Raw genomic sequence first — 107,006 nt, 5'->3', positions numbered from 1 at the left:
CATAAACTACTGCAACAGTTATTTCTGAACCATCATTAAAACAAAATGTACATTAATTCTTAAGTTAACAATTTTGTGCCTGGGGCTGCAGAGCTGCGAGCTGGTTATCTGGACATCAGCTGTGCACCTGAAGTTGGACATTTACACACATGAAACGCCTCCAGAATTTTTTTTTTTTCACAAACACTTCCTAGGTTAGTGGATGATTTTGTTACAAAGAAGGTGAAGCTCTGCCCCAAATGCCTGAATCTTCTGAAAATATATATATATATATATATTGTGACACGTGTCCCGAGCTCTCGTCAGCGTCACCCTGGAAACAAAGCAGGCACACCTACACCTGCTCATCACAGGCTGAATGTCCACACCTGCACCCCATCAAACTCTGGCTTCATAAGCCTCACCGACAAACACAGAGGTGAGAGATATTTCCAAAGAGTCGGCTAACCGGTTTCTGTTATTTCCCCAGACAGCAGTGTGTGACTGCCAGCTAGAGTCCTGCACGGGTTAGGGGTCCATGGGTGACCCGCAAATTTGGCTGAAACGGGTGAAAAATATTCAACCGTGTCGGGTGCGGGTCGGGTCGGACACAGGGGAAACATAGTTCTAAACATGGGTTCAAAACAGTCATGTGTAAACATAAAAATAGGCCTACGTTCAACATTAAAAGATAAAAAAAAATCACAATGACTGCACGAGTCATTAGTTAACAGATCCCGTCCTCGGGCCGGGTCGGGTCAGGCCCTTGATAAAGCATGTCACGTGTCATGCGCAGCGTCTCGTCCACTCGCAGTCTCGCATGCGTGACGCATCACACCTGCTGTGTGTGCTGTAGCCTACTATTCAGTAGATTAAGTGCAACATGGAGCTTGAAGAAGCAAAGAAAAAAAAAACAGGAGAATTAACTTTGAGCAAGTTTGGAGGAAAATCGGAGGTATGGAAACATTTTAAACTAGTTGTGGGGAGTGACAACATATGTGTTGGCTTTGTCTCGTGCATTAAATATATATATATATATATATATATATATATATATATATATATATAGCTCCCCTTAGCACAGAAGCACCTGTGGCGCCGCCCCTGGTTATAACGGCCCATATATTAAAAATAGTCGGGTTTAAATCAGGCTCGGGCTCATAATTACAGTGAACGTGTCGGGCTGGGCCGGGCTCGGACACAACGTGCTCGGGTAGGGTCGGGCTTGATTTGTTGGGCCCGATCTAAGCTCTAATATATATATATATATATATATATAAGCAAGCCTATTTCAAAATTTGTGTAAACAAATTATATCGCGCATACAGCTCAAAACTAACGCGATTGTTATAAAGGTGTTTAAACAACAATTTGACAATTGGAATATCAGATGAATGTGGGCCTAATCTAGGTTGTTTTTCAGTCCACATGCATTTTATATTTAATATGAGGGAAATTTTTTGAAATGTGAAATTAATAATTCACTTGGAATATCTCTAGGAATTACAACTTTTCTTGAGAAAGTGCTTTGAAAGTTTGTGAACGCTGAACTCTGAAAGCCTTCAGATTGTGTCACCCCAAAGTCACATGATCAGTACTGCTTCCCAGCTAGCCGTACCATTCAAAATCATGTGCATTTGGCTTTAGTGGAAGGAAAGTACTCTGGTCTTGAGCAGCTTAATTTGGAAGTTGAAGAAATGGAAAGAAGATGATCCTACTGCATCCTTTTTTTCAGAAAATGCTCTGAGGCCAAAATCATAGACATTAAAAACTCATCCCAAGATGTTGACTGTGTCAGTAGAAGATGAGGAGCCTACCATGCAGAACATATTTTTATTTGTACATCAGTCCCAAGAACAGCAGAAACGATATGGAGACATGGTTCTCCTGGATGCCACATACCTTGCCTTGCCACTTTTTTTGTAGTTGTCAGAACAAACCTGCTGCAGAGTTCATCTGTGAAAATGAGTCCACCATAGCAATCTCTGAGCCTTTGTCCTTGATAAAGAAAAAAAAAATGGAATGATGCCTTGAATCCAAAACATTTCATGACTGATTACTGCCAACAAGAATACCAGGCAATTACCTGAAGATTTCGGGTACTAAAACAGTATCATCTTTAGTTGAAATGATAATTACTGAATTCATACCTGAGCAGCTCCTCTCATACGCTAAACTTAATTACACGTACAGCAGTGAACACAAGGTCTACAGTGCCGAGTTCACTTGGGACCGTCCAAGAAGCTTTGTGCAACACTGCCGGAAAAGCATAGAGTCAGCTGCTTATTATACCACCCAAAATCTTTAATAACAGAGCAAGGGTGTATATGAACAGTCATGTGACTGGTACTATGTATACCTTGGAGACAAAGACCATTTTCCATCATGTGAATGCAGATCTTTTAAATAATCTTTTTTTACCCTGCAAGCATTTGTTTTTGGCACTTTGCTATTTTCAAACACACTGAAAGCTCATGGTACTCCTTGTGCCCAGATTACATCAACAATTTATATGTCACTCTTGACTCAGATGTGGTATCAAGTCAGAAACACATGCAGATAAAAGAAGTGATTGACAAGAGCAAGACTGTGTATCCTCTGGCCAAAGACGGTCTTGACATTCAATGCTTGATCATGGATGTGGAGGCAAATGGAGTTTCCACTGCACAGTGTTCTACAAGAGAAATTAAAAATTCTCCTGTATCTGTTATACCTATGCACTGATCTTGAATTGTTGTGAAATGTGACTGCAGTCACTGATGAACTTGCAGGAAAGATTAACTGCTCTGTTCCAAAGGAAGATGCTCTACCACTTTTAAGCAAGATAGATGATGTGAAGCTGAAACTTTGTGTACTTCCAACTTAGAAAAGAAAACGTTGAGAGCCAAAAGAAGAAAAATTGAGAAAAGAAACTGGTAAGATCCTTGAGGGTAGAATTGTTGTCTGTGTCCAATTTAAAACATGTCATTCATTGCAGCTATTATATGTTGCAGGTGTAACCCCTTTCTCCCAGGTTTACCTGCGCAGCACCTACTTGCTGGCCTCCATTACACTCACACCACTAAACCTCTCTCCCACCCGGGTCATGGCACCAATTTAACCCCTCTCTCCCGGGTCCTCACTGCCCCACCTCGCACTCGCTCTGAGTGGGCCTTGAACCCAGGTCTCCGGCACGGGAGGCGAACACAATAAAAAGGAACCTAAATGACTGCAGCCACTATCCTCTGTCGCTAGTTTGTGTCTTGAGATCGGGGAGTGAGGTTTATCTGTACAGCACCTTGATGGCCGTTACACAGGTGACACTATTGACCAGTCTGGTTCTTTGAAAGAAAACTTGCTGACAGACTATGCTACAATAGTTTTGCAAGGTTAGAAGTAGGTAAAAGTTACAAATTGATTATACTGTAACTATGGGAATGTAACTAATTTAGGTGTTCCTGCATGCGATATTTAAAATGTGGTATTATTTGACAGGCTGAGACACTTCTGGCAGAGCTGAACAAGCATGAGAGTGTTGAGGTGGACCGTGGAGGTAGATTGTTTGAAACATCCTCACTGGTTAAATGATAAGGTAGAATTAGGTGTCATAAGCTTATTAAAATCTTCAAAACTAAGATTCATTTTTTTTTGTCACAGTTGATGAATGCTTATTTGGACACTTTTAAGCTTGAAAACAACACCAAAACCAACGTTGGATACCACTGTTTCAATATTTCTACCTACATGCCTCTACTTTGGGAGTGTGTCAGATTTGACTCTTGGATGTTTGAAAAGGTGATTATGACTAGTGAAAATCTTTATGTTTATGTTTTACACATTAGCACTGGGAGTAGTAACTAGTTTGTAAGCTGAACTTAGAAGCAATATATATTTCTTTTCGTTAGCTTTTGGGAAAAGAAAATTGATTACTCATGTTATTATAAATTATATATTTAGCCACTCCTCTTCGTATCATAGATTTTATGGTGAATAAAACTAAAGTGGCTGTGTTCGTAATGGCACACTAGCTTACTGCTCAGTACACAATTTATGCTGCCTACTATATTTTTAAGAATTATATGTGAAACTGTATACAATAAGCACAAAATGTTTCAGAGTAGTATGCTACAGTGTTGTCACATGACAAATACTGAACCTTAATTCAGCACAGCTGTCGAGATTGTTACCTTACAAATAAATTTTGCTAAGCATTTTTTTTAAACAAAGGATTGCTATATCGCCCAATTGAACTCATTTAATAATTAATTAACTTTACATATTGAACAGCTGAATACATTTTTTTTTTTTTTTTTTGCAGTTACATTAAGTGGAAAATGTAATGTATTCTAGTTACACTAAATGTAAATAATGATAAATTGTGTTTACACTAAAATGGCAGTATTTTCTTTAGCAATAGGCTAAGTGTAAATGGTAGTTAGGTGGCAGATATTTATACTTCAGTACTGTAGTACATTAAAAAACAGTATGCAACAACATTGAGTGTAAATTATCATATTTATTAATATCAATAAATGGATGTTGCCTTATTATGACAATAAAGTCCTAAATACACCTATCACGAACCATAGCCAATATCACTGTATGGAGGGTTTTATTTCTCATTTTCAAATATTTCCTTTGTTTTTATTGAAAATTAATGCATTTCCGATCTGATATGTGGTGGGAAAAGGAGAAGAACGAGTTCAGCAAAAGATGGATTCGAACATGGGTTGATTGCATAAATTACTTCGGGTTTAACTCGATATGCCGCTGATACTACATATTTTCAGGCATCTTTTACAGTGCTGTAAACTCTGCCTACAAATTAGGCTACTTGCACTTAGAGTAAGAATTCTATTGCATAATTGCATTTTGTTATTTAGATGTTATCTTAAACGGATAGTTCACCCAAAAATGAAAATTCATTGATTACTTACCCTCATGTTATTCCAAAGCCGTCAGACCTTCGTTAATCTTCAGAACACAAATTAAGATATTTTTCATGAAATCCGAGAGCTTTCTGACCCTCCATAGACAGCAAGGTCCTACATCCTACCACGGCCAAGGTCCAGAAACGTAATAAGCACATCATTTAAATAGCTTTGACAACAATTTTGTTTGCAAAGACACAAAAAATAATGACTTTTAAACAAAAATAATTCATTCAATTATTAATTATTCAATGATTTCTTCTCTACTGGGAGATTCTGCCATCATTATCGAGAGTAACACAAGGCTTGGTGCGGTACTGCTGACTAGAAAAGCTACCTGAAAAACTATGCTCAAGTGCACCGAGGGCAAAAGCTGCTTTAAACTCAAAGGATGGTCACCAAATGCTGATTTAATTAAGTTAATAGAAGTTAAACTGATAAAGAAAATCTATTTATGACATTATTTTGACAGCATACTCATTTTACAGCATTTTTACCCAAGGGCCAAAAACTTTTCACAGTACTGTAGTTTGTTCTGTTTCTTCATGTCATCCCAGACAGACTGGATGATAGTGAGATCAGATCACTGTGTGGACCACTGGCTTGTTGTAAGCAAAAATCTCACTAGATTATTACAATTAATGGCAAAATGTATGTTTGGAAATGTAAACTGATATTTTCTACTGACACTCTACAGCAAAAGATATCTGATTTAAAACAATTTTTTTAGCTGGTGAAAATGCTAGTGTTCTAATAATTTTGGCCACCACTTTCTCTCTCTCTCTCTCTCTGTGTGTGTGTATCCATTAAGAAGAGGCCATTTCATTCTTACCTTTATATTCCAAGAAAAGTCAATTCATGAAAAACTGGCTAGTAAGGTCTGGAAGGTGTGCATTACAGCAATTATGTAAACAGGTCCTGTGCTGCGTTCATCCAATCATGTGTTTGGCTTGAAGCGACTTAACAAAAACCGGTCAGTTTTTGACATCAAAGTACCATGACAGCTATAGATAGCAGATGGTTCTGTATGCTTTCGAATCACTCTCACTTTACTTTGATGTCACAAACCGATTGAAATGACAGGTAAGGAATACCCAGGATGAATTGTTAACCATAGTTAAAGTATGAGCAGTGTGAAATAAGAAAAAACTGGATTCCCTTTACCCAGGGTTTAGAATGACCCATTTTCACCTTTTCTTTTTACTACATAAATGGACATCTTTTATGTGGCATTAATTATTTTTAATTTATCTGTCCAGAATGCTCTTGCCCTAACCAGAACCATCAATCCCAGACAACTGACACAATGCCAAGAAGTGGCAATGAGGAAGTTTTTGTACAACAAACTGAAGCAACATTCCTCAGTTCCAACTGTAGAGTATTTTTCCAGTGTTTTGGTTAAGACACCAGTGAGTGCATGTTTCACATTTTTGCGAAAGATTAATAAATGGCTCTTTAAGGTAACATACTTGATTTTGAGTGATTTCTATTTTAAACAAAACTGCTTCCTTAAACTTCTCAAAAATATGTTGATAAAAAGCTTAAAAGATTTGTACAGTGGAGAATCCAAATTATAGAAAAACCAACAAATGTCTAAAATTTTAAGGTCACTGCTTAGTCCTATTTGAAGTTATCTTTACAGGATTAGAAGGGCAGTTTTAAGCATATTTCATAAATTAATTGTATTCTGAAGCGAGGTATAAAAAGGTTAAGAGACATTTGAAAAATGACTGATCAGAATTAATCTGGCACTAATTATATGACAAACCCTATTTAACAGGCAGCATTCCTCTAATTTTCACTGAGATTGCAAGACGGCTTTCTCTAAGGTGACTCAAATGCTGCGACAGTAGGTTGTCCAAACGAAGGCCAAAGAAAAATTGGTCATTTAAAATTTGTGATTTCTCAAATATTGTAGGTTCAAGTCCCCAAAAGGCTTGTCATCCACGTAAGTCAAATGCAGGATAATGCGAGACTCTTATTATGCAATTGGTTCCACACTTCAGCTGGAATTGCTCACCAGTCCAGCGCTGAACAGGGTGAGGATCTGTCTCTGCGTACATATAATATGTAGAAAGTTTAAAAAAATAACAATTGAAATTGGTTTCTTTACTGTCACTATTGATCACTTCAATGTATCCTTGCTGAATAAAAGTTAATAAAAATAAAAACTTACTGACCCCATACTTTTGAAATTTAATTTCTATTGTTACAGAAGCTTTCTATTCAAATAAATAATGTTCTTTTAAACTTTTTATACATCTGTGAATCAGAAATGTTTGTTGAGCAGCAAATCAGCACATTAGAATTATTTCTGAAGGATCATGTGACACTGAGTAATGATGCTGAAAATTCAGCTTTGATCACAGGATTACATTTTATGTATACACACACACACATACAGGTGCTGGTCATATAATTAGAATATAATCAAAAAGTTGATTTATTTCACTAATTCCATTCAAAAAGTGAAACTTGTAGCTACATTATAATCATTCATTTCACTGTTATATGATATATTTCAAATGTTTATTTCTTTTAATTTTGATGTTTATAGCTGGCAACTAAGGAAAATCCCAGATTCAATATCTCAGAAAATTTGAATATTGTGAAAAGGTTCAATATTGAAGACACCTGGTGCCACACTGTAATTAGCTAATTAACTCAAAACACCTTTAAGTGGTCTCTCAGTCTAGTTCTGTAGGCTACACAATCATGGGGGAGACTGCTGACTTGACATTTGTCCAAAAGACGACCATTGACCCCTTGCACAAGGAGGGCAAGACACAAAAGGTCAGAGATCAGAGATAATTGATTGCCCAAAACGTCGCTCACAGAACTAAGCAGAATGTTTACTAAAGTTTGACAACTGGGCCACTGTTGTCACTTTACAGTGAGATCTGATTAGTCTCACTGGTCAATGGGAGAAACTGAAAAAGTCTTCAGTGGAGGGAGTACACAGCCATGAGCCATAAATTACTTTAGCAGAAAATCAGACTTATGATGTGAACGCAGCCTTAATTTTACACAGATACGTGTTTTCTGGTGCCATTTTAAATTGCCAAGCCATTGAAAACCCTTTCCACACAAAGAACATGAGTAGCGTCTCACATCTGCTTGATTTTTCAGGTGTATCTTTAAGTGTAATGGCACAATAAATTTTGTAAGACATGGATCACGATTAAATCGCCTTCTTCCAGAGTGACTGAACTGATGGTTTTTAAAGCGTCTCCTTTTTCTAAACATTTTGTCACACTCAGACCTCTGCAACTTCATTCCGGAATGAGTTTGCAAATGACGTTTCAGGTCTCTCTGATACGTGAAACACTTCTTACACTGAAGGCATGTGAAAGGTTTCTCTCCAGTGTAAAGTCTCATATGAATCTTAAGACTTACGTTATGTCTGAAACTCTTTCCACAATGTTGGCACATAAAAGGCTTCTCTCCAGTGTGAATTCTCAAGTGAGTCTTGAGGTTTCCTTTAAGTGTGAAACTCTTTCCACAATGATGGCACATGAAAGGGTTTTCTCCAGTGTGAGTTATTACATGCGTTATTAGGAGTTTGCGGTTTAGGAAACTCCTTCCACACTGTTGACACACAAAACAGTTGGCTTTTGAGTGAATCCTCATGTGGTTTTTAAGGCTTTCTTTACGTGTAAAACATTGTTCACACTGAACACATATGAATGGTTTCTCTCCAGTGTGAACTCTCATGTGAATCTTTAGATTTCCTTTGTGTAAGAAGCTCTTTCCACACAGTTTGCAGGTGAAAAGCTTTTCTCCAGAATGAATTCTCAAGTGCCTCTTCAGACTTCCTTTTTGAGTGAAACTGCTTCCACACTGTTGGCATGTGTAGGGCTTCTCACCAGTGTGAACTCTTACATGCCTTTTAAGGCTTCCACTTTCAGTAAAACTTTTTCCACACTGCTGGCAGGTGAAATAATTTGTAGTTCCTGTCTTTTGAGCTCTTTTTTGTGAAGAAGTCATTTCAGTTTGTGAACACCTAAAATGTTCTCCAGTTGTGAAATCATAATGTTTCTCTTCTTTTGATTCGTTTTCATTTAGTAACTCTTCTTTAAGTGGCATAAGGTCTAAGGCAAAAAGAGACAAATACAAGTTATTTTCAGGTTAATGACCTACAACAACAAGAAGAAAAAGAAAAAAAAAACTTTAAAGCTTAAGAAATGTACACAATGTATGACAGATCCTATACACACTAAGATACTGAAAGAGGTTTTCCCTGTAATCTCAGAAACTCAATATTAACTCTGTTTTTTTCCTTAGGATTTGCCAATAAACATAAAAAAACACACAGCTTGACCCAGGGGAATTGGTCATTTATCGACCTCATTTATAGATCTCAAATCTGCCATTTACGTCTAGAATATTAGAAATACTGCATAGAAAGAGAGAAAAAATACATAAAAAAGAAGGGAAAAAAACATACTTTTGGCATCTCATTCTGTAGAATTATACAGCATTGACCATTATATTTTTGGACCACTTGTGAAATATTTTGGAAGTAATGGACAAGCATTAGCACAGTTGGGTCCTATTTACATGACTTTGTGTAAATTAAGAGATATCTCATCAAACACAAGTATGGAGTGGCACAGGGTTCAGTGTTAGGTCCTCTGCTCGGCCTTGTTTACCTCTCCCAAGAAGCATTATTATTCGATTTCACTGTTATGCTGATGATACCTGTATTTATATTTCCAAATTACATGTTTACATCCTGCAGAATCTGTAGAAAGCTAATAATTTTAAATATAAACATAATTTTGCATAACATATGTTTACAAGTAGTCCAAAAAGCAATGTAATACGTGAATTAATAAAAATAACACCAATCAAAAGATTGCACGTTTTCTTAACCCCCGTACTGTGCTGAAAACACTTTTACCTAATTTGGTGTTGCTGGTCAGAAATGACCAGTATTTTAAAACTTTCTCATTATGCTACGGTCATGGCCAAAAATATCGGCACCCTTGGTAAATATAATCAAAGAAGACTATTAAAATTAATCTGCATTGTTAATTATTTTGATCCTTTATTTTAAAAAATTCACAAAATGTTTAACTTTCAATGGATAATAATAATTTTAAATGGGAAGAAATATCAATATGAAATAAATGTTGTTCTTTAAAACACATTGGCCACAATTAATGGCACCCTTTTATTCAATACCTTTTGAAACCTTCATTTGACTGTTTAACAGCTCTAAATGTTTTCCTATTATGTGTGATGAGGTTAAAGAACACCTGACAAGAGATCAGAGTGTTTAGATTTTTGTACAGTTGGAAGATCTAAACATGGACCATTATAAGATTTCTAACAGAGTCAGTCACATTTCGATTTTTATATCTGTTGGTATTTGATAGAATCAAAGATGCCATGTATCTAAACAAGATGTCCAGAACCTCCAGCAGATATATAGGCCCACGACATTCAGCTGTATATTCCATTGTAGACATGGGGAAATTTTTATCCCTGTGTTTACCAAACCCATCTTGAGTGTTTGCTGCTAAAAAGAATTTTTTTTAGTTTAATCTGACCAAGGAACCGGTATGCACCGAACCGAATCAGAACACAGATTTCGGTGCTTATTAAATGCCTGAGCGATCGATTTAAATATTTGTCCTGGTTCTCCAAAATTTACACAAGAAGCATGGGCATTACTAGGCTTTTTTTTTTTTCGGGTGGCTATAGCATTTAGCTCCATAAACTGTACACAAATTCGTGATCGCCTTAAGACCGGTTAAATTTCATATGAAAACGACGGCAGACTGATGAACAAAGCAAGAACAATCCTTCTACAGCATTTATAAGTCTTAGTTCATGTTAATTTCAACATTTACTAATGCATTATTTAAATCAAAAGTTGTGCTTGTTAACATTAGTTAATGCACTGTGAATTACCATGAACTAACAATGAATAACTGTGTTTTCATTAACTTACGTTAACGAAGATGAACAAATACAGTAATAAATGTATTATTCATTGTTTGTTCATGTTAATTAATACATCAACTAACATTAACTAATGGAACCTTATTCTAAAGTGTTACCAAACATTCATTTCATAGAGAATCAAAAGGATTAACAATTAGCAGATACATTTTCACAGCCTCCTTTGATCATAATTAATAAGGGTGCTGATATTTTTGGCCATCACTGAATATTATCACCAAAACTTGGATGCATTTTTTTTTTTTTTTTTGTCAACTTATTTTCTTTGAAGTAGCACAGGTTTTATATTTCTTTTTTGGAATGGATTGGTTGTAGGCCTCATTAATCTGATAATTTTAGCAATGTTCACTCAAAATAAACATTCGCTCAGATCAGTGAGGTATATAAAAAAAAATAACTTATTGATCGGGGGACTTGGGTGTACGTCACTGCAATATGCAGAATAATTTTGGGATTTAGAGCTGCCTGAAGTGTGCATGAGTAAATTTGTCTCCTTAGTCAAAATTGAGCAGTTAAGGCTCAATCCACATCCAAAAATGGTGACAGGAATTCCCCCAAGGGAAAATGTGTTCAGGGAAGTTCTCAAATGCTTGAAGTGGAGAGGAATGCATCTCGGGATCAGGTTTGGGATGAGATAAATGCAAAGCTGGTTTAGATCAGTGCTTCTCCAATGGACACATGGTCAACATACAAACATCAGACAAGTGTCAATGATGGAACTGAGTAACAGGGGTCCTCACAGGAGGTGAGACCCACAGAAAGGCTATTTGTACAATTCTAATTTTGATAACAACATGCTATTGGTAGGAAAGTCACTCCGCGGGGCGAAGCTAGGGTTGGCCACCCCACTCACAACTGCTGCTTCGGTCTCTTTTTCCTTGACAATAACTGCATTTATTTAGACAGAATGTCTTTATGACCACGTCAAACAGGAAACTTTTCAGACACGCACTCCACTTCACCTCAGTGACAAGCTCTAGTCAAACAAGTGAGGAAATGCTACAAGTGACAAGGAGCTTCATTAGAACAGTGAACTGCGGTCAGTGAACTGCGGTCAGAGGAGATGTTCACTGGCCTTATGTCAGTAAGTTAAAAAAATTTCTTGTCTTGTCAGACGTTATATTGGGCTTTTTAGCGTGTGCTCTTCTATTACATGCACAAATACAGTGGTGCACACTGTGGCCTGTACAATTTCATATTAAAGTGTGAATTAAACTATGAGCATGTGTTTCAGATCCATGTCATGTTCAGCGGAAGCAGCTCTTAAAGTAATAGCAGCCAAATACCCTTATAACCAGGCTGCTGTGATGTCTGTTAACCAAGGAACAAAAAGAAAAAAGGAAACCAGTAACTTTTCTAGCTTTAAGGATTCATCTATATTTAATTTAGAATTTAGTGTTTGATAACTTTATTTAATTTCTGGATATTTCCTAATTGCTGAAGGGCACAGTTAAGTGTGACATTTATTATAACAGGCTTATGTGATGATTGTTTTAAGTTCACTTAAATTAGAAGCTATTTTTTAAAGTCTAATAAAAGTTGAAATTCAAAATGTTGAATGTCTATAGTCAGTGGTTGAATATTAGGCAAAAAATAACCATTTCCTAGAGACATCAGTAAAATTTGTGTCAGTGATATTCTTCCTAATTTCATGTGTGACAATGTAACACGACCGATGCTGATTTAGTATAGTTGAATAACAATCAACAGTTATGAACAACTCAGTTCAGCTAGTATGAGCTTCCCAGGTGCACCTGCGAGCAGCATTAGTATTCGGCAGACCATTCAACATTTTAATGAGGTCAAAATTTAGAGTTCAGTTTTGAGAATGAAAACTAACCTGTTTCCTCATAATCTTCTTGTTTCACTCCGATTGCTTCTTCAATCCTCACATCTTCACTCTCCTCTTTAATATGTGCCATCTTTATATGGCATGAGGATCTCAACTGCTTCACCGGGAGTTTTTCTTTTTTCCCTGTGTTTGGACATCGTCATGTTTAATATGAGAACAATTAACAGAAAGAAAACTAAATCAATTCTAGTGTCTTATTGTATTGACCGGGATGGTAAACCCATTGCTGAGACATGAGAAAACTTCAGGCGAAGGGAATTAAAAATGGAAATGTAATGTTGATTGACATGTATAAATATTTATAAGTCTATATTGTGCTAAGAGTTATTGCTTGTGGCTAGATATTATGTTTTATACTGCTTTATATTAAGATATAGTTTAGGTGCAGGAGTTGAGTTAACTAAGCTATAGCCTATAACAGTTGAGGTTTGACATGACAGTTAAGGACTTTAACGCAAAAAAAACAGACAGTTCTTGTTGAAATTACAGGATTTTTAACGACAGACGGAGCGCGCAGCCTTCAACATACACAACAAGTAAATAGATTTGGGAAGCAATTTGTTTAGTTCACAAGAAAAGGGTCCGTTTCTACAGCGGTATTTGCCAGTCCTCGCATTCATGATATAGGGAGCGAAATAAGACGCACCTTAATTCATCTGTTTCTCATATGGATGCACTTTGCTCATAAAATAATTTTGGTTACTGTTAGATAAAACATAAAAATATTACATTCTACAATAAACAATTCATTTTCAGTTATAGTAAAAAGAAAAACTATAATTTTATCTGAAAAGTGCGCAAATATTTAAACACTTTCAACGCTTAAAAACACAAACCTTACTTCAGTCGAGGAGCGCGGCGCAGCCTTATGACGTCATCTCGCGGGACCAAAATAAAGCACCTTCATTTTTTTCATTTTAAAGAAAACAAATAGCACTTCAATAAACACGGTCAAAGTACATCCAGGACTACAATAATACACAGGAAAACATAAAACACAAACGAAAAATAATATGTAAAAAATACACACGAAAACGTAGAACACAAACGAAAAATAATGTGTAAAAAATACACATACATCCAGGGGTATGGGACACCTTAGGTTTATCCATTAAGTTTGAGATGATTTCCCCCTTATCTAAGGGAATGACTTTAAGGGTGTTACATATAAACACTTCCCTTAGTAAAAAGGGAAAACGTTAGGTATTTCACGAGTGACCCAGGTTTTTGCCATTATGAAATTCTATTGTTTCTATATGCTACAGCATAAATAAACTTAGTTTACGGGAACAGTTGATAAAGAAAAGATCCATTAAGAAATGGATAAAGAAAAAAAAAAGGAAAACAAATTGGACAGAGGAGGAACAATGCATCCTTCTGTGGGAATATGGGAAGAGAAAAGCTATTTAAAAAAGAAAACCGAATCACAATGTAACTGCAGTCAAAAAAAAAAAAAAAAACACACAGTGAAAACACAGAATCTCGGTGTAAAGAGGGCGGTTCATGAAGTAATTAAAAAAATAAGAAAACATTTCTGTGGTGGCAAAAAAGAGATAAGCATCACTAAGAAGGAGTCAAATAAAATGGCTAACTTACTAGGCTCTACACATCTTGTTTTATCTTCACCACACCTTATAGTGTCACCTAGATCTAGCAATCGCAAAAGTGACAAAGAGGTGGAGGACCACCCCCTGCTGAGCTTTCAGTCTGTACAAGGTCTGGCTGGTGTCTCTGGTTGGTTTGGAGAGTGAAGCTGAGCCAGTGGAACAGACAGTGAGACAACATTATAGTGTTATATCAGCACAGCAAAAAATTTAACTTAGTACACCATGAGAGACATAATGTGTAATAACATAATGCTATTCTTGACATTCCTTTCACACATAGACCTTTCAGAGTGTGACCTTAAACAGCAGTGTGAGAATTTATTGCTCTTTGTAAATAATTGTGTTTAAGGCTAAAAACACAATTCTTAGTTTTTTTTTTCAAAATGCTTATAGTTTTTGAAACTATGGCTCCATTTCTCAAAACTATTCACAAAACACACACACAACATAAACATCATGCAAAAACAAACACTTTGAAACTGAACTTTTCTAAAAAATATATATTTTTGCACAGTAACTCTTACACACAAACACACACACTGAATATGCATATAAGTCAAGTCAGAAAGTCTGCTTTATTTATAAAGCACTTTGTACAATATAGATACAATGTAAACAGAAATGCAAGGTGGTAAGATTAATTTATTTCTAAAAAAAAAGACAAGTTTTGATTACTAAGTGAACAAATGATATAATGTATACATTTTTTCACACATGATCACTGTGTGTAGGTCATCAGTAAATGAGTGTGGAATTAGAATGGCAGTGTTTCCCAAATTAAACAAAAGAGCTTTTAATTTCGATTGATTTCACAATATCAAACTGAGTTTAAAGCATATAATGTGCTAATAGTTTTACAGACTTAGGGAAAAAAACTTTAATTAGACCTTCAACAATGTCTATTATCTTTAAAAAAAAATTTATTTCTCTGAAAAACTTGCGTATTCCAGAAAACCTGGAGACCACTAGTGGACACCCAGAGAAACACAGACCAGACACTGTGACATTACCCCCTCATCTAAGGAGCAGCTACCAGATGTTCCATCGAACACAAAAACAAACCAAGGAACACAGAGACCAGGAGGGAGGTGGACTGGTGGAAGATAAAAAAGTTCAGGGGAAAGTTCAGGGTCCCAGGCCCACCAGGATGGCGCATATGAAACTGCAGCCCACCACAACCGAGCAGATGGACCTGAAGCCCACCAGGGCAGTGCAGAGAACCACCACAGCCATGTGGTCTAGACAGAAGCCCACCAGGGCGGCGCAGAAGACCACCACAGTGGGATCGATGGCACAGGAGAGCAAGTCTGGTTAGGTAAGCCCGAAATAGAGAACATGAACAGGTTAAGGGTGGCCTCCGTGGCCCTGAAGAGATGGTAGAGGGCCTCCATGGTCATGACAGGATAGGTTGAGCACTCAGGAAGTTCGGCTGAGACGTGACGTGGCTCTGGAAGTTCCGCAGAGACGTGAAGGGGCTCTGGTAGTATAGCAGAGACTTGAAGAGGCTCTGGTAGTTGAGCAGAAACGTGAAGAGGCTCTGGTAGTTGAGCAGAGACGTGAAGAGGCTCTGGTAGTTCAGCAGAGACTTGAAGAGGCTCTGTTAGTTCAGCAGAGACGTGAAGAGGCTCTGGTAGTTCAGCAGAGACTTGAAGAGGCTCTGGTAGTTGAGCAGAAACGTGAAGAGGCTCTGGTAGTTGAGCAGAGACGTGAAGAGGCTCTGGTAGTTCCAGAGAGACTTGAAGAGGCTCTGTTAGTTCAGCAGAGACTTGAAGAGGCTCTGGTAGTTCAGCAGAGATGTGAAGGGGCTCTGGTAGATCCGTGGTGATTTGACTGGGTTCAGGAAGATCAACGGTGACTTGACTGGGTTCAGGAAGATCAACGGTTACTTTACTTTGCTCATGAAGATCAATGGTGACTTGACTTTGCTCATGAAGATCAAATGTGACTCGCCCTCGCTCATGAAGATTAATGGTGACTTGACTCGACTCTGGAGGGTCAATGGAGACCTGACTCGACTCTGGAGGGTCAACAGAGACCTGACTCGACTCTGGAGGGTCACCTGTGGCAGTCATCTTGTGCAGTGGCTCTGGGCTGGAGACCACCTTGTGCAGTGGCGCTGGGGTGGCGGTCCTCCTGTCTGGAGACACCGGTTTAGAGTCGGCCATCACACCTGGAGAGATAGGTGTGGCTGGGGTATCCCACTGAGACCGATGTTGCAGGTACATTGTGAACCCCCCAAAAATCCAAGATCTCCAGCTCATTTTCCACTGAGGCACAGGGTTGTCCAGGCAGGCGTTAAAAAGATCTTTAAGTGCCTCATCATATTACCCCATGCCTACCACCATGGGCCAGAATAATTGTCCCAAACCACCCACCTCTCTCCCCTTTTGACGGATGGTGGTTAATTTTAGGAATCTCCCCCTCCGCTTCTCCATGCTGGCTGGGGAACGGACACGAAATCCAACACCGCTGGATCTGGGCATGATGGAGTCATTCTGTAACGAAGGCACACCGGAAACGAGAGATCCAAAAGCAGTGTTTTAATAGGGTAATCCAAAAATCATAATCCAAAAACAGGCAAGAGGTCATAACACAAAATCAGTCCAGAAACAAGAAACAAGAAAACAGAAAACACAATGGAACGCGGGAAAACAAGGACTCCATAACACAGATAGAAAACACACCGGTTTATATAAATAGGTGAAGACGATGAAAGTGGAGGCAGCTGAGTGCAATTAACAGGTGTGCAATTAACTGTGATGAAGGGACAAGGCTTTGTGGGAAATGTAGTGCCTGCAGTGGGGTGCCTATGGGGAAGTGAGACCACTAGTGGACACCCAGGGAAACACAGACCAGACACTGTGACAGCACCAAAACATTTGCAGATACAAAGTGAAAATAACAATCACATCAATTGCTGAATAAATATTATATTTTATTACAGTTTTAAAGTGTTGTGTTTGTTATAATAATAATACATATATTAAAATAGTAATAATAACAACTAAATATAATAAATGAATAAAAATGTAATTAACAATAAAGTAATGACACTACTATATATATATATATATATATATATATATATATATATATATATATATGTGTGTGTATTACTTGCATTTCTATAAACGCTAAATAGTCTATTTTATCATTAATATTGCTACAAATAATAATGCATTTTACTACTAATATTACTACTGCCATGACTACTATACAACTAATTATAAAATGCATTTACGGGGGCATCTCTAACAGCATATCCGGCCTGCTGAATGTCATTGTCACGATCATCAGCTGGAGTGCCCATGAACTCCTATAGAGGACACTCCACTCAAAACTTTTTTGTAGTTTCATTTCCAACTCCATTTCCCAGAATCCTTTGCTTAGGACTAATCACAACCAGGTGTTCTGCATTACCACTCCCCTATATAAACTTTGTTTGGACTCTAATTAAGTGCAAAGTCTTGTTTAGTTCTGTCTGGCATTTCCGAGCAGTTTCCCCGTGTTTGTTCCTTCCGTGTTTGACTTTGGATTGTGTATACCGACTTCGATTCTCTGCTGCCTGTCCCGACCTCTGCTTGTTACTGCTGCTGATTCTGGATATCCCTGACATACCTGACTCATTGTACAATCATGTTGCAGAATCGGATGCACTTCTTCATGACCCTCTTCTTCCTCATTCTCGTCTTTGAAAGGTTGAAGAGTACAACACAGGATACAATAATTTTGCAAGCCCTTGGAGGCTCAACACATAGTTTGCTGTGGAGACAGACAGCGAAAACGGTGTTTCAGCTGGCCGATCATCCTCTCAATGATCGCATTGTTGTACCTTTCCTCAACAAGGCTTTAAAGATCATATGATCATATAATGTTGTTAAAAAGAAAATTATTTTGTGTATTCAGTGTAATGAAATGTTTATGTGGTTTAAGTAAAAAAAAAAAAAAACATTATTTTCCACATACTGTACATTATTGTTTCTCCTCTAAGCCCTGCCTTTCTGAAATGCATAGATTTTTACAAAACTTATCGTTCTGAAAAGCAAGGTGTGCTCTGATTGGCCAGCTATCCAGTGCATTGTGATTGGACGAGGTGTGTGACCTCTGACATATATAGCAATTGTAAGTCACTTTGGATAAAAGTGTCAGCTAAGTATTTAAATGTAATTTCAATTTAAAAGTCTCACAAATTGGGAATACAACCTCTTAATCACAAACTTCTCAGTCTTGGTCATTAGTCAGAGGCAATTGACTGATACTTTTAGATGCTGAACCATGCTTGCTTATTTCTAAGTTATTCAGTCCCCATAGATATGTACTACACACTTAATTAAAGTAAGACTATATCTATCCAGAGGTCATGACCATTACCATAGAACCAAGCTGATCAGTTTAACTTCCTCTAATGCAGGGATTCCCAAAGTGGGGTGCGCGAGAGGACAAATGTAATGGCAGTCTGATTTTTTTAATTGGGATTTTTCCTGACAATAAAAAACATGAACCGTAAACATTTCCTTTGTAATCACTTTTATTTTAAATAAAAAACTATAATTTATTAGTTTTCGATGGAAACGTAGAAGCACTGTTCTTCTTTTATGTACTGCAGGTTAATGTGCGTGCCAACTCGTTTCATTCATTCCATAATAAATATTATAAATATGCTTAACTGGCTGAAATCAGAGAAACTGTCAAGTCGGACATCTTATGATAAAGTTGTTAGTCAGGAGGAGAGGGGCCAAGAGAGAGTGAGGATTTGGAGGCAACAGAGACGAGAATAGAGAAAGAAAATGAGCCAAGAAAAAATCTTGAGGAAATCTCTCTCTCGCTGCAGGCTGACTTACTTTTGCGCTGCACTCGAAAAGTTCCAGATCCATCCTCGTTTATTATATTTTATGTTTGAGCCTATGCTCTTTGCAACTTAATTAAGTTGTGGATCGTCTTAAGGCTAATTTTATTGTCGCACTTGAAAAGTTTCAGATTGAACCTCGTTTTTATTTATTTTATCTATTTCGGAGCTTGTCCTCTTTAATGATGTGGATCGTTTGTAACTTCATTGCAATTTAATTCAATTTACTATGGGCCGCACTATGGTCCAAGTCCAAGTTCAAGCGGATTGCACAGGTTCGAGTAGCAATGGGCTTCTTCACACTGCCTGAACATGTGCAATTGTGCTTTTGAAGCCTACTGACCACGCGCACCTGTCCGCGCTAAAAAATGGGAGGTACGCGTTCGACCTCTCAGAGCCTCCGCACACACTCTCCCATGACGATGTTTATGTCACGACTACCTAGCAGTCCATAACGGTCTCCCCACGGACGCGGAAAGTTTAACATACGGCTTAAGATGCAGTCTGTAAGATGCGCACGGGAGAATGATTTGACGCGACATTACAGAAAATGCGTTCACAAATGTAGCCTATGTTGATCCAAATATGGAAAGCACATTTAAATTTAAAGTGGGCGCTTGTATGTGTTCGTTAAATGCGTAATGTTATGTGATCTGCTCATGTCTGAAAATAATATATTAAACACACAATAATTTAACATAAAAAACATTAGGATATAGCTTATATTTCTTAAGTAAATGTTTAAATTAATGTAAAAAATATATATAATAATTGTAAAACGAAAAAAAAAAAATAGTGCTCAGCATGGTGGGAAGCATTTGAATTTGTGACGGACCGTGGGTTGAAATGATGCTGCTGCTAGCTCCATGGTCATTTAACAGGCCTAGCCTATTGCTACAATGTTTCTTTTTAACTGAACAGAGATGACATCACTGAATTCAATGATGAACTGCCTTTAACTATCATTTTGCATTTTCCTAATGAATGTTGTTCAGTTGCTTTGATGCTATGTATTTTGTTTAAAGTGCTATATAAATAAAGGTGACTTGACTTGACCTTTACGCGGCTGAAAATAACCGTGCTTTCTGTTACTGAGCCTGTGTCTGTCACTCATCCTCTTAAAAGTGGAAGCTTGTGCGTAGCTTTGTTACAATATATTGAAACTTTGTTGATGTTTTTATTGTCATGTGTGTTCTGGTTATTTGCGCATCATTAAACATGACTTTATATGGCGATAAAAGACAGCTTTGTTGCGTTTTTTTTAAAGTTGGGATTGGGGGTGCGCCAACCCAGGACATAGAAGGGGGAGTGCAGGAAAAAAAGTTTGGGAACCTCTGCTCTCATGGTAACTTTACATAGTCATGACATGGTTTCCCACGTACACTTAGTTAACTAACAAGATAAGAAACACATGTAAAAATACTTCATCTGGTGTACCAAAGCTCTTGGATTTTACCAAATGTGATTTGGAGACAGAGAATATTGTCTGCATTTATAACATTTATATAAAAAAAAAAAATTGTTTTAGTTGTTGTTGTTTTTTTTACAAAACAAATACCAAATGTGTCCTTTACTGTCAATCTGTCTGATTACAGGACAATACAACATGCAACAAAAATGGGCAGAAGGAAAACTCAACAAACTTTACTTATGAAAGAAATTAAACATACTACAAAAAAAATACTAAAGCAAAAAGCACCAGGTCTATATGTGAAGTATAGTTTTAAGTTGTTTTATTATGATAATAAAATTGTTTTATTATGATAATACAATGATAATACAGTTTCTTTTTTTTTGTTCTTTTTCTTGTTAATTAAATGAATTTTTTAATTGTTTTTTTTTTAAGTTTTTTAATTGAATACTTTTATACCTTTGATACATTGATCAGCAAATATTATATATAATATAAGCAAATATGTGCCGTTTGTAACAGCTACTTTTAATGTATTTGTGCCCATCTATTTGTGTGAAAACGGGACAGGACTTTTATTTTGGTGTGGCGACGTGATGACATTAGACTGCGACGCCCCACTTTAGTTCGTTTGTTGATACGAATGAAGAAAGATTAAAAACAATTTATTCAACAATGATAAGAGCAATATTAGATTATGGTTGTATTGCATACGGAACAGCAGCTAAGTCACAGTTCAAGCAGAATCAAGCAGCTCATTAATCCTTAATAATCCTTAGTGTGTTTTATAGTTTTTATTAGTAGGAATCATATTATTATTATCTTATCAGTATTTTAGTAAGTTTTTTTTTTCTTTTTCTTTTTTTTTATATATATTTTTAAAAAAAACACTGAATGACCAAAAAAGCACCACCACCAGTCCAGTTAAAATTATAATCATTCAAACATGGTTATCAAGTTTAATTCTCATTAATAAAGTTCTATTCTTAAATGATACTTGATTATTATAAAGCTTGACTGACTGGCGAGTAAACTAAAATAATTACTAGCCAATGATGATTCAATTGCCAAGGTGTCCGTAGAAGAGGGTTGAAAGTTAAGTAGAAACAACATTGTATCACTACACATTTTTTACAGCTCTGGTGAGATAAGACGCATGAAATGTTGTATTAAAAACAATGTGCATTCGTTTGTCGATGGTGTAAAAGTTTGCGAGCCGAGATTTATTTCAGTGATACAGTGTTGAACAGGGGACTTTTCCCCACATGTTCCCTCAACCACAAAAAAAAAAAAAAAAAAAAAAAACATACAAATACTGGTGAAACCTTTCCTTTAGAATTAAATACAGCATTATTAATGCGTACGAAAACTGTTTAGAATGTCGTAAAAATGATTCAGTGCAGTGTATCATCCGGTTGGGCTACGGAGTTGAGAGAATGAGCTGCTTCAGCAAGAGTTTCAAAACCTATAAGCTGCCTAGATTTTAAACATCACTGAAAGAGAAAATGTCAGTATTTCATTGAGACTTGAGGTTAAATAAACTGCTTAAGTATTGTAGATCTTGTAGTATTAATTTTCACATGCAGTTACACATTGTCGGTTAAAAACAAGATGTGGCTGGTAAAAACATTGAGTGGCTGGTAGGTTTTGGAATCTACAACAAAAAAGTTAATTTCCATCCCTGATGGGTTACCGTACTTAGCAATGTCACGACTTTCACTTCCACATGTCACACCCTCAGGATTTGAGTGAGCCAATAGCCACGTTTCCACTGTCGGGCTAAAAGCAGGCGTGCGTGCCAGGGCCAGTCGCGTTTCCAATGTCACTTCCGGGGCTTGATCGTGCCTGGTCGGGGCCGACGGCCAGGGTTTTTTGGCCCGACAAAAACTTTGGGCCAAGGCGGGCCAGCTGGGGCTAGAGGAGGGGTTATGAACAAAGGAGTTTTAGCATATGCCACAGCAACTTCTCTGCCATGCAGATCTCTCTGCATCAGCGCAGCTCCTAGTCCCACTTCGCAAGCATCGGCATGAACAAAGAAAGGTAGAGAGAAGTCTGGGAAATTTAGCACAGGTGCTGAGGTAAATTTTTGTTTCAGAAGGTCTATGGTGTCTTTGCATGCACTGTCCCATACAAAAGGAGCATCAGTTTAAGTGAGTGCGAACAGTGGTTCAGCGTGGCGGGTATAGTCCTGTATGAACCGTCTGTGATAGCCTGATAGGCCCAAAAACTGCCTCACTTGCTTCACATTGACACAGGGGTTTTAAAGTCCATAACTGCCTTCACTTTGTTCTGGTCCGGCAGGACGCCACTTGGACAGACACAGTACCCCAAGAAGGTGAGCTCTCCATGACAAAACTGGCATTTGACCAGCTTAATGGTCAAACCGGCAGACATAAGCCGTGAAAGGACTTCCCTGAGGTCATAGAGATGTTGCTTGAAAGTGGGTGAAGCCACCACTATGTCGTCCAAGTAGACTGCACAGCACCTATAAATAAGACCAGCCAAGACACTGTTCATCAGTCTTTGAAAGGTCTCTGGTGCATTGCAAAGATCAAAAGGAAGCACACGGAATTGAAATAGCCCACAATATGACACAAAAGCAATCTTTGATTTTAGAGTCTTCTGCCATGGAGAGCCATGCCCACTGCTGGAGCAGTTCTCGTTCTCGAGATGACAACATCTCCAGGACACTTCGCTCCATGTGACTAGTAAGACAATTCTCAAATAACCATTATGATGAGTTTTGTTCCACCCGCTTAAATGCTAAAAGTACTTGCGCTGTAAAACCTATTAAGACTGTGTCTGTTCCCCGAATAGTGAGGTCAAAATATAAATATAATGTAGGATCTAGAAAAAATCTTATCATAGTTAAACCAGAAAAATGTAAAGTAAATGAACAAAAACTATTTTTAAAGTTTGGGCTCATAAATATTAGATCACTCACACCAAAAGCAGTTATTGTAAATGAAATGATCACAGATAATAGTTTTGATTTACTCTGCTTGACTGAAACCTGGCTAAAACCAAATGATTATTTTGGTCTAAATGAGTCTACTCCACCAAACTACTGTTATAAGCATGAGCCCCGTCAGACTGGTCGTGGCGGGGGTGTTGCAACAATATATAGTGATATTCTCAATGTTACCCAGAAAACAGGATACAGGTTTAACTCTTTTAAAATATTTCTGCTAAATGTTACTCTGTCAGACATGCAAAAGAAATCTAATGTATCTCTTGCTCTGGCTACTGTGTATAGACCACCAGGGCCGTATACAGAATTCCTAAAAGAATATGCAGATTTCCTCTCAGACCTTCTAGTTACAGTTGATAAGGCACTAATCATGGGAGATTTTAATATTCACGTTGATAATGCAAATGATACATTAGGACTTGCGTTTACTGACCTAATAAACTCCTTTGGAGTCAAGCAAAATGTCACCGGGCCCACTCATCGTTTTAATCATACACTAGATTTAATTATATCGCATGGAATCGATCTTACTGCTATAGATATTGTACCTCAAAGTGATGATGTTACAGACCATTTCCTTGTATCGTGCATGCTGCATATAACTGATATTAACTATATGTCGCAGCGATACCGTCTGGGCAGAACTATTGTTCCAGCCACCAAAGAAAGATTCGCAAATAACCTGCCTGATCTATCTCAACTGCTATTTGTACCCCAAAATACACATAAATTAGATGAAATTACTGACAACATGGGCACTATTTTCTCTAATACATTAGAAGCTGTTGCCCTGGTCAAATGGAAAAAAGTTATAGAAAAACGTACTGTACCATGGTATAACAGTAATACTCACTATCTCAAGAAAGTAACTCGTAGTCTTGAACGCAAATGGAGAAAAACTAACTTAGAAGTTTTTAGAATTGCATGGAAAAACAGTATGTCCAGCTATAGACAGGCTCTAAAAACTGCTAGGGCAGAGCATATCCACAAACTCATAGAAAATAACCAAAACAATCCAAGGTTTTTATTTAGCATAGTGGCTAAGTTAACAAATTACCAGACGCCACCTGATTCAAATATTCCACCAACGTTAAATAGTAATGACTTTATGAATTTCTTCACTGATAAAATAGATAACATTAAAAATACAATAGCGAATGTAGATTCTACAATGTCTAACACTTCAGTTTCATCCATCGCACCCAAAGATAAACTGCAGTGCTTTACAACCATAGGACAGGAAGAGCTAAATAAACTTATCACTGTATCTAAACCAACAACATGTTTATTAGATCCTGTACCCACTAAATTACTGAAAGAGCTGTTACCTGTAGCCGAAGAACCGATTCTCAATATCATTAACTCGTCGTTATCTTTAGGTCATGTCCCAAAACCATTCAAGCTGGCGGTTATCAAGTCTCTTATTAAGAAACCAAAACTAGATCCTAGTGTACTGGCAAATTATAGGCCTATTTCAAATCTTCCATTTATGTCTAAAATTTTAGAAAAAGTTGTGTCTGCTCAATTGAGTACCTTCCTGCATAAAGAATTTCAGTCAGGTTTCAGGCCCCACCATAGCACAGAAACTCCACTTGTTAAAATTACAAATGACCTGCTCCTTGCGTCAGACCAAGGTTGCATCTCATTTCTAGTCTTACTTGATCTTAGTGCTGCGTTCGACACCATAGATCATGACATACTCATAGATTGATTACAAAACTGTACAGGTATTCAAGGGCAGGCTCTAAGATGGTTTAGATCCTATCTGTCCGATCGCTACAATTTTGTTTACTTAAATGGGGAGTCATCTCATTCATCATCAGTAAAATATGGAGTGCCACAAGGATCCGTCCTAGGTCCCCTTCTATTTTCAAAATACATGTTGCCCCTTGGTAATATTATTAGAAAATACGGAATTAGCTTCCACTGTTATGCTGATGATACTCAGCTATATATCTCAACGAGACCAGATGAAACTTCCCAATTATCTAAGCTAACAGAGTGTGTTAAAAATGTAAAAGATTGGATGACAAGTAATTTTCTCCAATTAAATTCGGATAAGACAGAGATACTAAAAAACACTACACAGAATCTTGTAGATTACAATCTGCAACTAGACGGATGTACTGTTACTTCCTCTACAGTCAGAAATGTGGGTGTTATATTAGACAGCAACTTGTCTTTTGAAAATCATATTTCCAATATTACAAAAACTGCATTCTTCCATCTTAGAAACATTGCCAAGCTACGAAACATGTTATCTGTTTCTGATGCAGAAAAGCTAGTTCATGCATTCATGACCTCTAGACTGGACTATTGTAATGCACTTCTAGATGGTTGTCCTGCTTCGTCAATAAACAAGCTACAGGTAGTCCAAAATGCAGCAGCTAGAGTCCTTACGAGGTCAAGAAAATATGATCATATTACCCCAATTTTACAGTCTCTGCACTGGCTACCTATTAAGTTCCGTATCAGTTACAAATGATCATTACTTACCTATAAGGCCCTAAATGGTTTAGCTCCTGCATACCTAACTAGCCTTCTACCACGTTACAACCCATCACGCACCCTAAGGTCACAAAACGCTGGACTTTTGGTCGTTCCTAGGATAGCAAAGTCCACTAAAGGAGGTAGAGCTTTCTCACATTTGGCTCCCAAACTCTGGAATAGCCTTCCTGATAATGTTCTGGGTTCAGACACACTCTCTCTGTTTAAATCTAGATTAAAAACGCATCTCTTTCGCCAAGCATTCGAATAATGTATCTTTTTAATTGTGAGTGTAGTTGCATCTGATCAAAGGTGCATTTTTATTCATTAGCTTGGTCTAAACTAATTGTACTTTGTTGGATCAGCAGCTATGCTAATGATGTCTGTATTTTGTTTCTATGTTTCGTGGTAACTAGGATTTACACAAGCTCCAGTCTGGATCCAGAACACCTGAGAAGAGATGATGCTGACCCTCAGAGGACCTCAGATGATGCTAACCCTGAATCAACAAACAGAACTAACAATTATTGCTAAATGTGTGACTGAATCATATAATAACTTAATTAATAATATTGATAGTTCATCGTCTAGCTGACTACGTCTTGTATTATTATTATTATTTTTATTTTTTCTAAAATCCTGTCAAATGTGCACAAACTACTATCTACTACTAAATATTGTAGAAACATAATTTTCTGTAAAGTTGCTTTGTAACGATTTGTTTTGTAAAAGCGCTATACAAATAAACTTGAATTGAATTGAATTGAATTGAAGAACCGGTTGCATCGGTTTTCAGATCACCAGTACACTAAACCTAGAATCGTTTTTGTTGGATGCGTCCGATTTTAGAACCGATGAGCTGATTCTCATTCTTGAGTCAAGAACCAGTTGCTTCGGTTTTCGGATCATCAGTACACTAGACCAAAAACCGTTTCTTTCGGACGCATCTGATTCGAGAACCGAGGAGCTGATGATACTGCGCATGCCTGATTCAGCGTGAAGCCTACTGACTCACAGCATGTCTGAACTGAACTGGTTCTTTTGGTGATTGATTCTGAACCGATTCTGTGCTAATGTTATGAGCGCGGGTAAACCGAGGGCTTGAATTAAGGTCAATCTGGCGAAACGTAAGTTCATTTAATAACAAATACATCGCAATGGATTATGTATAGTAAGTGGATCATGTTTCTGCGCTGATGACACCTAATTCATTTACTTTATATCTTCAAGACTTAAATCCTAGTTTGCACATTATTGCTGTTACTGTATTTGGGTGTGTTGTTGCAAAACTTCATTGTAAACTTTTCATGATTATGAGGTTTTTAACTGACTAAAGTTATGATTACTGACTTTATATATTTGAATGTTTGATAGACGTGACGCCATTACGGTTCGTCATTACATCGAGCGTAAAAGAACCGCTGAACCGGTCTTCTCAACCAGTTTATTGAATCGAACCGTCCGAAAGAACCGGTTTGTGGAAAAGAATCGAACTTCCCATCACTAGTTTGTAATCGATCTATGAGTATGTCACGATCTATGGCAGTGATCCTCAAATCTGGCTCGCGAGATACAGTTTCCTGCAGAGTTTAGCTCCGACTCTAATTAAACACACCTGCCTGTGATTTTCTAATGATCCTGAAGACATTGATTAGCAAACTCATGCGTGTTTGATTAGGGTTAGAGCTAAACTTCACAGGAAAGTGGATCTCGCGAGCCAGATTTGAGGATCACTGATCTATGGTGTCGAATGCAGCACTAAGATCAAGCAAAACTAGCAATAAGATGCAGCCTTGGTCTGACGCAAGAAGCTAGTCTCTTGTAATTTTAACAAGTGCAGTTTGTGTGCTATGGGGGGGTGGGTCTGAAACCTAATTAATATTATGCACAGAGACAGTGCTGTCAGTGCACTCAACAATTAAGCATGACTATAAGCATCACTATGAACTCCTGAACTAGTTTTGTCCTCTTTGTTTCATATAGCTTGTGTATCTGACAACTGAAGCTCCTGAGGGCAATTCATAAGATGTAATCCTAGATGTTGTGCAGATCTTCTTCCTCAAGTTGGCCTACATGCTGCGGCTATCCATTTAGCAGATGCTACCATTAATTTACTGGAGGTTAATGATTCCATTGTTTTCTGCTGGACACTGTTGTTAAGCACAGATATAATAAAATATCTTTATAGATAGATATAATAGATATATTTATATTGCATAGCTGGTAGTTTGCCATGGGTAAACGTCTGTGAGATCTATCCTAGGTGAACTCTTATGTATTTTGTATGAACTCTTGTCCACCTGTGGTAGAAGTTCATCCTAGAAGACTGAATAGATGGAGGCATTGATTGTGAAAAGCCTGAGAATGAGACGGTTTGGCAAATTGAACAAAATAAGTATATAAATGCCAGATGAATGCGACAAATTAATTTAGTTTATTTTTTTCTTCTTTTCCTTTTTTTTTTGGAAGCAGGTCACATCTCCCAGTAGGTCTGATTAGGGCCATTTTGTCAACAGGGTTTAAGATTTTAACTTGTATTGTCTCTCTTCATCCTAGACCTGATGATGCTGAAAGAGAAGAATGAGGTACTGAATGAAATGGAAGACAAAGATCAGTTTAAGAAACAACATGGAGACCTTAAAGTCCATATAAGAATTCTCAGTGGAGAAAGCCCTTACACCTGCCAACATTGTGGAAAAGTTTTCTGTAAAAACACAAACCTTAAATGCCACATGAGAATTCACACTGGAGAGAAGCCATTCAGCTGCCAACAGTGTGGAAGTAGTTTCACTCAAAAAGGAACCCTTAACAGGCACATGAGAATTCACACCGGAGAGAAGCCTTACTCCTGTCAACTGTGTGGAAAAAGCTTTACAGCAGAAGTAAACCTTAAGTATCACATGAACAGTCACACAGGAGTTAAGCCGTTCCGATGTGAACAATGTGGAAAGTTTTTCAAATGTAAGAAATCTCTTACTTCCCACATGAAAATGCACTTAAAAGAGAACTGTTATACATGTCATCAGTGTGGAATGACTTTCCGGGACATCAAACACCTTAACAGACACATTATAATTCACTCTGAGGAAAAGATTTTCAAATGCCAAGAATGCGAAAAGAAATTTCGATTTAAAGTAAGCCTTAAGTGTCACATGAGAATTCACACTGGAGAAAAACCTTACACCTGCCATCACTGTGGAAAGAGTTTCAGACATAGCGTAAGCCTCAAGACTCACATGAGACTTCACACTGGAGAGAAGCCTTTTAAATGCCCTCAGTGTGGAAATAGTTTCAAATATAAAGCAACCTTCAATGCTCATATGAGAGGTCACACTGGAGAGTGCCCTCACAGATGCAAACTGTGCGGGAATAGCTTCTCACAAAAAGGAAATCTTAAGACTCACATGAGAGTTCACACTGGAGAGAAGCCATTCATATGCGCTCAGTGTGGAAAATCTTTCACACGAAAAGAAAGCCTTGATTACCACATGAGAATTCATTCCAGAGAGAATGGTTTTCAATGTCTTGAGTGTGGAAAGTGTTTCCCAGATAAGAAAAACCTCAAGAGGCATGCAATAATTCACACCGGTGAGAAGCCTTACATTTGCCATCACTGTGGAAAGAGTTGTAGATTTAAAGGGAACCTTAAAACTCACATGAAAATTCACACGGGAGAGAAACCTTTCATTTGTTCCCAGTGTGGAAAAGGTTTCACATTTAAAGGAAACCTTGATGTTCACATGAGAGTACACACTAGAGAGAGACCTTTTAAATGTCTTCAATATAAGAGGAGTTACACTTATCAAAAAGACCTGAACCGTCATTTGCAAACTCATTCTGGAAAGACATTGCCTTGTTCTGATTGTGGGAAGCAGTTTAGAAAAGGGAGCAATTTGAAAAATCACCAGTGCATTCACTTTAAAGAAAGGTTTAATTGTAATCATTGTAACAAAATGTTTATTTTGCTTTCACACTTGCAGATTCATCAGAAAATTCATGCTGATGTAAGACGTTATTTGTGTTCTGTGTGTGGGAAGAGATTTAAATGGCTCGGCAGTTTAAAATATCACCAGAAAATGCACGTCTGTGTGAAATCAAGGCTACGTTCACATCGTGAACAAAGATAATTACTTTGGTGAGGCTGTTCACTTAATATTTTAAATGTGGCCCTTATCAGACAATCATCTGAAAATGTTAAGCTTTTTATTTTTATTTTACATGTTCTTATGAATGCCTGTGGCCATGCCCGAGCATTTTTAGTTCAGATTCCATTTAATACCCTGGAATCAAAATATTAGTTACATTGTGGCGTTTCACAAAAAGACAAAATGTATATGAAACATAAATAAAAGGACAGACTCAATGAAACTCACCTTTTACTACATTATTTGATTGTACAAGTAAACATGTTGTCAGTCTGGTCTTCATTACTGTTGGGGGTTATTTGATGAAATATTATTTTTTATTAATTTAGTCTTAGAAATAAAATAGTAATTATACTTTAAATTCAGAAAGGTCATCTATCTATCTATCTATTCATGTTTTGTTATGTTGTATCCTTTTGATACAATTATTTTAACTTTTTGATCTAGTAATCCTTGGCCTGTATGTATACAACTTCACAGAAATGCTCTTAAGAATAGTCTGAAGCTTTGACTTAAGTGTCAAAAAAAGTCCAAGACTGATTCAAAATTTCCAAAATGATGAATAAAGACTGCACTGTTTTTATTGAAACTGGTTTATGAGGTGAAGGTAAACTGAATCATTATATATTATATGGTAATTATATAATAATCTAATATTTTCTGCAACTAGTTTTATTGTACAGTACAAAAAAAAAATATTTCAACAGATTAACTGTAAACACAGACACTGCACATCTATATTCTTTGTCTGCGTTTATTTCATCCGACACATTTTTCTCACTGACATAGCCTCATTTCAGAAACTCGGCTGAAAATACATTTTCGAATTTCCCACTCGTCACACCAACTTTGGTTGCGTTCATGTGTATTCAACATGTAAATACAATCTATCCGACATGACTTGAATGCACCATAAAGACTACAATGTGCTGCCTTTGACACTATTGACCACAACATTCTCTTGATTTTGATATTCTAGGTATTATCAAATTGCCTGAGTTTTGAGAACGTAGCGGACGTAGAGGATTATAATGTAAAAGGAGCTCATTCAAATACTGAGGTGCTAAACCATTCAGGGCTTTATAAGTAATAAGTAATCTTTTAAAATCTATACGATGTTTGATAGGGAGCCAGTGCAGTGTGGACAGGACCGGGCTAATATGGTCATACGTCCTGGTTCTAGTAAGAACTCTTGCTGCTGCATTTTTGACTAACTCAAGTTTGTTTACTAAGCGTGCAGAACAACCTTATCATAGCCCGGCTTGTTACTTTTATCTCTTCTTCTGACATATCTGCCAATATATGGTGGCTGTGGTCTGGAACCTTGCATCTAAATCCCTGACTATGCTGTCCATTGCAACAAAAAAGACATGGTTTCTGAATACAGCTGCAGCATTCTCTTTAGTTTCATCTTCTTGACTCTCATCTGGCATACATTTCCTTTTCCTTTTCCTCTTCTCTTCACCCTGAAATTGAGCAGGAATCTCTATGGCTTGGGCTACTAAGCAGGCCTCGTCAAGGAGGGAGTCCCATTCACAACGAAGATCCTCTTGTAGTGCCTTGATGTTTGCAGCCTCAATGTCCAAAGAAATATCCCCTGCCTGAAGAATCAGATTACGATTTTCCAAGCACTGTAGTACCTTTACCAACACAGTGAGTAGAACAACTGCATCAAATATGTTGAAATATTACAATGCTGAGGCCTCGGGGCATGACTGAGCTGCATGTACACCCACCAAATTGAGGGTATGGGAAGCACAGGGGGAGTACGTAGCAAGTGGGTTTTGTTTTAAAATCTCAGCTTGCACACCTTTCACTTTCCCTGACATGTTGGCTCCATTGTCATAACCCTGTCCCCTACAGTCCTCTAATGGTATGCCCCTGTCCTGCAATACTGCCTGAATCATTTTAGAGATTTCCCTGCCTGTCTTTTTATAAAAGTTTTCAAATAGACAGAATCTCTCGGTTATCTTCCATACATCACTTTCTACATCTTGATGTACATATCTCAACAATAGCACATTCTGTTCAGTGTGAGAGATGTCTGGTGTGGAGTCACATATCACAGAGAAGTAAATTGCAGCTTCTCTTTCTGCCAGGATAGTGTTCAACACTCTTTTGCCACAGAGCTCAATTAATTCATTCTGCATCTCAGAACTTGGATAGTGTGTTAGCCTTGACCCCTCTTTCTTCTTTTCCCTTACTTTTTCAAGGTGCTCATGTATAATGGGATTATAATGTTCCAACAACTCTAAAGTGCAAAGAAAATGCCCATTTTGGACATCATCTAAATTTAAATTTTTGCCTCTGAATGCAAGGTTTCGTGATGCCAAATGTAGGGTCACATACAAAAGCCTCTGTAGAATAAGCCTATACTTTTCTATTTCTGCCAGTAGTTGTCTTTGAAGGTGACCATCAAGTTGCTGCCAGTAATGAGTGCTGAAGGCTTTTCCATTTCACATAGAACTGCTTATGAGGCATGTTCGTCTCATATTCTGGCTATTTGTTGTACATTCTTTGCCATTTAATGATTGCTAATTTAACTCCATCCCTCCTGTTCAGAGCACTTCTTGACGGCTTTGTCAGCTCATGAGAGAACAGAAGGCATGGGATGCAATATAGAGCCTCTGCACTCTCACTATGAATAAGCCAGTCTCTTCTGATTTTTTCACAGCCGTTTGCTGACTTTACAAATTCAAGATAAATGGGAAATGGTTCCCTTTCATATCTTTAGGTGGAATTTTGTTTGTTTTCTTTGTACCTTTACTTGCCAGACTGCGCACTATGGTGTCTCTCTGATCATTCGTTAATTTATCTGGCCATAGTCCTGGATCCTCTGACAAAAATTGGTCTGAATTGCTCTGCCTACTTTCCAGTCCCTCTCCATCTCTCATTTGCACACTGTGCTCAGAGCAACACTCATGCTCTCGCTCTCTTCACTTCCACCATCTTCCTCAATCACATCTTGTCTATCTTTCTCTACATGAAAGATACATTTGATATTAACCTCTTATCCTAATTATTACCTACTATAATAAAACACACTACAATGTTAGTGTCACTTAACACCTTTCTGTCAGAATGGCTAAACATGGTTCGCTTTCATTGTGAACTATATTAGCTCACCTTGTCTCAAATCCAAGGAAGAGGATGAAGGGTCTGTTGCTACTCCACTCCCTGATGTGACAGTTTCTGAAACTGAGGACCATGTGTTTCACAATTTTAAGATCTGCTTCTACTAAATGTGACAAATATAATGTTGCTCATTTGTAAACATCTGTGTTCATAATGTAAAAATTAATTTCAGTAATTGAACTTAAAAGGTGAAACTAATATATTACATAGACTCATTACATGCAAAGTGAGATATTGCAAGCTTTTATTTGTTGTAATTTTGATGATTATGGCTTACAGCTATGAAAACCTTTTCACAATATTCTAATTTTGAATTTGGGTTTTTCATAAGCTGTAAGCCATAGATAATCATCAACATTTAAACAAATAAAGGCTTGAAATATTTCACTTTGCATGTAATGAGTCTATATAATATATTAGTTATACCATTATACCAATATATTAATATGTTAAAGTGTTAGTTCAGCCAGATAACAAAATTATGTAATTAATAACTTACCCTCATGTTGTTTCAAACCCGTAAAACCTCTGTTTATCTTCGGAACACAGTTTAAGATATTTTAGATTTAGTCCGAGAGCTCTCAGTCCCTCCATTGAAGCTGTGTGTACGGTATACTCTCCATGTCCAGAAAGATAAGAAAAACATCATCAAAGTAGTCCATGTGACATCAGAGGGTCAGTTAGAATTTATTGAAGCATCGAAAATACATTTTAGTCATTCTTCAGTTCTCTCTTCACAGCAGTTCAGTCAGTGTACTGTTTGAGTGAATGAATTACTCCGGGATATTGGTTTGTTTGAACTCAGAGGGAGTGTCAGACACATTAAAACGGAACCAGATATCCAGACTGCTTTGATTTGAACTCTCTCTCACAACAGACACGGAAGAGAAGATAATGCTGAATAAAGTCGTAGTATTTTGACCAAAATTTATTTTTGATGCTTCAACAAATTCTAACGGACCCTCTGATGTCACATGGACTACTTTGATGATGTTTTTCTTACCTTTCTGGACATGGACAGTAGACCGTACACACAGCTTCAATTCAATCAATCCAGTTTGTGTTCTACTGAAGAAACAAAGTCATGTACATCTTGGATGCCCTGGGGGTAAACAGATAAACATCAAATTAAAATTTTGGGGTGAAATATCCCCTTAAATTAATTTTATTTGCCATTATTTATTTCGTGTTCTGAGTTAAGTTTTGTCTCCGAGTTCACCTTTAGTGTGTGTCCACCTTAAAACTTCAACCAGCCAACAACTTTGCATCTTCAGCCAACACCCAACCACTGGCTTCCCAAGACATCCCTTCACTGACTACAGAACTTCCATCCAATCAGAAAACCTCAGGAAACCTTCTTTTCCGAATGATGACAACAAAGGGCTTAACTAGTGCATTTAATATACATTTTAACCTCATTGAGGAACTAAATTCAAGGGTTAATTAAATGATTGATGGTTATTCGGGTCTATGCAATTGTACATATTGTTGTAAACTTGGTATTTCACATTTTCATTCTCTTAAACTCATTCTTTCCTTCTTGCAACTTGAGTGAGTGCATGTGTTTATGTGTTAGACTAGATAAAGCCTAATTTATAATGAAAAAAGGAGTATCTTGTGTTTTGTGCTTAAGTTAATGTCTTAAACTGCTGTTCTTGTTACTGTGCTAATTAATAGTTGCTAATTAATAGTTGATGTTATACGGTTTGTTCAATGAATTGCTCAGCCGTAAAACAGTGATTCTGTAAAAATTTCAGAAGCAGAACATGCTCAGCCCCTCATCTCTATCTCTCTCCTCTGTCCATTTACCCTTCCCCTTAACTCTGCCTGACCCCTCTCTCGCCTAGGCGGCTCATAAATATATGGCAATGGCCCATCGTAAGAGTTGACATTAACCCCAACTGCAACCTCTTCACTGTCCGACTCCATTAAGAAGAGATGAGATTTACTGGCCGTTGTGTCACTTCCGATCAGAGCGTTTTTTTTACAGCGGAAGTAATTTTACTCCCAATTTCTTTTAAAAAAACTTTTTAATGCACATTTATGATTAATTTCTAAACGCAAATCGATTTCCTACACTATTTATATACACGTTCATTCACAGGGATCTTCAGCTTGAAAGATGGGCTTTAATGCATCCATAACAGAGCAATCAGCCCTGTACATGGGCTTGACCCAGACGTGTCCAATTTTAAGCTGTCAATGATAATAATCATCAGTGACAGCATTCTCTTTCAATCCGCCTAAAAAAGATCAAACTGCTCATTAGAAGAAGAGTTTTGATCATCTTTATATGTAAACACTCTGGAAGATCAGAAATGCTGTGCGCATTCTCTCAAATCCACTTGTAGCGGATGAGAGAATGGGTGGTGCCATCTTTATTCAAGAAGGTATGCCACCAGCAAAGCAGAGTGAGACATGGACTCTCGTAGTAAGTGCGGTCTGTCTCAGCAGTGCAGCTTTAATGTCAGTTAGTCTTGTCACCTCGTCTTCAAAACCAGAGGAAAAATAACAAAACTACACTGCAACATGTCTATGATTGCCTGGGAGACCAAGCAGTCCTCAAAACAGATAGAGTCAACCTGTCCCGTGGCATTTAGAAAGCAAAACGGTTGAATGCACAAATAAACAACTCTTGACTGCAAGGACTCACAGAGTATGTGGCAAGCTATTCAGACCATCATAGGCCTGTGATTATCACACATCCCTCCCAGATACACTCAGTGAGTTTTATGCATGGTTTGAAATGCAGAATGACAGACCTGCACAAACACTGCCCACTGGACTCTGTCTGTCTCCAGTTGATTTAAGGAAGACTCTTATCTAATGTTAACCCATGCAAGACTTCAGGTCCTGACAACATGCCAGCCCAGGTCCTTAGAGACTGTGCTGAACAGCTTAACAGACATCTTTAACATCTCACTAAGCCAAGCAGTTGTCCCTATATGTCTCAAGTCCACGACCATCATACCAGTACCAAAGAAGTCACCTGTGTCCTGCCTGAATGACTATCGTCTCATAGCACTGACCCCAATCCCAATCATGATGAAGTTCTTTGAGAGGTTAGTCATGCACCATATCAAATCCAATCTCCCCAATACAGTTTGACCCACTTCAGTTTGCCTAACGTCCAAACCGCTCTACAGATGATGCCATTTCCTCCAACCTCCACCTGGCTCTTACCCACTTAGAAAACAAAAACAATGATGTTTATCGACTTCAGCTTAGCATTCAACACAATAAGCCCACAACATCTCATCAACAAACTAAACCTGTCTAAATACTTCACTCTGTAATTGGATCCTGGACTTTCTAACCAGAAAAACCTAAGTCAGTCCATGTCGGCCACAACACCTCCAAGCGCTACCACACTGAGCACAGGTGCCCCACAAGGCTGTGTGCCCACCCCACTGCTCTTCACGCTGTTGACCCACGACTGCACTGCCAAATTCAGCTCCAACCACATCATCAAGTTCGCGAATTACACAACTGTGGTAGGTCTCATCACCAATGATGAAAGACCTCCCAGAAAGGCACAACTGGTTGAGTGGTCTAGTGCAAACAACCCATCCCTCAGTGTCAGTAAGACAAAAGAGGTTGTGATGGACTTCTGGAGTAACTGTGTTGACCACTAAGTTCTTGGGAGTGCACATCACAGAGGATCTCACCTGGGCCACCAACACCATGTCACTCTCAAAGAAGGTTCAGCAGTGGCTCCACTTCCTTCGCCGATTTAAAAGAACATCTCTGCATCTGAAAACTTAGGCAGGTGACTTGCTGCCTCACTGTCTAATCAGGCAATGACTTTGCAGGCAGCGTTTTTGCACGATGCCACCTCATGAAACTGATTTCAGACAGGCTTCTGAGGCCGCGTAATGGTTTAATGAACTAGAGCTTTGGTGATAACTAAGTGGATATTTCATTACTGCAATATTAATTTCTCGCTAGAAATTGCATAAAAAGTGTTTACACACAAACTGACCACCGACCGCAACTTTAATACGCCATCTTTATTTTTTGGCTTAACTCTCACGGAATGGAAAGCACAGGATTGTGGGATATCGAAGGCAGCTAATGATACATTTATGCTGCCTTCAAAAATCGGCCAGATGAAGGCATCTCAGGAGACAGGAAGTGAAGCTAACTTTGAATTCGGACGTGCCTTGATGTCTTCCTACCTTGGGAGTGCATCCTCCGAAGGCAGCATTTTTCAGTATTCGGATGCAGCCCAAGTCTCCCTCCACCCATCTTCACCACATTCTACAGGTGCACCATTGAGAGCGTGCTGACCAGCAGCATCTCTGTCTGGTATAGGAACTGCAGTGCTGCTGACTGCAAGACCCTAAAGCAGACAGTTAAACAGTTGCAAATATCATCAGTGCCCCTCTCCCATCCATTTCAGATGTTTTCCTTGCACAATGCTCCAGTAAAGCTACCAGTATCCTGAAGGACCCCACCCATCCCTCCCACAGTCTCTTCCAGCTCTTGCCATCATGAAGACGGTATCGGAGCACCAAAGCCCTCTCTTCAAAACTGCTCAACAGCCCCCTAGGCTCAAGTGGGCTGGACAAACCACCTATAGAAAAACACACTCTTTTCTCACTATATGCACCAAGAACTTTCTCATAAACACTCCATGTCACAAGGACTTGATAAGATAACACAATTTTTTAATTGTGAATGCACCACAATTCATACTGCACTACTTCCTTCTTAACCTTAAATACCTCTTTTGCACAATTTCATGCACATTTATTATGTAAAGTACTTGTATAGTCTATAGTATAGTAGAGATTATGTGTAGGTATAGTCAATTATTTATAGTATATGTATAGTTAGATTACCGCTTCAGATAGTTAGCTATGTCTGTCTAAACAATTGTTCTTACATCTAGGGTTGTATGTTTATTTATGTAGCACCGTGGTCTTGTTAGATACAACATTTCATTCCCCTTTATGTCCAAAGATGTAGCGCAATGACAATAAAGCTCAACTTGAACTTGCCTTCTCATCTGCTGTGTCTCTTTTTTTTTTAACACCAAATATTATATTTTCTTACACGCATACATCTGCTTTATCTGTTTTGCATTTTAGATAAGGTACAAACTTTCATTGGTAGTTATTTATAACTTGGACAACATTAATCAAAAGGTGGATAATTAAATTCTGAACCATACCTCTGACATGTTTTTTTTTTCTTCTGTATTTCTATGCATTTTTTGAACAATAAACAAATGAAAAGACTGGAAAAAAGAACATCTACAGGAATAAAATTATATAAAATCTGCATGTAAAACGTCACATTAAATAAAATAAATTAAACAATAAACTAGATAAAAAAACTAATAAATATAAAAAAAGAGATAACAGTATAAAACAAACAGAATAAAACGTATGCATCAGTGGTACAAATAAAAACAATAAAATTTCAAGCCAGAAATTTTAATCAACTGATTTGAATAAATGCAACTTAAATCGAGGAATGTGAAAGTTAGGCTGCGAATCGGAGATTTTTTTCTTGTAGTGAACAATGAGAAGTACTTTTAATTTGGTCTGTTTACATGACGTCATAAGTCTGCGCCGCGCTCCTGCGTGTGTGAGGAAAGCGCTTTAGATGTGATTTTGCTGCACACGTTTTTTTTTTTTTTTTAGCATTTAATGCGTTTAAATCATTGTTAACCGCTTGGGGAATTTAGTGTTTAAATGTTTAAAGTAAAAAAAAAAAAAAACTTCGAGATGAATTAATTAATAAACGACTAAATGTTACATTTATTTAACATTAATAAGCATTATTTTGTGGCTACTTCACATCACCCCATGAGTAACAGAAAAGGTGCGTCTCTTTTCTCTCCGTAAATTATTAATCAGTTGATAAAAAAAAAGAATTATGATACAGGTAAGTAGTGATGGGAGAAACGAAGCTTTTCGAAACTCCGAGTCAATTGAATCAATGCTTCCCAAAATGATTCACGCCGTTCAAAATCTGTAACATTTAATTTATTGTGAGGCGTAAATAACTAGTTTTTTTTTTTTTTATCCAAACAGAGTAAGTCATAACTAAAAGGGTAACATTAGATTGTTCTAACTTGAATCTGCAAAGTAAAATTGATTACCGGTTGAGTGACTGTTTATGCAACCGATCCAGTGCAATTTAAGAACACTTTCACTCTCGCCAGTGAACTAAATAATAAACTAGGGAGCTGATTTAGACACACTCAAAGGTTTAGTTTGTATGTGTATATTCAAACACATTTTTTCCCCAAACAGAGAAGTTTCTGGTGAAGCAAGTGAGATCCAGATGAATTTCTAAAGATGGCGTTAGTTAAGGAGGAGAACGAAGACATTACAATTGAAGAGGCATTTAAAGTGAAACAAGAAGAAACGGAGGAACAAACAGGTTGGTTTCCTTTCTCAAAGCTTGAGGCTTCTTATGTGGACAGACATCATATAAGCAGCCAAATACTCATTATTACATGCCATATCAATTAGGAGTCAACTGATGATGGATTTAGAATATATGACTTATATAAACTGATATGATATAAATTGATTAATTTATTAAAATCAATAATTTGAACAAAACTTTAGACCATAATGTAAAATTGTGCTACACTTTATTGGAAAATAAAAAATAATGTATTCACCATGAGTATATTTTATAACTATTACAATAAAATAAAATAAAAGCTTCATCACTACTGATACTTTTATGTCTGCTATCACAGACGAGGTTTAAGCCTAGTCCCAAACTAAAATGCATCTTTGTGCTCTTACCTCAATCCAACTTGCACTGACATATCTTCAAATATGTATCTGTATCAAAATAGACAGCAGTAATGTATTTTAAGGCACATTAAAAAAAAGTAAATAGAATAACATAATGTAATTTAACTAAGATTTTGGCTAATCCGGTCTTAATTTAAGATCCCTCTGTGACACCAGGCCTCAATATGATTTTGTCATTTACAAAAACAAAGTGACTGAGGTTAGATACATATGTAACTCTTAATCCATCTTAAGAGAATTTTGTTGTTTATGTTGTCAAAAGATCTAATAGCATTAGAAGAGAAATGTAGCTTCTATATAGAAATATATAGTTTCATACATTTTGTATTGATATTTATTCAAATATAAATATTTTTGACAACACCATTAGCTGCGAGAGTTTGCCAAAAGCAAGTCGTCTGTATCTTTAATTATCACAGTCTCTGTGCTGTGATGAGGCGTAAATCCTGATTGAAATCGTAAACAAATATAGTTTCTCTGCTAAATGGAACAAAGATGAGATTTCACGTTCACCTTTTATAATATTTTATATTAGGGGTGTAACGGTATGCAAAAAAATCACGGTTCGGTACGTACCTCGGTTTTAAAGTCACGGTTCGGTTCATTTTCAGTACAGTAAGGGAAAGAAATGCAAACATTAAACTGCAGTGTTTATACTTTTTTTTTTTTAAATACTTTTTAATAAAATATACAATAAAAAAAGAATAATAAATAATATACTGCTGCAAAGTTCTCCACTAAATAAAATGCTCTCAAACCAATATCATATAATAAAATATAATGAAAAATATAAATAAATAACTATGATTACAGTGCAGCATTACCAATCCCAGCTTGTAGGCCTGCTCATATTTAAAATACATAAATAACTTTTCCAAAGTGTAAAGTGTAGCATCAACAGTTTCAGTTTTTAGACCTGCTCAGATTTCGTTATAGCGTTGGACCGATCGGAATTAAGAGCAAAGGTCTGTTTAAATGCCGACGTGAGCTGCGTTTGAATTACAATCGTTTTTTTCCTAGTTGTAGTGATGTTCACGCTCGCGTGATGCCTTTTGAAAACCTTAGGCCGGTGACACACGGTCTCCCTCTATGTCACCTATAGCAGCAGCAGCGCACCAGCGCCACGTCGGGCACGATTCTGGTGTGTAAAGACACCGAAAACACGAGGCAGCCGCCAGGCCAGCGACACACTGGATGCGTGGCGCAAGCGTCTCAGCTGCGTGGTTTGTCTGTGTTTTTATTCGGCTCCCATGTTAACAGGTTAGAGCTTGCAGACTGCACGGAAAATGCGTGAATCCTTGAAATAGAAACGACACCTATTTTTCATGCGACGTGCGCTTGTTGGAAGCGTTGCCATGCAAAATATAATAGGAAAATATGTTTATATGTCATTTTGTACACAAACACATTAATTCATGACACTTTGATATTTGAAAGTCTATAGGTTGACATAAAACATTATTGATTTTCAAATATTGCACCTGTCAAACATAGTCTATTTTGCCGTCAATACTGTTGACGGTGTCCTTTATCAGTAGGCGTAGGTGTAAGTGTGTAAAAAAAAGTTGATATTGTTGTCATGAAGACAAGAGCCTGGTCTATCGGCGGCCTTCTACAGCAAGCAGCGCGCCAGCGCCACGTCAGGCATGGTTCTGGTGTGTAAATACACAGAAAACGCGAGGCAGCCGCCACGCTCCTGACACGCAGCAGAAACGCACACGCCACGCAGCCAGTGTGTCACCGCCTTAGTATCAGCTGCAGGGCGGGATTTGCGCTGAACGCGGAGACTTCTGCCACTTAATATGTACGTTTGGAAACACGAAAATGTACCTTTGTTCCGCATACAAAATATTGCATTCGGTCATTCGGTACACACATGCACCGTACCGAAAGCCCTGTACCGAAACGGTCCGGTACGAATACACGTACTGTTACAACCCTATTTTAGATATATATGGTAAGTGTAAGATCAGTCGATATTTAACCAGCTCTTCTGGGTCATACATAATTATTATTATTCTTTTTCTTGATTAATGATTTTATGACTGCCTTTATATTTTAGTTTCATCTGTGTTTTTAGATTTAACTGGGCTTCATTTGTTTTTGTCATCTTCTCTCTTTTTTTTTTAATCTAAGGTCTGATTTTATTAAAAAAGGAAGCTCCAGAACTCAATGGAAGGGAAGTGAAAGATGAGAAACATCACAATCTCACAAATGAAGAAACACATTTTAGTTGCTCACAGACTGAAAAGACTTCCACACAAAAAACAGCTGAAAAGACCGGGCCTAGAAGCTATTTCTCCTGCCAAGAGTGTGGAAAGAGTTTCAGTCAACATAGAAACCTTGAAATCCACATGAGACTTCACACTGGAGAGAAACCTTTCAGCTGCCAAGAGTGTGGGAAGAAATTCACTCAAAAAGGAAGCCTTAAAGTCCACATGAGGATTCACACCGGAGAGAGGCCTTACATGTGCCTTCAGTGTGGAAAGAGTTTTACACACAGAGGAACCCTTAATGCTCATATGAGAACTCATCCTGGAAAAAACCCTTTCAGTTGCACAGTCTGTGAAAAGAGCTTTTCGCGAAAAGAGAGCCTTAAGACTCACATGAGGATTCACACTGGAGAGAGGCCGTTCGTATGTGGCCAGTGTGGAAAGAGCTTCAGATGTAAAATAAGCCTTAATTATCACATGAGGATTCACTCGAGAGAGCACAGTTTTAAATGTTATCAGTGTGGAATGAGTTTTACAGATAAGAATCACCTTAAGAATCATGTAATAACCCACAGCGAAGGTAAGCCGTTCATGTGCCATCACTGTGGAAAGAATTGCTCGAACAAAACAAGCCTTGAGGTTCACATAAGGGTTCACACTGGAGAGAGGCCTTTCACCTGCCCTCAGTGTGGGAAGAGTTTCACAGTTAAAGGAAACCTTCAGACTCACATTCGGGTTCACACTGGAGAGAAACCATTCACGTGTCCTCAGTGTGAGAGGAGATTCACATATCAAAAGGACCTGAAGCGTCATATGCAGTCTCTTTCTTGCAAGAAACTGCAGAGTCCAGAGTGTGAAAAGAGGTTAAAACAATGTAGCAATTTTAAACATGATCTGCATATTCACTCTGGAGGAAGGCAATTTAAGTGTGATCTTTGTAATAAGAACTTTATTTTGCCATCACACTTAAAGATGCACATGAAAAGTCATGGATTTGTGAGACCGTATTTTTGTTCTTTGTGTGGCAAAGGTTTTAAATGGCTCGGCAGTTTGAAGTGGCACCAAAAAATATGCGTCTGTGCAAAATTAATTTTGATTGTATAGAGGTGTTGCTTAGACTATTGATTCAGTTAAATACCTCAGAAAAACACTAGATGAACTCCCATTTTGCTGCAGAATACCACATTGTAAATTTACATTTTTTTTATAAAATATAAGACACTTGAAAATTTGTTGTTCAGGAATTAAAATTTTTCTTAGTGGTGAGGGAATAGATTATGATTTATGCTTTTTGATATTATTAAATACTTCAGAAACTATTTGACAATGTTAAAGGGTTAGTTCACCCCAAAATGAAAATTCTGTCATTATTTACTCTCCCTCATGTCGTTCCAAACCCATAAGACCTTTGTTAATCTTCAGAACACAAATGAAGAATAATTAAGATATTTCTGCTGAAATCTGAGAGCTCTCTGACCCTCCATAGACAGCAACACAACTGTAATGTTCTCAGGTCCAGAAACATAGCAAGGACATTGGTAAAATAGTCGGTGACTTCAGTGTTGTGAAGCTACGAGAATACTTTTTGTGCGCAATAAAAACAAAAATAACAATTTATTTAACAATTATGTTATGTTTATAACATAATAAGTTATGTTTTATGCCAGTTTGGGTGAACTATCCATTTAATGTTCTTAATTAAGTAATCTAACTTATTTTGCAATGTGGAAGTTAGTTATTTTTCTTTGAATGTGTGAGACTTCTGATTCATTAGCATCTAAAGGTAAATAACTATAAGAATAAAAAAAGTGCAGTAAAACTGTTTGTGCTACAACCCCATGTGTTTCTGATTACAATGATAATATGATGTTAAATATCAATTTACCAGCAGCATAACGGACTGTTTCTCTACAGTGAAAATGAGCGAATGGTACGGGAAGCCTAGCACATTCAATTTACAAATAGACATGCAAGCTCTTACGTTCAAATTAAAGTGGATAAACAAGATATATATATTAATACACCCCCAAAACATTTTCTTTTGCCAACAAGGACAATAGGGCTTGGGCGTCGTGATGTCATTACTTGGTGTGGCCTCCATGTTGACAGCCTCCTTTACTGCTACTCGGACTACTGTGCAGTGTTAAGACGTCCTCCCTCTCAGACGTGTCTTAATTTGATTAATTAAAAATCTATTTCAACCATGGTAAACCATGGGCATGGGAATTTGTTTTTAAATGGATTAACTTTCTACCGCTTTCCTGCTTGGAGGCGCGACCACGGAGTCCAAGTATCCAACATCACGCTAAGGTTGCTTTCAAGTAAGCAAAACAGGCAACAGGACAACAGTACATAGACTGATGGGTCGGATGGAAGGGCTAACGGGATATTTTACAGGAAAATACTAAAACGGGAAGACAGCGGGAAAAGAGCTCAAATACGTGAGAACCCTGGAAAAAAAGGGAGGGTTGACAGCTACTAACTGCAGTTTTGAAACACACAGTTAAAAGTCCACGTGTGAAAGGTTGTTAGCACTAACGATTAATAAACTATCAGCTAGGTGGAGCACAGTTTACCTTTGTCCAGATTACTGTTTAGTGTTTGCCGGTTCAATGAACTGCAGCTCCCGAACCCATCCATTTGTGAAATGTACATGAGACTCCAATGACTTGTAGCTTCGGAACTATTCTGAAGTGAAGGCGCTCACAAAACAAACAAGGTAGCCGAAGATATCTGTAACCCACGGTACGGTCTTAATTCGTGCTTGAATATAGTACAATTACTATACGTTCTCGGCCCAGAATTCTTGGCACAGTTACACAACTGTGCTTAGCCATGCTGTTAGAGTGCATGTGCATAGTGAGCTATTTGATCAAACAGCCAAGTAAACAGCTATGCTATGTTCTATATATATATATATATATATATATATATATATATACAGTCATGCCCACAAATATTGGCACCCTTGGCAAATATGATAAAAAAGGCTGTGAAAATTCATCTGCATTGTTAATCCTTTTGATTTTTTATTTAAAAAATTCACAAAAATGTATCCTTTCATTGGATAATAAGAATTTAAAACGGAGGGGAAATATCATTATGAAATTAATGTTTTTCTCAAATACTCGTTGGACACAATTATTGGCACCCCTAGAAATTCTTATGAGTAAAATATCTCTGAAGTATATTCCCATTCATATTCACAATTTTGCACTCAAGCTTGATTATAAACATGAAATTATCCAGCCATTGCTTCCTGTTTCACAGAAATATAAAGTGGAGGGAAAACAAAGTCAAAATGCCCTTAATCATCCATCACAATCAGAAAAACCAAAGAATATATTTCTGATGTGCAGCAAAAGATGATTGAGCTTCACAAATTGGTGAAGTGGCTTTAAGAAAAGAGCTAGAGCAGTGACAATTCCCATTTCCACCATCAGGACAATAATTAAGAATTTCCAATCAACAGAAATTGTTAGAAAACTGCCTGAAAGAGGACGTGTGTCTATATTGTCCTAATGCATGGTGAAGAGGTCAGTTTGAGTGGCTAAAGACTCTCCAAGGATCACAGCTGGAGAATTGCAGAAAATAGTTGAGTCTCGGGGTCAGAAAACCTTAAAAAAAATTGTCAAACAGTACCTACATCAACCCATGTTGTTTGGGAGGGTTTCAAGAAAAATTCTCCTAGCTCATCCAAAAACAAACTAAAGCATATTCAGTTATCAGACACGACTGGAACTTCAAATGGGACTGGCTTCTAAGGGTCTTGAGTGATTGTGGATGAAGGAACGGTCTCTGATCTCTTGTCAGGTGTTCTCTAACCTCATCAGGCATTATAGGAGACAGTTTTGAGCTGTTAAACTGACAAATGGAGGTTTAAAAAATAATTCAATAAAAGGGTGTCCTTAATTGTGGCCAATGTGTATTAGAGAAAAACATTTATTTCATAATTCTATTTCCCCCCATTTTAAATTCTTATTATCCAATGAAAGGATACATTTTTGTGAATTTTTCAAATAAAACATCAAAAGGATTAACAATGCAAATAAATTTTCACAGCCTTATTTGATCATATTTGCCAAGGGTGCCAATATTTATATATATATATATATGTCTGAGGCAGTTTGGTCTGTGGAGGAAACATTGATATTATATCCATCATCGCCTTCTGTTTATATAATTTTTCCACATCAAGAGTTGTCTCTTTTACTGTTATTGAATGGTGTAAATATCAGATAAAAAGGGAGTCCCAAAAACAGAAATATCTGATCATTGTCCATATCGCTGTTTATATTACACTACCAAGGCAATGACTGATGCATCTGTATTGCATTCCAAAGTGCTCCGTTATCAGCACGACAGTGGAAAATGAAACCGTATCCCTGCTGACTGGCACGGAAGGCAATGGTTAGGCAAAGAGAATCGTTCAGCCCGATAGTGGAACAGCGGCTTATGAATCGCCCATGAGTGAATGTCATGAATCAGTTCATCTGGAAGAGAAGACAAACATGCTGAAGACCTCAGCTGTGTGGGAGCATGTTAAATTGATTGAGGACAAGACAAAGGCTGTGTGCCAGATATTCGGCACATTTTAAACTGGCCTACTACTCAAGCTTGAAAAATCAAAGGTCTGTAAGTAATAAGCCTATAGTGAAAAAAACGCTTTTATCTGTTATGTCAAATCAGTAATTTTACACATGCTAAAAATGTGCACTTAATTTCCTTGGAAAATACTTTGTTAATCAACAGTCATACAAAAATGTAGAGTAGCCCAGCCTAATAATAATTTGTCTATATTATTACTAAAATAGTATTAAAAGTATTGCTCTTAACAGGCCCATGTGAGGCACGCCACTTCTGGCTCATGTTGTTCTGTATTTATTAAAACCTGATTAATTCTTAAAGTGTTGCGTGTCCATATTACATCAAAATGCAACACTGCACTCCCTTGGGTCTGCAGCAACACACCCGCCACTCATGAAGTCAATTGGATGAACTGTTCCCAACATTATATAAATGCAAACACACACACAGAGATTCCTGCCTTTATAAGAGATAAGAATATGTTCAGCCCCTTCCCTCCAAAGCTTCAACTATTCGGTGTTGATTACTATTGAAGCTTCAAAGTAGTAATGGGTTCTTTTGCGCTCAATGTAATGATGTCATTGGCGATGACATAATGGCATCAAGTCTATCAAACATTCAAATATAAAAATTCAGTAATCTTAACTTTAGTCAGTTAAAAACCTCATAATCATGAAAAGTTTACAATTAAGTTTTGCAACAACACCCAAATACAGTAACAGCAATAATGTGCAAACTAGGATTTAAGTCTTGAAGATATAAAGTAAATAAACTAGGTGTCATAAGCGCAGAAACCATGATCCACTTACTATACATAATCCATTGCGATGTATTTGTTATTAAATGAACTTACATTTCGACAGATTGCCCTTGATTCAAGCCTTTGGTGTACCCGCGCTCATAACATTAGCACAGAATCAGTTCAGAATCAATCACCAAAAGAACCAGTTCGGTTCAGTCGCCTGTCAGTTAAAGACTGCATAAAAACATGGACGTAGTGTCTGTGACGTCACCCAAAGTCTCCTGAAGACCGTTTTTGAAGCTGAAAGTGTACAGAGGGGGCCATAACCAGAGTCACGCAACTCTCCCAGATAATTGAAAATGGGCAAAAAGGTGAGAGCTGCTTACTGAAGCCACGCCCACTTTGTTCAACAGCAGTGTCCGCAGCGGCGATCCATCTGTCATTCAAGTGGCCATGCCCTTAAATATGCAGAACTTTAAGGCTTAATATAATTTAAATGGAAGAGTTATAAAAAAAATCACCCCCTCAAAGTTGTCATGAAAGGCAAAAATAGCTAATAAAATCATTTTTTGAACCAGGCTGTAAATATGTTTTTTTTTGTTGTTGTAAAGTTTGGCATTTTATCATGGGGATGTCTATGGGACTAACTCCCTTTTGCAGGCAGCCTCACGCAGCCAGTCAATGAATTGCAGGTTTAGTCACTTCCTTGTTGGCTTCACGAGAGAGAGCGGGAGGTTGACATTTGGTGTCAGTCTGCTTCTCGCTGAATCAGTTTCATCAGCTCATCGGTTCTCCAATCGGACGCATCCGACAGAAACGGTTCTCGGTTCAGTGTTATGGTGATCCGAACCTGCAGTTCAGTATCATCAGCTGCTCTACTTGTGTTCATGTTCTATTTACTACAAACTCAATTTGTGAATGTGTCATTGTTAACTATAAATACAGTACAGGTATTTCATAAACCATCCCTTATTCCTATTAAACAGAGTCAGAGTCTTAGGGTGCTTTCACACTAGTACTTTTGGTGCGCACCCGGTGTGGATTGACGTCAGAATTTGGTTTGTTTGGAAGATGTGAACGCTGTCTTCCGTACTCGGATGCGCACCCACGAACCCTACCCGAGTGCGCTTAAAAACGGTGGTCTGGGGTACACTTCATGTGAACTCTGGTACGGTTCGCTGCTTATGTGAACGCAAGCATACCAAATCGCGGAAGTGAACCGCTTTTAATGACAAATTATTTGATGAAAATGTGCGTTTGTGTGTGTTTAACTCACTTTCCGGATGAGCATGACTGACGAGCTGCAAGCAGAGAGCTGTAAATCTCATTTATGTTCGCCTTCAACGTTCTTTAGAGCATTTTCATTCAATTCGTAAGACAGACGCAAGTGCCGTTATGTACCGAAGCTTAATCAACAAAACGAACAGTTCAAAAACGTAATACATAAAACTGCCGAGAGTAATGTTATGCATTTGCCGCCTTCTCTTGCGCTGTCGTTACCAAGCAACGGGGTAAACAGCTGCTGGCTTGATGATGCAAGCGATCCGTGGTTTGGACTCAAATATTACAATATGAACACAGTCCAGCGGGGGCAGGGGGAGGGGGGAGCAACCGAACTCAGGTTTGGACCAGGCAAGTGAACCAAGTGTGAAAACACCCTTAATTATTGTCCAACTTCCCTGAAAACCCCTTTGGCCTATAATCTAACATAGTCTACAATTTAACAAAATACACAGATTAGATACATTCATCTTTTTTAAAAAGCTAAATAAATATAATTATTTTATCACACTTTCTGATGATTAACAAAATACTTTGAGATACATTTTGTCCTATTGAAAAATTACACGCATACGCAGCCTCATCAGCTCATCGGTTCTCAAATCGGATGCGTCCAGCAGAAACGTAATTGTATTTATCTAAATGTTAAAATGAAAATAAAAAAGGCAAATGGATATAATATTTTGTTTCATTGTAATGGCTGTATATATATACATATCCCTGAACTAAGTACATTTCTGCAGATGTTATTATGTTAAAATTAAAACGAAAGGAGGCAGTGGTATTTGATATAATAATTCATTTTATTGTAAATATACAGTGAGGAAAACTGCAGTAGCCAAGGTGAGCTGACTGAAGTTATGAAGTATGCTGCTATTTGCAGAATTACCGGATTTGCGTCGTCGTGGACATCACACTCCCGAGTCGAATAAGCAAAGTCTGAACTACCGAGGATGCACGTCCAAAATCAGCGTTTCTTGTATTGAGAAACGTGCGCAGACCTACGTCACCAGTCTATATGCCTAATCTTCCCGGTACTTTAGGGGAAACAAGTTCCTGAGGAAACAAGTTCCTGGTACAATTGTTCTGGGTAATTTCGGTGGAAAACGCAGCATAATAAGAACTGGTTAAATCGAACGATTCGTTTGCAAACCGGACATCACTACTTCAAGCCCTAGTGGCAACTGATTTTAAACACTGATGGGAAATAAATAATTTTACATAGATAAATATTTTCTGCTGACATTTTAAACTGCAGATCCAGTTAACACCTCTTTCTAAACACATACAAACACAAAATAGGGTCTCACATCTGCATGACTTAACATTTTTTTTTAAATTACAATCATACAATTAAATTGTCCCTCAGATTAAAAGCACATGATTTTTTTAAATGATTAATTTTTCTTGATATTTTTATCAGTGTACTTACTACACGGAGGTAACAATGCTATGTCTTGCCCGAATGAGTTTGTAAATGTTGTTTAAGGTCTCTTTGATATGTAAAACTCTTTTCACATTGAAGACATGAGAAAGGCTTCTCTCCAGTGTGAAGCCTTATGTGAGTCTGAAGGTTTCCTTTTTGAGAGAACTTCTTCCCACAATATTTGCAGGTATAAGGGGTCTCTCCAGTGTGAGTTCTCATGTGGGAATCGAGGGATGGTTTATATGTAAAACTCCTTCCACACTGAGGGCACGAATAAGGCTTTTCTCCAGTGTGGATTCTCATGTGATTCTTGAGGCTTAATTTATGACAGAAATTTTTCTCACATTGATGGCATGTAAAACAGTCCTCTCTTGAGTGAATCCTCAAGTGGTAATTAAGGGTTACCTTGCGTGTGAAACTCTTTCCACACTGATCACATGTGAACAGCTTCTCTCCAGTGTGAGTTATCATGTGGGAATTAAGGTTGTTTTTGTGTGTAAAATTCTGTCCACAGAGTTTGCAGGTGTAAGGCTTTTCTCCAGTGTGAATTCTCATGTGGACTTTAAGGTTTATTTTCTGAGTGAAACTGCTTCCACACTCTTGGCAGGTGAAAGAGCTCTCTCCAGTGTGAATTCTTGAGTGGACTTTAAGGTTTTGTTTTTGAGTGAAACTTTTTCCACACTGTTGGCAGCTGAAAGGTTTCTCTCCAGTGTGAACTCTCATGTGGACTTCAAGATTGTTTTTTTGATTGAAACTCTTTCCACACTGACGGCAGGTGTAGTTAGATTTAGATTTGGTCTTCCGGGCTCTTTTTCGTGAGGTCTTTTTAGCCTGTGTGGATTTTTCTCCAGTCATGAAATAATGATTTTTCTTATGTTTGTCTTCCATTTCACTCAGTTCTTGACTCTCCTCTTTCAGCAACATCAGGTCTAAAGCAAAAAGACAGATACAAGTTAATCCCAGTTTAAAAGTACAACGTAACAGACATCAAAACCAATATAAAACCATTAAAGCAATGCAATCATGTTTGCTAGATTCTACACTCATTAAGCTACTGAAAGAGGTCACCCAAGATCTCAGAATTTCTTTAAATGAACTCTTCACGCTTTTAGACAACATGTCCAAAAAAAAAGTCATCTTAATATGCTATAGTGGCCTAGGAAGAATTCTCGGCTTCAAAAGGGATACAAAGTCTGAGAAGAAAATAGAAAGCATGTTCCATCTCTCAGAATCCATTTTAATTAATTTCAATAAAAGGGAAAAATAAAAAATATACAAAGCCTTCAAGAGACCATCTTAAAAGGGAGAGGAGGGGAGTATCAAAAAGGGTTTGCATATGCACAAAACCTGCCCTGAAAGAGGCGTATGCTACTCTACACAAAAAATGGGATTTAAAAAAACAAACTTGATGGGAAAATTCGCACTTGCACAAAACTCTGACCCTGTGTACAAACTATTACCTGGAGGTAATAAATAAATCTTTAAATTAAATAGCAAATCGTTTGCAACTGCAATGTTGTGAGAAATTTATAATGCGCATCATGTCAGTAAAGCTAGTTCGGTAATTAGCGGTAAATCTTTACACCTGCGTTCTTTCACATGGAGCAGCATTAACTACACCAAGCTGTTGTTCACTGACAAGCTGCTCCAAACCACGATCATTTTTGCACGTTTTGATTAATGTTCATTTTTGTCACGCAATATTCAGTGTCGAGTGTGAAAAACTGAGATTATCGTGAGGTGTAGGTTTTATAGGTCAATGAGGAGCAACATTCTCTGCAGGTTTGATAAGAAATGACGGCTTGGTTTCACAGACAAACCTGTTATGATAAAAACTAAACCCTTAGACTAGAAGTTCAGAATTTCTACACCTAACATGACATCACCCCAACTTACAATGATGCAGAACTGTATTGAAACTATAAAGCTTACAGTGAAAGGGGAAGTTTTTATTTTCTTATTAAGGTTGCAGTTTTATATTTTGAGGGGGTTTCTGCTATAAAATCTTTTTTTTCCCATGATGTTCTCATGAATGTTCTTTGGTGTAGTATTAAAGTTGCAATATTAAAATAAACTGATATTGGATTTTGTCTTTTACTTTGGATCACTTTGAATGTTGACACAGTGCCTGTTTAGTTCACTAGCTCATCATACACATGTACTGCAGGCAAAGCTTTATGCAATCATCTGGTTTCCATGCTTTTTCCAACTGCCCACTTCAGCATGAGGCAGATGCAGATAGTACCACCAACTACGGCATTCATAGACAATCTGCAAATATGTCATAGACCAATAATAGAGGTAACATTACAACTAGCTATACATTAGTTTAGCAAATTACTGATAGTTAATTAAAAATTATACTTAAGTTTCAGTTTCTGCAGGGACTACAGATCATTTTGGTGGTTAGAAAGCCAAGGACGTCTTCAAGAAGTGTATGCAAATCTACACTCTACAGAGCATACACAGGTAACAAAGAAACTTTTCATTCAATAAATATGTATATTTTACATTACATAAGAAATAATCAAGCTGTGCATAGAACTATTTTAATGTGTTTACACATTTTTAATTCGTCAATTCGCGCCACGTTAACCAATCAGGAGCCTGCTCAAGCTTCATTCATTCAACATGGAGGAACCCGAGCTTTATGACACAAGTATCACACACAAGTTCATATTTCAAGAATAAAAAGGACCTCGCTTGGAAGAGTGTGTTGTAAATACACATTTAACTTTTGAGTCACGTACATGTTTATCGACCCGCAGCCTTCCCGACTTTTTTTTACAACAATTTTCCCCCTAATATAGCCTACAGCTGCTTTTTCGCTAACAAGATAATGTGTTTATTCAGAGGACGTGTGCAGGAAAAATTGGAAAAGCCCCGAATGCTTGATCAACATAAGCCATTTTGCAAACAGACAACCGCCTAGCACTTGCCCCTCCCACAAGAAACGGATTTCGGCTCAGACGTGTCAATTTCGCTTCAAACTTTTGCTTTCTACACGCGTCTATCTCGCTGTAGGCGAATGCATTAAAAATGTTCAAGCGGCAAACTAGACGTGGTAGATGCAAATTTTACACTCTATTCGCGTTTGGTGTGAACACAGCATAAGACTGAGATTTGATTTTCAATAAATGTTTTATAAAACCAAAATTGTTACTTTATTTCAACAATGCACAGCTGATACTAACTGTCTATTAAAATATACAATTTGAAAAAATAAAATACAAGAGGTATAACATTTAGATAGAATACATTTTATTACAAAAGTCAATCTTTATAGGATAGTTCACCTTAAAATGCAAATCCTGTCATCGTATACTCAAGTTGTTTCAAACCTGTATGAATTTCTTTCTTCTGCTGAACACAAAGGAAGATATTTTGAAGAATTTCCGACTGACTTCCATGGAAAGAAAGAAAATATATACTATGGAAGTCAATGAAACCAGTTAACTGTTTGATTATTGGCATTCTTCAAAATATCTTCTTTTGTGTTCAGATTTTTACTCTTTAATTGCTAAGTTCATAAATTATGTCACTGATTTTGGGGAAAAACACACAAAATGACTTGTTTTCAATATAAAAAGTGATTGTGGACTGGATTGGTTTTTTTTTGTTTTTTTTTTTTACTTTTTATCACTTGGGCATGTCAAAGATTAGTAACAACATTGGCTTTGATGCATTGATAGTTTTTGTGCAGCATCAGATTTAAATTTTATGTCCCTCATTTATTGTTTGTGGCTGTTTTTGCCCCATTGACTTCCATTATAACAAAAAGTTTTGATTGCAAAGCCAAGACACCATAAAATCATGCATTCTTGATGGTTGGCAGTTCTCCCTGTTGGGAATAGGTAAAATGTGAAATTTTCACAGTTGATCACTAGATAGCACCATTTACCCTTTAGATAGGCCTGTGCAAATAAAAGCTTAATTTCGGGCTTGTATATGGGATTATAGTGAGTATAACAGTGTGTGTGTGTGTGAGACAGAGAGAGAGTGAGAGAGACCTTTGTGCACTTACCTTGATGTATCTGAGAAAATCTAAATATGCACCTTAGCTCTTAGAACTTCAAGGAGTAAACAATAATAAAGTAAGTGTATTTATGCACCTGCTGCCTTTTGATGGTGAGAAGTACAGACCAAACAAAAACAAGTGGATTTAAACTCTTGCACGACCATGTTAATTTGATGGTGAGAAGGGCAGTAACCAACATAAGATATGGCTTGACTTGTACCGAAGTTTTAGAAATGATAATGCAGCCTAACCTCTCCAGCGAGCTGCAGGATGTATTGTCTTCTCCCTCTGACACCACAGACTCAAGAGAGACAGATTCTGAATTGGTTGTGGCACCCTCATCATCCTCTCCAACTTCCACTGAAAGTGAGGAGGATACAGAGGATCCTGGATCTGGGAGGATTGGGAGAAACAGCAAAGTGTGGTTTTCTACCAATGTGGAGACAACTCCCTTTCTTCAGCCTGCCAGATGACGCGTTATGCCATCGCAAGGGTCCAGAAGTGTCTGTGTGTGTGTGAGAGAGAGAGAGTAGGAGAAAGTCCTTTGCACACTTACCTTTTATGTGTCTGAGTAAATCTAAATGTGCACCTCAGCTCTCAGAACTACTTGGAGTAAACCCAGGGTAAAAGGTGCCACCTAGTTATCAACTGTAAAAATGACAAATTTCACCTCTTCACAACAGGAAAAACCACCAATAATCAAGAATGCAAAAAATGTTATAAATGGAAGACATGGGGAAACTCCATTTTCAAGCTAGTAACTAGGGTTAATGGTGCCTCCTAGAGATCAACTGTAATAAATTCTAATTTTACATTATAACAATTATTATATTTCTGTAGTTTGAACCAGCATGTCATTAGTAATACATTTAAGTTCAAACTGCTCTGCAATCATCTCCGTTTCTCCAAAAGTAGCCACATCTAATGAGAATGCACTTCAGTAGCGAGTTTTTCTGCAAAAAGTAAATTTCTGAATATAAATTTGTACTAATTTGTATTTTTTCCCCCACAAAATTAAACATTGTGATTTTGTAAAATAAAGAAAAAAAACAAGGTGCTCTTTTTTTTGTATTTCTTTTTTGGTTTTGTTAATATGTTCTTTATGCTCGAACACCACTGATGGAGAGCTGACTTTAAGAAAATTAAGACATGTCATCAATAAGTGGCCATTTGCACCTGCAGATTTTATGGTTTTCTTTTAATTTTTTTAATGAATATACACTTTAGAGCCCTGCATTTCAGCCTGGGCCCGACGGTCTCTGACTTATTATTTACGCAGGACCGGACTTTGGACCAATTTTCATGTCATGGCTCATATGCAGGCCAGGCATCGGGCCTGTTTTAGGCTTCTCCTTATTTTATATTTTAGACCCATCAATTAGACCCAGCAGCAGCAAGTGCCTTCAGCGCAGCTTAAAGAGTTCCATGTTCAAACACGTGGATGCAGAACAGGCCTCGAGTCATAAAAATAAACTTTGCCTGCCTACAACCCTTCTCATCAATGTACAATCGTTGTAAGCAAAAATATATGAATATTATTGAAGAGGATCTTGCAGAACTTGTGAAAGCATGGCTCTAAATGGTATGTTTTTTGTTTGTTGTTTTCTGATTCTTTTAGATACACTGTACTTTGTAAATGCTACTGCTTATGTTAACTTTTATTTTATGGTTTTATCCTGATTAAAGCTTTAAATCAGTGGTGGAAATAGTACTGAGAAATTGTACTCAAGTATTTCGTAAATAGCAATACTTTTAATTTACTTGATCATTTTTTATTGACTTTTGTCTAATTGACAGGCTTTATCTTTTTCTTTTGTATTTTAATTGGATAAGAAATCAAATACACTGCTGGATGATAACCAATAATTTGTATTCTATAATATTTTTGGATATTGATAATTTTAGAATTGGTTTATAAAAACACAAAATAAGGCAGAACAGTTTCCATACTTTATTAAATGTTATGTCAGTTAGCACTGCATTATTCATATACCGTTTTTATCACCTCAAAATAATCTGAAATGACCTTTTTAGCTACAGCAATAACGGGACGCCTTTGTCCGCGACAGTGCCCTCTGGCTTGGAGTGTGAAAGTCTTGTTTATATGCCCATGTGCTCATACATCCAAAGCACGCACACAGAAAAAGTTAATGTAGATGCATCTGATTGACATATAAATCATGGTTGATCTATCAGTCAGATGCATGTAAAATGCATGAGCTCTTATTTCAATGTTGTTGTTAATATTGAGGTTATTTTAGCTTTGTACATTTAGTTTAACTGCACTGTGTGCATGGACACTTACATTGTTCTTTTACTTTTACTGCTGTGTGTTCTGGTCAAATCAACGGTATAACCAATTCCAAGAGCTGACAAAATTATGATTTAAAATTGAGAGCATAGCTCACATTCAGTAAAATATTGAAATGGTAATGATGCTGCTGAGTCAAAGCGGGAAATTGACAGTGAAAGCAAACCGCGGTTTAAACGGCTGCCCCCCGCAGCTGAACTGGAAGTTTTGATTGGTTTGCACCTGAGTCAGACCTGTTTGTTACTGGCTGAAGCTCAGGAATTGGTTATTAACAAAGCTGGAGTTTCTCTGCATCTGGTGAGCGTCAGCACCGCGGATAATTTCATAAAGTTAACAGATAACACCAGCATCAAAGACATTTAAAATAAGCTGAGCTCAAAAGTGTGAGCAGCAAATGTTTGAAACTTGTGTGAGATCCAGTGTGGATTATGATAATTTATTCAAGACTGAAATAGGTAATTATAAGTGATGCAAAAAACTATATACACTAGCCATTACTGTAACCATCGTAAACAAGGTAAATACGACTGCTTAAAGAAGTCAGACATCAGCTTCTAATTCTCTATCACAATATTATTTATTTCGTAAAATATTTTATATGTCATAAGAACCTGTGAATTTCCACTCTTTCTTCACTCAAATGAACAGCCCATGCTTACAAAGCATCCCAGCTAAAAGTCCTCAAAGAGCATCATTGAAGCTCTCCTTAAATTTCAATGCTGGAATATTTGTCCCCCACTTTTGCACAGCATTCCATTATATTACACATAACTTGATTTCTGAACTTATTTGTTTTGTTTTATTTGTATGGATGGATTTCTTGGGTTGTTACCGACATCTGGTGAACATTTAATGTCAACAGCACCTTTAGAAATAAATATACTGGGGAAAATGGTGATGTGTTCTATAGTTATTTTACCTGCTGTATATGTTAAAATGTGTTTTAGGGTTTCATTACACTTTAAAGGAAGTATTAGTGTTTATCTGGTCATGTGATCTCAACATGTCAAAATTTTAATAAGGATCAAAGCTCACCTTTGAAAATGGAAACTAACCTGTTTGTTGCTCGGTATCTTCATGTTTGACTCTGAACGCTTCTTCAATCTGCAGGTCTTCACTCTCTTCTTTAATAAATGCCATCTTTATAATAGTGTCGCATGGATCTCAGTTATTTCACCAGGAGTTTTTCTGTGTGTGTGAACACAGTCATGTTTAATATGAGAATAGTTTACACTAAGAAAAATAAATCCTATGGTTGCATCTCACTCAGCTCCCTAGTTCTGCAGTCAGGGTACTGGCAAGGAGTCAGTTCTTCAGTTGGCCTGATTTGCCAGCCAAACCCAAAAGAACACTCAAAACGATCATTGCAAAGCATTCAAATAAAATATATAATAGATTAATCTTTTATCGTGGAATGGGATAAAAGTTGCCATTCAGTATTTGTTATTATCGTTTCATTTACAGTGTTTAGAGCAGCATGTGTAGTAAGCGTGTCGTTGTGTTTAATATATTTATTTCTCTCTATGGGGTGCAGTGATTCGAGCGCTTCAAAAGTGAATCGTTTTGCGAAGCAATGGTTCAGTTGACTCGGAGTTTCATAAACTCAGTTTCTCCATCACTACTTGCCAGTGCCTGCATTCGTGTTTAAGATAAACTGATTCACTATATAAAGTTAGAGAGCCTACAGTTTTTTTTCTTTTCTTTTTTTTTTTTTTTTTTTGCTTTTCACGCGTGGATGAGCTTTAAAGAAATAATGTTTATATGTGTTGGTTAAAGAAATTACTTGTTATTGGGTGTAACGTTATAACATTAATAATAGCTTGTAAAAACTATTAAAACAATTAAACTGTTTGCATCGTTTTAATTATGTTAAACTTCAAAAGGCTCAAACAATTTAAAACGTAAACCTTTATGCAGCAGAATCACAACAGACGCAGGAGCACGGTGCGGCCTTTTGACGTCATGTCACCAGACCAAAATAACAGTCTTGTTTAAACGCTAGATGTCTGAAATCACACGTAACGTTATGTACTTTTATTTTGGTCTGACGATATGACGCCACAAGCCTGCGCTCTTGTGCCTGTTGTGATGTGATTCTGCTGAAGAAAGGTTTGTTTTTAAGCATTTAAAGTGTTTAAAGTTTTTACAACTGTTCAGATAGCTTTAAATGTGAATTTAACGTTATAATATCTCATTTACCATTCAATAATGTTATTTATTTTTGTGAGTAAATCACACACAAAAGGTGTATGTCAGTCTGGCGGTTGATGTCATACACTGATAATTCTGTGCAGCGCTGCTTCTAGAACGCGTTTAATGGCCTGACAGTTATTAAAAATGCTCCAAGTAACGTTACTCTAAAAGCCGACCTCTGGGCACATCTTGACTTTTATGAAAAACCTGGTAAGCACGACCTGGAGAAGACACAGGCGGTGTGTAAATCATGTCACGCACAATAAACCATGCAGGGGGTGATATCACTAACTTGAGAAATGACAAGTCTCGTTTAGCCTAATGTATTACACGCAACGTTAGCAAGGTTTGTGTATGTATGTGTGTGTGTGTGTGTGTGTGTGTGTGTGTGTGTGTGTGTGTGTGTGTGTGTGTGTGTATATATAAGTAGAATTAGAATATAAAGTGCTAGAGTTAGATTTAAATGCTCTCATTGATTCAGCGTGACTAACAAATAACTACCACAATATTGTTTATCTCAGTTTTATTATTGTTATCTCAGTATGTGTGTGTATATATATATATATATATATATATATATATATATATATACAGTACTGACCAAAAGTTTGGACACACCTTCTCATTCAAAGAATTTTCTTTATTTTCATGACTATGAAAATTGTAGATTTAAACTGAAGGCATGAAAATTATGAATTAACACATGTGGAATTATATATGGAATTATATACATAACAAAAAAGTGTGAAACAACTGAAAATATGTCATATTGTAGGCTCTTCAAAGTAGCCACCTTTTGCTTTGATTACTGCTTTGCACACTCTTGACATTCTCTTGATGAGCTTCAAGAGGTAGTCACCTGAAATGGTCTTCCAACAGTCTTGAAGGAGTTCCCCGAGAGATGCTTAACACTTGTTGGCCCTTTTGCCTTCTGTCTGCGGTCCAGCTCACCCCTAAACCATCTGGATTGGGTTCAGGTCCGGTGACTGGAGGCCAGGTCATCTGGTGCAGCACCCCATCACTCTCCTTCTTGGTCAAATAGCCCTTGATGCCTTCAGTGTGACTCTACAATTTTCATAGTCATGAAAATAAAGAAAAGTCTTTGAATGAGAAGCTGTGTCCAAACTTTTGGTCTGTACTAATATATATATATATATATATATATATATATATATATATATATATATATATATATATATATATATATATATGCAATGCTAATTGACATAGCTTTTATCACGGCTTTAGAATACTATAAAATATGTTGCATGCCTTTTTCTGTTAAGAAGCCACATCATCTCACAGAAGGATTTATAATAACAGTTTGGAGTAAAAACATTATTTAATGTTGTATTTTCCGAGCTTTCAGACGAAGCAACATTTATTACACGGAGCTGTAGTTCACTGAGAAGCTATGCAAACAGCTTTCATTATTGCAACCGATTTCATAATCGTACGCTTATATCATCTGCATTTTTGTGTTTGTGTAGCTTGTCAGAGAACTAGTCTGTGCTGCTCCATCTGAAAACAGGCGATGGAGATTTACTACTAATCGCAGAACCAGCTTTACTGAAAAGATGTGCATGACAATCGCATTCGATTAATCGTGCAATGCGTCTCCTAATTATTCATGTCTTAAACTGCTCGAATCACTGCAGTGCTGGTCAAAGCAGTGCCTGTTTCCATGAAAGTGTAATCTATAACACATACAAATTATTGTAAATGCCAAATGTCAATCATAAAGGTGTAAAAATTCAGACCTTTTAAGACCATTCATTCACTTTGACTTACTCCCTTATGTGCTAATTTAGGGAGCTGATTGAGACACACCAGTTGATTTCTTTTTGTTAATTATTCTCATTTTAAACATGACACATTGTCTCAACACACAGAGGAACAACTGGTAAAGCAGCTGAGAACCACATGACAAAGATGGCTTTTATTAAAGAGGAGAGTGAAGACACGAGGATTGAAGAAACATTCAGATTCAAACATGAAGATACTGAGGAACAAAAAGGTAGGTTTCCATTATTAAAATGTTGATATGAAATGATATGGGGTGGGGGGTTCACATGCTTTCTTCTTTCGCCTTTCAAAAACTGGATAAAAAGCTTTGTTCTGATGAGTTCCCGTTCTGGTGTAATTCATCGATTGGCCGCTGGAGGCTGGCACCAAAACGGAGCAAGTCCCATAGACTAAAATACCCAACTTTACAGCAGAAAAAAAAAAAAAATGTTTACAGCCAGGTACAAAAAGTGTTTTTTAACCAATTCTTAACCAATTAGTTTAATTTTTATTTATTTTTTTTTGTTACTATTTACCTCCTGTAATTTCAAGTCAGTCAGATAATTAATTGTACATTAAATATGGGTCTCCGTGTGTTCACACTGTCTGGACGCTATTTTACTTTCACCAAAAGAGGAGACCCATAAATGTGCAGGTTTTTTTTTTTTGCTTTTTAAGCCTTTATTTTGGGTAAGTTTCACTACTTATTGTAAAATTAAGAGATTAATGTTCAGACTTTTGTATATTATAACCTGGAACTTGGATGTGGAAAATAATTACAGTTAGATCTAAAGGATAGTTTTAGCAGCATAGCGCAGATGCTACAGAATACAATTAGCTGACTAGCTGAATAAATGTGTGTGCTACGCTAACATATTACTTCACAGGCATTACTGGCTTGTACTTTTACATCCATGATATTATAAATTTATAGTTTATTGCTGGTCTGTCATTTTCGAGTGCTGTTATTTTCAAAGATTTTATATTATTTTAAGGTGAGCTTAAAGGGTACACTACTATAAAAATCATACACCTTCAATGTGACATCAATAAAAAAAGTATAATTTCATAGGTTCACATTAAAATGTGGAAACTTATTACATGACCTAGACTAGAAAAATCCTGTAATTTATATATATATATATATATATATATATATATATATATATATATATATATATATATATATATATATATATATATATAATTACATGAAATTTATAAAAAAAAGTTGCTACTTCAATTAAGCTTAGTGTGCTCTCTTTAAGCTCCTCTACAGTGAATGTCTTTGTAAATACTTCATAAAGTTTGTTTCTACATCTAAATTGATGGTTGTCACTTTTTAAGTTAAGTTAATCGATTTTCTATGGATTCTGTCAACACAAATCTTAAAACTGGCACTGATCTTTGGCTGCTAGCATCAACATTTCCAGACTGTAAATATGTGGAAAATCGGGCCAAATATTGTGTAGTGTATTCCGGCTTTAAGAGACTATAGATGAGTTGAGATCTATTTAATAAGAGTTTTATAATGAGGCTAGTTTCTGTGTTCATCCTCATAAATGTTTTATTAGATTTTTGTGTTACTTAGCTGAACGTGGACTAGTATAGATGTTATAATATGCATTGACAATTTAAATGCTCTGCATTGTTTTTCGCTCATTGTTAGTTGTCAATTAGACCTGCACGAAAAATGTCAATAGTTAAATTTATACATTTTAAATAAATAAAATGTTTTGCTATATTGCCCAGCCCTATGTCTACCATAATATCTGTCCAAACTGGCCGCCAGCAGAAGAAAAGCAAATGCCTTGAGTTGCGCACTTGAAAACAGAGACTTGTGCACTTGTAAACAAAGCCCACTAGACAGTAACCATGTGATGGCTCTGTAGGAGTCTCTCACAGACTGAAAAAAAGAGTATACCTTTAAAGCAGCGGTTCTCAACCTTTTTATTCCACCGGGCTGCACTCTGGTCCAAGTGCAAGTCTTGCGGGCCGCACATATATCATTTACATATTACGTCACCAATACAAACCAACCTGATTTATCATAGCCTAAATATTATGATATCTAATTGATTACATTCATCAAAATAAATAATTCTACTCCCCATAAATAAAACACCTGATGCTGTCGGGAGCTGACCAATTCTGTGAAATTTGGCTCGAAACTAGTAGCGGCACAGTGAAGTTGCGATTGTAAGATACAGTCTGTAAGATGCGCACGGGAGCATGAGTTGACGCATGACATTGCAGATCCAAATATGGAAAGCACTTGGATATGCTTTCCATATTTGGACGAATTTGGCCAGGATGCCGAGGTCACACCTCTACTCTTTTCAAAAGGCATCCTCCGATTTTTAATAACCATAGAGAATCAGGACCTCTGTTTAACGTTTCATCCAAAGGACAGTGCTTTTTGACAGTATAGTGTGCCCATCAATATACTGGGGTGTTAGGACCCACACCACAGGTTGAGCACCCCCTGCTGGCCTCACTAGCACCTCTTCCAGCAGCAACCTAGTTTTTCCAGGAGGTCTCCCATCCAGGTACTGACCAGGTTTAACCCTGCATAGCTTCAGTGGGCAACAAGTCTCCGGCTGCAGGGTGATTTGGCGGCTACAATAATATACAAAACAATAACAGTGCGACTCTCTTTTATGAAGTCCACTACTTAAAATGTATTAAATTTGAACAATAAAAATAAGGTGGCTGCTGCAAATCCATTTGTACTTCAGGTCAGAAGTACTGCAAACATTTAGAGTATGGCCATCAGTTTACTGTTACAGATTTTTCGATTTGCATTGCATCACATCCAATGTAGACAGAATCATAGATTAAAATGAGATCTATTGTCTTCAGTCATGTCACGCCACTCATCCTCTCTGTAGGCATTTGTGTTACTAACTTCAGACAAGGAAAAATGGCAAAGTTGTTTTATAGGAAAATAAGGGAAAAAAAATAAGGAACACTTGAAATATTTGTACTGTATAACATAGTAAATGTTGGCCTGAGCAAATTGTACCAACTGTGAATTGGTGTAGTAACTTACATATAACTACATCAAGACCTTTAAAATGCTTCAAACTTTCTTCAAAATGTTACACATTTTTAGTTTTTCTTTATTTATTTTTTGTAAAGAAGATACATATAACAAGCGAGTGATGCCCGGTGGTACTATCAGAGAGGAAAATAGCAAAATTTTCACTTACCGTTCCTGGCTGGTGGAATGATCTTCACACCCCCATCTGAGGCAGGCACTGGTGCTTTTTCTGGGGACCTGGCAGGGACAAGTACTTCCTAATTGGTTGCAGTGGGCACTGGTGCTTTCTATTGGGATGAAGCTGGAATTTCTTTCTCTTGGTATGAGGCAGGCATTGGTGCTTCCTCTTGAGACAAGGAGGCCACTGGTGCTTCTTTAGGGGCACTGGGGTTTCCTCTTTGGATGAGGCAGGAACTGGGGCTTCCACTCTGGACATGGCATGCACTGGTGCTCCCTCTGGGGAACTGGTGGGAACAGGTGCTTCTCCAAGGGAAGAGGCAGGCACTGGTGCTCCTTTTAGAGTTTTGGATGGCCTTGGTGGTGGCCCTTTGTGCTTCCTTCAGGGATCCGTCTGCCACCAGTGCTTCCTCATGGGATGAGGTGGGCCCAGGTGCTTTCTCTTGGTACAAATGACACTGGTGCTTTCTCTTGGCTAAAGCTGGGCACTAGTGCTGCCACAAGGAATGAGTCTGGCATAGGTACTTTCTCTTGGTACAAATTGGGCACAGGTCCTTCATCTTGCGTCAAGGTGTGCACAGGTGCTTCTCTCTTGGGAAGAGGTATGTGCAGGTGTTTCCTCTGGGGATTTGGTGGAAACAAGTGCTTCCCCGGTGGAAGAGACAGAGACTGGTGCTCCTTTCGCAGTCTTGGCAGACCTCGGTGGTCCCTTCGGGGGCCTTAGGGCCAGTGGTGTCAAGATGCCATCCCTAGTTAGTTCAAATCTCATATTTCCATAGTTTTTTTTTAAGTTTTCTCCTCAGTTAGTGCCTGGCATGTACAGGTGCTTCCTGCAGGGACCTGTCTGCCACCAATACTTCCTCAGAGGAGGTGATGGGCACAGATTCTTCCTCTTGACTCAAGTTAGACAGGGACTGGTGCTCCTTTTGCAGTCTTGGCAGACCTTAGGGCCAATGGTGTCAAAATTATTCCTTGTTAAATACAGTCTCATGTTTTCATGGGTGCCTGGCAGAAACAGGTGCTCCCTGTGGGTTCTTCGGGACCTTGCCAGCCTAAGCTCTTCCTGTTGGTACTTAGGAGTAATGGGTGATTCTTGTGGGATCTCAACAATATCCCACCACTGGCCTGAAGTGAGGTCCCCACACTCATTCATTCTACTTAGATCATTTAGTGGATAAGTGTTTTTGGTGGTAGTAAGACAGGTTATCCAGAAAAGGTGTATAATTTGAAAGGCTGTTCATGTGAAACAATTAACTTTCTGTGTGAAACACTGTGAAAGAAAAAGAAGAGCTAAGTAAGCCCAGAAGCTTGTTGCGTAAGTGTTTTAAAATTCAGATGAATATTATTATTATTTTTATTATAATTTTTAACTATGGGCCAGGGGCAGACTGGGGCTAAAAAGTGGCCCTGGATTTGTTGGCATATACAAATATAACACAATACAGAAATAAAAATGCTTTGCCTTTTTTTGTTGTTGTTAATATTATCATTAACATTAATGAATGACTGCCATGCTTACTTACATTGTAATTTGTCTTTCCTGGTGTATATGGGGTTGAAAACTGCTACGTTCATGTTTTTATTTACATTGTGGCAAAAAACATAAACGGCTTTAAAATCTTCGAAAAGGCCAGTAGTTTGCATGGCTGAAAATTAACGTCTGTTGTTTAACATTTTTCTTTATCATAAACAGTTGGCAGATATTGCTGAATTGAGTTCAGCTTGTCTGACAGTTAACCTGCTTTAGACCAGATTAATTTTCCAGCATAAGTTGCCACAGTGACTAAGCTTGATCTAGGCCCATGTTCAGTTTTCTTGTTGGAACCAATAATTTGACAATGACTCAAACTAACTGAAATAAGCCTGTCTTATTTGGGAAACTTGTTTTATGAAACAGGCCAATTAAGGCATTAAAAGTGATTATATGTTCCCCGTTGCATCACATTTTGTAGAATCGAATTGAATTCAGATCGCACTACATCATAACTGGGGTGAATCATCGCATCGCATCGGTAGCTTTTTCATAGGTACAGTATCTTTAATGTATCATATCGATGACTACGCATCGAAAAGCATTTTGTATCGTTCTAAGTCATGAGATGCACATCCCTACTATTCGTGAATATAAAGCTAAAGCCTTTTTTTTTTTTTTTTAAACAAAAGACACTAATCTTACTGGTTAGTGATCGTCAGGAAAATAACCTGAATTATCAAAATTATGTTATTCAAAAATGTTCCACCAAATTTATATGCTATGCAAGTTCAGAAAAAAAAAAAAAAAACTTGTGAACATGAGCTGAGACCAGAAGTGAGATTTGATTGTAGCCACCGCCTACTACCATATTAATACATTTCACGTTTTGCATTGAAACGACCATACGCCCAATTTTCTGCTGTATGTTCATTTCATAAGTGAGATCCACTGGCCCTTAATTATCAATCTAACACAAAAGGAATAAAACAATTCCCTGAAACTTATCATATACTGAACTTTTTGCACTTATTAAAACTTTTTTTGTTTTGTTGATCTGTTAATTAAGTTCAATATTGTTTGTGTTGTCCTGTTTATTTGATTACTTTTTTTATATATCAAATTTAATCCAGTTTTTCTTCCGTTCATAAAATTGCTACAGGTATGTGGTGATATGACCATGTGTGAATCCTCACGGTTTGTTGTTTATGCTCCTATTTGCACATGTAAAACTAAACCCCTGGGTAAATCATATATTTGTTATATCTATAATGGTTCACAGACCCATTCCAATTTACATAAACACAGATCAGACTCCACAAATCAACTCGCCACGACGTTAATGTGATTCATGAAACATTTGTATGCTGTCAATCCCATCACACAAATAATTTGATGTTGATAAATCTCACGCCCCTAAAAATGCCCCAGTTGTCTGAGGTGTAGCCACTGCTCATGTTCATACTGACAAAGTTTCCATGTTTTGTGTGGAAATGGCTGTATGTCCTATTTTCCATTGTACATGCATTTCGTAAATAAGGGCCACTGAGGCTTTTATCTCACTGCATTTGGGTCCTTATTACAGACTTATGAGGTTTTTAAATGTATTTGACATTTGAAATTGTCAAAAACATATTATGTCTCTCTTCACACCCGTCTTGTTTGGTTTAATTGAATCGAACTCAAGTTCCTTTCCCCTCTTGGTGCGGATATTTTTTGGCAGGTGTGAATAGACCCCTTAAAAATTTGTGAATATTGCAACGTCTCCGGGTGGGCGGGACTTGGAGGCAAAAAGACGGCCATATTAATTACTTTTGCGTGGTTTGGAAAATTTTGTCAAGGCTTATTTTCTAATGTAACCTATTGCTGGGCTAACTATGATTAGCAATGTGTATTATTTTAAGAGACCATTCAAAGGATGGCACACACATCTATCGCTGTATGTTTGTTTAACATTTAAACTAGCTAGTGCGCTGAAGGTTTGCGACTTTTCACCTATGAAACAGAAACTTGCTGATTTACTAGATAAAGCCAACACACCAGTTCATATGCATAGATTATTTAACCTGATATGAAGTGTGCACTGCAAACACGAGCATTATTTATGATCATCTCCGTCCAGTCTGTGTGCCGTATTGCATTCAGCCACAAGTGTCTTCTTGATTTCTGTGAAGGAATGTCTGCCGGGATCCGGTAAAACTTTAGTTTTGAAACAAAAGTGCTGTTCCTTCTATTCTGGCAGCCAAAAACACAATGAGAAGAGAAGACATAGATCCTGCTATGAGTTCTGCCTCATGTTTTGCCTCCAGCTAGAGCGGTGATGTCACAGTGATGTAGGCGATTAAGGGGTCTATACAGCAATCGCACTCGGGTGTTGATCAAACAACCATACCGAGACCCAGCTGAACAGGTAGTCTCAGTCCACTTTGAAATGAACTCTGTTACATTTTGTTTAAGGCAGGGGTGTCAAACTCAATTCTTGGAGTGCTGAATCCCTGCAGAGTTTAGCTCCAACCCTAATTAAAAACACCTGATCCAGGTAATCAAGTCCTTCAGGCATATTTAAGCACAACATGGTATGTGTCTTGGAGCAGGGTTGGAACAAAAGTCTGCAAGGCTCCAGGCCTCCAGGAATTTACTTTGACACCCCTGGTTTAAGGTGTGAATATGACCCGACCTCGATCCAATCTCATTGCTGAAATCACGCTCATAAAAACACAGCATTTTAAAGGCTTAAATCAATTGTTTTAAAACCACTAAGCTAAAAAACATGCAAATTATGAGTTTTTAATGAACATGGCGTGCCACATCTAAATAGCTAATCATGCTAAATAAGCTAAAACGTGGCACAAAAATTACCATGATTATGTTCTTCAATCATCTGTTTATATGTGAGTTTGGCCTGGAACATACCCTTCCTCAGGTTGGCTCTGGCTGAGCTGTAAGTTTCCCTGGTCTATACTTGAAGAGCAGGAACAAAGAAAGGTGGTCACTCTGACCCAGGTGAGGGAGGGGTGTGACTTTGTCAAATTATTATATACGTGCTCCAATGTTTTATGTCCCCTTGTAGAGCAGGAGACATTTTGGTGAAATTTAGGGAGAATGGATCTTAAAGTGCAGTGATTAAAGTCCCCAGCAACAATAAAGGTTCCATCTGGGTCCAAGGTTTTTAATTTGCAAATAGCAGCCCTAAATTCTTTCATAGCCACGTTAGCATTAGCGTCCAGTGGTACATAAATTGCAGCAGCAACAATGCAAGTAAACTCACGTGGTAGATAGAATGGCCTGCACTTGATAATCAGGAACTCAAGATCAGCAGAGCAGTAGGTATCAACAATGACAGAGTCAGTACACCATGATTCATGTACCTAAATGCGTACTCCACCACCTTTGTTTTTACCAGAGTTTCTGCTATTGTCAGCCCGGAAGAAAGAGCGTCCATCCATATGCACCACGCTCTTTGGGACATCATTACAGAGCCATGTTTCAGTGAAGAACATAACATTGCAGTCCATAAGCCATTTCTGCATGAGGGTCCAGATCTTTAGTTCGTCCATTTTGTTCATCAGAGTCCATACATTGGCAAGGAAGATGCTGGGCAGAGCTGGTTGATGTGGGTTTAGCCTTAGCTTAGCACGCAGCCCCCCACGCTTTCCCCGTCACGCCGCCGTCTCGACGCCGATCACTTCCTGTCGGTATGAATGATCCTCTTGTCCACGGTGATCTCCATAGCTCCGGTGGGAGTTTGCTGAAGTCAAAAGGATGATCTAAAACTATGTTGGAACACCGTTTGTTGGTGTACAGAAGTGACTGTTTACTATAGTTGTAGTTCGCATAACTTAATAGAGCGAACACGATGGAAATAATATCTCGGTTACGTATGTAACCTTGGTTCCCTGAATAGGGAACGAGATGCTGCGGTGACGTCACCACGTATGGGAACACCTCTGGTGTGACGAATGTCTGAAGCCCTATACCATCCCGCCAATCCTATTGGCCAAATGGCGCATAGCACCACCCCACGCATGCGCACGCATGATATACCTGGGTGCAGCGCGCCATTTCGCTCAGATTTCATGACTGAAGATGAAGAGTTATCAAGGTACGGAACGGCCAGAACCGCAGCATCTCGTTCCCTATTCAGGGAACCAAGGTTACATACATAACCGAGATGTTCCCTATCATAGGTCACTTCGATGCTGCGGTGACGTCACCACGTATGGGAACGATATACCAAAACGCCTGACGTACCTGATAACTGAGATCCGAGGAAGCATCTGCACAAGCGGAGAGAACCCGGGAGGCAGGGGCCATCCTCACATCCAGACTGTAGGACTTGATAAAAGTGCTCGGTGAGGACCATCCTGCCGCAGCACAGATATCATCCATAGAAGAGCCACTGAGAAAAGCTTGAGAAGAAGCTACAGCTCGAGTGGAATGAGCCTTAATCCCTAAGGGCGAAGCGAGTCCGCGCGCCTCATAGGCCAAAGAAATTGCCTCCACCAGCCAATGGGACATGCGCTGCTTTGTAACTGCATGGCCCTTACTTTTATGTCCAAAGCAGACAAACAGCTGGTCAGATTCACGCCAAGGTGCTGTACGATCCACATAAGTCTTTAAAGCTCTCACAGGGCAAAGACTTAGATCTCCTGACCCAGCCTCAGCAGGTGAAAAAGCTTCCAGAACCACTTGCTGAAAGTGAAAAGGGTTAGATGCGACCTTAGGAACGTAGTTAGGCCTGGGCCGCAGCAGCACCTTCACAGAGCCTGGTGCAAATTCCATGCATGAGGGTGAAACAGAAAGAGCCTGTAAATCCCCAACTCTCTTGAGGGAGGATAAAGCCATGAGAAGAAGTGTCTTCAGTGTCAGGAATTTATCCGATACGGTCTCCAAGGGCTCAAACGGATGCCCTGATAAACCTAGCAACACAATGGATAAATCCCATGAAGGAACTCGCACAGGGCGGAAAGGCCTCAGCCGTCGCGCACCCTGTATGAAACGAGAAACTAATGGATGACGCCCCACAGAGGCACCGCCTATGTATTCGTGGTAAGCTGAAATGGCTGCCAAGTAAACCTTTAAAGTGGCTGGTGTAACGCCATCCGAAAAACGCTCCTGGAGGAACTCCAGCACTGAAGCCACTGGGCAGTAAACTGGATCCACATTATGATTGCCACACCAGGCTGTAAACAGTCTCCACTTGAAAGCATATAAGCGTCTCGTAGAAGCTGCTCTAGAATTCAATATAGTCTCAGTAGTTTCAACAGAAAGAACGGGACATACTAATGCACTCCGCTCAAAGGCCACGCCCACAGTTTCCACAGATCTGGCCTCGGGTGCCAAATCAACCCCTGTGCTTGTGATGATAAATCCTGTCTGAGGGGAATCTCCCACGGAGAGTCCGCTAGCAGACTGATCAGATCCGCAAACCACGGCTGCGTGTGCCATCGCGGAGCCACCAGCAGCAGCTGTTCCACTCTGTCCCGCCGTATTCTGCATAATTCTGCATAATTTTCGTAGACTTCACCGTAGTGGAAAGAATTCCGCGGAAAGGAGGCGGGCCTTTCCGAAACTGAATGGTGTATCCGTGACAAATCGTGCGTAACACCCATTGAGAAATGCCGGGCAAGCGTTCCCACGCGGCCCGAAACAATATTAGCGGTTTCAAAACTTCCGCTCCCTGCAACGCCGTCATACGCGTTAAAACGACCGGACACGAAAAACCCGTGGCGTTCGTGCACTGGGGAAGCGTATGCGCCAGAGTCGTTGCGTTCCGTTGAGTATAATCCTGAAACGTGTCCACGGCAGGAATTAGGCCAACAGATGGAACATCGGGCTCTGCCGCTAGCGAAAAAGCGGCGGCTGCGCGAGCCGTCATAAACGGGCCGTTTGTGCAGGGTCCTTGAGTCGTCCCTCGAACTCCGAAAGCAGGACTGCGCAGAGTGTCTTGAGGGAGCGTCTGTCATTACAGCTCGATCCAATGTTGCTCGAGGCGCTGTTTGCGGTGAGACAATCAATGTTTGAGCATGGGGACTGCAATGAGAGCTTAGGATGCGCGAAAGCGGTCCGACAGCGCTCTCTAGCGGAGGGCACAGTCCCTGGCAAGCAGCAAAAAGATCAGGAGCTGCTATTCGGTACCCGAGAACGAGAGGCTTTAGCCGTCGAGGTCAGGTTCAATCTTTTACGTTGACGCTGGTGCGCCGGAGGAAAAACCCTAGGGCCCCAGTCCTTACGAGGAGGCGCCATAGGTGTGGGTTCCTCTCGAGAGGCTGCTCGCTGGCGGTGAGAGGAGGTTGAGTGAGAACGCGCGGGCGCTTGCCGGCGTTCGACCTCTCTGGGTCTGCGGGGAATCAGCTGGCGGAAAGCGGCTGATTGCTGTTTCGCTGCCCTGAACTTCTCCACTACTGACGTGACAGCCTCACCGAACAATCCATCCCTGGAGACAGGGGCATCCATAAGGAAAGATTTATCCTTCTCCTTAATATCGGTGAGATTAAGCCAGAGGTGGCGCCCAACCGAAATCAAACCGGCCATAGTACGGCCCACTGCACGAGCGGTATGCTTGGTAGCATGTAGCACCAAATCCGTAGCTCTGCGAAGTTCTTTCACTGCCTCCGGTGTGATGCCCTCACCTTCATCCAATTCCTTCAATAACTCCGCTTGGTAGGCCTGAAGGACCGCCATAGAGTGGAGCGAAGCAGCCGCTTGACCAGCCGCCATGTAGGATTTACCCAACAAACTAGACGTGACTCGACACGCCTTTGAAGGAAGAAGGGGGCGAGACTTCCATGCCGCGGCCGAACTAGGCGCAAGGTGTTCGGCGAGAGTCTCTTCCACCGGGGGCATCATAGTGTAGCCATGGTTCGCCATATCAGAAACGGTGGCGAAATCCGCGGCCGCAGCATTAGTGATCCGCGCCGAAAACGGCTGTTTCCAGGACCTCGAAACCTCCTGGTGGAGGTCCGGGAAAAAAGGTAAAGGCCTCCGGGGCTGTGTAGGTGTCCGACTGGTTAGAAAACGGTCGTCCAGCTTAGAAGAAGGTTGGGCCTCGGCCTTGTCAACCTCCCAGTCTAGCCCCAATTTACCCACCGCACGAGAAACCACATCCAACAGCTCACTGTAGGAGGGGGAAACACGCCTCTCCTGTCCGCTAGGAGGAAGAGGGCTAGTGTCGGTCGCGAAGTCCTCAGACCCCGAGGCCGCGGTGGATAAAAGATCGTCGTCATAGCGTCCACAACCGAAGGAGATGGCGGCGCATGCCTCCGGTGTGGGAAGTAAATCCTCATTAGAGAAGACGACAGGCTCAGTATAAGTTTTATTCTGCAGAAGGGTAGGGGAGAGCGAGCGATGTGGAGAATATTCCAGCGCTGCGCTGTCCACGAAGTCCATGTCGCACGTGTCACCCCAGGCCCTCGCCTCGTGCGGTGCCTCGGCAGTCGCAGAGGTTACCTGACGGGGGTTAGACTGGAGGGCGACATTAGAGAATACTTCCACCCTGGAGCGCAGTACTCTGAGCCGCAGGCCATCACAATGGGGACAGGAAGAAAGGCCGCTAAGCGCCGCCTGTGCGTGATGTAAACCAAGACATACTACGCACCTGTCATGAGTGTCCCCCGCCGTGATGTACCTGGTACATGGCTCCTTGCATTTTCGAAAACTCATCGCGTCCGCGAAGAGGAGTTAACACTGCTCGAAGAGATCGCTGGAGAACGCGAGATGATAGGGCACAGATGATTCGCTATTCCTGAAGGAATGAAATCTGAGCGAAATGGCACGCTGCACCCAGGTATATCATGCGTGCGCATGCGTGGGGTGGTGCTATGCGCCATTTGGCCAATAGGATTGGCGGGATGGTATAGGGCTTCAGACATTCGTCACACCAGAGGTGTTCCCATACGTGGTGACATCACCGCAGCATCGAAGTGACCTATGATAGGGAACCAGGTAAATTACCATTATTTTCTGAAATCTGGTAAGACACTGAGCCTCGTGATGTGTTCACGCCGCCATCTTGGTCTCTTTTTTAAGCTTTCTATAGATATATTCATCATATCTGTAAGGAAAATATTTGCAGAGTTTCGATGCATTTTTGTGAAGCGCTCCTTTTCAAGACCGAGACGGCAACTGCACCCTATTCATTTTCTGTATTTTACAAAAGCACAGTGTTTTCTTGATATTGTGAGTGCACACAAATAAAAATAGACCCTTTACAGTTCCGAAAGATTTAGTATTGTTACCTTTATGAGCAAAACTTACGGAATATATAATTTGATTCCACTGATGTCCTGAAGCACACTTCTGCTTCCATTCTCCACAAAAACGATTGGATCAAGAGTCAAGAGGAATTTATTTGTCATTTGTATAGTTAACACTGGGGAAAACTGGACACTGAAATGCTTGTGATAAGGCTCAGACATACAGTGACAATAACAAGACATAAAAGACATATAGACGTACGTGGAGAGCACCAAGATTTTGAGTGACTTCAAGTGCCCATAGACAGAAGGACACAGACAGAGTATTATCTACACATAAGTGGCAGTAACAGATACAATAACGGTAGAAAGTGTTAAGAGTATAGTGTTCATAAGTAGTCCTGAGGTACTAATATGATTAATGAGGTAGAGCGGTGTCTAAAATGTCATTGTAGAGTGAAGCAGAGCTACATGAAGGAAAATTAAAGTGGCAGTCCAGATGCAATAAATAAACTTAAGAGCAGCACACATTCCGATGTATTCCTGAGTAGAGCAGTGTCCAAATTGTCATTGTAGAGTGCCACAGAGTAACATCAAGTAATATTAAAAAAAGGTGCAGTGCAAGTACAGTGAAAGTAAACATATGTGCCTAATAGTGCACATTTATCAAATGTTTAAACTAACATTGTGAAATGCTTTTAGTATTTAATATCTACAGATTTTATTTTTGGAAAGTCATAATAACATCGTATGACATTTTCATATGGTGCTCATAAGTTTCTTCATATTGCGTTAGTATCTGATAACACCAAATCAGTAAAAATTTAAATTGCTCTACAAAAAATCTCCATGATCCATGATGGTGTATACAGTGTAAGTTGTTGGTTTTGATGCTTTGAATGTCTAAATATTTTGATATACCGTATTTTCCGGGGCCTTGATTTACCTGAACTGCAGAAGGTAACATGCTTTTATTTGAAGCAGGCTTTTATTAGAGGCAGGCCTTTATTTCTAATTTCGTCTGTTTGATGAGTAATTGTTTTAAATAACCCATTTTAAATTAAAAGTGATAGCGTTCCAGTGGACAGAGATCATAACATTAGCACAGAATCAGTTGAATCAATCCCCAAAACAATAAGTTCGGTTCAGATGCGCTTTGTGTCAGTCTGCGTTACGCTGAATCAAGCAAGCACAGTATCATCAGCTCCTCAGTTCTCGAATCGGACGCGTACGACAGAAACGGTTCAGTGAACTGGTGAACCGAAAACCTATGCAACCGGTTCCTGACTCGAGAACGAGAAACGCTCCGCTAGTGGGCGTGTACGTTCGTTATCTTTATTTGTCCCTGTTGACCATGTCCCCGGCTTCTATAAGAAGCCTTCTTTTCTTTTCTTCTCCTATTCTTTTATTTTATTTTTGTTTTTATTTGAGCAATTACGGTATTTTACTTTGAGCCTTTAAACTGGAGTTAACTTGTATTTGCCTTTTTTCACTTTAGACCTGATTACGCTGAAGGAGGAGGATCACAAGCTTAATGAAATGGAGCAGAAATATCAGTATGAGAGACATCGTGATTTTATGATTAAAGGAATATCCAGAAAGACTGAAAAGACTTCCTCTCAAAAAAGAGGTCAGAAGAAAGGAACTAAAAGGTATTTCACCTGCCAAAACTGTGGAAAGAGTTTTGATCAATTTGGAAATCTTAACGTCCACATGAGAATTCACAAAGGAGAGAAACCTTTCTCCTGCCAACACTGTGGAAAGAGTTTCAATGAAAAAGGAAACCTTAATGTCCATGTGAGAGTTCACACTGGAGAGAGGCCATTCACTTGCCAACAATGTGGAAAAAGCTTCTCTCAAAGTGGAAACCTTAAAGTTCACATGAAAATCCACACTGGTGTGTGCTCTTTTACTTGCCAACAGTGTGGAAAGTGTTTCACTGAGAAAGGAAACCTTAAGGTCCACATGAGAATTCACACCGGAGAGAGCTCTTTCATCTGCCAACAGTGTGGAAAGAGTTTCACTCAAAAAGGAAACCTTAAAAAACACATGATGATTCACACTGGAGAGAAGCCTTACACCTGCAAATTATGTGGGAAGGGCTTCACACGTGAACTAGGCCTTAGCTATCACATGAACAGTCACACTGGAGAAAAACCATTCATATGTAGTCGATGTGGAAAGAGTTTCACTCGTAAAGTGACCCTTGATACCCACATTAGAGTTCACACTGGAGAGAAGCCATTCGTATGTGGTCAGTGTGGAAAGAGTTTCAGATGTAAAAAAAACCTTAATCAGCACATGAGGATGCACTCAAGGGAGAACTGTTTTATATGTCATCAGTGTGGAAGGAATTTCACAAACATGAAACGCCTTCAGAATCATTTAATAACTCACATTGGAAAGAAGCCTATTATGTGCCATAACTGTGGAAAGAGTTATATAAATAAAAGAATGCTAAAGACTCACATGAGAATTCACACTAGAAAGAGGTCTTTCACGTGTCTTCAGCATAAGAAAAGTGTAAGACACCGAAGAGGCCAGAAACGTCATTCACAAATTCACTCTGGAGGAAAACAATTTAATTGTGATAAATGTAATAAAAATTTCCTGTTGCCATCACACTTAAAGATACACCTGAAAAGTCATGCAGATGTGAGACCCTATTTGTGTTTTTTGTGTGGTAAGCATTTTAAATGGCCCAGCAATTTACTATGGCACCAGAAAATCCGTATCTGTGTAAAATTAAGGCTTCGCTCACACCACTGTTGAATGTGGGCCTAATCAGATTTTCTGCTTATTTTTAATCTGTTCACATGACTTTTAAATGATTAGATACATGTCTAAACAAGTAATGCTTCCACAACCACCACCCCGTTTTCCACCTGCATTAGTCATTTATCACCATTAAACCTCTTTTTGCTTCACCATTTTTTTACTTTGAGGCTTTCTATTTTCTTGTGTACACTTGAACTTTGTGTCCGTACCTCACCATCACCTTTGGTATACTTTCTAGTACTGAGCGGTTGTGTGTGGTGTAGAAGCGTCCCCCCATTTCTTATATTGATAATTTAGAATCAAAATATTAATTAAACTGCCTTGTTGTTAAATGCTTAAATTAAAATAAATATTATAAATAAAATTACATGAACTAAATGAAATATTGAACATCCCACTGCATTATTGGATTCATCTTTAGTGAGATAATGTAAAAGTAAACATAAATTGTTTATTTGGTGTAAGAATTTATTTATTTTGATTAACACAATACATGAAGAAAAAAGCTAAAATATTGATGCTATGGATGAAAATTTATTTTTAAAAATCCACAGAGTAATAGAGATCTAAAAATGACAATTTCCACTTGAGTTTTGGATGTTTTGTTTTGTGATGTTAAATCTTTTGAATGGGTATTCCCTCGTGTCCCAAATATATGTCTCTGCAAGGCATTGTCCAATAAATTAAGGACCTTTCCCAGTTTGTTGATATTTTACCCAATTAGCCCTAACCCACTTGGGGCTAGATGGGATGGGGATAGGGTTGGGTCTTCATCATTTTCCTGTGGCATCATTTTCTAAAAAGGGTTTCATTAGCACTGGCTTATGATTGGATGCAGAGTCTTGAAGGTGTGGCAAGACTAGATCACTCATCGTTTTATGATGGTAGATTTAGAACTAACTACAAGAACTGTTTAGAAGAACCAAAACTTTTTTGTGTCATGAGTTCTTGAGCTCTTTGTTCAACGCCTAAAAGCAGGAGGAGGACCTTCATCACAAAAACAAACGTTGTTTTTACACCGTATGCAAAACGATTGATTGCCTTCTGATAATTCACACTTGATCGCAAGGTGGCACTGACTAACAATGCATTTTTCCTCATATGTATCTTTTATATGGCTTTAATGTCATCCGCTGCTCAAAATACAGCATTAAATTAAAACAAACAAAGTTTGGTTCTTCACAAGAAAAACAAACTATCTATAATGCTTACAAGAATGCATATTTAAATATAATCAGAGGTACAATTAGCATCAAGCTACATCACAAAATGTATGTGATTATTAAAGGGATAGTTAACCTAAACACGGAAATCTTGTCATCATTTACTAACCCTCATGTCATTCCTAACCTGTATGAGTTTATTATGAAAGAAAAAGAAGGTCCATTAACATAAGAACATAAAATATTATTTTGAAGAATGCTGGTAATCAAACACTTGATGGTCCCCATTGATTTCCATACTACTTCTTTCCCTACTATGGATGTAAATGGGGACCAACAACTGTTTGATTACCAGCATTCTTCAAAATAGTTTTCTTTTGTGTTCATAAGAAAGAAACATTCAGATTTGGAATGACATGAGGTTGTGTAAATGAGAACTAAATATTCATTTTTGGGTGAAATGCCCTTAAAGGGGTGGTTGATCGTGATTTTACTTTTTTTATGTTAGTTGTAAATGTTGCTGTTTGAGCATTAACAATATAAAATTTACGACGAACAATAAAAGTTACGACGCTGAAAGATCGTCTTTTAAAATTATGGCAATTTAATGCCCACACTCATGGCTCGTAGGTTCTACAACAATCTACTTCCTGGGCTGGTGACATCACCATGTGAATTAGGTATGGAATAATTGACCATTGACTGTTGAATTCACACCTTGGGTGTGCATTATTTTCTAAGAATTAAATGGACTGAAGTCACCCTGCTTTCTAACAATCCCCATATTCTGATTGGTTCACTGTATCTTCTCCACCAATAAGCTTGGGTTTGGTGGGCTTTCTGGCGAACTGTGGCTGCCGTCGCATCATCCAGGCGGATGCTGCACACTGGTGGTGGTTAAGGAGATCACCCTCACAAAGTAAAGCACTTTGAGTGCCTAGAAAAGAGCTATATAAATGTAAGGAATTATTGTTATTTATATTTGTTAAAGAAAGCATGTGCATTTTGGAATGTATAGTGGGAAGGGGAGCACATGTCCTGAGGTCAAATAAGTCAGATAACGTGAGTCTGGTGAGGCTCCCGGCTTGGCATGAGGACTTAAATGTCTTTTTCTTGTTTGCCCGATTACCAATTTATGCACAAGTGATCATGGCTACCATGGGCCATCTTTTGCTTGAGTTAAACGTTATCACTGTTCCTTGCATCCTTTTTGTTTGCAGGCCTGGAGAGCGTCCTGTAAATTACCCATTTCCTTTGCCTCTTACCTGGATTTGAGCGAAGCAGGTCAAAAGGGGACCATTAACCATTTGTGGCTGAAATGGTTTTAAAACAAAAAGGAATTCTCTATCCTCCTGATTGGCTTAAGTCTATCATCGTTTTATCCCCTGGGATGATAACACAGAGTGGGACAGGACCTGGTTGAGACAAGCTGGCATGTAGTGGGTCCCTAATTAAAGCTGCAGTCGGTAACTTTTGACACTCTAGCGGTTAATAAACAGAACTGCTTGCGTCTTGTGGAAAAACATCATAGCCGGAACTACTTCTCTCTGTTTATGTCTATGAAGAATCACAAGTTTATTACAGTGGTTCGACAGAGGTCCTACACAATGTTCACTAAAAGTACCATTTTCACTGCAATTTTTGCAAGCAGTGTTGGTACTTTGAACCAGAGAATATGAGCTTCATTGTCCCACACCGAAGTCTGAATAACACCTCTGAAACGAGGGACCTTTAGAACCCAGCTTGAAACACCAGGAATGGCTGCACAAGCCATGAACCGGTGGCAAGAGGTTCTAATTTTGCACATAGAAATTTGCCACATGGGGCAGGTGTGAGGAGATGAGAATTTCAATTTTGAATATTTTGGTGTGCTATCACAGCGGTAAAATATTCAGTAGGACCTAGTACATGCCCCCCTTGGAAAAGATCTCTATCGCTCAGATGTGATCGGAGGGGTGGAGAATGAACACAAGCTTTCTTCGTGGGAGTTCTTTTTTGAGTTTTTAACTTTTTTTCTTCTTCACCAGATGGCGGCAGGGGAAATCTCATATCTCCTTCCTCTGCAAGTTGAGCTTCTTTTCTGATTCTTCTTTGACTTCAGTGAGAGTCATGAAATGGCTCTCCGATCCGACTTATATAGAGGTCTGCTCCTCCCCCTCTAGTGAGCAAAAGCTCCATTGGTTTGTGCAGCTACACAAACATGAAAAAAATCAGGCTTAAATAACAAAGTAAACACAAGTTTCCCCACATAGCACTATATGCAACCGCAGAGCACGTTCAATAGGGAACCATGATTTCTGTTACAGCATTCATTTTACTAAGTTACCCACCATTTAAGGTTTACTCAGATGAGTTTTTTCTTAAAAAAAAAGAGTATATACTGTTTTTAAAATGTATTTTTGGTGTTTTGTCTTTATTATGATACTATAGTGGAGAGCAGACAGGAAGCAAAGTGGGAGGGAAAGAGGGGGTGGGATTGGGAAAAGACCTCGAGTCTGGATTCGAACTCAGGACTCCCATAATGCAAAAGCATTTTATCTCAACATGTAAATACTTTTTAACCACAAATGCTCATTTTGCACTAGCTATGCAATGCATTTCTACAACTTCATCGCTGGAAAGGTCCACAACTGTTTCCACCATTAGAAACAATCAGTCTATGTCTCATTCTTGCTTCATTACTGAACACAAAGGTTTTCCACCATACTGAGCAACAGCATTTTGGAGGTAGAGTAGAGTAAGTATCCTGTTTAGTGTGACTTCATGTACTATGACTATATAAAAAAAAAAAAAAAAATATATATATATATATATATATATATATATATATATATATATATATATATATATATATATATATTTATTTATTTAATTATTGCACACATTTCTTTGATTTTACGGTCAATAAAGGTTTGTTGCATACAGGCTAGTTCTTGAATGGATGCTGAAAGGAGAGAGATTAGGAAGACAAAACAAGAGGGTTCTTCCATCTAGTGTATTCAGTACCATTAGAAACCATAGTTATCAATTTTATTTATTTTTTTACTAAATATGCAGATTGTATCCTCTTCCTACGCTATGGTTCAATGACTCAAATGATTTGGGACTTGAATATAACATTAGTATAGTATAAAGGCTATTATGTCTATGTAAAGCCCCATAAAACATAACACAACATGATAGTGTTGGGGCTGATACCTATAATCAATAAAGGAAATAATGATTTTATTTTGAAAATAAATAATTTTTAAATTATGTTTTTGTCTAATGTATTTAAACACAAATTACAATTGATTTTTTCCACAAAAAAAAAAAATATATATATATTTTGTATTACAAGGATGGGTTTTTAAATAAGTAAAGTTCATCTTACAGTTTTGGGACTATAAGCATGCAATTTTTAAAGGGGACGCAAATAATACAGCTAAAATTGTACTTGTAAGCATTTATGTACACGGAGGAAAGCGTAGATATTCAACTGCAGCAAGTCCATGATCTGCCATGATCTGATCTGAGGAAAACCCAAAACAACAGTAGATCTACAATATCAGATTAATATCAGTTTACACATAGGCTTATCGTCATTTGTATTAAACAGAAATGAAGCATTTCATTCAGAGTTTTAAGTGAATAAAATAGACTTACTGGAGTTCACGACTACTGCAAACTTTGTTCTATGTTTTGTTCCTTTGACTTGTGTGAGTAGGTGAGGTGAAGCAGTGCAGGCAGTGGATCCAAGCACTGTGAGGCAAGGGAGAGTTTAAAATAACATGGTTGCATGGTTGGAAAATAACACCCTGGTCAAATCTTTCATAGCAACTAAAATAACAAGCAAATACAAATTATAAGAAGTTATATGGTTTGTGTGTGTGTTTTAAAACTTTTGTCTGTTGCACTTTTTTTATTTAATTTTTATTAACGGACCTTGATCACTCTGTATTGTGTGGAATAGTAAATTACCTTTCATATGGCTCTTTCGAAAAGTGCTGTTAAATTTTTTTTATTATTATTATTAATTGGCTTCTTGACCCCTGATTCCTAACTCCTGGTATGAATGGTTTCTACACTCAAACTTAACTGTTTGGCCTTTGGCTAGGATCTCCCATCTTAGATATGCTGTGTACACTCCTTTATTTTTGGTACATTATTTGTCAAACATGTACTGAACCATTTTATTACAAATAAAACTGAAGCCTTCTGATATATGATTTGTATGTCTGACTGACATATGCGTTTACCTTAAATGTATCACCTCTCATCTAAATTTACTGTAACGGGACTTTTATTTTGGTCTGTCTATGTGATGTCATAAGGCCCCACACTGCGCTCCTTGAAGTGATGGGAAGTTCGGATCCTTTTACCGGCTCAGACCTTTGAGTCACGTTCAGCAAAATGAACGAATGTTTTTTCGAGTCATTTGGTTCATTTTAGCAAAATGTAATTAAAATGTTACGTGTTACTTCCCCAGCACATCTAGTACTTATGCAAACGTTGATCACAATACAAACAATACAAAACTAAAATGCTATAAGATACAGAAAAGATTAATTCATTCTTTACCTGGGTCTTCAGTCTGTGATTAGCTCACCTCACCTCTTGTCTGACAAATCTTCAGGTTCAAATCATTCCTTAATCACGTGACAGACCCATACGCGAAACCAGAGCCCGTCTACGGAGAGCCTTCCCACTCCCTATTAAGTCCTGTTGTACCAAACTTTGGTTGCAGTTCCACCAGAGTTCCACTGGGGGTGATCGCCATGAGTGCAAAATGAATGGGAGTCTATGGGGCTAGACGGCTAAATTTGTCCCTTTCACCCGATTGCCGTTGAGAAATCTCAGATCTAATTGTAGGTTTTGCAAGTTCAACATTGGGTTATAGATCGAAAGTTGAATGAACGAGTACTTATGTCCTTTCGATTTCTTACAGGTCGAGTTGTTGTTGCCCATAACACGCTAGTATTCTGCTAATGAATGCTGATTGGTCAGTGAAGGATTGATTACGACCTGAGATGACGCTTGATGGCATCCGAATCAGAATCAGTGGGATCAGAATGTTAAGGCGGACTTTTTTGCCCAAGTTTTTCTTTTCAACGCAGCAACTTTTTTTTGGGTTGCGTGCACTTTTATCTGCCTATTGTTATGTATATACTGTGACATTTACATGGAAAATAAATTGAATTTGACTACTTGTTGTGTTATTCTTGTGTTAAGAAATAGGGCTTGGGCGTCGTGACGTCATTACTTGGCGTGGCCGCCACGTTGAATGCTTCCTTTACTGCCACTCGGACTACTGCGCAGTGTTTAGACATACTCACTCTCATCCGTGTGTCTTAATTTGATGAATTAAAAATCTATTTTAACCATTTTCAACCGTTGCTGTATTGTGGGGTGTAATAGCGCAAGACATAATCGCCATGGGGAAAATTAAATGTGAATGGATTAACTTTACACCGCTTTCCTGCTTGGAGGCGCGACCACGGAGACCATAACATCTGAATATTAATTTATATAGCTTAAGTCAACATTGAAAATAAGGGAAATTTCTCGAGTTACTCATCCAAAATACGGGAAATTTCAACATTCATCTTTTTGTTACTATCCCTCTGCTGACAAAAATTTGTACTATAAAACTGCTGCATTAACTAACGTTAAGCGATTTGTAACGCTAGGTCTAACGTGACTATAGTTACAGATTGGCGTGAAATCATGCTCTCACAACAACCACGCTATCTTAAAAAGCCCCAAATCACGCTAAGGTTGCTTTCAAGTAATCAAAACGATGCTTTGAAAACAGCTGTTTCGCTGGAAGGACAAGGAGTAGCAACAGGACAACAGAGAGACTTGACAGGTCTGATGGAGGGGCTAATGGGATTTTTACAGGAAAATATTAAAACGGGAAGACAGCGGGAAAACAGCTCAAATACGTGAGAACCCCGGAAAAACGGGAGGGTGGACAGCTACTAACTACACTTTTGAAACACATTGTTAAAAGTCCATGTGTGAATGGTTGTTAGCACTAACGGTTACTAAACTGGCAGCTAGGTAACGTTCGAGCGCAGCTTACCGGATTACTGTATACTGTTTTGCCGCTGTTCCGTTTCTATGATTTGCAGCTCCTGAACCCATCCATTTGTGAACTGTACATGAGACTTGACTTGTAGCTTCGGAACTATTCTGAAGTGTAGGCGCTCACAAAACAAACAAGGTAGCCGAAGATATCTGTAATGCAAACGTGCGGCAAAAAGTCTCCGTCTATTTGTTGGGAATTTCATATGGATCCAAACCGTTAACAGAGCCGATTTTGTCCACGTACCGGTCCTTGGCATCCCTATTTAGCGTATCCCTATAAATCCCACAACCTTTTCGCGATTTTGACATCTTTTTTTCTTTCTACCAACTCTGCTCTTCTCGTTCAACTGGCTGTATGTTTACATTCGCTAAGCTGGCATAATGGCCGCCACATCCCAGAATGCAACTTGGCGCCCAAGCCCTATACCGGATACATATGGTATAGTATTGCCACCTTAAAAAAAACACAAACAAATAGCTCAATGGTGCTAAATATAAAAAAAAAAATGAAAAAGGAAAAAAATGCCTCGCAGGTGTGCAATGATAAATTGTTCTAATAGTGGGCATGGGTTGTCCTATTTCTCATTTCCCAAGGACGAAAAAAGCTAACCCATGTGGACTGTGTTAATTGTCAATGCCTACCTGAATTTACGGTGGTTCTCATGGGAGGGAAAGTTGGCCAAATGCCAAGTTGGCTAATGTCCAAAATCGGCCAGGTTGCGTAGGCTACCACAGATCGTAACATACGTGTTGTTGGGAGGGGGACTCTTCCCTTACTCGACAGCCTATCAACGAGCGATACACCGGGATTGCCATAAAGCAGTATCTCTGGTCGTACGATGTGTATGACGTCATTGGCATTTTAAAAGACTTTTTAAAGCAAATAAGTGACTCTAAAAAATCTAACACTCAGCAATGTGTAATTTCTTTGCATCTCCTTTCGAATACAACATTCAAATTACTAGACAAAAAATTATATCCTGAGAAAATTGGATTTTGACAGGTATACCGCCATTGACCTCCATTCATTCTGCACTCGTCCTGTGAGCGCCCTCATATGGAATCAAGAGTGGAACTGCAACCAGTTCAGAAGCCAGAAGTGTAGTAAGAGTGAAACTTCTCACCATATTAGACATTTTCTGGCTAAACCATGCAGTCCGTGCTGGAAAGAGAATTGAGTAGTTCTCATGAGTATTTCGGGTCGAGTCGTTCCTTAATCACGTGACAGCCCCATATGCTATTTCTGACATTTCTGTCACTGTGTTTTTGTTGCTGTGTCTTCAGGATCTGTAGTGTGTTATTATTTTATAAATAAATAAAACCCTGTTATAAATAAAATATTGATGAATTTGTCTTTTTGACTGTCTATCAGTAAATAAACACTAGGCTATATAATAATATAATAATCCAAGCCTACAATACAAAGTATGTATAGCCTAGTGTGTTCATTCTTAATACAATTTTGAGTTTGCTGGTATAATAATTGCTTTTCCTAGGCAAACTTTACATTTTGGTCTAATATACAGTACAGACCAAAAGTTTGGACACAGCTTCTCATTCAAAGAGTTTTCTTTATTTTCATGACAATGAAAATTGTAGAGTCACATTGAAGGCATCAAGGGCTAGTATTTGACCAAGAAGGAGAGTGATGGGGTGCTGCGCCAGATGATCTGGCCTCCACAGTCACCGGACCTGAACCCAATCCAGATGGTTTAGGGGTGAGCTGGACCGCAGACAGAAGGCAAAAGGGCCAACAAGTGCTAAGCATCTCTCGGGGAACTCCTTCAAGACTGTTGGAAGACCATTTCAGGTGACTACCTCTTGAAGCTCATCAAGAGAATGCCAAGAGTGTGCAAAGCAGGAATCAAAGCAAAAGGTGGCTACTTTGAAGAACCTAGAATATGACATATTTTCAGTTGTTTCACACTTTTTTCTTATGTATATAATTCCATATATAATTCCACGTGTTAATAGTTTTCATGCCTTCAGTGTGAATCTACAATTTTCATAGTCATGAAAATAAAGAAAACTCTTTGAATGAGAAGGTGTGTCCAAACTTTTGGTCTGTACTGTATGTACAAAAAGATTGCTCAAAAAGGACATAATGACATACAGCAAGGTCATTTTTGAAGATTAGAATCCACTGTAAACAAACTAAAAAAAAAAAAAGCTAAAATCTTAAAGTGATTTTGCCGTCATGGAAAAAAAAGTAAAGCATAACCAATAATTATAATAAAAAATAATATCTATGCACCCATTTGTAAGGAAGGTTTTAAATGAACTAATTACTCCAGCCAATGTTGTCACGTCACGTGACAAAAGAACGAACAACCCGAAGACCCGAAAGATGAACTAATCAGTTCTCTTTCCGGTTCAGATTGCATTGGGCTTAGCGTATATGGGTCTGTCACGTGATTAAGGAACGAGTCAGAAACCCAATAGACCCGATCTATGAACTAATCAATTCTCTTTCCGGGCTCAGACTGACACGAATTACTACTAGCAGAGCAGAACCTATAGAAAATTGCGCATGCGCGACTGAACGAATCACTCCCCGAGACGACTCGTTCTTCGCGAGTCACATTAAAGATTCATTCAAAATGAACCACGACACAACACATCACTAGCTCCTTGCTCTTTTGTGATTCGGCTGTAGAAAGGTTTGTTACTTTCTAAGCAATTAAAGAGGTTTTTCTAAGCATTTCTGTTTGTTTTACAAGCGATTTAATATTTATTGGATGCAACATTGTAATATTTTGTCTGAGGAAAGCGTTCGTCTCCTTTTGCCTTAAATCAGTTTATTGTTAACACTTGAAGGTTGCAAGAAAAGCAAAAATATATATTTTATTTTAAATCGTTTATTTGTCAAACCTTATAACAGATTTCATTGTGTCTACAGTGGTGTTAAAGGCTGTTTTTGGAGAGCCAGCCCCTGCAGAGTTTAGTTATAACATTTGTGGAAGTAATTCAGATTTTAATTTATTTTATTTTATTAATGTTCTTATGTTAAAAATGATAGTGTGTCCAAACACACAGGGAAAAAAACCTACCGGTGAAGCAGCTGAGATCTACATGACATACAGTTATAAAGATGGAGTTTATTAAAGAGGAGAGTGAAGACTTAAGGATTGAAGAAGTGTTCAGTGTCAACAATGAAGAAGATACTGAGGAAAAAAAAGGTTAGATTTCATTCTCAAAGCTCAAATCAATAACTTGGTCTTTTGTATGTTTTCTTTCATAGTAACTAATAATACTTTTGAAGTATGTCATATGAGTGGCTTAATTAAACCCAATATCAATTTCTGAACTAGAATGCAAACCATTCATTTCCCTTACTTAAAGGGCTCATATGCAAGTTTTCCTTTTTCTTTCGAGTGTTACAAGCTGTTCGTGAACGATGAGCTTCGTAAAAATCAATAATGTAGAGTATATTGACAATAATGTGCTTTTTGAACCTTAAACTATGTAAACATTGCATTACACCATCACTGTTATCTGTAGCATGGTCATATGATGCCTTTAAATATAAAACATTATCTAACAAAATTATTTATTTTGTACAAATAAGACTGGCTGATTGGAAATGCACATTTATTATCTGCCAGTAGTTAACTTCAAATTAATTTGTTGTAATGAAATTGCAGCTCTGTACTGATAGCTAGTTTGAAATTGGCAGCTCTCATATTTATCCAATGAAATTATAATATTCTTTTGAAGTTTAATTGGCACATCACATTGAGCCATATTAAGCATGGTTTCTAGTTTACATCCCTAAATTTAAGACCTCTTGGGAATTTAATCTATACCATTAAAGGTATTTAAGACTTTTTAAGGATCCGCAGAAACCCTGTAGTAAGCACTATCTTTCTGTTGTGCTCCCTCTGTTCCTACACTTAAGTGCTAATGCTCATTCAGAGACTCGCTTGCCGTTAGAATGAGCCTTTATCCAAAAATGAATTTTATTATTTTTATTTTTTGCATATAAAGAAATTGTTAAATGGTTGTGCATTGGGGAAAACATGTTTAAAAAGTATTAAACAACACACACGTGTCTTGACACCTGACAGGAAAGCATAGATCACATTTTATCTTTATTATTTTTTTTGTATAGTATCTTTAATATGATGCAGTTTCGTGTGAAGAGCAGTTTAGGTTGTGCACTTTCTCTACAGAAGTTCACTCCGTCTTTTAAAATGCATTATTCTCTTCTGTAAAGTGACGTGATTGTTGGATGTTTTTTCCATGTGCCAAGTGGACACCATTATTCAATAGCCAAATTGATCATAATTTCTGTCAGTTGTATTGATTAGTTAATGCAGTCCGAACATTAGCAATTCATTTTGCTAAGTTGGTGAAGCTATATGGCTAGTATAGCAAAACCATGGTTAATGTGGTTACTTTAGTTTAACTATCTTGATTTTTTTTTATTGTTTTGTAGTAAAACCATGTTTAATTTATGTCATTAAAACATGAACACGAGTAATCTTACCTGGTGCTGATATTGAAGTAGTCAGTCTTAACAGTTTACAGGTTCTGGCTCTTGATTTTATTATTGTTATTTTTTATTTTTTATTTGCCGGGAGGCAAACATATCAAACATGCATCTACGGTAGTTCCCGTTGGCCAAAACACACAAGGAAACCCATTGTCAAAAAAATATTGTTGGCAATCAAAGACATTCACATTCGGGCTGGTTTGGGTTTGCCGAAAAACAGTAAGTAATTTGCTCTTGAATTATTACAGAGGTTGTGTGAGAAAAACAGATTCAGACAGGATTTAAATTCGCCAAGTACGTCTGTGAAACACAAATTTCTTGAACAACCCCCTGTAAAACTAGTTCTGTCCAAATAGGACTTTATAGAATTTGTATGGATGTCAGGGCTCTATGAATACATTTCAGTAAATTTACCAGTATTATCATGCAATACAGTTTTGCGTGTGTTGAATGACTCCATATCCACTGAAAAAAATGCAAGTGATCACGCTGGCGTCTCTGTCTTGAAGCGTCTTAATAAAAACTATTGGATATAGTGCACATTTATCGGGGTCTAACGTTAAAATATTGTTATATGCTTGAACTGTTTTATATCTATAGATTTTATTTTAGGCAGGTTGTGATGATTTGAGAATGCTAATTGATCAAACTTAGGCTCACTGTATTAAACAAACTTATATTTAACAAACAAAAAATGCTCCAAACGTTTTTCTAAATTAATAAAAAAAAACAAAAAAACGAAACAAAATATAATCTCTTTGCTATTACATAAAAAACTGAACTATTTTAATAGCTGAAATGGTAGTATAAACTGTTTAGGTACCATTTAACTGTTCAGATCAGACACTAGAGCATCCCTTCATTCAGACACAGTGGAAGATCTGATAATTTTGCTGCTAGAGAAAGTGTGGCCAGCTGGTTTAGGCAAGGCGAAAGATCAAGAAGGCCAAACTACAGGAGCTGGCCATACGAGGGGCATGTGACTGCAGTGGAGGATAGTCCATAAGACATTGAGCCATGAGATGTTAAATTTGAAGCCCTTAAAACGCTTAATTTTAGATTTTCTTTTTATGTAATTTATCTTGAGATGTTTTAAGTTTATTTTGAGCTCAGTGAAACACTTTAAGCACCAAAACTTTTTCAGTAAGTTATCTTTCTTGCAGAATTTTGCTTCAAATAAGAACTTTGTTGACCAGATTGTTAGTTAATCATTTAGGCTACAAGTCATTATTTCCTGTATGGACAGCGATGGGGAGCACCTAACTTTTGTAAATGCAACAAGTTAGTCTAGAGCCCTGATAATTTTTTTCACAAACATGCAGAACATTCATGTTTAAATGGTCTATTTGCAGTTTAATATTCATAGACAGTCTATATATACATGTGTGTGTACAGGTGCTGGTCATATAATTAGAATATCATAAAAAAGTGGTTTATTTCACTAATTCCATTCAAAAAGTGAAATTTGTATATTCATTCATTACACACAGACTGATATATTTCAAATGTTTATTTCTTTTAATTTTGATGTTTATAACTGACGACTAAGGAAAATCCCAAATTCAGTATCTCAGAAAATTTGAATATTGTGAAAAGGTTCAATATTGAATACACCTGGTGCCACACTCTAATCAGCTAATTAACTCAAAACACCTGCAAATCCTTTAAATGGTCTCTCAGTCTAGTTCTGTAGGCTACACAATCATGGGGAAAACTGTTGTCCAAAAGACGAACATTGATACCTTGCACAAGGAGGGCAAGGCACAAAAGGTCATTGCAAAAGAGGTTGGCTGTTCACAGAGCTCTGTGTCCAAGCACATTAATAGAGAGGCGAAGGGAAGGAAAGGATGAGGTAGAAAAAGTGTACAAGCAATAGCGATAACCACACCCTGGAGAGGATTGTGAAACAAAACCCATTCAAAAATGTGGGGGAGATTCACAAAGAGTGGACTGCAGCTGGAGTCAGTGCTTCAATAACCACTACACACAGACGTATGCAAGACATGGGTTTCAGCTATCGCATTATTTCTGTCAAGACACTCTTGAACAACAGACGGTGTCAGAAATGTCTAAAGACAAAAAGGACTGGACTGCTGCTGAGTGGTCCAAATTTATGTTCTCTGATTAAAAGTAAATTTTGCATTTCCTTTGGAAGTCGGTCCCAGAGTCTGGAGGAAGAGAGAAGAGGCACATAATCCACGTTGCTTGATGTCCAGTGTAAAGTTGACAGTGATGATTTGGGATTTTCCTTAGTTGTCAGTTTTAATCATCAAAATTAAAACAAATAAACATTTGAAATATATCAGTCTGTGAAATACACACAATCTGTGTGTAATGAATGAATATGATATACAAGTTTCACTTTTTTTAATGGAATTAGTGAAATCAACTTTTTGATGATATTTTAATTATATGACCAGCACCTGTATGTGTGCATGTGTATATATATATATATATATATATATATATATAAAAAACAGAAATATAGACCCATTTCCCTGGAGGTGAGGGGTTGGCCTTCTAAAGCTCTTGGTGTCTTCTTGGAGATGTAATGCAATACGGAGGGCTTGTTCGGACAGTTTGGTCATAGACACAGTGATATTTTGTTCTCGAAGCTGAAATATACACAAAATGGTAAATATTAAGTAATTTATTATTATTTATTTATATCCAATGTTTCGTCAAACCACTGTTGTATTAAACAGAAAAGAAGTGTAGATAAAACAACATTGGGACATCTCTCAAAAAATATATATTTCTGAATCGTTTTAGATAAGCAAGAAAAGGGGACACATGAATTCTACAGCTACTGTGCGAACAATAATCAATTATAATAATATTACTTCGCAAATGGATCTTGCTGAGGTACTTTAAATAGCATTGAACATGTATCCCAAGAAAAGAACTTGGAACATAAATGACATTTCACTTCCTCCTTATCTATGACTTCGGTTAAATTAAGCCAAGTGTTTCACTGCATCGCACATTCAGCCATCCTAGCAAACAACCAACTGACCAAATGAGGAATGAAGCAAGAAAGGGTGTAAGGACAGCCTGCATGATAGAAGGACAATCTGCGATGTGCGATAACATTGATATATTGAGATGACGATATGACTTGCCATACATAAACAAACACTAAGGTGTGCATATAAGCTCCGTGGTTGTTTTTAAATTCAGAATAGAACTAGAATTTCATATTTTATTTATAACGTATAAAGTTTACAATAGAAAAGTCACTATACAAACTCTATATATGACATCACAATACTGACCAACATTTGCAAAAGGATGAAGAACTCGGGCATCAGTCCTTCCTCCTCCTCTCTCTCTCTGCTGTTATTTCCTGCCTGCAGGTAACATTAGCTGGTCGAGAGCAGCGGCCGGTTTGTCTCAGCCAGCAGCTGAGTTTACAGAGTTGTGCCAAATGTACAAGATTTCAACAGAATAAGACAGTGTGAGTAACAAAGGAGTTTGTGTAATGACCTTTAAATCTTCAAGGATTCTGGAAGTCACTCAGGTCCGACAGGAATCGAAGCAGTTTTGGTGGAATGTTGTATTGTTTTGTGCCCTTTTTTCTGCTTCAAACCCACATTCTGCAGGCTTCTGTGGCAACACAAAAGATGTATCATGTCACTTTGACATGGCATTGCAAAACTAAGTATACTATAAAATTGGCAAAGAACCTTGTCAAAACATAGGCCTACCTCTGGATAAATTCCAGAGTCCGGGTTGCTCCCTTGGGGAACATGATGTTCAGCACGTATAAGACTGATAAGGCTGAACACATAGCTGACAGCAACCAGAGAACAGCTGATGATTTACTGTGACTTCATCCACTGTTATTTTGTTTCCTTCATCTGCAAAAAAAAATTTAATCAATGAAACAAATAAACAGCACTTTCAAATATTTAAGAGCTGACATGAATATCCTTACCCACAACTATGATGCACTGGTTGCTTGGCAGTTCTGCTAAGGCATCCTAAAAGAGAGGTGAAGACACGGACATATCTGAATCACAAAATGTTGTTTTTCTGTGGAATTTCCCTGCAATGCTCAGGACTCTGTATTGACAGTGGTAACATTGTTATCAATGTGTCACTACATTCCCTACCCACTAAACCAAATTCCAATAAAATGATCCGTTTTCTTATGCTGTGTGCTTGCTTCCTAATTTAGCAGCAGCACCTTTGGCTCCTCCTCAAAGTACTCCATCAGGAGGAGTTTTATTGGATCTGTAGTATCTCCTCTGTTTTCCATATATCGTTCTGCAAAATAATCAACAAATATGTATTCTTGAGTCTTAGACCTTTCCAACAATATATAGTTTGCCATGATTAGATTAGGATTTAGCAGTAAAATATTGAAGTAAACTTACAGTTAAACGGTTAAAAGACACACACAGAAAAGACAGACCAGCCTACAGCAAGCAACAGTTAATTTAACCTTACTAACGAACGTGAATGATGGATTAAGTTAGCGTTTTTCGCTCACTCAAAATGGCCCATAATTACATTAAAAAAGAGCCTTCATTTAACGTTCAGCCCCCGAAAACACGTTGACGTTACTGTCTTAACCACGACCAAACATTTAACAGTTAACGTTTGCAGCTTACAATACCAAGAAAACACTAATGTTAACTTCTATGACATTTCAAAATTACCTTTTACACACAAAGTGGAGCCAAAGATGAAGATTTTGCACGTTCACAGCCGGTTTGTTAACACCATAGACATCTAAATACCTAGACGCCTCATTAGCCGCTTTTAGCAGTTGCCGCGATACGTCAACGCATCCGCCATGTTAGTGAGGGCAAGACTGCCTTAAGAACAAATGAAAGTATACGGGGGAGCTGCGTTTTTCTGAATAAAAACACGTTAACGTTTACATTAATCAACCGATTTCAGAGGTTTGTGATCTACGTGGAGGTAAAAAAAAACTTTGCCTCCAGTTATTAAGTTAGGTTTGGAAAATTAGAAATTTTCGTAAGGAATTGTGAAAGCTCACATTTGTCTCACTTGTTGATTTCGTAGATTTTTTCGGTATACAATTCTAATGTGAATTTAGTATAACTGTGAAATATGCATGTAATGTAATTTGAATGTACATTAAATGAAATGTAGTTGTTTTATTGCTTTCTCTGTGTTCAATCCCAACATTTTTCTTTCTTTTTTTTCTCTCTTTCTTGTGTCTCAGGTCAGGACACCGCTAATACATCTTTAAACGCTAATAATTTACTATCGTTGAGAAAATTGAATAAAACAAGTAAATACATATCAAAAAGTGACACACTTGTAGTCTGCTTTTCATTTTGATAGCGCTATAGCCTACAGATGAACTCCACAACAAATAATAACACATGTACAGTAACTGATGATGCTTTATGGATCCAGTGAAATATGCACTGATACAGTGCACAGTAGAAATATAGTAAAAGTGATATGTTATATTAAAAAGTTTATGTAGTATAACTTAAAGTAAAGTGAATAATATGAAAAGCGAGTAAAAGTTTCCTTTAGGACGTCTAACACCCCCCGGTGCTGGCGTTCATAAAGAAGCTCGAAGGGGGAAAACCCCATGGAGGCTTGGGGGACCTCGCGCACAGCAAATAAGAGGGGTTCTAGCCATCGGTCCCAATTTTTCGCGTCTTCTTGTACAAACTTACGAATCATGGTTTTCAATGTGCGATTAAACCGTTCGACCAGTCAGTCCGTTTCTGGGTGATAGATGCTGGTACTTACCACTTTAATGCCCAACAATTCGTACAATTCGCTTAAAACGCTGGCCAGTTGGTTCCCAAAATTAGTGGATTCCCCAAAATTAGCAGATGCCGGAGGCGCAGACTAACGGCCAACTTTTGGCCCCTAAATTGGATGGCTATGGCCTTTATGGGGTATTCCACTATATCCCCGTGCACACAGCTCACCTTAACCATGCAATGAATGGTTAATGCAAGTATGCAATGCCCCAGCTTGTATCAGGCTTTGATGGATGAAGGTCTGAACCACCAAGGCCTGATAGGAACCCCCCCCCCCCTTAATACTTACAGGTATTTGGTACAACCCGGCTTGATCAGGGGCAGCCTGTGGGTCGTCCCGGATCTGGACCAACATCCCCACCTCCATGACCAGGCACCGATCCACGAGATGGCCCAGATCCCCGCAACGCCAGCAGGCCGCTCTAGTGGCAGGAAGTGGGTTAGGTGATTGGCGTGTGGAAGCAGCAGGAGGATTCTTGAACCCCTTTTGGCTCTGCGATCCCCTTCCCCGGGTCGGGCCTCGTGCCCCAGCTGCTGGCTCCGTCCCGACCTCCAGCTGGGGGCGGCCCTCGGTGGCCCAGCCCAACAGGAGCTAGGGAGAGGGATGGGTTTCGGGGCAGGGGAAGAGGGAGAGACAGGGAAAAAGAGAGAGAGAGAGATAGATGGCAGGGGCTCGCCGACCCCGGAGCTTGCCGCCAGCTGATCCTCTGCCAGTTGGATGGCCAGATCCAGCGATGGCATCGCTCGGCATCGCTTCCTTCAGCCAACAGCCATTTGCGGCAAGAGTCCCGGAGCTGCTGTGCCAAGACAAAGGGTCAGCCTGTTTCAGTCAGTTCCAGCGACCGGAAGCGCTGACGGTGTTGTTCGGGGCTGAGGCCGACCTTCTGGAGAATGGCTCTTTTTAAACCGGCATACACCAGGAGGTTCGGGACGGGCAGTTTTTGGGCAGCCTTCTGGGCCTACCCCGACAGCAATGGGATGACGTGGACCGGCCAGCTGTCTGTCGGCCACCCACATGCCTCAACTGTCTTTTTGAACAGATGGAGGAATGCCTCTGGGTAATCTGTTGGCCCAAACTTCATGAGAGGCACTTAAAAATATTTCTCTACTTCACACTACTGTAGTCTTCATCTCTGGGGTAACTCCCACGAGTCTCCAGCTCTCTCTGATCTTGCCTGTCCCCACGATCTCTGATCTTGCCTGTCCCCACGCCAATCACTTCAACGAGAGCCAGGTGTTAATCGTTTTTCACTTGCCCCATTTACCACTGCTATATATATATATATATATATATATATATTTATATATATATATATTTATATATATATATACAGTGCAGACCATAAGTTTGGACACACCTTCTCATTCAAAGATTTTTCTTTATTTTCATGACTATGAAAATTGTAGATTCACACTGAAGGCATCAAAACTATGAATTAACACATGTGGAATTATATACATAACAAAAAAGTGTGAAACAACTGAAAATATGTCATATTGTAGGTTCTTCAAAGTAGCCACCTTTTGCTTTGATTACTGCTTTGCACGCTCTTGGCATTCTCTTGATGAGCTTCAACACGGTGACGAAACTCTCTCAAAACCAACCCACCTTCTTGAGTCTGGAAACTCAAACTAAACACGAACTTGACTGAAACCGGCATCATGCTACAGGCCTCTGATGAGTTTGTGTTGCTATGAACAACGGTTCTTCTTATTTTGGAGCTGGTGCATAGAATTTGAAGTTTAATGTTGTGGTGAGGTTGAATTGTAAATGGATCTTGTTGGATTGTGATACTGGGCTGAATTAACAAAACTGACAATGTCAGGGAATAGGTGTTTCTGCAGTCTGCCACTTTGGGAAAATAAAATGTTTCTCTGAGAACATTTCTTGGATTTTGTGTCCTTTGCCTGTTACATGCCTGATTAAACTGCATTCTTTTTTGTTGATTTTTTTTTTCTGAGATGTTATTTTAGAGATCTTTAAACTTTCAACCTTTGTAGCACCAGCGCTATGCAAAAAATGTACAGCCCTGGTCTATGTTATCAAAAGATCTAATATCACTAAAAAAAGAGATTTAACTGTAACAAGCACAGTTTCTATGTTACAATGGGTTTAAAAAATATAGTTTCTCGTACTAAAAAGTTAAATTTAAATCTTGTTTTAGTTTGATAATTGACAAGCAGCCTTTTGGGCTGCAGGTATTTCATTAATTCCTAAAATTAACAATACTGAAAAGTTCTGAGATTTCAGTTTCTTTGAAATGTTGATTTTGATGCTTTATGGTGGTTTTGATGCTTTAGCGCTTATTTGTATTTGTCTTTTTTTTCTTCACTTTAGACTTGATGGCTTTGAAAGAGGAGAGACCAGAATCAAATGAAAAAGAAGAGAAAGACCATTGTGAAAAACAACATGATTCCATAAATGGAGAAAAATCTTTTAGTTGCACACATACATCTTCACAAAAAAAAGTTCAAATGAATAGAAGTAATTTCACCTGCTTCCAGTGTGGAAAAAGTTTCACTCGAAAAGGAAACCTTAAAGCCCACATGAAAATTCACGCCAGTGAGAAGCCATACACATGCTCCCAGTGCGGAAACAGTTTTACATGTAAAGGAACCCTTAATAACCACATGAGAACTCACACTGGAGAGAGACCTTACACCTGCAAACAGTGTGGGAACAGCTTCTCGCGAAAAGGAAGTCTTAATATCCACATGAGACTTCACACTGGAGAAAAACCTTATACATGCCCTCAGTGTGGAAACAGTTTTACATGTAAAGGATCCCTTAAAACCCACATGAGAATTCACACTGGAGAGAAGCCTTACAACTGCAAACTGTGTGGGCACACTTTTTCACGAAAAGAAAGTCTTAAGACTCACATGAGAATTCACACCAAAGAAAAACCTTATACATGCCCTCAGTGTGGAAAGAGTTTCACACGTAAAGGAACCCTTAATGGCCACATAAGATGTCACACAGGACCTCACTTCTCACAAACGGAAGGTCTTAAGACTCCCATCAAAAATCACACTGGAGAGAAACCAAGGAGTTCAACAAACAGGAAACGCCTTAAGAATCATGTAGAAACTGACATTAGAAAGAAGCCTTTTATCTGCCATCACTGTGGAAAGAGTTTCACACTTAATGGAAACCTCAAGGTTCACATGAGGATTCACACTGGAGAGAAGCCTTACACGTGTGATCAGTGTGGAAAGAGTTTCAGACATAACGTAACGCTTAATTACCACATGAGGATTCACTCGAGAGAGAACAGTTTTCAGTGTCGTCAGTGTAGAAAGAGTTTCACAGACAGTAAAGAACTAAAGACTCATGTAATTGCTCACCATAAAAACCCTGGAGCAGATACTTTCATTTGCAGTTACTGTGGAAAGCCTTGCATAAACACAGCAAACCTTGAGATTCACATCCGAGTTCACACTGGAGAGAAGCCTTTTAAATGCATCCAGTGTGGAAAGTGTTTCTCGCTTAAAGGAAACCTTCACACTCACATGAGGGTTCACACTGGAGAGAAACCATTCAAGTGTCTTCAGTGTGAGAAGAGTTTCAGATATCAAAGAGGCTTGAAATGTCATTTGAAAACTCACTCTAGAAAGAAATTGCAGAGTTCTGAGAGTGACAAGAAGTTTCGAAAAAGAAGCGATTTAAAAAATCACCTGCACATTCGCTCTAGAGGAAAGGGATTTAATTCTGCTCAGTGCAACAAAAAAATTCTATTGCCGTCACACTTACTGATGCATCTGAAAAGTCATGCCTATATGAGACCCTATTGGTGTTCTACATGTGGAAAGAGTTTTAAATGGCTCAGCAATTTAAAATGGCACGAGAAAATATGTATTAAGCTATATTTCAAATGTTTCAAACGTCACTCATTCATATGATTGAGTTTAAAACATCCAAAATTTTAATTCTTAGTTTAATTAAGTTTATTAACAATTAACATTGTAAAATATCATTCAAAGTTGTAGATTGCTGTGAAATGCCACAGTGTAATGAAAATGATCAATCATAAATGAAAAGACATAAATGGAATGAAATAATACAAATTGTATTATCTGGTTCAATTTGTGTTTTAAACGTTTTCGTTTAACCTGAATTTGGCTACTGTTGGGGTCCCTGTGATGACATCTTGAAGCTGGTCCAAGTCGTGGGTTATCTTACAGCTAAACTCACACAATCTTATGTTGCAGCCTGATGCTAAAGTGATTTAAACCAAAAACTAGAAATACAAAGAAGGTTAACACATTGGCTTGTCCAGCCTGAAAGATAAGCTTTTTAAATTATATTCGAGCATAAGAAACAACATTCATGAGGCAGTTCATTTCCGATTTTGTTGCTGATTTGAAATATGCAAATTCATTGCAATTAATTGCAAATTCAGCGAAGAGTTTTTGAGATTTCAGGATTTTCTCATTCTTTTAGATAGGACTTGGTCTTGTTTGGGCTGCCCAGAGGCGTTGCAAAAATGGCCACAGGGTTAACAGACTTTCCTTGAAAGGGACTTTGTTTAAACAGCACCCCCCATAAAGCATTAAGGGACATGACCACAAACTCATTGTTAACTATTGTAAATAATTAATTCACAAAATTTACCATATGCATTCCATAATTTTTAATCACATTTGTCATTATAATTTTTACTAAAATAAAAATATATTGTCATTATCATTTTTACTAAAATAAAAATATCTTATCAAACGAGTCACTGCTCCGAATGTGTGTTTACAGTGTTGGTGTGTGTGTGTGCACTTTGGATGGGTTAAATGCAGAGCACGAACTTTTTACTTTACCATTCCATAGCACAAAGTCACGTGACTTTTTTGATGCACTTCTCCCGTTATTCGCATTAACCATTTTTTGCACAAGTCAAAAATCACCTCAAGTGAGCATAAACTTTGGCAAAAGCTGTTTAATAATTTACTTGAGAGCAGATGTGACGGGCAGAGATGAAAATTAAAACATTTTCCTTTATCTTGTAGAGCTAGATAAGGGAACCACATCAGAGGCATTGTGTCAAGCTCTTTAAGTACACCCTTTTGACAGTAGGTTTGGATGAATGAATATTTAAAATCTCACCTGATCAGCATTGCCACAGATGGGGCATCAGTCATGACAGAAAGAGAGAGTGGACTGATTGCAAAGTTGAGAAAAGACTTCCCTTCATTGAAGAGTACTCATTGTCTTGCACACAAACTAGACGATGCATGCAAGTCTGTAACTGGATGTAACCACTTTGTATATATTTTACCACCAATCTCCAAAAAATGCCAGACTGCTCCATGGTGCTACCACTCATGTTATAATCCCACTGCTGAAGATTGGTAAAAAAAATTTATTGGATTATTGAGGAAACTCAGCAGCAAAGTTCTTGTTAATGACCTTGCACTGATGAAAGATTTGCTGTGTCAGTTCCAAAACATTTTCCTGAAACTGCAGAATCAAAACACAATCTCTCAATGATGCCAGTCGGTGGACTCATTTGACTATGGAGGTCCTGGAGGCCAGGAAAGGTGTTATTTCCTTACTGGTTAGTTTGAGACAAAAAAAGCTTTAAAATGTCTTAAATTTGCTGTTGTAGGTCTTAAATATTTTTAAACAGGTCTTAGTTTCCGATGTCCATGTAGCGCTACCTCTAATGCTCATTTCTAAGTTTCTCTCTCTTTTTTTTTCAATGGTGTTGTAGTTCTTTCTGCCACTAGTCCAAATATAATTTGCTCTATTACAACTACAAATTTGTACAAAGTTTCTCTTGGAGTGCACCACAGACGTAAAACGGATTTACATTTTTAGCTATGGGGTTAGTTTAGTGTTTAGTCAAGTTTAGTGATACTTGCTTGAAAAAACTGAATTTAAGGGCTTGGTTAAGGCCAGCCAACAACATATTTGAAGTCTACTGCTTAGTATGCAAGAAATTAAACTGGGAACATTGGGTGTATGGGTGAGGGAGTCTCATGCAAAAAGTGAAAAATTATTTGTAGTAATAGTAATGAAGTATTAGGACAATTGTATAACAATTGTATAACAATGTTCAATTGTATTGAACATTATATAGGCTTTTATACATGGTTCATTGGGCATGGTAAAAAGTTTAGACATTGAATATATACACAATTAATAGAAAAAGGAAGGGGGTCATGGTTGGTAAACCATGATCTCTGGGTTTTGCACTTTGTGGTGAAGTCTGTGTGTTTCGCGTCTGTACTGATTAGTTTGTGGGCGTCTCCGTTAATTGTCATCAGCAGCAGCTGCCACTCATTACACACTGCCTATATATTGGCTTGTCTCACGTCTTGTGTTTGTGAGAACGTTGTTCAATGTCAGTAACTCTGTCTATTGCTTCTGTGTCGTTTGCGTTGGATGTCTGTGTTTTTCCCCGGAACCTCATCCACTCTCCGCACTATCACTCAGCATCTAGACTTACCTTCGGCTCTATTCCCCGCAGTTCCTGTGCCATTCTCTCCTGCTGCCTTCTCACCGTCACCATCCGGATTCCTCACCGCATCACCGCCATCTTGGATATTCATCTTCCCTGCATTGTTTTTGTACTCTGTTTGTTTGTTTGTTTACTATTAAATTGTTAACTCGCACCTGTTTCCAGCCCCTCCTTCACCCAGTCGTCACAGAAGGTTCTTCCCCCATTGGAAGCAGCGAGCACCAACACTCTTACAGACTTTATGCACCACAGTGTTAAACGCATGGATCAGCAGCAGGAGAGCATCTCTACATTGGATGCGCTGTCCAAGCGCTGGTGGCACAGGTGTCCGAGCTCACCCATTAGATCCATCAGCTCACTTCTCCCACTGCGCCCATCGCACCGCCTGCGCCAGTCGCCTGCTCTTCCTCCGCATCGTCCCTACGACTGTGCCATAGATTTAGTGCCAGGTAAGTCTCCGCCTAAGGGCAAGTTATACTCTCTTTCTATTCCTGAGAGGGAGGCCATGGAGAAATACATTTCTGATTCCTTAGCATCTGGGTTCGTCCGTCTTTCCTCTTCTCCAGCGGGGGCGGGACTCTTTTTTGTGGGTAAGAAGGATGGTTCTCTGCGACCTTGCATTGATTACCGAGAGCTGAACAACATTACGATAAAGAACACTTATCCATTACCACTCATGTCTTCAGCTTTTGAGAGGTTACAGGGAGCATCTGTATTCACAAAATTGTATGTACGTAATGCTTATCATTTGGTCTGCATCAGGAAGGGGGATGAATGGAAAACCGCCTTTAATACCCCTAGAGGGCACTTTGAATACTTGGTGATGCCATTCGGGCTCTCCAACTCGCCAGGGGTTTTCCAAGCACTCGTGAATGACGTGTTGAGAGATATGGTAGATCAGTTTATATATGTTTACCTGGATGGCATACTGATTATTTCTTCATCTCTCCAGGAACACGTTCAACACGTCAGACGAGTGCTCCAGAGGTTACTTGAGAATGGGCTTTTTGTCAAGGCGGAGAAATGCGTATTCCATGCACAGTCTGTTCCCTTCCTAGGGTATATCGTCTCGTCCGAAGGAATACGTATGGACCCTGACAAGGTTAAGGCTGTGATAGATTGGCCATCTCAGATTCCCGTAAGGCCCTACAGCAGTTTCTGGGGTTCGCCAATTTCTATCGCCGTTTCATTCGCAAAGTCAGCCAACTAGCCTCACCTCTGACAGCCTTGACCTCTCCCAGTACTCCGTTCAGGTGGTCGGACGCAGCTGAGTCTGCGTTAACTAACCTCAAAAACCACTTCATTTCGGTTCCCATCCTTGTGGCCCCTGATCCCACATGGCAGTTCGTGGTGTAGGTCGACGCATCAGAGGTGTTGTCCCAATGTGCTGTTTCGGACGATAAGGTACATCCTTGCGCGTTTTTTTCTCATCGATTATCTCCTGCTGAACGCAATTATGACATTGGTAACAGAGAGTTGTTAAATCAAATTAGCTTTAGAGGAGTGGCGTCACTGGCTGGAAGGCTCAGGGGTACCTTTCATTGTTTGGACTGATCATAAAAATTTAGAGTACATTAGAACTGCCAAAAGACTCAATTCCAGGCAGACTCGGTGGTCACTTTGATTTTACTTTATCGTACCGCCCGGGTTCCAAAAATGTCAAACCTGACTCTTTGTCACGTCTTTTTGATCCCTACACCCGTCCGGTGACTCCCGAGTGTATTTTACCTGAGAAATTTGTTGTCTCAGCACTCGTATGGGAGGTCGTGTCGAAGGTTAAGATGGTCACCTAAACGTTTATTTGTGCCGGAGGAGTTAAGGTCCAAAGTCGTCCAGTGGGGTCATTGTTGTAACGTGGCTTGTCACCCAGGGATAAGTCGAACTAATGGGTTGGTTAAACAACGATTCTGGTGGCCACGTATGGCTCGTGACATCCTTTTTTTTTTTTTTTTGGCTTGTTCAGTTTGCACCAGTGGTAAGTCATCTAACCGACCTCCTGATGGGCTCCTTCAACCGCTGTCTGTCTCTTCGAGACCCTGATCCCACATCGCACTAGATTTTGTTACCGCCCTCTAATGGCATGACAGTCGTTTTGACCGTAGTGGACCAGTTCTCGAAGGTGGCACATTTCATTCCCTTGCCAAAATTACCAACAGCCAAGGAGACAGTGGTCACTGCCTTAGATCACCTCTTTCGGCTTCATGGCCTCCCGGTAGACGTGGTTTCTGACAGGGGATCTCAATTTATATCCAAATTTTGGAAAGAGTTTTGTAAATTGCTAGGAGTGTCAGTTAGCTTGTCTTCTGGTTATCATCCCCAAAGTAACGGACAATCTGAGCGAGCCAACCAAGATTTAGAGAGGACGTTGCGATGTTTGGTCTCCAAGAATCCTTTTTCCTGGAGTCAACAACTCTCTATGGTGGAGTACACTCACAATTTGTTACCAGTGTCAGCTACGGGCCTCTCTCCGTTTCAGTGAAGTTTAGGTTACCAGCCACCAGTCTTTCCCAGTCCGGAATCTGAAGTCGCTGTCCCCTCCGCTCATTTATTTGTACAGAGGTGCCACCGCACCTGGACCAGAGCCCGCGAGACTCTGCTCCAGATGAGGGAGCGCACTAAGGCCAAGGCCGATCGCCACCGGTCAAAGCCTACTGTTTACGTCGTGGGTCAAAAAGTGTGGCTTTCTACCAGTAACATTCATCTGCGTTCCGTATCTAATAAATTAGCGCCTCAAACTACCTCCAACATACAGGAGGATACACTCCACCTTTTACGTGTCCAAAATTAAACCCGCGTTTTATGCACGTATTAATCCGCCTACTCCGGTTCCCCCGCCGCCGCGTCTCGTAGATGGGGAACCGACTTATTCGGTTAATCATATTCTGGACTTGAGACGGAGGGGACGAGGATTCCAGTACCTGGTGGACTGGGAAGGTTACGGACCGGAGGAGAGGAGTTGGGTACCTGCTAGGGACATACTGGATCACTCCCTTATTGATGGCTACAATCAGCAGGTAGGCCCTTCTGGGAACTCTTACCAACCTGTCACGGTTGGTAAACCGTGATCTCTGGGTTTTGCACTTTGTAGTGAAGTCTGTGTGTTTCGCGTCTGCACTGATTAGTTTGTGGACGTCTCCGTTAATTGTCATCATCAGCAGCTGTCACTCAGCTGTCACTGCCACTCTCCGCACTATCACTCAGCATCTAGACTTACCTTCGGCTCTATTCCCCACAGTTCCTGTGCCATCCTCTCCTGCTGCCTTCTCATCGTCACCATCCGGATTCCTCACCGCATCACCACCATCTTGGATATTCATCTTCCCTGCATTGTTTTTGTACTCTTGTTTGTTTGTTTGTTTGTTTACTATTAAATTGTTAACTCGCACCTGTTTCCAGCCCCTCCTTCACCCAGTCGTCATAAAGGGTGGCAGCATTCACAGTATAATGCATGCTACTTAATTTATTGGTTAATTTTGAACAACACCATAATGTGTGTAAATTAATATGAATTTAAGTGTTATGTTTTTTGTATTTGTTTTTCTTCAGGAGTGTGTAAACCCCCTTGACCTATGGAGACTGTTGTCCATTTCAATGGCTGAGTCCAATGTTCATTTTTTTTTTAATAAAAAAGAAAGAATGGTATGGAGGTTCTCAACTTGTTGGTGTGAGGAGCTGTGGACTCCACACATTTCATAATGCAGTCAAAACTGCCTTTTCCATACAGCAAGTGGAGAACCTGCTGAGAAGCATGCACACATTATGCCGTAATGTGCCAACAAGGAGAGAAGACTACACTGCCGTGACCCAAGAGCACCATCTTCCCTTTATCTTTCTATGGTCATCGGTGGCTTGAAAACCAGCCTGTGATAGAGAGGGCTCTTGAAGTTTGGCCATCACTTACACAGTATATGGATGCAGTGGAAAGAAAACAACTCCCAAACCCTGGGACAGCATCTTTTGACACAATGGAGGATGCCATGAAAGACACTCTCATCGTAGCAAGTTACACTTCTCCTTGACTGTTGCCAGGCTTTTCAGTCCCTTTTTGAAGAAGTCTCCAACAGATGAGCCAGTGATGCCTTTCCTCAGCAATGACCTGGCTGAGCTGATCAAGGTACTGATTTATCAGCACATAACTATTGCCACTAATAATTAGGCTTAATATATTAGAAATGTGAGCACCAGATACTTCCATTTACTTCTGAGATAATTTTTTGCCAGAGTCTCCTGAGAGGCTGCATTAATAGGGAGGACCTCCAGGACATCACCACACTGAAGCTAACCAAACTAGATATAACTCCCACCAAAGGATATTGACATCGGCTTGGGTGCTGAGTCAGTACTCAAGGTAGTGTGCTCATTTAGAAAGCTATTTTTATGATTTTGAAATATGCAACAGTTAGGCAGATGGCATTTTCAGAGACCCAGAGTGCAAGTGGCAGATTAAATTATTTTGTTTAGACATTTCTGCAAAACAAGGAACTGACAGGAGGTGTTTCTGCTGATAGGAATAGTTGCAGAAGAGGCTTTTAACTAAAGTAACAGGTCTGCACAGATAGTGATTCTGATCGTTATAACCATTACATATTGTTGATTTATTGAAATGATTTATCCAATAAAAAATCACTATATTTGTCTTTTTTCACTAATTTTGTCTTACGAGATGTCATTCTCTAACAATGTTGATGCATTCCTGTCTGTTGAGTGCAGAAGTGAGGAGTTTCCCTCCTTCCCACCGATGCACAGAGGCTTGACCTCTTCTTGAGCAGATTCCTCAGTAACTACCAAGAGCTTTTTGTTTTTTGCCAGAAGCTTCTGATTTTGTCTCATGGACAGGCCACTGTTGAAAGAGGCTTTTCTGTTAATAAAGAAACATAAACCTGCAACATGCAAGAGGACACCTGAGTAGCACAGAGGCTGGTATGTGACTGTCACTCGACACAGGGGTGTTGCCAAAGTTCCCCTGACAGATGAACTCTTTGAGTTCGGTGGCATCAGCCAGAACCAGGTACCGTCTCAACCTTGAGACAGAGAGAAAGAAAGAAGTAAGAATCTCTTACACAAGGCCAAAGGAGAAAGGCAGCAGGGGATTACAAAAAAAGAGGAACACTATACAAACAGTTACTGAAAGTCTTTCCAGAGATGTGGACACATTTGCAGAGGAGGCTGGAGGCAAGGTTGGCAGTAAAATTTATCATCCAATAACTAAGTCAAATACTTTGAGTAGAGGCAGCAAGGAGAAGTCAGCTGAGCTCAAGAACATTGAGGAGGAGATTTTGACCAAAAGAGAAGAGCTGGGATTATTGTAGCAAACACACATCTCCAAGATTTTTTTTTTCTGTAGTTCAATAATTAATCTAACCTTTCTTCAGTACCTTTTCAATTTGAATAAATTTACTTTGCCAGTAATTTTGCGGTTCTGCATTTTCCTTTTTGTGTGCGTGTTTTTACTTAATGGCCTTAAAACGGTCTTACATTTGACTTGGTGAAACCTGCAGAAACCCTGTTACTTAAGTACATAAAAAACAAGTGCTTTTGTACTTTCTCTCAAGTCAAATTAAAAACTGAGTATATTTACTTTTACTGGAGTAATATTTTATTATACAGATCTGTACTTTTACTCAAGTTCTTGATTTGTGTTCTTCGTCCACCACTATCAATAGTTGCTAAACTCCAGTAAGTAAGGCTGTTAATGGCTATATTATTCACTTAAACATTGGATGAAGTGATTATTTTTGCTTTAATACATACTGCCAATGTATGTTTCAATGAGTCCGCTATGTTATTAATAATAATGTTACTTGCTTGGCAGAAAGGCTTGCCAGGCGTTTCGAGGGGAGTTCCCTGATAAAAATCTCACTTTGGGGGCCAAAATACTGTACACATTATTGGGGACGCTTCAACCGGCGGCGCGGACATGAAAAACAGCCTGTGGCATCAGTGAAAATGTAGCCCAGTTTCACAGAAAAAATTTAGACTTGGAAACATAGTGATGGATAGTACTGTCTATATGGACATGAGCTCTGTCATGGTGCGACCACAACAGCTTGACGTTGTCTAATTTGGCACGGTCTCTCTGCTTTACTAATAGTACTACGGCTTTCCTCTGTGTATACATATCCTTACAAGTACAATTTTAGCTGGATTATTTGTGTCCCCTTAAAAAATTGCTTTTGAGAAATTTTGTTTATTGTCCCCTCAACTGTTAGATGAAATTTATGCCCCTGCTTCACCACAATGGCATGAAACTTGGTTGCTGCACTGCTGATCATGGTTACGAGTATCAATACATAGCCCCTTTTAAACCAAACCATGAATGCGCAATTATCCCAGATAACTTAATCCAGCCATACTATTCATCAACAGGAAGTCAAGTCAATTCATCTTTATTTAAATAGCACTTTAAACAAAATACATTGCATCAAAGCAACTGAACAACATTCATTAGGAGAACAGTGTGTCAATAAATCAAATGATAGTTAAAGGCAGTTCATCATTGAATTCAGTGATGTCATCTCTGTTCAGTTTAAATAGTGTCTGTGCATTTATTTGCAATCAAGTCAACGATATCGCTGTAGATGAAGTGACCCCAACTAAACAAGCCAGAGGCGACAGCGGCAAGGATCCGAAACTCCATCTGTGACAGAATGGAGAGAAAAACCTTGGGAGTATGCTAATATGTATTTTATTTAAAAACCTTGTTTGTTGTGTAATAGTTAAAATGAGATTTTTGCTATTTAAAAAAAA

At 38.6% G+C, this 107,006-nt stretch overlaps 5 protein-coding genes across 12 annotated transcripts; 3 read left to right on the top strand and 2 right to left on the bottom strand.

Moving 5' to 3' along the window:
• Nucleotides 1-7,308: 7,308 nt before the first annotated feature.
• Nucleotides 7,309-13,588, bottom strand: LOC127955996 (gastrula zinc finger protein XlCGF52.1). Its single transcript, XM_052553734.1, has 3 exons — nucleotides 13,548-13,588; nucleotides 12,700-12,834; nucleotides 7,309-8,980 (listed from the first exon to the last, which is right to left on the bottom strand). The coding sequence occupies exons 2-3, from the start codon at nucleotides 12,779-12,781 to the stop codon at nucleotides 7,866-7,868; spliced, it is 1,197 nt and encodes a 398-aa protein (XP_052409694.1). The 5' UTR covers nucleotides 12,782-12,834; nucleotides 13,548-13,588; the 3' UTR covers nucleotides 7,309-7,865.
• Nucleotides 13,589-28,398: 14,810 nt separating this feature from the next.
• LOC127955958 (gastrula zinc finger protein XlCGF57.1-like) lies at nucleotides 28,399-30,401 on the top strand. Its single transcript, XM_052553662.1, has one exon. It carries the CDS (start codon nucleotides 28,595-28,597, stop codon nucleotides 30,158-30,160), a length of 1,566 nt encoding a protein of 521 aa, XP_052409622.1. The 5' UTR covers nucleotides 28,399-28,594; the 3' UTR covers nucleotides 30,161-30,401.
• Nucleotides 30,402-38,894: 8,493 nt separating this feature from the next.
• Nucleotides 38,895-44,142, top strand: LOC127955986 (gastrula zinc finger protein XlCGF52.1). The gene is made up of 3 exons (XM_052553718.1): nucleotides 38,895-39,145; nucleotides 39,580-39,709; nucleotides 42,235-44,142. The coding sequence occupies exons 2-3, from the start codon at nucleotides 39,625-39,627 to the stop codon at nucleotides 43,413-43,415; spliced, it is 1,266 nt and encodes a 421-aa protein (XP_052409678.1). The 5' UTR covers nucleotides 38,895-39,145; nucleotides 39,580-39,624; the 3' UTR covers nucleotides 43,416-44,142.
• A 5,594-nt stretch (nucleotides 44,143-49,736) lies between these two features.
• On the bottom strand, nucleotides 49,737-58,635 carry LOC127956021 (gastrula zinc finger protein XlCGF8.2DB). Of its 4 annotated transcripts, XM_052553773.1 has the most exons (4): nucleotides 58,584-58,635; nucleotides 57,732-57,864; nucleotides 54,617-54,725; nucleotides 49,737-51,276 (listed from the first exon to the last, which is right to left on the bottom strand). In XM_052553773.1, the coding sequence occupies exons 2-4, from the start codon at nucleotides 57,753-57,755 to the stop codon at nucleotides 50,372-50,374; spliced, it is 1,038 nt and encodes a 345-aa protein (XP_052409733.1). In that variant the 5' UTR covers nucleotides 57,756-57,864; nucleotides 58,584-58,635; the 3' UTR covers nucleotides 49,737-50,371. The 4 variants fall into 4 exon arrangements, with proteins under 4 accessions (XP_052409733.1, XP_052409735.1, XP_052409732.1 ...); XM_052553775.1 differs by lacking the exon at nucleotides 54,617-54,725; XM_052553772.1 differs by having other exon boundaries at nucleotides 57,732-58,621.
• Nucleotides 58,636-58,665: 30 nt separating this feature from the next.
• On the top strand, nucleotides 58,666-98,547 carry LOC127955953 (gastrula zinc finger protein XlCGF26.1). Of its 5 annotated transcripts, none has more exons than XM_052553648.1 (3): nucleotides 58,666-58,785; nucleotides 60,762-60,886; nucleotides 96,143-98,547. In XM_052553648.1, the coding sequence occupies exons 2-3, from the start codon at nucleotides 60,793-60,795 to the stop codon at nucleotides 97,705-97,707; spliced, it is 1,659 nt and encodes a 552-aa protein (XP_052409608.1). In that variant the 5' UTR covers nucleotides 58,666-58,785; nucleotides 60,762-60,792; the 3' UTR covers nucleotides 97,708-98,547. The 5 variants fall into 5 exon arrangements, with proteins under 5 accessions (XP_052409608.1, XP_052409611.1, XP_052409609.1 ...); XM_052553651.1 differs by lacking the exon at nucleotides 96,143-98,547 and adding an exon at nucleotides 75,039-76,470; XM_052553649.1 differs by lacking the exon at nucleotides 58,666-58,785 and adding an exon at nucleotides 58,796-59,079.
• Nucleotides 98,548-107,006: the final 8,459 nt, after the last annotated feature.

Source organism: Carassius gibelio, chromosome B4, assembly GCF_023724105.1.
Source record: "Carassius gibelio isolate Cgi1373 ecotype wild population from Czech Republic chromosome B4, carGib1.2-hapl.c, whole genome shotgun sequence".
Lineage (NCBI taxonomy): Eukaryota > Metazoa > Chordata > Actinopteri > Cypriniformes > Cyprinidae > Carassius > Carassius gibelio.
This window is presented reverse-complemented; position numbering and strand designations above follow the sequence as displayed.

Bases quoted from the DNA above. Each gene is read 5' to 3' on its own strand.
- LOC127955996 (XM_052553734.1), bottom strand. From the start codon at position 12,781: ATGGCACATATTAAAGAGGAGAGTGAAGATGTGAGGATTGAAGAAGCA. The intron at 8,981-12,699 runs GTTAGTTTTCAT...TTTTTGCCTTAG, and splicing joins AGAAGATTATGAGGAAACAG to ACCTTATGCCACTTAAAGAA.
- LOC127955958 (XM_052553662.1), top strand. From the start codon at position 28,595: ATGATGCTGAAAGAGAAGAATGAGGTACTGAATGAAATGGAAGACAAA.
- LOC127955986 (XM_052553718.1), top strand. From the start codon at position 39,625: ATGGCGTTAGTTAAGGAGGAGAACGAAGACATTACAATTGAAGAGGCA. The intron at 39,710-42,234 runs GTTGGTTTCCTT...TTTTAATCTAAG, and splicing joins AGAAACGGAGGAACAAACAG to GTCTGATTTTATTAAAAAAG.
- LOC127956021 (XM_052553773.1), bottom strand. From the start codon at position 57,755: ATGAAGATACCGAGCAACAAACAG. The intron at 54,726-57,731 runs GTTAGTTTCCAT...CCTCACTTTCAG, and splicing joins AGATACCGAGCAACAAACAG to TGGAAGTTGGAGAGGATGAT. The intron at 51,277-54,616 runs GTTAGGCTGCAT...TTTTTGCTTTAG, and splicing joins TCCTGCAGCTCGCTGGAGAG to ACCTGATGTTGCTGAAAGAG.
- LOC127955953 (XM_052553648.1), top strand. From the start codon at position 60,793: ATGACAAAGATGGCTTTTATTAAAGAGGAGAGTGAAGACACGAGGATT. The intron at 60,887-96,142 runs GTAGGTTTCCAT...TCTTCACTTTAG, and splicing joins AGATACTGAGGAACAAAAAG to ACTTGATGGCTTTGAAAGAG.